The sequence below is a fragment of the Protopterus annectens genome, chromosome 1.part1, assembly GCF_019279795.1.
Source record: "Protopterus annectens isolate FY-2018-M chromosome 1.part1, PAN1.0, whole genome shotgun sequence".
NCBI lineage: Eukaryota > Metazoa > Chordata > Ceratodontiformes > Protopteridae > Protopterus > Protopterus annectens.
In genome coordinates, this window is record NC_056726.1 from 1,054,440,053 (window position 1) to 1,054,584,231 (window position 144,179).

The window sequence follows — 144,179 nt, forward strand, 5'->3', positions numbered from 1 at the left end:
AAATCTTTGAGGACTCTTGCCTTATTGCCACCATCTTTTCTGGACTCAGAGAGGCCTATTGGGATGCCACTTCATCCTGTTGTTGGAGCTGAAGGTTGCATTGGAAATGGGGACAGTACTGACTTATTTGCATTCTAGGAAGAAAATACTTTGGGGGGTGTTTGGCTTAATGATTAAGATCTTTACCTCAGAGATACAAGGTATATGGTTTGGTTCTGATGCTAGTTATTGACTAGGCCTGTAGATGTCTGTAGACCAAGAGCCCAACATTTACCCATAAATAGTTAAAAGGTATTTCTGCAGCTGTTAATAACTACATCTTTATTTATATCCCATTCAGGTTTTTCTTATTTCTGGAACAGACAGCAAGAGTTTAAGAAGATCACTATGGTATTGTCAGAGAAGGTGAGTAATTTCAGACATTAGTGCAAATTAATCACAATGCCAGATCGGCCACTGCAGCAGCCCTGGCCAACAGCACCGTGGACCATGTGAATTATGATTCTGCTGACCATGGTTATGGCAGAAACCTAAGCCCTGAGAGTAGCTTGCAGATATCCTTCTGGATGTCCCCCAATCACACAAGCATTTCATCCATAATATAATTTTGGTATTTCAATATATGGGTCTAGTAGTGTCCTCTTCATGGCTAAAAATGGTTTCTGGGCCAGTCAACCTACCCAGTTATCAAACAGAAAATAAATAAATAGTACACTGGTCTCATGGAGAGAGCAGAAGCTGGAAACACTCACTGAACAGTGCCATCACCCTAGACTCCCTGTCAGAGGGATGACCAGTCTCTGCGGAGTTGGGTTTTCTTTAAGGATGTGATGAAGATCATAATATTCTGACCTGAAAGACTCTTTAGGATGGATCTTGTGTCTCCTGGTCTCAGGACTGGCTGAGGCAATAATAAATCTTATAGGCCTTGTGGCACTGATGTTAAGCTCCATCTTTAACTTCCAAACATATGTTGTGTTGTATGACTTACTATGTGTTGAGTGACATCACAAACAAGGCACAGAACATGTACGTTGAAAGTGGAATTTACTTGCACAGACACACTTAATGGCAAGAGTCACCATACCTGATGTGTTGGGGTGACCTAGGTCCAGCAGTTTGACAGACAAAAGAGAAAAATGCTAAAAAGAGCAAACAAACAAATAAATCAGAAGATTCTGTAACTACCAACATCAAACAGGAAATAAATCTCACTAGTACAATGACCAGATATTCATGTTGTAGCATAAAAGGCAGACTGGGATGTTTTCTTTTGTATCTTGAAGCTTCTGCAGCATATAAGTACTGAAATAAGGCAAGAAGGAGCCAGGATTTGTGAGACAGGGGTGCAGGCTGGTAACCTGGCAATTAAGACCTAAGCAGTCCTCACTCATATGGCATGAGTTGTAAGAATATCATGCAGATGGACCACTTCAACTTCACAGTTTTAGTACAGACTGTGAGGGCTTGTGGTTCTACTGAGCCACTAACCAAAGACAAATTATCAACCAGCCCTGGCAGCATTATTACACATTCAAAAATATAATGTTTATGTACTGATTTGTATGTATTTAATGTGTAATGGAGGTAACTCTTAACATTTATTTCTGTATTGCTTAGAACACTTGCTTGTTAGCACAGCAGTTCCATAGTTTACTTTGAAAGTTTACTCCTGACATCACAGTTTGTATGTTTTCAGTATGGAAAGTAATTCTGTATTCAGAACGAAAATTACAGCAAAAATAGAATTGATGTTTTTCAGCTGTCATTGTGACTTCAGCCACAAGACTGATATTGGTGGCAACAAATGAGACTACATTTATTGGAGTATATAACCAGCTTAGTCAGACTATTTTTCTGGCAGACAGTGTTGTGTAAGAAAAATAACTTTTTAAAACTTCCGTATCCTCCCATACACTTCCTCTTTCACATACACACACACATTATGTCTCAACAGTCCAGATTTTTGCAGAATGCCCAGATTTTTGACTCACAAAATTGTGGTTTTCTGGAAAATCAATGACAAATCATTGAGAAATGAAATCCGAAAATAATACCAGACATCTGAATTTCAGACTTCATATCTTTCAGAAAATTCATACAAATGCAATGCATGTTATTTTATCAACTTTTTAAGTTTGTAAGAGCAATAATTAAAAAGTGTTCCTATTTTTGGGCCTTTGACCCCCATTATTTTTGGCTTTGTCCAGATTTTTTGTTCACACACACACACACACACACACACACACACACACACACATGTAGTTCAGATAGTTTTGCTCATCAATACATTTTTCTGCAGCATGCTTTGCAAGACAACAACAATCAGTGGTTTAATACTGCTGTGTTTTATATGTGGTAAAACAATCAGACATGTAAGCGGTATATTAACTTAGGAGACTGATGAAGTTTTTATCTATTATCTAAAGAATGCTCCTCTTCTAACCTTTGGCTATCATTTGTGAATGCCAGCACTATGACTTTCTGTGCTCCCACTAAGGGAGTTATATGAAAAGCTATCTACATATGACAGGTTCCAAATATCAGATTAAAATTAGGAAGCACCCTCACTGCACCAAAGAGCCTGAGCCCATGCACACACTCCCATGTGGGCACACACACACACACACACTGAGATACACAGACACACACACACACACACACACACACACACACACACACACACACACACACACACACACACACACACACACACACACACACACACACACACACACACGCGCTAGTACTCTCTCTCTCTCATACACACACAAGCATACAGATAGAAAGACATGCACATAAACACACGACAGACCCATGTATGCACATACACACACACACACATGCATACAAATAAACACACACACAGACACGCACACAAACTCACGCAAGTAAGCACACACACACACATGCACAAATGCAAACACATACACACACACACATACACATACACATACATACACATACACACATACACACACACACACACACACACACACACACACACACACACACACACACACACACACACACACACACACTCTCTCTCTCTCTCTCTCTGTCTGACTATGAATGAAACCTACAGAGTTTTTTTCTGATGAAGTCCCTTATCTGTAATTAATTAGCTAATAACTCTAATTGCCAGGTATTTATGGAATAATAGCCACAATAAATCCATGAACTAACACAAAACACTTGAACTGTGAAATGCAGAGAACAGGAAACTCAGCAAGACCAACCAGTCTATATGACACAGATATTTAAAAAAACGTTTGTGAGAACATGTCGATTAGCAGTATGTTGAAATTAAAGTCTTTAGAAGTATAATATATATTTTTTTATTTTATAATATCTTAAAAATGAGCACTTTATAGCTTTTAAAGTAACTTGTACTGTTTTGTGACTTTAACATAATTGTTGCTTGATTAATTATTAGTACTGATTGGTTGTCTTTTTGCATGTGATGAATTTGAAATGGTATTTAAAATCCTGACAGTTTTATAGATATGTTTCTGATGAAGTCATTGTTGTAATCTTGGTGAAAGTGCTTAAACTATTTTATTAAATATCTGTGTCATATAGACTGGTTGGTCGTGCTGGCTTTCCTGTTCTCTGCATTTCACATTTATGGAATAATGTTTTAACTGTGAAATTTTGATAGCACCTATTGTATCCTGTTCTGGGTATATGCAATCTGAGAATTGATAACTCCCTCAGTAACTGCTTACATAAAAGGCCAAACCATAGACGAGCTATAATGCGGTTCTAATTACTGACCTTGATTACCTACATATCACAGCCTGCATTTAGAATAACAATAAATATTACTGGAGATGTAGGTTACCAAGGTTGTAGCATAATTATCACTGTCATCATTCTGAGGACCTTCTCCTCAGTTTTACAATGGTTTGGGGTGTCATGCCAACTGTTGCTACCTCTCTCACTTCTTTGACAGTTAAAAAAGCTGTGTCAGTTATGCAGCAGGTAGCACACTCACCTTTGGTGCAAAGGCTTGTTGGTTTATTCCCACACCAGGTATGGCAATTGCTGTCTCTATAGTGTAGGTAAGGGGTACTACACTCCTGACTGTGTTGTCCTTTAGATGGTATGTAAATTGAGGCTACATCTCCTTGTGTGTAGGGTAGGTCAAGTTGGTGTAAAAGATCCCACAGCATCTGTCAAAAATAGAAAGAGAGGTTTCCTAGTAGTGTGGCCAAATTGCCTCTAGTCGTATAAATACCACCTTGGGTGTCCCCTGCAAACAGGCTACTTGCCTGTAGGACTAACATGATAAAAAAGAATAAATAAATAAATATCTGAGTGTCACAGGTCTTCTCCTGTCCAATCCATCTATCACTTTCATTGAAATCCTAATCTCCTCTTGACTTCTTGACAATAATAAATGTAGTTCACCAAATCATATTCTGCATTCTTTCATATGTCACCAAAGCACCATAGTCTTTTTGCTGTGATCTTCTGTGCAGTTATGGCAACTTTTGCTTCACCATGAATGTCTTCATTTTTTCATCTGTCTCACAGTGTGCACCTACTACCTACCTCAGATACTTCATTACTATCACCGCAAACATTCTCAGCAGCTGTGCCGTCACCACCCTGGTTTGGGTACCATACAGAAGTACTGGTCATGTCACTGTTTTGCCTACCTTACTTTTCAGGTTCTTAGGCATTCTTCTGTCACACACTACCCCTGACACTCTATGCTAGCTGGCTGCATCTCCTCTGATTCTAGCTTTATCATACTCCCTCAGATTTCCTTTCTTCTCAAGTACTCCTCCCAGACACTTGAAGCTGCTAATCCATTTAACTAATTCCCTTCTATCTCAGTTTTTGGCTTCTTCAGAGTTTTCCCATTTGCTACCATGACAACTGTCTTGTCTGTACTCAGTTTCTTCACGTTTCTGCAGTTTTGCATTCCACATCAGCCGCATACAGCAGCTTTGCTGATCCATCCTCTCTGACATGCATATTAAAATAGTTCATCACCTTTATGAAAAGGAATGGGCTCAGAGCTGAACCCTGATGTACACCCACTCCCACTGGAAACCCCATTTTTGAGTCCAAACCCTGCCATTGGGTTCTTGTACATAGCCTGGACTAATTGCAATAATATTTTTGAGGCTTTAAGCCATCACAGTGCTGCCAAGCCTGCTTTCTTGAAACTGTGTCATATCCTTTATCCATGTCAAAGAATGTCCATTTGGACAGTGTCTTTATTGACAGCCTTTTCCCAGTATCCGTCTCACTGCACTCATCAGGTCAGTTGTGATGCATCTGGATCTGGATCTGAGCCTCTCATCTTTTATCTTGCTTGTGTGTTCTTTTATCAGTCACCATGTGGAGCACTTTCATACAGTGTGACAGGAGATGGATACCTCTATACTGCTCACAGCTGTGAGTGTGTCCTTTGTTCTTCTACACTACCACTCAAATTCCTATTGTCCTTTCTCTCTTTCTCTGTCTCTCCATGCTGGAAAGAGTTTCTTTAGAAGCCATTTTTTACTGATAATGCACCCAGCATTTTCTTTGAATGTGTTGTCACTTCATCGGAGCCTTGTACATTCCCTGACTTCATTTTCCTTAGTCATTCTATACTTCCTCTTTGGTGTTTTGTCATTTCTTGTTCAGCATAGGCTGTGGTGCTACACCTTGTGTGGGTTTTCTTCCCTCAGCAGCTTCTTCAAGTACTTCCATCTGACTTTGATGTTCTCTGATCTTGCGAGCAGATTGTTGCTGGGCTCTCATATGAATTGTGTCTCTGACAATCTTTTTTATCATTATGCCTTTGTTTGCAGTTTGAGAGCTTCTTTATGCCATATGCTGCATCACATTCCTAAAGCTGGTAGAGAATCTCTGATAGCCTTCAAAACACACAACATCAACATCCACACATAGCAACACTAAACCCATATATGTGGAGGCCCTTAACATTAACCTGCCCAAGCAACAAAGAACTCCGAAGCTGAAAAGCAAACACCATTTACAACCAAAGTGACACATAGCTCACAACACCAGTGTGCCACCCAGCAAAAGCCCCTAAGGCAAGACAATGAACCCAACACTTTAATAATAGGTGACCCTATAGTCATGCACAGTGATGTCCCATTCACCAGACTGAACAGGGGGAAAATTACAGTCAGCTGCCTGTCGGGTGCCAGGATCCACCACATAATGCATGCACTCGAGTCACTCCACAAGTACAAATACGACTCTGTCATTGTCATTGTTGGAGTGAATGACTTGAGACAATACCTCCCTGGACTACATGGAAAGAGACATGGAAGAGCTCTCGGATCATGTGGCCCAGGCAAGTATGACCCTAGCCCTGAGTAGTATCCTGCCTTCGCCCAGAATGACACCACAGTATAAGGACAAAATGATTGACTTCAACAATTGACTAAGCTTCTGGTGTCATTCAAAGGGGATCAGGTATCTGTCTGCCTGGGACGACATGATCAACAAACCACGATGCTTTGCCTGAGATAGTTTGCACCAGTCATCCCTGGGATTCAGGTTACTGGATAAAGCTCTTGCCACTCCTATAGAGCTTTTTTAGGCAAGGTTCAAAGGATAAAACCACCACCATAAGAGATACAAGCATGCAAAATCTGAAGGTAATGCTACTCAATGCTAGACGTCTAAACATCAAAATGCACTCTCTCAAGGCACTCCTAAAAATGGAGAACATTGATATCTGTGCAGTAACTGAGACCTGGTTCAAGGGTCCTGAGAGCACCCCTGCAATACCAGGCTACAACTCTTACCACACTTTTCAGCCACCAAACCAAGACTGAAACACTAAAGGTAGAGAAGTGTCCATATTCACCAGGGATATCCACACCTCCAGGCTAGTTGCCCAACACAATGCATCTAAAACTCTCCAGGTGCAACTAACACTAGGTAAGACTGCAATCCAAGTTGTAGCTTGCTACAGATCCCCCACCATGCCCCAAAATTCTCACTATACCTTTCTAAACATACTGGAAGATATTAAAATAAAACCAAACACCCTAATATTGGATGATTTCAACTTCCCTGACATTAACTGGGAAAACTACTTGGGTACAAACACCTTTTCCCAATGGTTCTTGGAATTCATAAATTCCAACACCCTGGATCAACTAATCCATTGTCCCACCAGTGGCTCCAATATCCTAGACCTGTTCATTACCAACATGGGAGCTAGATGCTCCACACCAGTGGCCACCCCCTCATTGGTCAGGTCTGACCATTAGCAAATTACACTTGACATCCATATCCCACCCTCACCTTCCAGTAAGGAAACCTCCATAAAAAACTTCTCTAAAGCCAACTTCATGCTACTCAAGTCTGAAGTGACAAACTTAATGACACCCATGCAGACGGGAGCTGCACGTTTGATTGCTGAATCCTACACTAAGACGCTGTACGAGCACATCCATTTGTGCATGAATTGTGCCATCCCAAATAGAACCAAGATGCTCTCCTCTAAAAAAAGGAAGACAATCTGGTGGTCCCCTGCCATAAATAAACTGTACAACAGAAGAAAGAAACTTTTGCAGAAAAGAGGAAAATCCCAGGATGCAAAAAAACTTTCTTACCAGCCTCAATAAGAAGTTGAAATTCCTTATAAAATCCTGCAATGCTAGTTATGAAAATAAAATTGCCAAAGATTCCAAAGACAACCACAAGGCATTCTATAGTTATATTAAGTATCTAAATGGCAATGCTCAGATATGCTCTGCGCTACAACAGAATGGCATTAAATATACTGATCCTGAGGATATTGCCAATATCCTGGTAGATCGATTTTAGTGCCAACTTCACCCCCTCTCACCCCCTAAAGGGCCCATCTCAATAACAAAAGATTGCCAAATTCTGGTAATCACAGCCTCACAGGTAGAAACTGCACTCTCCAAAGCTAAGAATACAGCATCCATGGGACCAGATGACTTCCCGGGCTGTGTACTATATGAACTATAAAATTAACTGGCACCTCACCTATGTGTCATGTTTAATCATAGCCTCACCACAGGCTTCGTGCCCACTGAGAGGTGCACAGCTACAGTTATCCCACTCTACAAGGGGGGATCCACCTTGGATCCCAGGAACTACCGTCCCATCAGTCTGATGAGCCTGATCTGCAAGGGCATGGAATGCATTATCATGGAACTTATAAACAATGTCATTGGCAACCTTCAAACACTGGACCCCACCCAGTTTTGGTTTGTGAAGGGCCGATCTTGACTCCTGAACCTGGTTGACTTCTTTGAATAAGTATCCAGAGCCATGGATGAGGTTAAGGCAGTCCACACAGACTATCTGGACCTCGCCAAGGCATTAGCCACCATCCCCCACTCTGGAATCATACATAAACTTACTAAGCTGGACATAAATCCCTACATCACTCGATGGGTTGCCAGTTGGCTTACTGACAGAACCCAGACTGTAAAAGTAGCCGACTCCAAATCCAGCTCCAGACAAGTGATAAGTGGAGTACCTCAGGGTTCAGTCCTGGGACCTCTCTTGATTGGCATCTACTTCTCTGAAGTATAGGCCAACACTAAGAGACTCTGGCTAGCAAAGTTCGCAGATGACTGCAACTGGGAGCTATTATTGAATCCCCAAATTATGTGGCTATTCTACAAAAGGGCCTTACAGAAACAGATGCTTGGTGCCAGAGCCATGGGCTCAAGCTTAATGCCAAGAAATGTGTAGTTATCCCCTTTGAAAAAAAGCATGTACCCATGAATTACCACATAGCTGGCAGTACACTAAACACCTAAACTGTGATGAGGGACTTAGGGACACAGGTGGACAGTGGTCTCACCTTCGATAACCACATTGCCACAACAGTCAGGAAATCCTTCTATGTGGTACACCTCATCACTAAGGGATTTTCATCCCAAAAAAAGGAAGTCATTGTCCCACTGTACTCATCCCTCATTAGACCCATTATAGAGTACAATGCCCCATTTGGTATGTACCTCACAGGACATCTGCCACAGCTGGAAAGGCTGCAGAAATACCTCACTAAAAGAATCACAGGCCTAAAGCAGATGCCCTATGCTGACCGTCTAAAAAAACTCCAGCTATACTCTGTGGTATATCGTTTACTCAGAGGTGATCTCTGCTTACATACAAGGCCATGTCAAACCCTGAGCTGTTGGACATGCTCCACTTAAAGAAATCCCTATCCCTCAGAGCCACAAGCTCCAGGGATCTAAACCTTGTCATCACAATGAACAAAACATGCTGGAGGGATAGGTTCTTGACCCAGAGACTCCCCAGACTCTGGAATAGACTGCCCATACATGTCAAGCAGAGCACCTCTTTGGTCCTCTTCAAAAGGAACCTTGATGATTGGATGGGAGAAAGGAAATTCACCCCGAGGATCACGTCAGTTGCCTTGCTAGACAGGGGTCCAGGGAAGTAAATAGTGTGAAAGAAATAGCCAGGGAATTGTTATGGCTAGGCTTGTATAGTCCCTAGGGCAAATAGCCTAGTACCAACCTATGAAGCTTACTCTTTGTCCCTGTGACTACTGTCTTAGTTTTATTATATGCCAGCCAGTGTTATATCTTAGCCTGGTCTGTTTTCTCCAACTCCTTAGCCTGGTCTGTTTTCTCTAACTCCTTTAGCCTGGTCTGTTTTCTCTAACTCCTTAGCCTGTTTTCTCTAACTCCTTTAGCTTGGTCTGTTTTCTCTAACTCCTTTAGCCTGGTCTGTTTTCTCTAACTCCTTTAGCCTGGTCTGTTTTCTCTAACTCCTTTTTGCATTCCTCCTTTCTTTTAATAATTTCCTCAGACCTTGCAAGTGTCACTATTTTGTAGGAACATTCTTATTTTCAAGTGATTTATTTCCAAGCAAGAATGTTGATATTTTTGGAGTTGTGTCCCTATCTTCAGGTTTGATTTATGCCTTCAGACAATTTTCGGAATCCCCGTTATCACACATGACTTATGAAGCTGTCTATGACACAAAACAAAAACATTATAACACCAACATACTATTGTCACTGGTTATTTAAAAAAAGAGGGCACATTTTGTATCGCTTTTTTTTTAGAAGCAAAAATAAATTACTTTAGTTATGTGGTAGAAATGTACAATACAGTTCATTACAGTCTATAGTTTTTACACGGTATGTTTGAAAATGTCATATTTTTCAATAATTTTTGTCACTCTGTTTTTTTTTAAATGTGGAACAAGAAAAAAGGATCAAGAGACAGCACTCATGGCATCATGGCAGGGCTAGTATAATAAAATCAGTGACTTATCATGACCAGAAAGTGAGCGAATTACTTCATCAGACATTAAAAAGCAAACCATCATTCAACACATTTAATGGCTTGCTCTAAACAGGAAATATGGGCTGTTTATACTAGCGACGCTAATCTGAACGATGACAAGTTGGTTTTGAATGTTTCAAATGATCTTTTATTTCATCTAGGTCAGTATTAAATCTTTCCCTGATTTAGGACTGTTTATGCAATATAATTTCATATTACTTCATCTAGGTTTTTGTTTGTTGTTATTATGGCAGTTTCTTAGTTCCAATGGCTTTTGTATATTCTTGTGTGAGCTTTTTTGTCATGCAAGGTGATTAGATATACACATTCTGTTGATTTTAATTAATGTGCTTCAGGTAACTGTACCACAATAACAACAAACAAAAACCTAGATGAAGTAATATGAAATTACATTGAGTAAACAGCCCATACTTCCTGATTAGAGCAAGCCTTAGTTCCAGTGTCTTTTGCATATTCATGTGTGAGCTTTTCCGTTATGCAAACTGTTTAGACATACACATTCTGTTGATTTTAATTAACGTGCTTCAGTTTAATGTATGGAGGTATTTATATTCTGACTGGCGCACTGTGATTTAAATGTGTTGAATGATTTAGTTTTTTTAATGTCTGAAGTGTCAGTTAAACAACACTAAAGCATTCACTTTCTAGTCATAATAAATCATTGATTTTATTATACTAGTCCTGCCATGTGTGCTGTCTCTTGATGGTTTTTTTTGTTGTTCCATATTAGTTTTTTTACCATTGAGACAGCTTAATTCGCAGTGTCTGGCTTATCTTTTGTTTTAAATGTGTTTCTGATGAGTATCACACATTCCTTCTGAAAGCTGGAAGAATTATGTGCTCTCTCTCTCTCTCTGTATATATATATAAATGCAATAATAATATACAGTTCATTATAATATAAAATATATTATGTGTTATATAAATATATTTATATATTAATTCTGCTAAGGGGTGACATCTTTGACTCATACACAGGGGCTCTACTGGACCTATTTTTTAAACTTTTACACATCCGTCAACTCAACAGTGGCAGAAAAACCCACTTTAAAGACCCCAGTCTCTATTGCAACTTAAGTAGAATATGCCAGAGGGATAGATATGTCCCTCAGACAATATCACTTATCTGGAACCACTTTCCTCTCCATTTGAAGTTAAGTACAGCTCTTACTTTATTCAAGTGCACCCTGGATTCATGGATAGGAACCATATATTCACTACTGGTTTGGTACCTTTGTCCCTTATGGAGAGGGGGGAACATGTAAATATCTGCTCCAGGGTTATGTTTTGTCATGCTTACTATACACAGGATTTGTGCAGAATAGTTAAGGATTATACCACCTGTAGTTATCCCAAGATCTGGTGTTGCAGCAGTTAGCATTGCTGCCTCACAGCAAGAGGTTATCTGATTCGATCCTCGGCTGGGGTGCCTTCTTTGCAGAGTCTGCATGTCCTCCCTTTGGTCGTGTGCATTTCCTCCGGGTGCTCCAGTTCCCTCCCACATCCCAAAGACATGCTGTAGGTGGATTGGACACTCTAAATTGGCCTTATGTGTGAGTGTGCACGTATGTGTGCCTTCTGTGGAAGGTTGGGCACTGAGCTGGCAACTCGACACCGTAAAACTCCAGTGCCAATCATGAGCGGACAAGTGATCCACTGTGGCGACCCCTAACCGGGAAAAGCCGAAAGAAGAAGAAGTTATCCCAAGATTTCCTCAACATACAGATGTTTGGTATTAAACTGCAAAGGCTTGAAACTCAGTGGGAAGTTGGGAATGCAGGGCTAGGATGCTAAAGATACTCACAGATCAATAGTTTAGTAAGTACCAATGAGTAGGGTTACCACCTTTCATCATGACTAAAACTGGAGTAAAGCCACACCCCTCACATCACCAGTAATCCCGCCCACCCCACCCCTCCCTGCCCACATTCCACCCATTTTGTGATATCACGATGATGTCACACAGCGAGGAACGCCCTCTTTTTCCATTCCTGTTGCCTGCCTTCAGCTGATTTACTATGCTTTTTTGTAAAAACAGCATAGTAAAAAACTCCGATAAGTCTGTTTCCTTTTTGAAACAGAATACCAGAGTTTGTACAGTGTTTTACAGACTACCGGAGAATCAGTTTGATTTCCAGATAGTCCTTTAAAAAAACGGAGGGGTGGCTACCCTACCAATGAGCCTATTTGGTATTTAGATTTTATGTTAATGAATGTATAGATTTTTGAATAGATGTACCTACTTTTCAAAGGCCTTTATTCCTGTTATCAATGTCTGCAGGTTGAGAGATGTGATCCCCGTAGTTCTGCATTACACCAACAACTTTCCTTATGAATGTTATATCCATGCCTGTCTCAGTCTTGTAGCTGTTCTATCATTTTATTATTTATTTATTTATTTATTTCCAGTTTGATAACCGGGGAAGTCCACTGGGCCCAAAAGCCCGTTTTCAGTGGAGGCCGGGGGAGAAAAGCTCCATATTACAAACACATTGCACACTTAAAGCTCCGTATTCCTAAAACATTGCACACTTAACAATTTACAAACAAGTAAAAATAACATTTTTATACAATTGTATTGTTAGCATAGAAGAAGAAAAAAAAATCATCTTCGCACATGCTGTTTTTAGATGCCATTCTTCTCCTCGACTTATTTATCCTTCCTCCTGAAATGCTAGCTCTATAAGTATTTCTTTAAACTTCTGTGTTTGAACTACAGGTATCATCCAGGATTTCAGCCTTGGCTCTGTTGCTCTTACGGCCATATTTGAATACTGCTTGCAGCTCGCTGTAGAGAATAGTGGTTTATGCTGTAGGATGACCACTTCATTAGAGATGGATTTGCAATCTCTAATTCTACCCCAGTGACCATTCCTTACTAGGAAGAAGCTGACCTGAATTCCATGCTGCCAACTCATGTCTGCGACCATGTGTCTGTCTCTCTCTCTCTAATCCAGCATGTTTGTCACCATTAAGCTGTTAGCCACCCATCTCTTTCAGTATTCCTTTTTCCCCAGCTATGTGGACCCAGGCAGTCCTCATATTCTCTATTGTCTGCCCATTTCAATCATACAAAAACAAAAAATATTTAACACATATATTATATGGATAACTTGTATCATACTGAAGATGCAAAGAGTAAGCACACCTTAAATGAAAATTATTTGGGATGGTGGATATATGAAATTGTAATTATTAGATGCCACTGAAATCACAAAAATGTACCATCATATTTATTTTAGTGTTTTATGAGAAACAATTTTTTCTGCTGGATGAGCATTATTATTTAACAATTTTGATGAGAGCAAAAGCAATGACTTCATATGTGAGAAGATATTTGATGACTGCTGGGAGGTAGGAGAAATAAAAGTGTGAAGTAAGGTAGAATGAATAAAGATAGAAACTTAGCAGATAGCCATGGAAACAGAAGGATTACAGTGGAAATATGGTTAGTAGTAATTGGTGTTAGTCTGACTTTAGTGTGGGATTTTATGAATGGTACTCTTTCTAAGTGAATGGACCATTTTTGTAACATTTACATTTTGCCTATTTGAAGAGATAATGCTTTCAGTTCAAGATTGATTTTTTGAATGATAGAATGGATTTTATTTTCTGTGAGTTTTCTGCATTTTAAATTAGTATGCAGAATTTGTAAATTGGGAGCAGATGCAGAGAGAGAGAGAGAGAATGGATCTTAACATATATGGTGGTAGAAGTCTTTCTAGTAGTTTACTTGCAAAATAGGGAAAGCTTTTCAGGTTGATGAGGTTGAAGATCAGTGTTTCTTGCTAGAGGATTGCCCCTTATGGGATGGGCAACCATTTATCCTTTGCTACAATGTGGCAGCAGCAGCTTTAGCCAGTATGGAGTGCAAAGTGTCCTTGGCAAAGAAAGCAATTCACCCCAAGCTGACACGTACTGTGTACCCCTTGAATGACAACTTTTATTCATTCAGTTGTTGAAACCAATCATTTTTTTTTGTACTTTGCCATTCCTTGGAGAAAGAAGGGTTCTGTTCAATGCAAGGGTCTTTCCTGCATTTGTTTCAAGGATGGAGAGCTTAGAAACATCCCTCTGCACATCCCTTAGGGTTTTGCTTGCCAAATCATTTACACCCTGTTTTGCTTGGAGATCTTAAGGGTCCTTGCAACATCTGAGATCTTTTAACGCAAAAAACATCTCACTGTCACCTTATTTTTGTCCAACAATCTGACAGCAGAGATTGTGAGCCTGACTGCGGAGTCACTCATCACATTTTTATCAGTAGAGGGTTTCTGAATTTTAGGTTTGGAGGGAGTTTTTTTTTTCGTTTAGTGACTCAGTTATGGATCTTGTAGTATGTGTCATCGTGTCTGATTTTCTCTCAATCTTAGTGTTTTTTGAACTTGTAGGCTTTTAGGCAATGACTTTTTACACCCTCAACATATTGATAATTTTCCAGGTATTTGTCTGGAGTGCTATGAAGGTGTGTGGTGGTCACAGACTGAGTTTATACATGAAAGTGATGTCTCTATCTTAGCTAAATATTTGTATCTCTCACAGACAGTTTAGGAAGAGGTAAGTGTGAAGTCTCCTCTTTGGGCCAGTAACCAAGGAGCCTGAATCTTTGCCACTGACACTGGAGAGGGACATTCACTTGGAACAAAAATAGGTACACACAGTATTTCCAAATGCAGCTGTCTGCATCAAGCACAATTTCCCTTAAGAGCACACAGGCAATACATTCAGTCCTAGGTCTGAGTTTCTCATTCTCTCTCTCCAGATCCCCAGTAAGACTCCCCACTGGCACAGCTATAGAGTTGAGTCCTCAGCCAAGTGTCTAAGCCAAGTCCTCCATCACTTTCTCTCTGTGAAACCAGTGCTTTATGTCCCTGATCCAAGCAGCTGACACACACACACACTCACACACACTCTCTCACACACACACACACACACACACACACACACACACACACACACACACACACACACACACACACACACACACACACTTTGAGATTTGATTTTCACACACACCCCTAGGAAAGGCTGGCACAGATTTACTAGCTATGCCCCTTTCTTCCTATACTGTAAGGTAGTTACTGCCACCAGACACTACAAAGCCAGCGTTCTAAGGCTCTTACAAGTGTACCCAATATACTGAGTGAAATTAATATTAGTACAAATCATAGTGTTTTGACCAATACAGTAAGGTTTTCAGGAGTGGCTACAGAGTCACCAAATAGATATAAGTACTCTCAAAGTTTAAAATATTCTCTAAAGGACCAGGCACAATGAAAAGTTTAAATATATTTAACAATAAATAATGAAAGAACACGAAAATACAGAATATCTATTTACAATAAATATCAGAGTTTCAGCCACAGGACATATCAATATAACCCAGATGACTACATTCACAGAGATACAAAAAAAACAGTATATAACTAATCTCACTATATTTTCCTGAATGATCTAAAGAATTACTATTCCCTGGTCACTTACTAGATTAAGTCAAGATAAAGTAAGTGAGTGGTCTTCCTTCTTTGCAGATTCCAAAAACAGAGTGTCTTGAGACTTCAGTCTCATCTGGTATTATAGCATCATTTTTGTCCTAGATTACAGAATGACATCACATACATCGGGTCATCCTTCTTCTGGTTCCCATGCTACCCCCATTGCTAAAAAAACTGAACCAGAATTTAGCACATATGTGTTGCCATACACAGAGAGAGAGAGTTTTGCTGAAATGTGTTATAGCATCTGGAAGCTATAAAACCATAAACACTTCCATTCTTCCTACAGGAGCTAATAAATCATTCTCTGGGACAGGCATTTAGTCACTAGCTGCAGTCAGAACTGCAAGATACAATCTTTATGGCCTAAATTAATTTAATTTCTTATATTTTTCAAAGTTAGCTGGACTGAGATTAACCTCTTCTCTTCAAGTATCCCATTTACAATACTACAATACATATATAAAGGTATATTTCTTTTTTTGTCCAGCAGGAAACACTGTTGGTACATTTTTAACACAAACAACTTTACAAATACATTTTCAACACAAGCATCTGTACAAAACAGTTTGATATACAAATTACATGTAATTGTTTACAAAATACTAGCTAGCTGTGCTGGGATATGTTGCATATCAACTTCCCTACTTCTCCTGACATGGCTGGCAATACCTCACAACATCGCAGTAAGTAATAGTTAATTTTCTGTGAGCATAAAAAGTTACTACATTACCTGATTAGACCAAATGTTATGAAGCTAGTAACTGAGGGAGGACAAGCTGCATGACATTCCTTTTAGTCCAAGATTATATAAATATTGGGTATAATACTTATTTTAGTAACATTTGGCTTACTTGAATAAATTCATATGATTGCAGTACAATAAGTACAATAAAACATGTGCAGTATAATAATTTATTTATTTATTTTACATTTGTTTACTGTGGAGGTCCACTGGACAGAGCTGTCCATTTTCAGTGGAGGCCCGGGGAGAAAATCTCCAGAACAACTGATAACATATATTATACATAATTTATTTACACGTTCAGTTGTAAAAATATAGCAGATAATAACATATGATTGCATAAGATATTTACATAAGCATAGTGGTTTAGACATACAATTAAAAGTATAGCAGGTAGTAACATTTGATTGTTTTTCATACAGTATGTTTAGTAGAGATAATTTTGAAGATGAACTGAAGATAAGACAAAAAAGGAAAAACTAAAAAAAGGAGGAAACTATAGACAAGTTCATATGAGGTGCATTGACATTTTAAGGGAAAGCTTTTCAACTTAGTCTAGGGGAGAGTTAGTGGGTATAGATGGTTCAGTGGGGAGTAGGCGGCAGTGAGTTGGTAAGTAATGTGTGATAATATATAGTGCATCTCTCAGAGTTTCAAAGAGGAGTTTGGATAGTGACTAGGGGAAAGGAGTTAGAATATGTCAGCCAGGTGCTAGGCAGTTACATGTCCAGGAGTTGTTTAGGTGGGAAATAAGCTGTTTTTTGAAGATGGTTTTATTAGGTTGCACCCTGATTTATAGTGGTAGGGAGTTCCAAGTCTTGGCAATGTTGCTAGAATACAGGGAGTCACCAGAGCTATAATGGCTTTTGGAGATTGCGATTAGTGCCTTGTTAGTGGATCTAAGTTCTCGGTTATTGGAGTAGAGGGAGATCAGGTCTTGTAAGGCTGGAGTTTTGTCAGGTTGGTACAGTATTTGGTGAGCTAGAAGAAGTTGGTTTAGAGCTAAGGTGTTAGGGAGCCAGGAAAGCTGTTTTAAGGCCTGAGAGTGGTGGCTGCGGTAGGAAGAGTTTTTGGCAAATTTTTCTATTTTGTTGTAGCATACTGATAGGTTGTTTAAATCACTCTTGTTTAGATTAATTAGGACAGGAGAAGCATACAGTAAGGTAGAGAGAAGATGGGTATGAGCTAGGGTAACTTTACTGTTGCTGGTTAGGAAGTTTTTACATCTGAAAAGAGTACCTAGTTTTTTATTGATGTTGGTTATTGTAATAATCACCAATTGTATGATATTGTAATAATTGTAATAAGTAATTACTGGAAGGGTCCTAACTACATTATAAACAGTTAAAGTAATTGAGGCTGTCCAATATTTCAAAAACACAGTATCTGTAATTGTGGCCTATCTAGCACTGTTTGCATCGCATCCATGAAAAGCTCCAATGCTTATTATGTATACATGTTGCCAAGGCATTGTGCACAATAACCAGCTCCTCATCACAGATGTGGCATTGACCTGTAGCCAGATTGTGTTTAAGTACTCCATGGCCAGATTAAAGTATGATCTCCTGAGGTACATAATGAATATTTACTGCAACCTGTGGTAGTAATTGTGAATCCACATGCACGGACAAGAAATGTACATTGACAATGGTGATGTATTATCCAGCAATATACAATATATACAGGGAAATGTTACATGAAAGGGAAAACTTCAGGGATGGCTATGGATGGGGTACAGGGTTCATTATTACAACATCAATCACAGAGATGGACAGAAGGGAGCTGCCCTCCAAAGCAGGGCTGAAAAACAAAATGGAAAAGGGAAGCATGTCAAGATTTGAATGCAGAATAATATGAGATTTAAACAGGAGAGGTGGGATACAGTAAAGTAACATGATGTACCAACCTACTCCAGTGCAAATAAAATCCAAGTGTAAACAATGGACCTTTACTGTAATGAAAATGTCATTAAAAAGTATGGTAACATCAGGGAAGTCAGCCCATCAGTTCAGTTCATTTGGCAATATATCCTTATTTTCCCTAGCAAGGGGAGAAACAGAAGCAATCAGACTAAATCATGTCATAAAGTATGCATAGCAGGGGAATGTAAAACATTTGCAGATTGTTATTAACAAAAGAAAGACAGGACTTAAGGGTTTTGACCCATGATTTCCTCAGTGATATTCATTATATGGGTGCATTAGCAATGGGAGCCACAGAAGCAGTCAGAATAAAAGATGTCACAAAATACACATAACAGGAGAATATAGATTAGCATAATGGTTAAGGTGTTTGTCTTGCAGACATGAGGTGCAGGTTTGATACTCACATGAGGTAATTGGCTAGACCTAAAGTGACTCACAAGGGCAGTTAGTCTCCTACTAAACTATGAACCTGTAAACCTATCTCAGGCTGCTAGCAATGAAAGAAAATGGACTGCAAAGGATTTGAGCCCATGACTTTCTTAGTGATAATTTGAAACTTGTGCTTTGGCAAGGGGAGCTCCAGAAGTAGGCAGACTGCAAAGTGTCATGAAATACATATCAGGGGAGTATAGCACATTTGCATTCTGCAAGCCAAACAGTATAAAATAACATACAACCCACAGAGGATTAGAATGCCCTCCCCCTCACCAGATTGCATTGACACACTACAAATCACTTAGTTACACTAAAGGAGTTACCCTTACTTTAATTCCGGTATGCATGATGACACGCTTAGGCATGCTTAGCTTATTTGTGTGAAAGACTGCAAAATGCATAGCTCGTGACATGGACTGGACATCAATCAAATGATGGCAGCATCCGTAGTGAATGACAAGGACTGGACATCAATCAAATGATGACAACATGCATAGCACATGACAAGGACTGGACATCAATCAAATGATGGCAACATCCATAGTGAATGACAAGGACTGGAGATCAAATGATGACAACATGCATAGAACACAACAAGGGCTGGGCTTCTTTCAAATGATGGCAACATTCATAGTGCACGACAAGGACTGGACGTCATTCTGGCCATAGGATGAGGAGTGCCAGTTCTCGTTGGCTGCACGTGTGCATCGGCATTGCTCTTTGCAACCCTTCCTACAATGTCTAACCACAGAAAGCATACTTTTTATATAAGCTTTTTTGGGCATTGTGTTTATCTATTTTTTAACCAGAATAAGTTTGGAAATGTGTGTACAGGACAGAGGTGAAAAATAAGCAAAAGGTAGTACACAAGGTATGGAAATAAGCTATCAGCAGAATGGTCGCGAGATAGGAAGGAACCTTTCAACTTCTTAGCTCAATACTCCTCAAAATGTCCAGCAATAGTTGCAATGATTTAATAAAGTCAATCATCAATGGTATGTCAGAAAGAATTACCACGGAGATGGAACCAGTTTTGACAAACCAGAAGAACTTAGAGAATGATTTTTTAGTGAGAGGCTATGAAAGTCAGACATTAGAAAACATCCTGGAACCCATTACAGAACTGAAAAGGACTGAAGCACCTTCACTCAACCTCCCCAATAGGAGAATGTTAAGAAATTCCACAGAGAATAACAAATGCAAAAATAGCTGCATCCTGACATACACTATGGATTATCACAGTATCAAAAATGTTATTAAAGAAAACTGGGCCATTGTCACAGGAATCTCTTTTCTGATTAACATCTTAGGTGAAGCCCCATCCTTTATTTATAGGAAGGCCAGGAACATTAGAAGTTTTGTTGAATTTAAACCTAGACTATATGAGATAAACACTAAAAGATGTGAAGCAAATTGTACATTTTGTATATATATACAGCAAGGTGATCATTTTTATTGCGCTTATTTAAAAAAAAAAATCATTAAGACCAGTGCAGGGGGTGACAGTAACACTACAAATGTAATTTACAGAGCACAGTGCAATGAATGTGATGCATTTTACGTGGGCAAGACTGTAAATAAATTTAAACGTAAGATTTCATGTCATCTGTCAGAAATCCATTCCGGTTGTAAAAATAATGCACTAGCCAAACACCTTGCTCTTCATAAAAGACACACAGGTTTTAAGTGCCAGACAATGGATCACATAGACATGGAGATCTGGAAGGAGACATCCTGAATATGCTGGAGAAACGTGAACTCATATGACAATTAAAGCTGAACTCTTTTAGGAAGCCTGGACTAAATTACTACTGTTCACTTAAAAGTATACTGGAACTTAGAAAACTGCCACATTGTTTACATGACTAATTGTATTTTATTCTTCCAGTTGGTTTTAAATACCATGTTAAATAATTTTTTATTTGAAGTGTATATTTTGTTTCGACCATCATACATTTTTATTTTTCTTGTTCTTTTTCCACTTTATTTGAAATGATGTGTAATAACAATACTAGCTAATTATACAATAAGATTTTTGTAGATAGTTTTTAGGGTTTTTGTGCATAGACCTGAAGAAGTCTAGAAGGATGAAAGCGATCTTTGTTAACAATAGTTTATGGAAATAGAATATGAATTGTACAATGGTTTTTTGCATGCAAAATGTATATGTTTATATATTTATGTATATTTTTAGATTGCCAAATGGTCTAAGGTTTTTATATTTCCAGCCATGTAGTATATTGCCTTGGATAAAATCACAGACCTAATAATCTGGTTAAATAAGAGGTACCACATCATATTTTAAGTACATAAGGTTTATAGAATTATGACAGTTACTAAGTAGGGCAGGACCAGCTCGAATGTCACACTGATGGGGGAAGGGATGTGAATTTAACATGTATACCAATACACTGTGTTTTACAACACAATAAACCACTCCCTTGCCTGATAAAAAGTATATATATAGTTAGAAAGTTTGTGAGGTAACTATTATTGTGTTATTTTTCTTTTACTTGGTTCACTTGCCTCTGTACTTAATAAAGGATTTTTGACTGGAAACAGACTTGTCTACCCTGCTTGGATTACTTATGAATACTTAGTAATTCTGTATAACTTTTTTCAAATTATATATTTTTTTATTAATTTTTGACTCAGGATGAGTTTAAGTTTGCTACAGTTTGCTACTTTTTCTACCATTATCTGATCTGATTAATATATAGTGATTAACTACATGTATATGGATTGAAAATCTTCCACACAGAGAAGTTTCTTTCACTGTTTTGGACCCTCTTTACTTGTTTAGTGGGTTGTTTCAGACTTTGGGGATACCACAGAAATTTCTTGATTTTTTAAAATTACACTTTTAGGATGAACACATCACACAAGAGGATCCAGTCAAGTTTACATTTGTGAAGTATCTAGAAAGATGTGAAGTATGGGTGAGAGTATTTTTTTTTCTGTCTTTTATTTATTTTATTATTTATTTTACATTTGTTGACCGGGATAGTCCGACTGGATACATATCCATTTTCAGTGGAGGCCCAGGGAGAAAAGCTCCATAAACACAATACAGTCAGAAATAGCTCAGTCAAAAAACATGCAGTCAGAAAAGGTAATAAAAAAATATAGCAATATTTATATAGAAACATTCATAAGCAGAAGTCTAAAAGGTAATAATAACATGTAGTGTACTTCACATAAAAAAACTTAATTTGTGCCAGATAAGGTTATGCCAGCTAGTGATACAAGTAAAAACCAACATAAAAAAATGCTGGCTTTGAATAAGTTTATAAAAACATTTACTACTGTTGAGATTCCATATTACAAACTTCAGTTAAAAAAAATGGTATACTTTGTGACAAAGGCAACTTTTACAGTCTGAGAACAAGTTGTCATGTACAGAGTAGGCATTAAAAATTAGGAGACAGGTAACTCAAGGAGTAGTTAGAAATTAGAGGAAAGCATTTAATCAGGGCTTGAGCATGGACATAACCAGTGTGATCTGAAATTAAGTTTGAATCTTTTCTTAAATTGGGCTAATGAGGTGGTAAGAGTTAGGTGGTCAGGGAGGAAGTTCCATATTTTACCAATGGCATTTACAAATAGTGAGCGTCCAGATTTATTATTAGTTTTGACTGTTTGGACAAGCAGTCTATTTGCTGAGTGGAGTGAGCTTAGACTACTGTATGGGTAATAATATTTTCCAGCGCTGGGGTGTTGTTTGGGTGCCTAAGAAATTTATGAGCTTCAATAAATTGATTTAGTTGTAGGAGGCTTTGCAGCTCTAACCAGCCTAGTTCTTTTAGGTTAAGGCAGTGGTGAGTTCTATAAGGTGAGCCAGTGGCAAATCTGGCAATGTTATTATAGCAACTGGAGAGCCTACTGAGGTTAGAGATGCCTATCTTGGGACAGGTGTCCCTTTATTTATTTGTTTGTTTGTTTGCATGTTTGTTTATTTTACCAATAGGACAGTCAAGGAAGGAAGTCATAAAAGTTAGAAGTTGGAAATATGTGCAGGTTAGGTATCAGGAAAAGGCAGACAAGACTGACAGGGTGTGGAATAAAACAATGAGGAAGGTGGAACATAATAGTGAAGGAGACACTGGACAAACAGAGGAATACCAATGATGAAGAGAAGACTGTACAACATAGAGGGGTGGGAATGGACACAAAAGGGAGGGGGGTAGGATTGGGTGAATGAAGATATAGTCTCTGTCAGCTTTGACTCAGTAATAGATTACTCATCACTCTGCAAACTGTCACCATTGGACAGGGGTGGAGCTAAGTGAGTCATCTGAGCATGTACTCCATGTGTCTAATTTGGGCATCCATCCTACTGTCTATTATCTGTTCTTTCTCCCACAAGCACTGCAAACTCCTGAGAGGTGACAAAACTGTCACTTCCATTCACACTGCTACCAGTGGGTACCACTGTGCCACCCCCTGGTGCAGGGCTATCTCACCCCCATGGTACAGATACACCAGGAGGTGTGGAGGCAAGTGTAGAAGGCTGGGATCCAGATGTTCTGGGTGCCTCTGGTGGTGCTTCTGCTGCCACCTGTAGGCAGACACAAGGCATTGCTCATGAGATAGGTGCAGGTGGCTGTGCTGCTGCATGTTATAGTAACAGAAATGGAGAGAATAAAAAAAATAAATCAAATAAATATATGAAAGGGAAAGGATAGCGGCCAAGAGGGTAGGGGAAAGAGAAATAGAAGCACAATGACTACTGCTCTAAGTATGCTGATACTGACACAGTAAAGCATAATAACTTTTTCATAGCAGGACTTAAAACACAGGTATGCCTGACTCTGACATATGGGCAGTGCCTAAGTCAAAAGCCATCATCACATGAAGTCTGACATAAAAGAATAACAATTGTAAGAGCTAATTATCAAGGCAGGATATCTGTGCCCATGGCCACTGATGCTATGTGAGTTTTGACAAGCATATAACTGTATGTATACAAAATAAACATGCTGATCTCACAATATATACATCCATCACAGGTGATAGACAAGGGACAGATACATCTATTTTATATTGTGAACTGGTCAACAAAGTATTTCTACATTCGGATATTACATATGAAGACCTTGTAGCGGTACACTGATATTAGTGAGATGGCAAATATACTTTGCCATGACAACAAAAGGTTTTCTATGGGGAATTGAACATATGGAGCTGTGGCTTCCATTGACTCAAGTCACTGTAGTCATAAAGGCACTGTTTCCCTATGGGTGGTTTTGACCAAACTATTCCAGGTATCAGTCTTATACTGTGACTTAGTATAGCTATCCATCAGGAACCTCCAGCTGTCACACACATACTTCTCAACCATACCGAATTCTTTGGTATTTACCAGTTTTGAGGGCAAAATAATGGGGTGCCACAAATTCCTGAGTGACCCCTTTAATTCTCGATTTTTTAAATTATTTTCTTTCTTTCATTATGTTTTGAATTACCCCTTTAAAATTTATGGCTGACATCACTCATCCTGCCTACAGAGGCATGTGTGATGACATCAGCTACTGCCTGTTGGATTCGCTCAAAATTTATTTGAACTATTTGGAGAGAAACAGCAACGGCGGAGATATGTTTTTCAGAGTCTGCCCACGTCCCAGCCTCCAGGTAAGAAAAAAGAACTAATGCTGCTTAGTGGCATAGCTTTTTACCCTTTCCTGCTGACTGTGGTATTTTTTTTATCTGTTGTGCTGCAAGTCTGAGAACCAGCACAACAGATAAAATCGGACTTTCATGCACACAGTTCTGGGCAGGAATTGTGTGTATGAAAGTCTGATTTTATTTTATCTGCTGTGCCAGTGTATTGTATCTGCTGTTGCTGTCTGAGAACTTATTTTTGCTGAGAAAGTAAGTCCGGGGCTGAATGAACTGTGTGTATTTTATTTTACAATTAATACACACAGTTTGCTTAATCTCATGCTGTTCATTCAAGCAAGCATTTTATTTTACAATTTAAGCAAGATGTGTATATTATCTGCTGCTGTGTGCACTTAATTAAACGCTTTTATTTTGTAGACAGCTTTCATGTAAATTAATTTTCAGATATAACACACTTTTTGTGTCAAAATTCTGCTCAGTCCCTCCCAAATGTGCAATTATGCGAAAAACACTTGTGGATTCTTGGCTAGACTTGTAAGGGCCTCAGGGCAAATAGACTAGTAACTTCCTATGATCCTATGGACTGCACTCACTAAGTAATAGTTGATGTTACTGCAGTGTAGTTATTATTCTTCTCTTACTCCATCAACATCTTTAAATGGCTAATAATTCCGATGTTTAAAACGGTTTCTGATTTGGGGCATTTGTCTCCTGGTGTTTATCCCCCCTGCACTGAACCACATCCATTAGGTATGTGTATGAGCCCAGCTCTGTCATACCATACAAGCTTGATGAATGGTCTTTTGTATTTGTTAATTTGCAGCAGATTATGCCCGTGTGAGGCCCTTTTTTAAAGTCAACGTTTTTAACTCGAGAACAGTATAAGATCAGTGCGATAAACTGTAATGGGCAGTGTTTCTTCTCTGCATTTATCTCTTCCTTAGCTGATATGATAAGCATGTGTCGTTTTACATGAAAATCTACCAGTGATTCTAACGCTAAGGGCACGTCTCAATATGAAGCATACAACAGTGTGTGTGTGTGTGTGTGTGTGTGTGTGTGTGTGTGTGTGTGTGTGTGTGTGTGTGTGTGTGTGTAAATCAAACCTCAAAGGGTGCGCATGTCAGCTATGACCAGCAATTTATTTAAAAAGCCAAGTACGTTTATTCCACCATGTAATGCAGTTATTGAAACATTCCTTGACATCTGTGACCGAGAACTAAGAGAGAAGTTGGATGTGAGCAAAAATTGCAGCTCTAACACTTTCTATAATTTGAGCAAAGATGAATATCATGCTGTGATTGATTTAAAACACATGCATTCTATTGAAATAAGACTGGCAGACAAGGGAGGGGGAATAGTGGTAATGGATAAACAGCTATATGTTGAACAAATGTTACGATTATTAGATGATAACTCCACATATCAGAATATATCTAACAATGTTGTAAGAAGTGTTATTGATAAAGTATCTTTTTTGATGTTTGATTTGTTAATTACCGGTATGATTAATGAGGAACTGTTTGAATACTTTTCGTTCAGTAATCCCACTATACCTGAGATTTATGGCTTACCTAAGATACATAAGCATTTGTCAGTTCCACCCATGCGTCCCATAGTCTTGGGTAAAGGATGGGTTACTGAACCTCTATCTATTTTTATTGAAGAATCTACATCCACTCCTATCTAATTGTGAGACTGTGCTAAGAGATTCTAAGGTTTTTCTTGAAACACTTAGGATGATGTGGATGAATATAAATACCAACCATTGCTGTTTCTTGGTAACAATGGATATAGAATCATTATTCACGGTGATTCCGAATGAATGGGGAATAGAGACCATAAGGGAACTACTTCACAGTGTAGACTATAACAAGAACAAACGTGACCTCATTTGTGATTTGTTGGATATAGTACTGACCAATAATGTTTTCTTATTTCAACAACAGAAATACTTACAAAAGGTTGGTGTGGCTATGGGCACAGCTTGTGCGAATCGCTACGCCAACCTTTCCTTGGTTCAATGGGAACGCACACATGTGTTAACCAATAGTACATATGGCAGGTATATCAAGTGGTATGTCAGGTTTGTGGATGATATTTTTTTTGTTGTGGAATGGTACAGAGGTAGAGCTAAATGCATTTTTCAGTTACCTCAATAATACCACTCAATTTCTTAGATTTACCTCTCAATATTCCATGACTGAAATTGACTTTCTTGACGTCAAAGTAAGAAAAGATGAATTAAACCAGATTAGAACTGGTTTGTTTAGGAAACATGTTAGAAAAAACACGTTCCTACATAACACCAGTATGCACCCGAACCACATCAAGGTCAATATCATCAAAGGCCAAGTATACAGGACTATGAGACTGTTTAATGATGATGATGAACTACAAATAGCCCTGGACCAACTTAAATCTGAGTTTTTAAACAGGGGCTATGATGCTAGAACTATAGATAGGTGCATTCTAGATGGTTGGAGCAATATAAGCTGGATGCACTGGTATTGTATATTTATGTATATTTATATATATATATATATATATGGATATATAGTGTTGTCACTAGGATTATCAGGTTTTTATTATATATATTTATACACCATACAAGGTTATACACATTTCTTATTTATCTTAGCTATAATTTCTTTAGTGTATGGTCTCTTTAATTGCATAACTGTGCTAATATGTACTGATGCACTAATTGTTATGTCCTTATTGGGTACAACTGAAATTTTGAAACATCATGTGACTAACCTCCAGTATTTAATGAATTATGGGATTTTTAACTGTTGTCTGATGAAGGGGTAGATCCCTGAAAGCGCTTACCACTGTTTTGTAAGAATTTATTCTTTGTAACTTTGTTTTGATTTTTTTTCTTTATTTTTGTAATAAATTCCCCAGCTGTGGTACTGTCAGAGCTCTTACTTTTGTTGCTTTTCACTTTTCACTGACAGTTTTGTCCTTAGAGAGGATATTTACTTTTATTTTAATTAGCCAATTTTATCTGCAGTTGTTTTACACAGGAAAGAGCTTTGTGTATTGTCTGATTTTTTTCTGCATTTATTTTAAACATGAAAGAACTGTTATCTGCTGCTGGGCCAAAGTGTGTGTTGTACTTTATATGACAATTTAAGCAAGATCAGTCCATTCAAGCCATTAGCCAATTGTAATTAGGGTGTGTGTGTGTGTGTGTGTGTGTGTGTGTGTGTGTGTGTGTGTGTGTGTGTGTGTGTGTGTGTGTGTGTGTGTGTGTGTGTCTGTGTCTGTGTGTGTGTCTGTGTGTGTCTGTCTGTCTGTGTGTGTCTGTGTCTGTGTGTGTGTGTCTGTGTATGTTTCTGTCTGTCTGTGTGTCTGTCTGTGTGTCTGTGTGTGTCTGTCTGTGTGTCTGTCTGTGTGTCTGTGTGTGTGTGTCTGTGGGTGTAATACCACAGTCAATTATATCTGGTGGTTAGGGACTACTCAGGCTCAAACCCTATTCTGGGGCCTTATTTAGTTGTCCGTTCTTTAGTTTAGAAATGAAAGGCTGCAGCAAGCTGTAGTTTAAAGTCTTTTAATAACCTTTAAAACCCAAAAAACATTGAATATCTCAAGCGCTTTCGCCTGGTTCCTACCAGGCTTTATCAAGATACAAACATAAAAAAGTAATGCCCTTAAATACAATAACCATTGGTCACATGGTGTTTTTTAATTGCTTCAATTTAAGTTATTTAATCAGTCAGAATTACTTCAATTGAATTCCTTTAAAAAACAAATGTTAAAAACCTCACCCACATTTTTGCATTGCAAAATATTTAACAAGCCATATACTTACAAAAAAACAATACATTAATACCAAAATATAGATAGAACATTAATATAATATGGTTGAAAGAATGTTTTTTTAACAGTGAATGATGTGTCTGGAAGTATTTTGGTATTAATGTATTGTTTTTTTGGAAGTATATGGCTTGTTAAATATTTTGCAATGCAAAAATGTGGGTGAGGTTTTTAACATTTGTTTTTTAAAGGAATTCAATTGAAGTAATTCTGACCGATTAATTAACTTAAATTGAAGCAATTAAAAAAACACCATGTGACCAATGGTTATTGTATTTAAGGGCATTACTTTTTTATGTTTGTATCTTGATAAAACCTGGTAGGAACCAGGCGAAAGCGCTTGAGATATTCAATGTTTTTTGGGTTTTAAAGGTTATTAAAAGACTTTAAACTACAGTTTGCTGCAGCCTGTCGTTTCTCTGCTGTGGACTTTGCTGTTGGTGTTTGTATTTGTTTCTGAGAGATTTGTTCTTCAGTTTACTTTTGAAAGTTGGTATCCCACAATTCCATCAGTGTGGGCGGGGTTACATACGTATGTATGCAAATGTTATGTTAATCAGCATACAGATTTGTACCTATTTTTCATGGGCCTTTGTCCAGATTTTTGATGTTTCCAGGTTGACAGGTATGGTCGCACATATGGAGAATGCCCAGAAAAATCTTGGATTCTACCTCATACAACCGTTGTGCTTTAAAAAACTCTCCTTGAGCAATAATTGTTGCATCTTCAAAAAACAAAGGAAAAATGCCAGAGAACTGGCACCCAAAACAGTTCTCCTGTATCTCAGCCTCTGTGCAATTATGGGCATCACTGGGCAACTGATCTGTGCAATACTTGCTAAACTAATAAAATATAGATACTGTATTGTTATGCTTTCAAAGGCATATTAACAGGTGAAACATGTTAGTCCTCCATTACTCTGTTTGCTGCTCAGGATATGTACTCAACAGCAAGTGCAGCTTCACATGGCTAATTATGGGATAAGTCTCTACACTCTAACATAACTGGCTTCTCACTCATGCGTGAAGCTGCCTGCAGATACTTAGGCAAGTGAATGGTATTGTGTACTTATCTTTCAGATGTTTACAAGGTTTGCTCATCTTGCATATTGAGTGATTCAAAAACAATAATGAAATGAGCCCTAATTAGCGTAATACTTGTGACCAGAGGGGTGATTTTTATACTATATAAGCATGGAAAGAAGCTATGCCGCGGTGGTATGCGTGTAGCGTTGTTACCTCACAGCAAGAGATTCTCCCGTTCGATTCTCGGCTTGGCTTGGGAGTGCCTTCTGTGTGGAGTCTGCATGTCCCCCCTGCAGTTGGGTAGCGTTTGAAAGACTTGAGTGCGTAAATGGGCGTGCCTTCGTTGAAGGCTGAGTATCGAGCTGGCACCTCGGCGTTTCGTAAAAATCTACTGCCAATCATTAGCAGACTGGAGTTCCGCTGTGGCAACCCCTTACCAGGAAAAAGCCTAAATACAAACAACAACAATGTAAGCATGGAAAGAAGCTTTGTTTCTCATTGCACTATGAAGAAAACTTGGTTTCTCTAAGTTAGAATCCTACTGCTGGCAGTTTGTTTCCTACTGAGCTTTCTGTGTATATAAAGTAAGTACTACTTTCACACATCTGTTTATTTGTCCAGTGCTACCTTTTTCTCTGCTCAATAATGTAAATATAAGCAGGAATGCTAGTTTGTCAGTGGTTCTAAATGTATCACCCAAAATTGTCTTATGTGGGACATTGCAAATGTACTGAATGTAGTGACCTGTAGGATTGTTAAAGTAGGCAGGAGATACAGGACTGTGCAATACTATTATAGTCTTGTGTGCCTCACACATTTGTGATTAGCCACAGCCTTAACACTGCTATGGTGATGGTCATGTGCTTAAGTTGTATTTTATACTCTTGTTTTGGGTGGACGTGTTCAGGATGCACACATACTTGACATTCACTTAAAGATTGTTTGTGGATACAGCTATGTAAATGTCAGACATAACTACAGCATACCAGATAGCCTACTAGGATGCTAGTTGCATAAGGATTTGTACTGCCAATATAGCACCAAGGATGTTTATTCCACTTTTTCCATACCAACAAGGCTATGCCTAAATACAGGCCAAGAAGTATACTACATTTGGTGTGAGAAGTGTACTACATCCGGTGTGAGAAGAAGTGTACTACATCCAGTGTGAGAAGGAGTGTACTACATCTGATGTGAGAAGAAGTGTACTACATCTGGTGTGAGAAGTGTACTACAGCTGTTGCTAGAAGAAGTGTACTACATCCTGTGTGAGAAGTGTACTACATCTGGTGTGCTTCCACTTTCACCCATAAGCTGAAGTTTATGGTTGCAGAAAATGATTTAGTACAACAGACTCCCTATGCTGTGGAACAAAATCCCGGTACATGTGAGGCAGAGCACCTCGCTGGCCTTGTTCAAGAGAAATCTTGACCAATGGATGGGAGATCGCAGATATACCCCAGGGATTACCTCAGTGTCACTGCTCGACAGAGGCACAGCAAAATAATGGGTATAGTTCCCCATACTAAAGGGGGGGCGTAAGCCACAAAACGATGGGCTAGGCTTGTAAATGCCCTCGGGCAGATAGCCTAGTATGAACCTATGAACCTATGAACAGACTCTCCATCTCTCTGGTAGATGGCTCTTTACATTCCATTCCTTCAAACAGCCTTTCCGTGACTGTATCTGTTATAATATTGTCACCAGTGTTAATGCTATGGGTGTTCAGGATCATACTTATGATATCGTTCACCACAAGGTGATCAATATGATCCAGGCTGCCACCCACAGAGCAGAGTCACTGGCATGAGAACAGAGGGCAACAGGGGGTGGGCCATCCACCAAGCCACCCATTATGGAGATGGAGTTCCTGGCCTCACCCAAGGAGTTCCACAATGCAATGCTGGATGTCAGGGAAGAACTGGACAGGCCTCAGAGAATTTCAGCTGAAGATGCCCCAGGTATGCAGTCATATGTCATTTCAATAGCTGATGGCCACACTTGCCTCTTAGTCACATTGCAGCTTGTAATATCTGTCTTATGGCATACAGGTTCATCTGGGAACAAGGTATGCACAGGGTTATTACTTGCTTATTTATATTGTTATGATATCACTGGGTAATACTTACACTGGAAATGGTGTGCTCTGGTGTGTTCACAGGTGGATCTTTATATAGCACCAGCACTGTAGAACTGTTCCCATTTGATTTGGAGGATCTGTAACCTCTGAAAAGGATGGTGGGTATGAGCTGGCATAGTCAGGTTGTGCAGAAAGTGTGTTGAACATAGGGACTGTGACCTCCGCATCATCTAAACAGAGTACAGAAATGGTGTCCCTTCCTGTGAATACTCAGGAAACACAACCATCTGAGAATGAACAGGTTGATGGGGATACAAACTCCCAGATATGCTCAGAATTAGTTCAAAATGATGTGAAAATTACTGAACCTACACACATTGCTAACATACTGGCTGACAGGTTCAGTGCAAACTTCTCCCCCCCTCCCCCCCCAAAAGGAGAGATATCTATTCCAGAGGATTGTAGCCCCCCAAACATCTCCAACGCCCAGGTGAGAACTGCCCTCACTAAGGCAAAAAACACAGCATCCATGGGACCGGATGGTGTCCCCGGCTGTGTGCTTCATGAACTCAATGAGGAATTAAACCCACAGTTAGGACAGCTGTTTAATCTTAGCCTCACCTCAGGATACGTACCCAAGGAGTGGCGCACGGCGACTGTGGTCCCACTTCATAAGGGCGGTGCCTCCACAGACCCTGGAAATTACCGCCCCATTAGCTTGACAAGCCTTATCTGCAAAGCCATGGAGAGGATCATAATGGAACTCATAAATAAAGACATAGGAACTTGCAGACTTTGGATCCAACCCAGTTTGGCTTTGTCAAAGGCAGATCCTGCCTCTTAAACTTGGTTGACTTTTTCGAGACAGTCACCAAGGCCATTGATGAGGAAAGGCAGTCCATACAGCCTACCTCGACCTGGCAAAGGCCTTGACACAATACCCCACTCAGGTATCATCGAAAAACTCATCAGCTTGAATGCAAACCCATACATCACAAGATGGGTTGCAAACTGGCTAGCGACAGAACCCACAGGATCAGAGTTGCTGGAGCCATGTCAGACTCAAAGCCTGTCACAAGTGGTGTCCCACAGGGCTCAGTCCTGGGTCCACTCTTGTTCGGCATCTACTTTTCTGAAGTACAAGCAAACACAGGAGGGTTATGGCTGACAAAGTTTGCAGATGACTGCAAACTGGGCGCCATAGTCGAAAACACATCTGACACAGATATCCTCCAGAAGGGCCTCACAGAAACGGATAACTGGTGCCAGAGCCATGGCCTGTAGTTAAACGCCAAAAATGCATAGTCATACCCTTCGGGAAAAACAAGGTTACCCCTAGCTACCATATAGGTGACAATCCACTGAGCACAGAAATAGTCATCAGGGATCTGGGGACCCAAGTTGACAGTAGTCTTTCGTTTGACACTCATGTTGCTAAAGTAGTTAGGAAAACCTTCTATATCGCCCACCTGATCATGAAGGGATTCACATCTAGATCAAGGGAGGTCATCGTCCCCTGTACTCATCACTCATTGGACCTATGATTGAGTACAATGCCCGTTCGAATGTATCTGACCAGACACCTGATGCAGCTTGAAAGGCCCCAAAAGGTCCTCACCAAAAGGATAAAGGGTCTCAAAATATGTCTTATGCTGGCCGACTGAAAGAACTCCAGCTTTATTCAGTCTCATACCACTTGCTCAGAGGTGACCTGTGCCTGACATATAAGGCCATGTCAAACCCAGATTTGATGAATATGCTTCACCTCAAAAAATCTAGATCCCTCAGAACCACAAGGGCGGGAGACTTAAACCATGACACGGTTATAAATAGAACGTGCTGGAGGGACAGATTCATCACCCAGAGACTCCCTATGCTGTGGAACAAAATCCCGGTACATGTGAGGCAGAGCACCTCGCTGGCCCTGTTCAAGAGGAATCTTGACCAATGGATGGGAGATCACAGATATACCCCAGGGATTACTTCAGTGTCACTGCTTGACAGAGGCACAGAAAAATGATAGGCATAGTTTTTATTCAAACTAAAGGGGTGGTGAAAGCCACATAACTATGGGCTAGGCTTATAAATGCCCTTGGGCAGATAGCCTAGTATGAACCTATGAACCTATGAACCTATAAGAAAGACTGATGCCTCCCAGTACAGAGATGTCTGCATCCTCCCCTAGAACTCATGGGTAGAAGGGTCCACACAGGAGAGTTGGAAATGGTGCTTGTGGAAATATGGTTACCACCACCCCTGAGGAGAGTGTGTCTGTAGATGCCACCCAACAAATGTGCAAGGTCATCACAGAGGCACAGACTAGTTTCACTTGAGCCTCAAGTGAGGGTGACCTAGGTTATGTATGCTGACCTGCAGGAGTGCATGGCCTGTATGTGTGATTCATTGGATAGACTGAATCACATACTGGACCATGCAATGTCTTCTCTGGGTTATCTGCTACTTTCACAAATGTTAGCCAACATGATTCTGGGCAAGCAAGACCCTGTTTGTACAATACTAGCCTTTCCACTGCTAAATCAGTTGTGGAGTTCTCTACACCCAGGAGAGGGCATCCCCATTGTTAAAGCTGTCATTATTTTGGAACATCCTCCTGTAGATGTCAGTTATGGTCACTTAACTCAGCAGCATGTAGCCCAGGTCATGGTACTGCAAATGCAATTCCTGATAGAGTAGCTTTCATGGTAGGAGATGTGCAGAGGAAGCTGAACCTTCTGACGTACATGTCCTGGAGCTGTAGAAGTGGCCAAGCCACAGTGCTGTACCACATTCTGAAGCTGTGTCCCTACAGATGTACATCCACACACACACCACAGACTTTAGCACATCCACATTTCAGCTGACCTCCTTGTTCCTTCTGTACATCAAGCCTTCAGTCCAGCCCTCACATTCCCTGTAAATGGCACTTTTTCGTTTACTTCACTGCAGCACTCACACACTTGAGGGGTTCAAATGGAGAAATGAAAAGTCAGCAAGCAAAGGAGAGTAGTAGTTCTGAAATTGAATTCATCCTCAAGTCTTGGTGAATACCTTTACAAGGTGGACCCTGTTTTCACAAAATCTCACCAAGGTAACTCTGATATATAGACTGTATTTATATAGCATATATCATGGACAGAAGTAGGCCAAAAACTAAAAAAAGATAGGTGGGTGAACAAGACCCAGGATAAAAAGTGCCCAATCCTGGTAGGTGCACTGGTGCCAGGACTGGAAAAGATGACAATGTAGAATCCTCAAAATACAGAAACATTCCTACAATGGGGCAAGGCCAGGCCCAGGGGGAGGATGGCCCCTGTTGTAGAAGGAAGTAGCAGTCCACAAATTCACAAAAACTGATAGGCCAAAGAAGAGCCATGAAGACAATAAAGTGAACTATTGAGGATAAGAAAGAAATTATGTATTGTTACTATTGTACAGAAAGCCCAGAATTTCCAGACACAAGATATACAAAACGATTAAGAGAGAAATTAGAGGAAAGAAAAATACTTCTACAAGAAAAACTGTCAGAAGCTTCAAATGAAAATTTGTGTCCATTAATACAACAGGTCAAGAAATCTTGATCTGCTTGGAAAAAGAAGCATCTGAGGAAGTGTGAAAATATAAACAACAAAACCAAGAGATATTTGAAAAGTATAAAAAAAATATGGATATGGGAAAGAAAGAGATTTGATATGGTACAATATTTATGCAAAGGAGAAAGCCAAATTAATCAATGTAAAGCAGGCAGTCCCAAAGATATTTGAAGACAAATACTGGCAAAGGCATCCAGATATGGAAAATTTGATAATAAAAAAATTTTTTATCACAAAAATGGAAGATAGAAGTAAAGTAGAAGTTAAAAAAGTAGAAGTTGAAGTTATGGAGTGCCTGCAAAGTGAAGGATTTGGTGTAGAAGGCCTAACACAAGTTACATCACAGCAGGATGGAGTGAGTCCCTAAAGTAGGGAGAAATAGGACAATCAGTAAACATCTGAAGAAGAACTATGGACATGGGAAAGAAAAACAGATTTAATATGGTGTAATATTTATGCAAAGGAGAAAGCAAAACTAACCAATATAAAAAGAGCAGCAGCAAAGATATTCGAAGACAAATACAGACAAATGCAATCCGGACATGCAAAACTTTACAATGCAAAAAATAAGAAGACAAAGAGGAAAGGTAGAAAGGAAATTAGTAATGGAGAAGTTAAGAAATAGAAACTGAGCTTATGGAGTACCTGCAAAGTGAAGGATTCAGTGTAGAAAATCTAATTCAGAAAACACCACAACAGGATAGAGCAATGGACATCCAAATTAAGGGGGAACCAGTGGAACAGGAAGCAATTGGTCAGGTGCCATATGAAGATAATTTGGAGCCTTCCACAGGAAACCAGTATAAACACTCACTTGAAGCTAGACAGCAAAGGAAGGAACAGGAAACTGTGATACAGTCAATGTTGAGGAGTGATAGGCCAGTGAGTTCCCATATGATAGTGCAACAGACGGCACAGGATGAAATTGATGAGGCTGTCACAGGAAGATTTATTTTATTTTACATTTGTTGACCGGGTATGTCCGACTGAGCTGATGAGCTCTTTTTCAGCAGAGGCCTGGGTAGAAAAGCTCCATCATATTATACAATGCAAAAACATTAGACAGCAGTATTACAGATTATTTACAATGAATTAGTAACATAACAATATGTAACAGTGTACGTAATCAGGCAGACACCTACAGCTCTTATATGTAATTTAGAAGAAAGCAATACTATGACATAAAGATGACTGGAAATTATTTGCATATGAGGACACAGGTCCAGTGTAGACAACTACTGTTGGATGTTTGTCTGAGGTGTTAGCTTATTTGAATTTGGAAGACAGTGGAAAGAGTAGTCTAGGAAGGCTTAGAGAGAGCAAGAGGTAGATTGTACTATGGGAGGTAGGGAATTTTTTAGGATGGAAAGTGCAGTGGCAGGACCAGTGACTTTTAAAGTGCTCTTTAGTGGCTGCTTTAAATTGTTTATTATTTGTGAGGGTTCTGATTTCTAGTGGAAGCTTATTACAAGCAATAGTGGGGTGATAGCTATACAAGTTACATCCAATTTTGGACTTGGTTTGAAGATTTGGAGCAGGTCTTGTTTAGAGCTTCGGAGAGGTCTTGTGGGAGAATAATGGGAGATGAGAGGAGATAGTGTCGGGCAATAAGAAGGTTGGTATAGGAGATCTGGAGTTGAGAGAGTAGGAGCCGGTGGGGTAATTCAAGCCAGTTTAGGTGTTTTGGAGAGAGACAGTGATGGGATATGTAGGTTTGTTGGGCAGCAAATCTAGCTACCTTGTAGGTAGATTCAAGTTTGGTTATGAGTGATGATTTTAGATTTGTGAGAATTTGAGAGCTGTACATTAGGTTGGGTAGAAGGTAAGTAAAAGAGAGAGTAATCCTGGCTTCAGAGGTGAGGAATTTCTTGTTTCAGTAAAGGAGCCCAAGTTTCAGATGAGTCTTCTTAATAGTTATTAATGTGCATGTCAAACTTAAATTGGTCATCGATGGTGATGCATAAAAGCTTCGTGCTAGATTTGGCCTGAATGGGAGTGTTATTAAGAGACAGTATGGCGAAGGAGGATTTAATATTGTTAACAATTTGTGGAAGGAAGAGTAACAGCTTTGTTTTTTTGGGGTTAAGGATGAGCCTGTTATTAATGAGCCATGTTTCAACTGAGTTAAAGGATGTCTGAGTAGCTGAGAGGAGCTCAGTGGGTGAGTTGGCAATGGAGATGACTGTAGAGTCATCTGAGTATTGTACTAAGGATGCCTGAGGACAAGAAGTATAGAGCTGATTAGTAAAGATATTAAAAAGTAAAGGCCCAAGGATAGATCCTTGAGGGACACCCATTTTTACAGTGAGAGGAAGAGGAGAGATAGCAGAGTGCCACCTCACTGATTGAGACCTGTCAGAGAGGTAGCTAGAGAACCATGCAACAGTATCAGAGCAGAAGTTAAGCTTATGCGGTTTATGTAGCAGAATAGAGTGAGAGACTGTGTCAAAAGCTTTTGAGAGGGCCAGGAATAGACAAGAAATAAGTTTATGATTATCCCTGGCTAGAGATACTGTGTTGAGGAATATAGAATAGAGCAGTAGTATTGCTATGTTTGGGTCTGATGCCATGTTGAGTGGGTATAAGATTTTCCTGTATTACATATTGCATTGCTTATGTATGCATTTCTCCAGTACTTTGGAGAGAGGTAAGAGGATGACAATAGGTCTAAAATTGGAAATGTCAGAGGAGTTACCCCCCTTTGTGTATAGGGAGAGTGTAGAATTGTTTCCAGATGGAAGCGATGACATAGTGGTTAAGGCCATTGCCTCCCATGCGCAAGGTACAAAATTCGATCCTGACCTCCGACCAATGCCTGTTTGGAGTTTGTATGTTCTCCCTGCGTCTCCTTGGGGTTTCTCCCATGTCTAAAAAACATGCTGAGTGTTTCCATCTCAAACTCACCAATGAATAGAGCTGTGGGCAGCAGCACAGATTCTACATGGTGACCTATAGGGGGAAGAGTTGTACAGATCAACCATTTTGGGCATCTACTGTGGTGTGCAGTATCCTCACGATAGGAGAACACAGATCAGACTGAGCGCTGTGGCAGGGCTAGCGATTAGGTGCAAAATATGTCTGTAGGTGATTCGGAAGGAACTTTAGATTTAGAGATAGTGATTCATTTAGATAGGTACGGGGAGAGCAAGAGAGTCAGCTGCTAGATGAAGAAAAGTGAAGGGGATATTGTCAGTTGATGCTGAGCATGGCTTTAGCTTGGAAAGTAGAGTTTTGATGTAGGTAGTAGGTACAGGTTTGAGGGTGAAGATATTTGAGGAGTGGGTTTTAGGAGCAAGTTCAGAGAAGTTGGAGGTGTTAGTAGTAGAGGAGTTTGGGTTGGGGTTGAGTAGCTTAGATATGAAATCTATAAAATAGGTATTGAAGATTGTGGCAGTTTCTTCAGGTGTCCTGTCTGGGCATGGAATGGGGGAGCTATGATTACCAGGATGTAATACTTGATTAATAGAGTTCCATAATTTTGTAGGATTACATTTTAAGGCTGTAGGGGGGGGGGGTTGTAATAGAAGTCCTTTTTATCTTTGTTTCCATGCTTTTTTGTCAGATTTCTTTTTTTTAAAACAAATTTATTGTTTTAACATATAAGAGAAATATCATAACAATTTTATACAAATAATTAAAAATAGGTATTATTATAATATTCAACAAAACAACTAAAGTATTTACAAAGACATCCACTACAATCAGATCAATTAATTAAACTAAAATACTGTGCTATTGAAATTAGAATTTTTTAACAAATTTTGTAAATTATCCCATACAATAAAATGTGATGTTTTTCTAGTTGTTCTCATTCTAATTGTGCTTATTTCCATATGACACATTATATTCATAACATTTTTAAATTCATTGAACGAAGGAGGTGTATCTGAAATCCAATTTCTAGTTATTATTTTCCTAGCCACTGCTAGGATAGACCATAACAAGGGAAGCTTAATCTTTTAACACATTGAGGTACAGGTGTGTTGAATAATATAAGAGACTTGGAAATAATGAAATTATCTGTAAAAGAGCCTGCAAAATTCATTAATTGACTTCCAGTATTCTTTCAACTTCATACAGTCATAAAACATATGAGCCCAGTCAGCATTAATTTCTACATTACATCTCTTACATAGATTATCTTTATTATTAATTTTATTCATCATCAAAGGTGTATAAAAAGATCTATGTAAAAATTTACATGTATAAAGTCTCCAGACAATGGAAGATGTAGTTCTATAAGCAGATTCCAATATATATTGTTTATCTTGTTGAGTTGGTGGGTCCCCATTAATAGAGGTGAAATAATTCCAGTATGAATCTACATTGTAAAAAGTTTCTTGTCTGATAATTTTATGTATATATGAAAGTTTACCTTTATCAGAAACTTTATGCTGTAAATTTATTATCAAGTAATCAATCAGTTTTGAATAGATTCTTTAACTGTTATAGACATTAGATCTATTCTATCAATGAGATGTTGTCTAAAGATCTGAACCTCTAACCAGCAAGTTTCTCTTAGATCAAATTCTTGTTTTAAGAAATCTAGATTTTTAACTTTATTATCAGATATCAGCTGATACCAGTACTTTAGATTATTATCTATAGCTAAATGAGCTCCTTCAGAAGTAGATGACATAAGCATACCCTGAGTATAAATTATAGGGAATACAATAAAATTCCATTCCCTATACTTAGGGTGCATGAATATAAAGTTACGATAACTAATAATAATATTTAAAGGGTAACAGACCATATGTTTAGGTGTAATAGGTGAAGTACAAAATTCCTACAGAATGTTATAGGACCCTGCCATCTGTGCCAAAACACTGGCTGTGTGTACTATGTTACAGAATATTATAGGACCTTGCCATGTGTGTCAAAATACGGACTGCGTTTGCTATGATACAGAATATTATAGTTAAAAAATAGTTGTAGTAGGATAGCATCTTGAATGGACAGCAGTTCCCTGCACCATAGTTAGTGACAAGGATTCAGAGGTGGAGCCTGAAACAGAGGATGCCCATGGTAGTGAGGTGGGCACAGTATGCCATGGCACTATGTTACAGGAAGAGCAAATTGGTTTATAGCTTGGATTTTGTTCCTAGATGTCAGTACTGTTTTCAGGATTAATTTAAGTCTTCTGAAGTATTCCTTACTAAGTTTTATTTGCATTTGTTCATGTTTTATTGCTGATCCTTCATCAGTTCTCAAGTATATATACACTCCTTCTTGTGCAAGTTCTTTTATATCATAGTCTTCTCTCAATCTGATATTTTCCTAGCATTGCAGTTTTCCTACTTTAAAGGTTGTTTTGCACATTTATCAAGACCAGATGACATTTTTATATCATTTGAAAAAGTTTTGACAACTTGCAGTTATGCATTCAGTTCCTCATCTGATGAGCTACACAGTTTTAAATAATTGACAAAGAAGGTGAACCATGACCACTTTGATTGTATAAACTTCTGATGGGTGGCATGAGCCAGAGGTCTAGAGCATATCCAGCATTACCAATAATTCACATCATACAAACTGCTGGTATAGCACACAAGTGTGCCATATGTGGGAGTCATAAAAACTACCTGGGTGGCCAGCATATACATTGTAGATGATACCCTCTGCATTAAAGACAACATGGCAGCTGATGGATTGATACCATTTGTGGCTGATGTGACTTCTTCCTAATTCACTAGATGGGCCATTTATTTCAGTGTGGGTAAAACCTAAGGCCCTCAGTACCTTAGGGAAATGGGATATGTAATAAAATTCATACATAGTGTTGGCTCTCTCGCTGTCTCTCCTCTGGGGTCTGTGAGAACCTTATATGGTCCTTTACATACTGACTCATAGCATTGAGAAACTGATGGAGTATTTTTGAGGCTGATACCTGAGATACCTCACTGTGTCCCTAGTAGATCATTGAAATAACCCCTGATATGTCCCTTTAGATAATATATGTAAAGCTACATATACCTTTGGGTCCACTGGGATAGGTACTGACCAACTCCCACGGGATTACAGATGAGGCCAAAACATCTACAATTTCATAAATTCATAGGTTCATGGCTAAGTACTACACTAATGACCACTAGGGTCCTTGAAAACCTAATCATGCAACTAAAAGGTGACTCACACATTTAATTTATATAGGGGATGATTTACTGACTGCCTCACTCAAACAGAGACATGGGCACTAGACCATGGGTGAATCTCCTACTATCCATCCATTGGTCCAAGTTGAGATTAAATATGGATAGGGAGGAATTCTACTTCACATGGAATGGGAGCCTGTTCCAGAGAACAGGAATTCTGAGACACATATCTGTCTGTCTAATATGTCCTATTTACGTTACAGGCAAAATTTAGGCAATGGATGATGGAAAAATATTTCATACCATCTACCTGATCCTGGCTAAGGCATTTGATACAATATCCCACTCAGATATTGTGGACAACTCACACAACTAGATAAAAATACTTACGTAACTCATTGGATTGCTGGCTGGTTCACAGATAGAAACTAAGAAGTCAGGATGGTGAGATCAGATCACCAGTGGAGTACTCCAAGGATTTGTGATGGGCCCACTCCTGTTTGGCATCTACTTCTCAGAGGTCAAGGCTAATATCAAGAGCTTCTAGATGACCAAGTTCATGATTGACTGCAAATTGGGAGCCGTCATAGATTCATACTAGCATCCTGCTGTAGGGCCTAATGCAGACAAGTGACTGGTGCCAAAGCCATGGAGTAAAACTCAATGATAACAATTTTATTATAGTGCCTTTTGTGAAAATGTCTACCCAGGCAAATGACTCCATTGATAAGACACCCCTAAGAGTTCAGCCGGTAGTTAGAGGTCTTGTAATAGATGTAGACAGTAATCTCGCCTTTCACTGACACATAGTCAATGTAGTGATAAAGCAATTACTTGTCTCCCAACTTACACGTATTGTTATGGCATCAAGGTCCAAGAAAGTTATAGTACCTCTCTACTCAGCCCTTACAAGACCCATAATTGAGTATAATGCCTCTTTTGGCGTTTACTGTTCCAGGCATATGCAACTGTTTGAATATCAACAGAGGTTCTTCACAAAGAGAATCCAGGGTATTAACACATTGCCCTATACAGATTATCTTAGAGCCCTATCTTTATATTTGGTCTCCTACAGTTTGTTGAAAGGTGATTTGTGCTTGGCAGGAAAGGCATGCTTAGTTCCAGCCCTGATGGACCTTTTGTACATCCACAAAATGAGCAGCAACAGAAACACTAGATCTAGGTATTTGAACTACGCTAGCCTCTTACATAGAACATGCTGGTGAGACAGATATGTCCCTCAAAGGACTCTTATGCTTGGGAATAGGCTCGCAATCCATGTAAAGCAGAGTCCATCCCTAACCCTATTCAAACTTAACCTTGACTATTGGATGGAAAAATGCACATTCTTCCCTGGTCTAGCCCCATATCCCGTATAGACAGAGGCCAACAGTAAACATTCCCTAGCTAACATTGGATGGGTAATCTTAAATTCATCCTTGGTCTAGACCCCATATTCTTTATAGACAGAGGTGGATAGTAAACATTCCCTATCTAACATCAGATGGATAATCGTAAATTCATCCCCGGGGTGGCCCCATATCCCTTATAGATAGAGGCCAACAATAAACATTCCTTAGCTAACACTGGATGGATAATCCTATATTCATCCATGGCCTGGCCCCCGTATCCCTTATAAACAAAAGTGGATAATAAACATTCCCTAGCTAGCATTGGATGGATAATTGCAAATTCATCCCTGATGTGGCCCCATATCCCTTATAGACAGAGGTGGATAGTAAACATTCCCTACCTAATATTGGATGGATAATCATAAATTAATCCCTGGGGCTGTCTCCATGATAGTAAACATTCCCTAACTAATGGATTCATGTTAGTTTATCCAAATTTTACTTTGTTGAAATCCATATGATTGAGACCACATGATCAACAACTTAAAATATTGAACACTAATGAACAGAACCAGAACTGGACAGAGGTAGTAGTACAGTAGGGATCAAGGAATGTGCCCTTTTCCCCACTGTATTGTGATCTCAAAGTTAGTATACAAGATTTGCTGAGGGTGTGGGGGATGCAGTCCCCCACATAAGGGGTGTAGGGGGCTTGACTCTCTGCAGAAATTCCATTTCTGTTTTTTAGTTAGTTTTCAATATTTCAAGTTATCAAGCATTATTTCTTTACCATATGAATTTTGACAAAGTAAAATTTTGATAAACTAACATAAACCCCTAACATACTCTCACCCCACACATATAACTTTTGGCACCCTCCTATCTAACATACCCTTAACTATCATATCTTTCCTAGCCAACACCCCCCTACAATTAATAAACACACATTACAAGGCAACACAATCGGCTTGGGTTGCACAGCTAGGCTTAAAAAGGCTCTGGCAGTTGTTAGACTAGTTTATACCTATAAACTTATGAACCTATGTCCTGTTTAATAAACAGGCAATGTTTAAATCCTTACAACTGGTAGTTCTGGTGCTGCTCATTTACAGTTATGTTAAAGGCACTTCAGAGCAGGATCCAAGGAGGAACTGTATGATGACCCAAAACTGGTCCAGTAATCAAGGAGCCTCAATCCTCACCACTGGCACCAGTGAGGAATGTACATTGGGAGGATGACAAGTTACAAACAGTATTTCCTGATGCCGCTCTCTGCATCAAGTTTAATTTCCCTTAAGAGCACACAGAAACCACATTGAGTCCGGGACTGGTTTCTCCCTCTTTCTCCAAATCTCCAATAAGACTTCCCACTGGCACAGGTATACAGTTAATATCTCAGCTGAATGACCAAGCTAAGACCTCCAGCACTCTCCCCTATCCAACCAGTGTTTTGTGTCCCTGCCCAAGTAGCTGACACACACACTCTTTGAGGTTTAATTTACACACACACACACACACACACACACAGGGAAAAGGCTGCCCAAACTATAAGGTAGTTTTCCCTGCCACCAGTCACTCCTTATCAGCTAGTTTAATGTCCAATCTTACTGTACAATGTTACTATTGATACAAATGATAGTTTGACCAAGAGCAAAGCTATTAGGAGTGGCCTACATAGTGTCACCAAATAAATATGCAAGTACTCTCAGAGCTTAAATATCTCTCACAAATATCATCCACAATGAAAGGTTTACATATATTTAATAATAAATAATAAAAAAACAAGGAAATAGTATATAATCACAGTAACAACAGAGTTCAAAATCACAGTAAATATTTTAAAACAACATTACAAGACAGTCAAATAAATAAAGAAAAACATCTAAATTAAGCTTTGCTATTCTCCTGACAGTATCAAAGAAAATCACTGTACCCCAAGAACTTGCTTAATTTGAGTGTCAAGGCAGATGTGGTCAGGTCAAAGGCAGAATACAGAATGCTCTCTCTCTCTAAGAGACTTCCCAAATTAGTATCTCAAATATTACTACTGGGATAACTTGCAGAATGACATCATTGCTTTTCGTCTGTCTTCACTTCCCAGGCTCAAAACATCCATTGATGGAATCTGGCAGTACTTAGTATTTACCAGTGAAAATATATACACAAGGGATTTTCCTCACTTCTTGGTACTTGGTGGAAGTCATAAAACAATAAAACACTGCCACACCTCAAGCCTAGTAATTATTTCTCCTTCAAGGTAACAGAGAGAGTGCCCTAGTATAGACATATTATCTCTTGCTGTCATAAAGTAATTTAATTTCAGCTATTTTTCTGAAGTTTTGCTAGAATGAAGTTAATCCCCCCTTTAAAAAATATACATTTAAACAGTTACAATAGTGTATGCACATTTCTGTTTTCTTCCAGCAGGGCACAATGTGGATCCATTTTTACGCTAAGTACTTTATAAAATATAGTAAAGTCAAACAGAAGCACAAACCAATCCAAAACAAAGTAGCCCAAGTGAAGCAGCTGGATTGGACCCACTCACCAAAAAAGGATGACTCAATAGTATAAATCACAAAACCACTTTAATCGAATCAGTACATAAATCCAGGAACAAAATGGATAAGTGCTTTTGTCTAGAAACAAAATGGATAAGTGCTTTTGTCTAGATAATCTAGACTTCATCAGACAACAGTTAAAGCATAGATACTTCCTTTTATACAAACCAAACAGGAAGTGGCATCATTTACATTAATTAGGGCAGATAAATGACTTTACATTAAATATTCATGAGATGAATAAAATAAGGTAAAACGAAATCCTAAATATCGCAAAAAACTTCAAGACACAAAACCCCCACAGCAGTATAAATACAAGTTAAATACATTAAATATAAAAAATTAAATTACAAATTTTTAAAAAGACTGATGGTATGTAATAAATAGAATAAAACATTTAAAACCATGTAAAAAAACAATATGATATCTGTATGTGTAACATGGTATATTAAACAGTAATTATTTGGGAGGTCATATTACCTCTCCAATACCTTTAATTTCAGTAAGGAGTTGATTGAAATATTTTCATTTAAGCCTGGCCAGTTCCCTGCATTCAGATGTAGCTGCCAATATAATTCTTTTTTCCAACAATAGTGACCATGCTCCTCCTCTAACATCAGTATTGATGCTGTCTAAAATGAAGAATAAAAATGTATGATTGTTGTTCTCTGTTATGTGCTTACTTAATGCATTAGTGTCTTTAGTATTTTTAATATCATATAAATGTTCGTAGATGCGGTTCTTCAGCTTCCAGTCAATCTTGCCAACATAGAAACATGAACAGACAGTGCACATAGCACAATATACTACTTTCTCAGAACAACAGTTGTATTTCTGCCTGATCTTAATTTCCACATTGTTGACACAAAATATATTACCTTCTTTTACAAATTCACAGTAGTTGCATCTACCACATTTATTCATGGAACCAGTTTTTTTGGTGAAATAGCAGACTCCTAGTTTCAAAAATGTTCTTTAAATTATTTCCTTTTTATACACAATAGTAGGTTGTGACCCTATCACAGATCTAATATTCTTTTCAACCTTAGATATGTAAGTTAAATGCCTAGTTACTGTCTATATGAGTGTCTAAATCCCTACTTACTGTTTCTTTTTTAAGGGTATTTGGGATTGTTTCATATGCTTTGATGATCTGAAGTGTCAGTAAACTAACTGTGGGTGAGTTAAGTGAAAATTCTGTATCACACCAAGGTATAGCAAAGTTAGACATTACTTAGTTAAGATTTCAAAAGTAATAGTTGAAGACTCCTTTTCTGTGGTTATGTTGGGGAGTTTAACTGTCCATACTGGAGAGGTATAACCCCAGATGTTGTACCCAAAGAATATTTGCTTTGCAATCTGCTATCTTTGTTAACAGAGCAGATAGACTGCAGTAAGAAAAGTACATGTTTGCTGAGCCATCACTTAATCTTCAAGTGTGATTCCACTTTAAGACAAGACATGTGTAAGCTTGAGGCAAGTGATTATCTTATTAAGATTGTAAAGTAAGATCTCAGTCACAGACACTTATCAAGTAAATCCATTGTCCTTTTATGTATCAAGTCTCAGTGTCACACTCAGGTTTACTGTCTGATCAAGTTTTGACTACAAATCAAAGTAAGTTGATTCGATTTTTATTTTGTTTAGCCGAAGTGAATAACCTTTGTGTTTAGTCTGTATAGTTAGGCTTGATTTAACCCTCATTGTCTAACATGGAGTACGGCTGAACCTTTCTGGCAGTAACAGCTCGACAGCTGCAATGCCACAGTTTATAATTTTGAGGCAAATGTTTTTATCACTTCATAAGTTCAGACAATGGAAAGTACAAGTAAGGTCTCCCTGACTTAAAAAACTAAAAAATAAAAACCATCAAAGCTAAACCATTCAGTAACTCTTCATGATACATTAATGTAACTTTTTAAAACATTGCAATGGTAAAAGCTGTTTAAAAAGAAAAATTGGAAGCATCAGAACTACAGTTTCAGACATACCAATGTCTTTAGTGAACTGGGTGTTTAGGAAGCTGAGGTTAGCCATGCCCACAACAATGAACCTAACCTAGAAGGTTCTACAGCATGATGGCTAGCCTCTGGTGGGTGGCTTCTTTGTTCTTTTCATACAGAACTTCTTCAGCATTCAGTGGAAAATCAATGTCAGAAAAAATAATCATCAAATGTACGTCTTTTGTTTGCAGTGTGTAAAGACAGTTGGAAGTATATGTTATCATTGCTCACAGTATACTATTATTTTTCCGTTTTTTTTTTTTTTTTTTTTTGGAAAGGAAGCATTCAGAACTGAGAAACACAAACACACAGTCTCTGTCAGATATACACATAGGTGGAAATTCAATAAAGTATACGTTTTTTATTTCATGCGATGCTTTCACGAGCAGAGACAATTTTGAATTAATTGTGTCACATGCAAGCACATGCAAATATAGAAACTTCTTTGGAATGCAAATGTCCTCATAAGAAGGTAAAACTTTTGCAAATGAGCCAGGTGGAATGCTCCAAAAAGCAAAAAGGCATCTGTGTACACTCTGTGTCAGTGTCCATAGTGTACGTGGAATCTTTCCATGTACAGGAGTCTACATGGACTTAAGAGGATGTAAATGTCCACAAATATGGACATAGCTCCCCTGAAAATGTTAGATCACATACATATATAGGTGCAATAGGTACAGTGTGGATGTATGAAAAAGGAAGGGAATATGTAAAATTAATTATTTTTTTTATTAATTTCAGCATGTTTGTGCCGCAGTGAGCATACATGCTTAACAGAAATTAAAAAATAAATAAATAGAATAGCATTTCTAATATGGTTTGCACAAATGTACTGTAGGACCTTGCTGCAGGTCCATACTATGGTGCATACATGCTGTTACCCAGCTCACACAGCCATGAACCATGTAGTTTCTTGGCTGTGAGCACATATATGTATGCAAATGAGGTGGATTTATTGAATTCCTAAAATGTGCAACCGTGCCCGCATATCCAGTTCATAAAGGCTGCTACATGATGTTGATATTCCCACTGGATGTGGATGACATCAGGGGGGGTGTACTATTATTTTTGGAATTTTTTTGCACCCATCACGTGTGTTTGCTCCACAAAGCTCAGCTTGTTTGTGCGGACAGACCACCCAGGTCACAGTGATGATGTAGGCAGCAAATGAAACTGGATATATTCAATGAATAATTATTACCTTTCTATAAGCTATGTTACGTGGTACGGCACATGGCTTAGTGTGTTCATGTGAGCAGAGTATCCACGTGACAGTGATGACTTCGGCAGCAATCAGTTAAAACCAGATATATTAAATGAATATTTATGACTGTTGTAAAAGCTCTGCTGCATGCTGCAGCAAATAGCACCATGTCGCACACTAAAGTGGGGCCTTTAAATTATGTCAGTTATATCCTGGGCAGATGAACTGCATCATAATTACCCAGTCTCACTTGTTGGACCTAAAGCAGAAGTGTATAAAGTATGCATACACCCTACATTCTGATTTTCCCTCAATACTCTGAACCATTGGAATAGAGACTTATTTTAACTGGGATAATGCTAGGGACCGCTGCAGGCCTGCTACATCTGTATGTGCTAAATGCTGAAGTCAGTGCTGCTGGTGCTGCTGACAGTAGGCCTAAACAGAGAAGGAGAAGAGTGTTCAGGCCCAGGGTAACCTTCCAGGAGCTACATGAGCTGGAGATTGTCAACAATAGGCCTAGACAGAGAAGGAGAAGAGTGTTCAGGTCCAGTGTAACCTTCCAGGAGCTACATGAGCTGGAGGCTGTCAACAATAGGCCTAGACAGAGAAGGAGAAGAGTGTACAGGTCCAGGGTAACCTTCCAGGAGCTACATGAGCTGGAGATTGTCAACAATAGGCCTAGACAGAGAAGGAGAAGAGTGTTCAGGCCCACGGTAACCTTCCAGGAGCTACATGAGCTGGAGATTGTCAACAATAGGCCTAGACAGAGAAGGAGAAGAGTGTTCAGGCCCAGGGTAACCTTCCAGGAGGTACACGAGCTGGAGATTGTCAACAATAGACCTAGACAGAGAAGGAGAAGAGTGTTCAGGCCCACGGTAACCTTCCAGGAGGTACACGAGCTGGAGATTGTCAACAATAGGCCAAGACTGAGAAGGAGAAGAGTGTTCAGGCCCACGGTAACCTTCCAGGAGCTGCATGAGCTGGAGATTGTCAACAGTAGGCCTAGACAGAGAAGGAGAAGAGTGTTCAGGCCCAGGGTAACCTTCCAGGAGGTACATGAGTTAGAAATTGTCAACAATAGGCCTAGACAGAGAAGGAGAAGAGTGTTCAGGCCCACGGTAACCTTCCAGGAGGTACATGAGCTGGAGATTGTCAACAATAGGCATAAACAGAGAAGGAGAAAAGTGTTCAGTCCCAGGGTAACCTTCCAGGAGCTACATGAGCTGGAGATTGTCAACAATAGGCATAGACTGAGAAGGAGAAGAGTGTTCAGGCCCAGGGTAACCTTCCAGGAGCTACATGAGCTGGAGATTGTCAACAATAGGCCTAGACAGAGAAGGAGAAGAGTGTTCAGGCCCAGGGTAACCTTCCAGAATCTAAATGAGCTGGAGATTGCAAAGCACTACAGAGTGGACAGGGACATATTCCAAGAGATCACTCAGCTCTGCAGCCCTCATCTCAGAGCCAGAGCTAAAAGAGGGGAACCCAATCCCACAGAAACAAAGGTATGTGTAACCCTTATGATGCTAACTACAGGTACTTTTCAAAGATCAACTGGAGACATGATGGGGGTGTCATAGGCATCTGCATCCAGGATTCTCCATCAATTCCTGGATATTATGCTTCCCCATGCCAGTGAGCACATACCCCTACCCCCTTTCCCCTGAGGTGGTGGCCAGTAATATGCAACATTTCTACCATGTAGCCCACTACCCTGACATACTGGGTGCCATAGACTGCACACATGTACACATCAAAGCACCAGTTGGTGGGCAGGGTGCAATCTGTGTTAACTGCAAGGGGTAACACTCCATCAACTGGTAGGTCATGTGCAATGCCCAGGGGAATATCCTGAATGTGCATGCTAGCAACCCTGGCAATTATCATGACTGCCATATCTGGCACACATCACAGCTGCGCTAAATGTTTCCTAGGGTGCACATTCCACACTGCCATTTACTGGGGGAATGCTGCCTATGACCTGGAAATGTGGATGATGGCATCCATCAGAAATGCACACACACCCATGTAAGAATGCCATAATGGTGCACACACACAAACAACAAACATCATAGAACATGTGTTTGGGGTTCTGCAGTCACGGTTCTGGTGCCTCAATATATCTGGTGGAGCCCTGCAGTATACTTCAGCCGGATGTGCACAAATATTCACAGTTTGTGTTATTCTACACAATCTGAAAATGTGGAAACAGCTGCAGCAGGATCAGCAAAGGGAAAGGATACACAGCCCTTCCCCAAAAATGCCCAGGTTACCAGAGCCACAGTCACAGGAGGACTCTGAGGAGGAAGCCCCTGCTGATATCACTGTAGGCAGATGTAGGTGTGCTCAGTATACCTTAGCTTTGGCTAAGGACAACACATAGCACATTTACTGACCACCTAGGGACCTAGGGTCTAACACCTTACTCCTACTCACATACATAAATTAATATTGATGCCAGGCAAGTCACAAATCCTGTACCCATAAATGTATTGGCTGTGTATTGCTTGCATCAGACAGAGTCAGCCCTGATCTACAGTTGTAGCTGCACCACAAAATGAAAAGTCCAAAATACGAATAAAACCACCAGCTAGTATTCTAACAGCAAGCATTTAATAAAATGCTCTGACATCTCAGCTCTTGCAAGCCTTCAAGGAGTATAACATTTTCAAATCACAACCTGCCTAAATACATATACCATTCACACAATTAAACAATTCACTCTAATTACATCACAACTTAATTAATTCATAAAATTAAATACATCTCCAGTTAACTTCATTATTGAACCCATTGGGTGACATAGGGTTACATTTTATAATATAAGTTGATTCTTTCACCAATAATGTATTCTTAAGATCATTTTCATCATTATACAAACATATATAAACAGTACCTTTAAGACCATCACTGTTACCAGCATGTTTTATATTAAAATGATTCACTATAGCACTTTTCTTTTTATTTCTGGCTATATCTCTAACATGTTCTAACAATCTTGTTTTAAAAGATCTTTTGGTTTCATCTATATAATACTTTTTACATGGACATCTGAGGGCATATACAATGCCCTCAGAATGGCAGCAAAAAAACTATTATTTACTTCAAAAGTATAACCATTAATCTGTCTGAAACCCTGAAGAATGAAACTGCATGCTTTGCATTTACCACAAGCACGTGTGCCCAAACTGTTTAAACCTCTCTGTATATTCTGCACAGGAAATGTTATTTTTGCTTTAACTAATAAGTCTTTTAAATTTCTTCCTCTTCTATAAGACATCACAGGGACCTCAAATCTTTCCACAAACATGTCATTTAAACTCTCTATAGTCAACCAACACTTTTTAAGTATAATACTAAAACTACTATATGTTGTAGTAAAATAAATATAATTTTTTTGTCCAGTCATTTTTTTGAACATAATTTTCCTACTGACAGTTTTCCCATTGTATTACAAATATATTCTTTTAAGAATTTTTTCCAACAATCTTCCAACATTTCTTGATCAAAACCTCTGCTTTTGATCATATTTATAGTATTCTTCATTTCCCTTACATAGTCAGCTTCATTATTACACAATCTATATACATACAAATTCTCCAAAAGGTATGGAACTAATAGTGTAAGGGGAATGGCAACTTTCAGCCTTTACAAATTGCACTCCATTTTCAAATTTCCTGTGTACTCTGGTGTAAATTTTTGTATTATTACCGCCATCCAAAACTACATCTAAAGAAGGAACAATTTTCCCCACCTTTAATCCATCAAATGCCAATCCAAAGCTGCTGTTGCCCAACACTCTAATAAATCCTTCTATTTCATTTTCACCACCCTTACACACAAAAAAAATCAAGTCAGGCAGTTTTTATGACTCCCACATATGACACACTTGTGAGCTATACCAGTAGTTTGTATGGTGTGAGTTGTTGGTAATGCTGGATATGCTCTAGACCTCTGGCTCATGCCACCCATCAGAAGTTCATACAATCAAAGTGGTCATGGTTCATAAAGCAGAAACATTACTGAATATATATTAGGGGCTGCTGAAGGTAGGCTTTTGCTGTTTGGGTACATCTAGTGGTGCCCTGTAGCATGACCCTGCCATGTGTGCCAAAATACTGACTGTGTGTGCCAAGTTACAGAATAGTATAGGACTCTGACATGTGTGCCAAAACACTGTGTGTGCTGTTTTACAGAATGGTATAGGATGCTGCCATCCATACCAAAATACTGACTGTGTGTGCTGGGTTACAGAATATTATAGGACCCTGCCATGTGGGCCAAAATACGGACTGTGTATGCTATGTTACAGAATGTTATAGGACCCTGTCATGTGTGCTATGTTACAGAATGTTATAGGACCCTGCCATGTGTGCCAAAACACTGACTGTGTATACTATGTTACAGAATATTATAGGACCTTGCCATGTGTGCCAAAATACGGACTGTGTTTGCTATGATACAGAATGTTATAGGACCCTGTCATGTGTGCCAAAATACTGTGTGTGCTATGTTACAGAATGTTATAGGACCCTGCCATGTGTGCCAAAACACTGACTGTGTATTTTATGTTACAGAATATTATAGGACCTTGCCATGTGTGCCAAAATACTGTGTGTGCTATGTTACAGAATGTTATATGACTCTGCCATATGTGCCAAAGTACTGACTGTGTGTGCTGTGTTACAAAATGTTATAGGACCCTGCCATGTGTGCCAAAACACTGACTGTGTATACTATGTTACAGAATATTATAGGACCCTGCCATGTGTGCCAAAATACGACCAGTGTTTGCTATGATACAGAATATTATAGTTAAAAAATAGTTGCAGCAGGATAGCATTTTGAATGGACAGCAGTTTGCACCATAGTTAGTGACAAGGATTCAGAGGTGGAGCCTATGCTGCCTAACTACACTTTTTCCGGTCACCACTTTACAGTCTCCAATCTCCTTCAAACTGGCCCTCCTACATAAGATACAATCCACCTGTGTGCATCTTCCTCCACTCTTGTATGTCACCCTATGCTCCTCCCTCTTGTTAAAATACATATTCACCACAGCTATGTCCATCCTTTTCGCAAAATCCACTACCATCTGACCTTCTGCATTCCTTTGTTTAACACCATACCTACCCATCACTTCCTCATCCCCAACATGCCCATTGAAATCTGCTCCAATCACCACTCTCTCACCCTTAGGTACAGTCATCACCAATTCATCCAACTCACTCCAAAATTTTTCTTTCTCATCCATCGCACACCCAACTTGTGGAGCATATGCACTAACAACATTCATCATTACACCATCAATTTCCAGCTTCATAAACATCACTCTATCTGACACTCTTTTCACCTCCAAAACACTCTTAACATACTGTTCCTTCAGGATAACTCCTACTCAATTTCTCCTCCCATCCACACCATGATAAAACAATCTGAACCCACCTCTGATACACCTAGCCTTACTCCCCTTCCATCTGGTCTCTTGCACACACAATATACCAACCTTCCTTCTGTCCATCATATCAGCTAGCTCTCTCCCTATACCAGTCATACTGCCAACATTCAAAGTTCTGACCCTCACTACCACAGTCCTAGCCTTTCTCTCCTCTTCCTGCCTTCGGCCATGCCTTCCACCTCTTCTCCTCCTTTGAGTCATTGTTCTAGATTTACACAATCCAAACGAAACTACAGAGCAAAGCAATGAGAGGACCCAAAATGCTCATGCAAAGTCCCATGTAACACAAAGCTGCAGTCACAGTCCAAAAAATGCTCCAAGGTTGTGGAAGAGTAAAAAACAGGAATTTATTATAAAACAGGGTAGCGCTTTCGCTAAATAGCTTCTTCAGCCCTTTTACAAAAACAACCAACCCTAAATCCATTTAAATACCTAAAAAGGCGCCATTCCAATAAAAGCCATTTAAAGAAATACATACCCAAATAGCATAATGCAATAATCATATAAAGAATACATACATATATGATCAAAGATAACATAGAATGAAAATAAAAATAAAAACAAAAATAGAACCCTGCTTTAACATTCATTTATACAGAATTGTATATGCAGGGAATAAAAAATGAATAATTATATCCATGAAAAGCGGAAACTTGAGCTATCTAGAAACTCTTCAACTATATTTAAGTTTCCTCATTTTTAAAAGTGGACGTAATGGAACTTTACCATTAAGTCCCGGAGTGGCATCAGCTCGAAATCTGATTATCCAATGTGTCTCCCTTGCTTCTGTATAATTCTTCACATCACCCCTCCTATGTGTCCTATATATCTGTTCCAAAACCCTGAATCTAAACTGATGTTGCAAACCCTGTTCAGAAGTGTGTTTGGCAAGTGCATTATGTAGATGTATTTTCCTAGTGTGGTATACATGCTCTCGTATCCTGTCCCTTAAACACCGGTTCGTTTTACCAACGTAAAATGCTGGGCAGGCTGTGCAAGTAGCTAAATATACCACATCTTTAGACATAGAATCCCCCTTGACACGTATAATATATGGGTCAGATGAAGCAGAATATGCAAATACTGGGTCTATGAGAATATATGAGCAAAAATTACAACTATTACATGTAGACATGTAATGTCCCTGGTTAGACGAGGTATAATTCCTAGGCTGTGGATAACAGAGTAGCTGTTTGAGATTCCTCTTGTTACGATAAACAAACCTAGGTCTATCACCAGTAATTCCCTTAATCTTGGGGTCCACTGACAAAACATGCCAGTGTTTGATAAAAATATCCTTGATAGGACCAATGTCCTTGGTAAATGAAACTGGGAAGGTAATATGGGACTTTGCATGAGCATTTTGGGTCCTCTCATTGCTTTGCTCTGTAGTTTCGTTTGGATTGTGTATTTATTTTGGCTTATACCACAGAGCATTAACTCCTTACAAGCAGTTTTTTCACACTGTTTATCTTTTGGCTTGTTCCGCTTGAACGGAGGCATGATTGAGGGGGCACATCAACAGATTGAGTTACCTTATACGCTACGTGACCAGCAGGATGAACCGGTGATGTCACGCTCGGTTTCCGCTCGCATGGTTGACTGTTTGCGGGCTGTATGTAATCCGTTGGATATGTTTTCTGTAGAGGAGGACTCTATGCATACTACTGACAGTGCTGTTTTTAACAGAGAAGATTTACGCTTGGCAATTGAGAAGCTGGAACTTGATTTTTTAAAATGAAGCGTATGCAGACACAACGCCAGCATTTTGAGGTCTGCATACAACGCCGTCTGGTCCCAAGAGGCCTTCGAGTTTTGAAGATGCCGACTACAGCAACACTCTACCCTGAATTGCTTTACGAGTGGCAACAATTAAACATTGAGGTAATCCTCAATTATATGAGACTTATGAATAGGTTTTTTACACCTATGGAGGAAGCTTTGAGGCAGGAAATACTAAGTCAACAGGCAGCGATTTATGCTAAGTTTCCTGCCTCAGCTGTTGACAATGCTTTTGAATTGTTATTAGATAATGTGTGTCAATACGAGCGACGCATCCTCAACCAGAAGAGGGCAAAGTTACAAAGGGATAGCAATGACTTTAAAATGGGCCAGATTTTTATGTGGCCGAGGAATAATGCAACTAATGACCGTATGCATATACGAACTGATACTGGACATGATGTTTCTACCCCTTTGGGGAGAGTGACTGGTTCTGATAATGTGACTGGATCTGTTACTAATGCCTTGGTTACAGCAAGCATTGTTAATAATGTTATTTCTAGTGAGCCTATTGTGGTCACTGACAACTTGGTTGTGGGTGACGCTGATACAGCTAGCAATGACAAGGTTGATGGTAATACCAATGTTACAGATGATACTAGGCCTTTACCTATTGAACCTGTAGTTAGGAGGAAAACTACGAATGTTATTAAGGTTGGTACCTCTAATCCCAAAAACAATGATATTGATACTGGAAATGTGTCCACTTCCTCTACTCCAGTGCATTTTTTTGATAGTAAACATCCTTTTCCAATCTGGTCCTTCACCAAAGAGGTGAGGACGCGGTCTATCAGCAGGGGATGCCAAAAGAGGAAGTTTTCCCCGGACACACGACCCAACCGGAATATAAAGAAAATGTGGAAGGGGAGACATCCGACCTAGTGTTTAATCTTTCTGGTTATGTGTTGAATCCAGATGAATTACATGTTCTATCAAAGGGCCTTACCTTTATACCCACTACATTTAGTAATTACACAGATACTTTAAAGGATTTTAAGTTATTTATTAGAAACCTTTCACTGAAGGTACAGTTTAATGGCATGGACACTTTACCCATTAACTCTTATAGGAAACCCAGTACATTTGTACCACCCATACATCCTTTAGTTGCAGCCTACAGTAAGCTAGTTGAGGATGAGCTATATAAGTTAAAAGACTGTCATCTCACTCAGCATAAATATAAGTACAATCTTACCTTTAATCAAAGGAAAGCTTTAGATTTGTTACGGACTAATGATGGCATCACCATACGCCCAGCGGACAAGGGAGGAGGGGTCGTTATCTTTGATACTGAGAGATATCAATATGATATGAAGCTTATGTTGGGTGATGAGAAGTGTTATGAGCATATTACAGATGATAAGGTTGACAATATTATATTTAGGATACAGTCTCTGTTGAGAGATCTGTTAGTGAATGAGGTTATAGACCAAGTTCTTTTTGAATTCCTTTTTGTTACATATCCTTTGTTACCAATGATACAAGGTCTACCAAAGATCCATAAGAGTTCCACCCATCCACCTATGAGACCTATAGTGGCAGGGAGAGGGTGGTCCACTGAGCCTCTCTCCATTTATGTAGAGAGTAAACTTAGACCAATGGTAGAAAATAACATCTATATCCTTAGGGATACGAAACAGTTTTTGTTGGATTTACATGAATATGCCAGGACTGATATGAGTATTAGTGATATCATCTGGGTCACTATGGATGTTCAATCACTGTTTACGGTTATACCCAATGCCTTAGGTATAGAAATGGTTGGTGCATATTTGAAGAGAACAATGACAACACCTAGTGTGGAGATTGACCTGACCTTGTGTTTGTTAGAGACAGTTTTGAGTTCCAATGTATTTTGTTTCCATGGACAGGCCTATTTACAAAAGGATGGCGTAGCTATGGGCACATCCTGTGCCAATAGCTACGCCAATCTAGTTATGGCTGAGTGGGAGCATAGGTTCCTGTTTCGGAATCAGATGTATTTAGATCATGTACCATTCTATAGGCGTTTTGTGGATGATCTCTTCCTGATTTGGAAGGGAACACCTGCACAACTTACACTATTCTATGGAGAGGTCAATGCAGCAGAGGAGTTTTTGAACTTCACTATGGAATGGTCAGATACTAAGATTCCATTCTTGGACATCTATGTTGAGAAGTTAACATGTGGTATGATCAACACTGGGTTGTACCGTAAACCTTGTCATAGGAACACCCTTTTGCATCGTCACAGTATGCATCCTGGGTTTGTCTACAAGAATATTGTTCGTGGACAATCTATGCGTATTTCTAGATATACACCCAGTGAGAGTACCTATAACTTGGATCTTAGTGATCTGAGAGATAGATTCAAAGAACGAGGTTATAGTACATTGGATATCGATGAGGGCATGAATAATGCCATCAGTTTAAGAATGACAAGAGCTACTCCATATTTTTCTGATAGGGCAGTCGTTTGTCACGACAACAGTGCACCAACAAGTAATTTTTCTACTGACCTGGTTAGGCAGTGCCAACGTATTACTTTTCCAGTTTCATTTACCAAGGACATTGGTCCAATTAAGGATATTTTCATCAAACACTGGCATGTTTTGTCAGTGGACCCCAAGATTAAGGGAATTACTGGTGATAGACCTAGGTTTGTTTATCGTAACAAGAGGAATCTCAAACGGCTACTCTGTTATCCACAGCCTAGGAATTATACCTCGTCTAACCTGGGACATTACATGTCTACATGTAACAGTTGTAATTTTTGCTCATATATCCTCATTGACCCAACATTTGTCTATTCTGCTTCATCTGACCCATTTATCATACGTGTCAAGGGGGATTGTATGTCCAAAGATGTGGTGTATTTAGCTACTTGCACAGCCTGCCCAGCGTTTTACGTTGGTAAAACGAACCGGTGTCTAAGGGACAGGATACGAGAGCATGTATACCACACTAGGAAAATACATCTACATAATGCACTTGCCAAACACACTTCTGAACAGGGTTTGCAACATCAGTTTAGATTCAGGGTTTTGGAACAGATATATAGGACACATAGGAGGGGTGATGTGAAGAATTATACAGAAGCAAGGGAGACACATTGGATAATCAGATTTCGAGCTGATGCCACTCCGGGACTTAATGGTAAAGTTCCATTACGTCCACTTTTAAAAATGAGGAAACTTAAATATAGTTGAAGAGTTTTTAGACAGCTCAAGTTTCCGCTTTTCATGGATATAATTATTCATTTTTTATTCCCTGCATATACAATTCTGTATAAATGAATGTTAAAGCAGGGTTCTATTTTTGTTTTTATTTTTATTTTTATTTTCATTCTATGTTATCTTTGATCATATATGTATGTATTCTTTATATGATTATTGCATTATGCTATTTGGGTATGTATTTCTTTAAATGGCTTTTATTGGAATGGCGCCTTTTTAGGTATTTAAATGGATTTAGGGTTGGTTGTTTTTGTAAAAGGGCTGAAGAAGCTATTTAGCGAAAGCGCTACCCTGTTTTATAATAAATTCCTGTTTTTTACTCTTCTACAACCTTGGAGCATTTTTTGGACTGTGACTGCAGCTTTGTGTTACATGGGACTTTGCATGAGCATTTTGGGTCCTCTCATTGCTTTGCTCTGTAGTTTCGTTTGGATTGTGTATTTATTTTGGCTTATACCGCAGAGCGTTAACTCCTTACAAGCAGTTTTTTCACATTGTTCTAGATTTGACAAGTTAAGTATGCCACTACACTTTACAAGTGATATTAATGACTTGAAAGTCATTATTGAAAATCGTTGGGAGACACTTCTCCTGGACAATGATATAAGCAGTATAGTAGGTGAGAGACCCAAGTTTTCATATAAGAACAAAAGGAATCTAAAGCAGTTGCTTTGTCATCATCCGATGAATATACGTGAGTCTAGATCCAACACTGATAACTACAACACCATTCCATGTGAGCAATGTAATCAATGTAGATAGATAAGAATGTTATTTTTAAACATCCAGTGACTGGTCAAGAGTTCTCTTTTTACACAAGAACAAATTGTCACAGTACCAACGTGGTATACCTTGCAACCTGCCAACTTTGTCCAGTGTTCTACATTGGAAAAACTTGTAGACAATTCAGAGAACGCATTAGAGAACATCTTTATCATATGCGTTTAGGTTCTGAAAACAATGCACTTGCTAAGCATTGTATTGTTATGGGTAGTACACACATGTTTAGTTTCCGAGTTATACAAGCCCTTAGACCAAACACCAGAGGAGGAGACTTAGATAGTTACACCTAAGAGTGCGAATTACGTTGGATTATACATTGCAGAGCAGACCAATATCCTTTGATAAATGATAAAGTGAACTTAAAGCCAATTTTAAAGAAAAAAAGACTGCTCAAACCTAAATAGAAATAGCGTTACACGCTTTTAGTAATAATGGGTAAACTAGGAAATTTCATTTTATTTATTATTGAACTCAATATACCTTTCTTACTTTTGTAAGTTTAGGAAGTCTATCAGATGATTTTTTATATTTAGAATAAGTTTAATAGATGGTATATGCATCATAAAGAGTTTTAAAAATTGTTTTTAAATTATTGTTTTTGTGCAGATGTATGCAGTTAGGGATAGTACTTTGTTATTTACGTGACAAGTGAGAATAGGTTTGATGTATTTGTACACGTTCGCTATGCACCAAGAAATTTTTGTGTCCTGTTACTTTAAAAGTTAATAGAAAACACAGACGTCAGTCAATTAAATCATTTTGTATTATTATATAAAATCAATGATGCATGTGTGTGTTGCAGTCTGAAGAAGCCTGATGGTGAAAGCGCTTACTCTATGTCCGAATAAAAGAAGTTTTATTTTATAATTCAGAGTCATATGGATGTTAATTTTGTTCGTATTTGAATGTGGTGAAAGCCCGTATACTGCCGTTACAGTTCCTGTCCAGGAGTTAAAGTTTATGTACTTTTTGTTGTTTTTTGACAGGAATGGATCTCCCGTTGTGGTTATATATTTGTTATCATTGCTGTGGCTTAGAATATGAAATGTGATGAAGTAACAGCCAAAGAGATTGAAACAAAGTTAAGAAAAGCCTCTGATTGAAAAACCCCAAGTCCAGATGCAGTACCTAACTTCTGGGTAAAAGTATTAACTTCTTTACATGAAGACTTAGTCATGAGTAAGAACTATTTATATGCGCAGCCAGAACAGACACCACCCTGGCTAACAATAGGAAAAACAATGCTCCTACTTAAGAGTAAACCTGCAAACTACCCTAAAAATTATAGACCAATAACTTGCCTTCCGACGACGTATAAACTATACACGGGAATGATGCCGACAGAGTTTACAGTTGTTTAGAAGAAAACTCAATTATGGCAGTAGAGCAAAAAGGTAATAAAAGAAAGTCATATGGAACAAAGGATAATTTTTTGTTAAAGTCATAGCGGAGAACAGTAAAAAGGGGAAGAATGTAAGTATGGCATGGATTGACTACAAAAAACCATTTGATAGTATCCCACGTTCATGGATAAAAGAGTGGTTAAAATGTATAAGATACACCCCACACTGATCGATTACATTACAGTGATCATGAAACAGTGACAGACCACTTTGCAATTAAACCATGATAAAGGACAAATTGATATCCCAGGGATAAAAAATTCAAAGGGGAATATTCCAGGGTGACTCATTGTCACCATTACTATTCTGCCTTGCCATTAAATCCATTAAGCTGTTTACACAACAGCTTAGGCCATGACTGTAATCTGGCTCCTAGAAAATAACAAAGTGTAAAGACTTTTCACCTTCTCTTTGTCAATTATTTAAAACTGTGTAGCTCATCAGATGAGGAACTGAATGCATAACTGCAAGTTGTCAAAACTTTTTCAAATGATATAAAAATGTCATTTGGTCTTGATAAATGTGCAAAAGCAACCTTTAAAGTAGGAAAACTGCAATGCTAGGAAAATATCAGTTTGAGAGAAGACTATGATATAAAAGAACTTGCACAAGAAGGAGTGTATATATACTTGAGAACTGATGAAGGATCAGCAATAAAACATGAACAAATGCAAATAAAACTTAGTAAGGAATACTTCAGAAGACTTAAATTAATCCTGAAAACAGCACTGACATCTAGGAACAAAATCCAAGCTATAAACCAATTTGCTCTTCCTGTCCTAACTTACAGTATTGGAGTGATTGACTGGCCCCAAAACGTGTTGGATAGATTAGATAGGAAAAAAGAAGGATGCTTCATCCTCACCAAATGGTTTATAAAAATCAGTGCATACCAAGATTATATATTCCTCATTCTGAAGGAGGGATGGGCCTCCTTAAAATTGATTATATGTATAGATCTGCAATTGTTGGACTCCACACATATCTGTTGACCTCAGAAGACCCAAACGTAATGAAAGTTTTGAAACATGAGGAGAGTAAATCTAAGATAACTTCTCTGCTTAATCTAGCAGAAGCTTATTGGCAGCAATGAAGAATGGAAATCAAACCAGTAGATAAAAATCAGGCAGCAACTGAATCTGCCAAAAAACAAAAGAAAGAATATAAGGTGAAGGATCAGATGAGAAGGTAAGAAATGTGGAAACAGCATAAATTTAGTTGCAAGTATAGAAAACTTTTGGAAGAACCTCATTTTGATCAAGAACGAACACAGGAATGGTTAAGGAGAGGCGAATTCAAAAGAAGTGAAAGGTTAATATTGGTGGCCTAAGAAGTGGGCTGCGTGCACATTGGTTTATAAAGTCCATTGAACATGTTGGAGAAGCAGACAAATGTAGGTTTTGTAAAACAGAATTGTAAACAGTTGCACACGTCATTGCTGTTTGCAACATACTAATGGCAGAAGGACTGTATACTGAAAGGCATAATAATGTGGCACGACTGTTCACTGGGGATTGTGCAAACATTGTGGTATTAAAGTGGCTGAAAAACATTGGAATCATGAGCCACAAAGCACCATAGAAAATGAAGATGTTACATCACATGGGATCATCCATTACCAACAGTTCAAAAGACAGATGCTAGAAAACGGGATATAGTGGTCCATGAAAAGAAGACAAAAGTAGCATTGATCATTGAAATCATCACACACAGTGACTACAGTGTCTTGCGTACAGAGAGACACAAAGTCATAAAATATCAGGATCCGTAGGCAGAAACGAGAGCAATGTGAAAGAAAGATACCCAGACAGTTCCAATAGTAGTAGGAGCAACGGTTCTTATGAAAAAGAATTTACAGTCATATTTACATATGTTACAAATACATGTAACTCCATATGAACTGCAGGCGGAGTCATTACTGGACACATTGCAGGTGCTGTGAACAGCACTACTGGCTGACATCAAAGACTGAAACAATACTATTCATGAACTTTAATCATACTTTGACTTAGGAATGGGGTCCATTCCTGTCATGGTATTAGAAACCCAAAAGACTTGGAGAAATTAAAAAAAAAAAAACACTTCTCTGTATAAGACATAGTACTCTACTATCCACTTATGAAAATGATGATAAATGCACATTCTTACTTGGCTGCCCTATGTGTGATATACAGTGTGGTCAGCGTAAACATGGGTAAGTACAGTCTGGCATTTTTTTTCTAGCCATCACTTTTAAAGTAGTGTATCAGTTTACGTTTTGTGTAGTTATATTATAAAGCTGTATGAAATACACCATCTCTATGCTAGTGCCATGGCATACTGTGCCCACCTCACTACCATGGGCATCCTCTGTTTCAGGCTCCACCTCTGAATCCTTGTCACTAACTATGGTGCAAACTGCTGTCCATTCAAGATGCTATCCTGCTGCAACTATTTTTTAACTATAATATTCTGTATCATAGCAAACACTGGTCGTATTTTGGCACACATGGCAGGGTCCTATAATATTCTGTAACATAGTATACACAGTCAGTGTTTTGGCACACATGGCAGGGTCCTATAACATTCTGTAACACAGCACATACAGTCAGTACTTTGGCACACATGGCAGAGTCATATAACATTCTGTAACATAGCACACAGTATTTTGGTACACATGGCAAGGTCCTATAATATTCTGTAACATAGTATACACAGTCAGTGTTTTGGCACACATGGCAGGGTCCTATAACATTCTGTAACAGCACACACAGTATTTTGGCACACATGACAGGGTCCTATAACATTCTGTATCATAGCAAACACAGTCCGTATTTTGGCACACATGGCAAGGTCCTATAATATTCTGTAACATAGTATACACAGTCAGTGTTTTGGCACACATGGCAGGGTCCTATAACATTCTGTAACATAGCACACACAGTATTTTGGCACACATGACAGGGTCCTATAACATTCTGTAACATAGCATACACAGTCCGTATTTTGGCCCACATGGCAGGGTCCTATAATATTCTGTAACCCAGCACACACAGTCAGTATTTTGGTATGGATGGCAGCATCCTATACCATTCTGTAAAACAGCACACACAGTGTTTTGGCACACATGGCAGAGTCCTATACTATTTTGTATCTTGGCACACACAGTCAGTATTTTGGCACACATGGCAGGGTCATGCTACAGGGCACCACTAGATGTACCCAAACAGCAAAAGCCTACCTTCAGCATCCCTAACATATATTCAGTAATGTTTCTGCTTTATGAACCATGACCACTTTGATTGTATGAACTTCTGATGGGTGGCATGAGCCAGAGGTCTAGAGCATATCCAGCATTACCAACAATTCACACCATACAAACTACTGGTATAGCTCACAAGTGTGCCATATGTGGGAGTCATAAAAACTGCCTGGGTGGCCAGCATATACATTGTAGATGATACCCTCTACATTAAAGACAACATGGCAGCTGATGGATTGATACCATTTGTGGTTGATGTGACTTCTTCCTAATTCACTAGATGGGCCATTTATTTCAGTGTGGGTAAAGCCTATGGCCCTCACTACCTTAGGGAAATGGGATATGTAATAAAATTCATATATAGTGTTGGCTCTCTCGCTGTCTCTCCTCTGGGGACTGTGAGAACCTTATATGGTCCTTTACATACTGACTCATAGCATTGAGAAACTGATGGAGTATTTTTGAGGTGGATACCTGAGATACCTCACTGTGTCCCCAGTATATCATTGAAATACCCCCTGATATGTCCATTTAGATAATATATATAAAGCTACATATACCTTTGAGTCCACTGGGATAGGTACTGACCAACTCCCAAGGGATTACAGATGAGACCAAAACATCTACAATTTCATAAATTCATAGGTTCATGGTTAAGTACTAGGCTAATGACCACTAGGGTCCTTAAAAATCTAACCATGCAACTAAAAGGTGACTCACACATTTAATTTATATAGGGGATGATTTACTGACTGCCTCACTCAAGCAGAGACATGGGCACTAGACCATGGGTGAATCTCCTACTATCCATCCATTGGTCCAAGTTGAGATTAAATATGGATAGGGAGGAATTCTACTTCACATGGAATGGGAGCCTGTTCCAGAGAATAGGAATTCTCTGAAACACATATCTATCTGTCTAATATGTCCTATTTATGTTACAAGCAAAATTTAGGCAATGGATGATGGAAAAATATTTCATACCATCTACCTGATCCTGACTAAGGCATTTGATACAATATCCCACTCAGATATTGTGGACAACTCACACAACTAGATAAAAACACCTACGTAACTCATTGGATTGCTGGCTGGTCCACAGATAGAAACTAAGAAGTCAGGATTGGTGAGATCAGATCACCAATGGAGTACTCCAAGGATTTGTGCTGGGCCCACTCCTGTTTGGCATCTACGTCTCAGAGGTCAAGGCTAATATCAAGAGCCTCTAGCTGACCAAATTTATGATTGATTGCAAATTGGGAGCTGTCATATATTCATACTTGCATCCTGCTGTAGGGCCTAATGCAGACAAGTGACTGGTGCCAAAGCCATGGAGTAAAACTCAATGATAACAATTTTATTATAGTGCCTTTTGTGAAAATGTCTACCCAGGCAAATGACTCTATTGATAAGACACCCCTAAGAGTTCAGCCGGTAGTTAGAGGTCTGGTAATAGATGTAGAGAGTAATCTCGCCTTTCACTGACACATAGCCAATGTAGTGATAAAGCAATTACTTGTCTCCCAACTTACAAGTATTGTTATAAAATCAAGGTCCAAGAAAGTTATAGTACCTCTCTACTCAGCCCTTACAAGACCCATAATTGAGTATAATGCCTCTTTTGGCATGTACTGTTCCAGGCATATGCAACTGTTTGAATATCAACAGAGGTTCTTCACAAAGAGAATCCAGGGTATTAACACATTGCCCTATACAGATCATCTTAGAGCCCTATCTTTATATTTGGTCTCCTACAATTTGTTGAGAGGTGATTTGTGCTTGGCAGGTAAGGCATGCTTAGTTCCAGCCCTGATGGACCTTTTGCACATCCACAACATGAGCAGCAACAGAAACACTAGATCTAGGTATTTGAACTGCACTCGCCTCTTACATAGAACATGCTGGCGAGACAGATATGTCCCTCAAAGGACCCTTATGCTTGGGAATAGGCTCACAATCCATGTAAAGCAGAGTCCATCCCTAACCCTATTCAAACTTAACCTTGACTATTGGATGGAAAAATGCACATTCCTCCCTGGTCTAGCCCCATATCCCTTATAGACAGAGGCCAACAGTAAACATTCCCTAGCTAACATTGGATGGGTAATCTTAAATTCATCCTTGGTCTAGCCCCCATATTCTTTATAGACAGAGGTGGATAGTAAACATTCCTATCTAACATCAGATGGATAATCTTAAATTCATCCCCGGGGTGGCCCCATATCCATTATAGACAGAGGCCAACAATAAACATTCCTTAGCTAACATTGGATGGATAATCCTAAATTCATCCATGGCCTGGCCCCCATATCCCTTATAAACAAAAGTGGATAATAACATTCCCTAGCTAGCATTGGATGGATAATTGCAAATTCATCCTTGATCTGGCCCCATATCCCTTATAGACAGAGGTGGATAGTAAACATTCCCTAACTAATATTGGATGGATAATCATAAATTCATGATAGTAAACATTCCCTAACTAATGGATTCATGTTAGTTTATCCAAATTTTACTTTGTTGAAATCCATATGATTGAGACCACATGATCAACAACTTAAAATATTGAACACTAATGAACAGAACCGGAACTGGACAGAGGTAGTAGTACAGTAGGGATCAAGGAATGTGCCCTTTTCCCCACTGTATTGTGATCTAAAAGTTAGTATACAAGATTTGCCGAGGGTGTGGGGGATGCAGTCCCCCACATAAGGGGTGTAGGGGGCTTGACTCTCTGCAGAAATTCCATTTCTGTTTTTTAGTTAGTTTTCAATATTTCATATTATCAAGCATATGGTCTTTACCATATGAATTTTGACAAAGTAAAATTTTGATAAACTAACATAAACCCCTAGCATACTCTCACCCAACACATATAACTTTTGGCACCCTTCTATCTAACATACCCTTAACTATCATATCTTTCCTAGCCAACACCCCCCCCCTACAATTAATAAACACACATTACAAGGCAACACAGTTGGCTTGGGTTGCACAGCTAGGCTTGTAAAGGCTCTGGCAGTTGTTAGTCTAGTTTATACCTATAAACGTATGAACCTATGTCCTAGTTAATAAACAGGCAATGTTTAAATCCTTGCATCTGGTAGTTCTGCTGCTGCTCATTTCATAGGTTCATAGGTTCATAGGTTAGTACTAAGCTAACTGCCCTTGCGAGACATTTTAAGCCTAGCCAATTACTAGGAGAGACTCAAACCCTGCACCTTGTGTGTTTGTAAACAACACAACCCATAACATTCACCTTACAGTTATGTTAAAGGCACATCAGAGCAGGATCCAAGGAGGAACTGTATGATGACCCAAAACTGGTCCAGTAATCAAGGAGCCTCAATCCTCACCACTGGCACCAGTGAGGGATGTACATTGGGAGGATGACAAGTTACAAACAGTATTTTCTGATGCAGCTCTCTGCATCAAGTTTAATTTCCCTTAAGAGCACACAGAAACCACAGTCAGTCTGGGACTGGTTTCTCCCTCTTTCTCCAAATCCCCAATAAGACTTCCCACTGGTACAGTTATACAGTTAATATCTCAGCTGAATGACCAAGGTAAAACCTCCAGCACCCTCCCTATCCAACCAGTGTTTTGTGTCCCTGCCCAAGTAGCTGACTCACTCTTTGAGGTTTCATTTACACTCACTCCTTATCAGCTAGTTTAAGGTACTTAACAAAGGGTGTCCAATCTTACTGTATAATGTTACTATTGATACAAATGATAGTTTGACCAAGAGCAAGGCTATTAGGAGTGGCCTACACAGTGTCACCAAATAAATATGCAAGTACTCTCAGACCTTAAATATCTCTCACAAACATTATCCACAATGAAAGGTGTACATATATTTAATAATAAATAATAAAATAAGGAAATACTCAGTATATAACCACATTAACATCAGAGTTAAAATCACAGTAAATATTTTAAAACAACATTACAGGACAGTCTTCAATAAGTAAAGAAAAACATCTAAATTAAGCTTTGCTATTCTCCTGACAGTATCAAAGAAAATCACTGTACCCCAAGAACTTGCTTAATTTGAGAGGCAAGGCAGATGTGATGAGTTGATCTTGATGTTGTCAGGTCAAAGGCAGAATACAGAATGCTCGCTCTCTCTCTCTCTCTCTCTGTCTCTCTAAGAGACTTCCCAAATTAGTATCTCAAATATTACTACTGGGATAACTTGCAGAATGATATCATTGCTTTTCATCTGTCTTCACTTCCCAGGCTCAAAACATCCATTGATGGAATCTGGCAGTACTTAGTATTTACCAGTGAAAATACATACACAAGGGATTTTCCTCACTTCTTGGTACTTGGTGGAAGTCATAAAACAATAAAACACTTCCACACCTCAAGCCTAGTAATTATTTCTCCTTCAAGGCAACAGAGAGAGTGCCCTAGTATAGCATCTTATCTCTTGCTGTCATAAAGTAATTTCATTTCAGCTATTTTTCTGAAGTTTTGCTAGAATGAAGCTAATCCCCCCCTTTCAAAAATATACATTTAAACAGTTACAATAGTGTATGCACATTTCTGTTCTCTTCCAGCAGGGCACACTGTGGATCCATTTTTAAGCTCAGTACTTTATAAAATATAGTAAAGCCAAACAGAAGCACAAACCAGTCCAAAACAAAGTAGCCCAAGTGAAGCAGCTGGATTGTACCCACTCACCAAAAAAGGATGACTCAGTAGTATAAATCACAAAACCACTTTAATCGAATCAGTACATAAATCCAGGAACAAAATGGATAAGCGCTTTTGTCTAGATAATCTAGACTTCATCAGACAACAGTTAAAGCATAGATACTTCCTTTTATACAAACCAAACAGGAAGTGACATAATTTAAATTAATTAGGGCAGATAAATGACTTTACATTAAATATTCATGAGATGAATAAAATAAGGTAAAACGAAATCCTAAATATTGCAACAAACTGCAAGACACAAAACCCCCACAGCAGTATAAATACAAGTTAAATACATTAAATATAAAAAATGAAATTACAAATTTATAAAAAGACTGATAGTATGTAATAAATAGAATAAAACATTTAAAACCATGTAAAATAACAATATGATATGTGTGTGTAACATGGTATATTAAACAGTAATTATTTGGGAGGTCATATTACCTCTCCAATGCCTTTAATTTCAGTAAGTAGTTGATTGAAATATTTTCATTTAAGCCTGGCCAGTTCCCTGCATTCAGATGTAGCTGCCAATATAATTATTTTTTCCAACAATAGTGACCATGCTCCTCCTCTAACATCAGTATTGATGCTGTCTATAATGAAGAATAAAAATGTATGATTGTTGTTCTCTGTTATGTGCTTACTTAATGCATTGGTGTCTTTAGTATTTTTAATATCATATAAATGTTCGTAGATGCGGTTCTTCAGCTTCCGGTCAATCTTGCCAACATAGAAACATGAACAGACAGTGCACATAGCACAATATACTACTTTCTCAGAAACACAGTTGTATTTTTGCCTGATCTTAATTTCCACATTAATGACACAAAATATATTACCTTCTTTTACAAATTCACAGTAGTTGCATCTACCACATTTATTCATGGAACCAGTTTTTTTGGTGAAAGAGCAGACTCCTAGTTTCAAAAATGTTCTTTAAATTATTTCCTTTTTTATACACAATAGTAGGTTGTGACCCTATCACAGATCTAATATCCTTTTCAACCTTAGATATGTAAGTTGAATGCCTAGTTACTGTCTATATGAGTGTCTAAATCCCTACTTACTGTTTCTTTTTTTAAGGGTATTTGGGATTGTTTCATATCCTTTGATGATCTGAAGTGTCAGTAAACTAACTGTGGGTGAGTTGAGTGAAAATTCTGTATCACACCAAGGTATAGCAAAGTTAGACATTACTTAGTTAAGATTTCAAAAGTAATAGTTGAAGACTCCTTTTCTGTGGTTATGTTGGGGAGTTTAACTGTCCATACTGGAGAGGTATAACCCCAGACGTTGTACCCCAAAAATGTTTGCTTTGCAGTCTGGTATCTTTGTTAACAGAGCAGATAGACTGCAGTTAGGTTTGATTTAACCCTCATTGTCTAACATGGAGTACGGCTGAACCTTTCTGGCAGTAACAGCTCGACAGCTACAAAGTTGCAGTTTATAATTTTGAGGCAAATGTTTTTATCACTTCATAAGTTCAGACAATGGAAAGTACAAGTAAGGTCTCCCTGACTTCAAAAAATAAAAAATAAAAATAATAATCATCAAAGCTAAACCATTCGGTAACTCTTCATGATACATTAATGTAACTTTTTAAAACATTGCAATGGTAAAAGCTGTTTAAAAAGAAAGAAACATTGCAAGCATCAGAACTACAGTTTCAGACATACCAATGTCTTTAGTGAACTAGGTGTTTAGGAAGCTGAGGTTAGCCATGCCCACAACAATAAACCTAACCTAGAAGGTTCTACAGCATGATGGCTAGCCTCTGGTGGGTGGCTTCTTTGTTCTTTTCATACAGAACTTCTTCAGCATTCAGTGGAAAATCAATGTCAGAAAAAATAATCATCAAATGTACGTCTTGTGTTTGCAGTGTGTGAAGACAGTCGGAAGTATATGTTATCATTGCTCACAGTATACTATTATTTTTCTGTTTTTTTTTTTTTTTTGGAAAAGAAGAATTCAGAACTGTGAAACACAGACACACAAGTCTGTGACATACATACACATAATCATGCAGGCACATTCACAGAGAAGCACACACTCACACACACATAATTATATATACACTATATATATATATATATATATATATATATATACATATACACTATATATATATATATATATATATATATATATATATATATATATATATATATATATATATATATATATACACACACACACACACATGTGCATGCCAACTTTTAGAGAGTAAGAAAGTGTAAGGTATGAATAGGTACTTGTTCATATTTACAGATATAGCTTATCCTGCGGTTGAGCACAACAGAGCCATATTTTGGATAGAAAGTCTTTCATAGTGGTTTTAAAGGACTGGAGGAAGGGCGCTGACCTGATGGATACAGGCACGTAGTTTTAGGCCTTAGCAACGTGGTATGAGTATAGAACATGTTCAACAAATATGATAGGTTTGTGGAAGAAAGGAGTCTTTGGTCATTGGACTGTAATGACTGATTGGGAACACATTTTGTTTCTGAAAATTAACTGATAATACACACCAAATAATCAATTCTTCACCATTTCAAAGAAAATCTGATTTTTAATCCAAGAACATCAACTGTTCTTTAAAATATGTGTATTTATCCCCATCCTTTATTCGATAAACATCCTCAATTTCACATTTTTCTTTTTTTTCTTTCTTATATTTCAAATAAATATCAGGGCCATTGTTACATTTTTTAAATCCTTCCCATTTATATTCCTTTCTAAAACTTCTGTAAAGCTGTTATTTTTCTTACATTCCACAAAACAATGGGTAGGATTCATTAACTGTTTTTAAGGATTGCAGTGTAAAGGCCCTGTTTCTGAAGTGCGGTACTTTGTAACTCATAGACACATTATCCTAAATGAGGAAGGATCTCATTTTCAGGTAATTTGCATGTCTATGAATTGCATTTAACTATGTTAAGTGCCATTCAGTACTTCCTATGGTAATTAACAGTGGTGACTGCATTGTTTTAGTACAAGCAACTCCCCCAGTCACTGTCCTGCACACAAACATGCAGTAAGACACACACACGCATGCACGCACGCGCACACACACGCGTGTATACACACACACACTCACACACACACACACACACACACACACAAACACACACACACACACACACACACACACACACACACACACACACACACACACACACACACACACACAAAACACTTACCCACTATTGTCTCTGTAGTCAGAACATCCATGATGTTTCCTTTTCCCCACCCAGGTAATTCACAGATGATTGCAGTCACTCCTTAATGCCAGACATTTGAGTTATCACACTTCATATCCTTCAGAAAATACACGCTAGGCAAAAGCTGTTAGCCTACGAGATTGAAAGGTATGCCTAATGCTTCCTGCCCCTCTTCTTCTTACATCAATAAATGTTGCAGGCATTGCATAGTGCCCAGGTTCCACAATATATGTTAAAAAAGAATTGCTGCATTATGTGTATACAGGTTAGTACAGCAGGCTAATGCAGGGGTTGTTTGTCTCAAGACTGCGCAGTTCACATCCTCCACTTTCCCCTTTGTACAATTTATTTTTCATCTATTCCTTATGTTTAGTGATAGAGCACAGAACTAATATATAATGTGGGAAGGTACAGAGTTTGAATTCTTTTTCATTACTTTTAATGCTGTTTATTTCTGGTGATTAGTGGTTCCCCACACCTTTATTTTTATATAGCTGTGCTCAGGAAGCTGAGGTTAGCCATGCCCACAACAATGAAACTAACCTTGAAGTTTCTACAGCAAGATGGCCAGACTTTATTGGGCAACATCTTTGTTCTTCCTAATACAGAGCTTGTTCAGTGCTCAGTGGAAAAAAGTGTCATGAAAAAAATGATCAAATGTACTTCCTTTGTTTGCAGTGTGTGAAGACAGCCTAAAGTGTAAGCTATTATTTCTTTTTTTTTTTTTTTGTAAAAGAAGCATTCAGAACTGAGAAACACAAACACACAGTCTCTGTCAGATATACACATAGGTGGAAATTCATTAAAGTATACTTTTTTTTTTCATGCGATGCTTTCACGAGCAGAGACAATTTTGAATTCATTGTGTCACATGTAAGCACATGCAAATATAGAAACTTATTTGAAATGCAAATGTCCTCATAAGCAGGTAAATCTTTTGCAAATGAGCCAGGTGGAATGCTCCAACAAGCAAAAAGGCATCCGTGTACACTCTGTGTCAGTGTCCATAGTGTACATGGAATTTTTCCATGTACAGGAGTCTACCTGGACTTAAGAGGATGTAAATGTCCACAAATATGGACATAGCTCCCCTGAAAATGTTAGATCACATACATATATAGGTGCAATAGGTACAGTGTGGATGTCTGAAAAAGGAAGGGAATATGTAAAATTAATTATTTTTTTTATTAATTTCAGCATGTTTGTGCTTTGTGCTGCAGTGAGCACACATGCTTAACAGAAATTAAAAAATAAATAAATAGAATAGCATTTCTAATATGGTTTGCACAAATGTATTATAGGACCTTGCTCCAGGTCCATACTATGGTGCATACATGCTGTTACCCAGCTCACACAGCCATAAACTATGTAGTTTCTTGGCTGTGAGCACATATATGTATGCAAATGAGGTGGATTTCTTGAATTCCTAAAATGTGCAACCGTGTCCGCATATCCAGTTCATAAAGGCTGTTACATGATGTTGATATTCCCACTGGATGTGGATGACATCGGGGGGGGGGGTGTACTATTATTTTTGGAATTTTTTTGCACCCAGCATGTGTGTTTGCTCCACAAAGCTTAGCTTGTTTGTGCGGACAGACCACCCAGGTCACAGTGATGATGTAGGCAGCAAATGAAATTGGATATATTCAATGAATAATTATTACCTTTCTATAAGCTATGCTGCACGGCACATGGCTTAGTGAATTCATGTGGGCAGAGTATCCACGTGACAGTGATGGCTTCAGCAGCAATCAGTTAAAACCAGATATATTAAATGAATATTTATGACTGTTGTAAAAGCTCTGCTGCACACTGCAGCAAATAGCACCATGTCACACACTAAAGTGGGGCCTTTAAATTATGTCAGTTATATTCTGGGCAGATGAACTGCATCATAATTACCCAGTCTCACTCGGTGGACCTAAAGCAGAAGTGTATAAAGTATGCATACACCCTACATTCTGATTTTCCCTCAATACTCTGAACCATTGGAATAGAGACTTGGGAATTTTAACTGGGATAATGCTAGGGGCTGCTGCAGGCCTGCTACATCTGTATGTGCTGAATGTTGAAGTCAGTGCTGCTGGTGCTGCTGACAACAGACCTAGGCTGAGAAGGAGAAGAGTGTTCAGGACAGGGTAACCTTCCAGAATCTACATGAGCTGGAGATTGCAAAGCACTACAGAGTGTTCAGGGACATATTCCAAGAGCTCACTCAGCCCTGCAGCCCTCATCTCAGAGCCAGAGCCAACAGAGGGGAACCCAATCCCACAGAAACAAAGGCATGTGTAGCCCTTATGATGCTAACTACAGGTACTTTTCAAAGATCAACTGGAGACATGATGGGGGTGTCATAGGCATCTGCATCCAGGATTCTCCATCAATTCCTGGATATTATGCTTCCCCATGCCAGTGAGCACATACCCCTTCCCCTGAGGTGGTGGCCAGTAATATGCAACATTTCTACAATGTAGCCTACAACCCTGACATACTGGGTGCCATAGACTGCACACATGTACACATCAAGGTACCAGTTGGTGAGCAGGGTACAATCTATGTTAACTGCAAGGGGTACCACTCCATCAACTGGTAGGTCATGTGCAATGCCCAGGAAATTATCCTGAATGTGCATGCTGGCAACCCTGGCAGTTATCATGACTGCCATATCTGGCACACATCACAGCTGCGCTAAATGTTTCCTAGGGTGCACATTCCACACTGCCATTTACTGAGGGAATGCTGCCTATGACCTGGAAATGTGGATGATGGCATCCATCAGAAATGCACACACACCCATGTAAGAATGCCATAATGGTGCACACACACAAACTACGAACATCATAGAGCATGTGTTTGGGGTTCTGCAGTCATGGTTCTGGTGCCTCGATATATCTGGTGGAGCCCTGCAGTATACTCCAGCCACATGTGCACAGATATTCACAGTTTGTGTTATTCTACACAATCTGAAAATGTGGAAACAGCTGCAGCAGGATCAGCAAAGGGAAAGGATACACAGCCCTCCCCCAAAAATGCCTAGGTTACCAGAGCCACAGTCACAGGAGGACTCTGACGAGGAAGCCCCTGCTGATATCCCTGTAGGCAGATGTAGGTGTGCTCAGTATACCTTGATTTTGGCTAAGGACAACACATAGCACATTTACTGACCACCTAGGGACCTAGGGTCTAACACCTTACTCCTACTCACATATATAAATTAATATTGATGCCAAGCAAGTCATAAATCCTGTACCCATAAATGTATTGGCTGTGCACTGCTTGCATCAGACAGAGTCAGCCCTGATCTACAGTTGTAGCTGCACCATAAAATGAAAAGTCCAAAATACGAATAAAACCACCAGCTAGTATTCTAACAGTGAAAATTTAATAAAATGCTCTGACGTCTCAGCTCTTGCAAGCCTTCAAGGAGTATAACATTTTCAAATCACAACCTGCCTAAATACATATACCAATCACACAATTAAACAATTCACTCTAATTACATCACAACTTAATTAATTCATAAAATTAAATAAAACATCTCCAGTTAACTTCATTACTGAACCCATTGGGTGACACAGTGTTACATTGTATAATAGTTAACTTCATTACTGAACCCATTGGGTGACACAGTGTTACATTGTATAATAGTTAACTTCATTACTGAACCCATTGGGTGACACAGTGTTACATTGTATAATAGTTAACTTCATTACTGAACCCATTGGGTGACACAGTGTTAATAGTTAACTTCATTACTGAACCCATTGGGTGACACAGTGTTACATTTTATAAATTTTATAATAGTTAACTTCATTACTGAACCCATTGGCTGACACAGTGTTACATTGTATAATAGTTAACTTCATTACTGAACCCATTGGGTGACACAGTGTTACATTTTATAATAGTTAACTTCATTACTGAACCCATTGGTTGACACAGTGTTACATTGTATAATAGTTAACTTAATTACTGAACCCATTGGGTGACACAGTGTTACATTTTATAATAGTTAACTTCATTACTGAACCCATTGGGTGACACAGTGTTACATTGTATAATAGTTAACTTCATTACTGAACCCATTGGGTGACACAGTGTTACATTCTATAATAGTTAACTTCATTATTGAACCCATTTGGTGACACAGTGTTACATTTTATAATAGTTAACTTCATTACTGAACCCATTGGGTGACACAGTGTTACATTGTATAATAGTTAACTTCATTACTGAACCCATTGGGTGACATAGTGTTACATTTTATAATAGTTAACTTCATTACTGAACCCATTGGGTGACACAGTGTTACATTGTATAATAGTTAACTTCATTACTGAACCCATTCGGTGACACAGTGTTACATTTTATAATAGTTAACTTCATTACTGAACCCATTGGGTGACACAGTGTTACATTGTATAATAGTTAACTTCATTACTGAACCCATTGGGTGACACAGTGTTACATTGTATAATAGTTAACTTCATTACTGAACCCATTCGGTGACACAGTGTTACATTTTATAATAGTTAACTTCATTACTGAACCCATTGGGTGACACAGCGTTACATTGTATACTAGTTAACTTCATTACTGAACCCATTGGGTGACACAGTGTTACATTTTGAAATAGTTAACTTCATTACTGAACCCATTGGGTGACACAGTGTTACATTGTATAATAGTTAACTTCATTACTGAACCCATTGGGTGACACAGTGTTACATTTTATAATAGTTAACTTCATTATTGAACCCATTGGGTGACACAGTGTTACATTGTATAATAGTTAACTTCATTAGTGAACCCATTGGGTGACACAGTGTTACATTTTATAATAGTTAACTTCATTACTGAACCCATTGGGTGACACAGTGTTACATTTTATAATAGTTAACTTCATTACTGAACCCATTGGGTGACACAGTGTTACATTGTATAATAGTTATCTTCATTACTGAACTCTTTGGGTGACACAGTGTTACACTGTATAATAGTTAACTTCATTACTGAACCCATTGGGTGACACAGTGTTACATTGTATAATAGTTAACTTCATTACTGAACCCATTGGGTGACACAGTGTTACATTTTATAATAGTTAACTTCATTACTGAACCCATTGGGTGACACAGTGTTACATTGTATAATAGTTAACTTCATTACTGAACCCATTGGGTGACACAGTGTTACATTTTATATTAGTTAACTTCATTACTGAACCCATTGGGTGACACAGTGTTACATTTTATAATATTTAACTTCATTACTGAACCCATTGGGTGACACAGTGTTACATTGTATAATAGTTAACTTCATTACTGAACCCATTGGGTGACACAGTGTTACATTTTATAATAGTTAACTTCATTACTGAACCCATTGGGTGACACAGTGTTACATTTATAATAGTTAACTTCATTACTGAACCCATTGGGTGACACAGTGTTACATTGTATAATAGTTAACTTCATTACTGAACCCATTGGGTGACACAGTGTTACACTGTATAATAGTTAACTTCATTACTGAACCCATTGGGTGACACTGTGTTACATTGTATAATAGTTAACTTCATTACTGAACCCATTGGATGACACAGTGTTACATTTTATAAATTTTATAATACTTAACTTCATTACTGAACCCATTGGGTGACACAGTGTTACATTGTATAATAGTTAACTTCATTACTGTACCCATTGGGTGACACAGTGTTACATTGTATAATAGTTAACTTCATTACTGAACCCATTGGGTGACACAGTGTTACACTGTATAATAGTTAACTTCATTACTGAACCCATTGGGTGACACAGTGTTACACTGTATAATAGTTAACTTCATTACTGAACTCATTGGGTGACACAGTGTTACATTTTATAATAGTTAACTTCATTACTGAACCCAATGGGTGACACAGTGTTACATTTTATAATAGTTAACTTCATTACTGAACCCATTGGGTGACACAGTGTTACATTTTATAATAGTTAACTTCATTACTGAACCCATTGGGTGACACAGTGTTACATTGTATAATAGTTAACTTCAATACTGAACCCATTGGGTGACACAGTGTTACATTTTATAATAGTTAACTTCATTACTGAACCCATGGGTGACACAGTGTTACATTTTATAATAGTTAACTTCATTACTGAACCCATTGGGTGACACAGTGTTACATTGTATAATAGTTAACTTCATTACTGAACCCATTGGGTGACACAGTGTTAATAGTTAACTTCATTACTGAACCCATTGGGTGACACAGTGTTACATTTTATAAATTTTATAATAGTTAACTTCATTACTGAACCCATTGGCTGACACAGTGTTACATTGTATAATAGTTAACTTCATTACTGAACCCATTGGGTGACACAGTGTTACATTTTATAATAGTTAACTTCATTACTGAACCCATTGGTTGACACAGTGTTACATTGTATAATAGTTAACTTAATTACTGAACCCATTGGGTGACACAGTGTTACATTTTATAATAGTTAACTTCATTACTGAACCCATTGGGTGACACAGTGTTACATTGTATAATAGTTAACTTCATTACTGAACCCATTGGGTGACACAGTGTTACATTCTATAATAGTTAACTTCATTATTGAACCCATTTGGTGACACAGTGTTACATTTTATAATAGTTAACTTCATTACTGAACCCATTGGGTGACACAGTGTTACATTGTATAATAGTTAACTTCATTACTGAACCCATTGGGTGACATAGTGTTACATTTTATAATAGTTAACTTCATTACTGTACCCATTGGGTGACACAGTGTTACATTGTATAATAGTTAAATTCATTACTGAACCCATTGGGTGACACAGTGTTACACTGTATAATAGTTAACTTCATTGCTGAACCCATTGGGTGACACAGTGTTACATTGTATAATAGTTAACTTCATTACTGAACCCATTGGGTGACATAGTGTTACATTTTATAATAGTTAACTTCATTACTGAACCCATTGGGTGAATTACTGAACCCATTGGGTGACACAGTGCTACATTGTATAATAGTTGACTTCATTACTGTACCCATTGGGTGACACAGTGTTACACTGTATAATAGTTAACTTCATTATTGAACCCATTGGGTGACACAGTGTTACACTGTATAATAGTTAACTTCATTACTGAACCCATTGGGTGACACAGTGTTACGTTTTATAATAGTTAACTTCATTATTGAACCCATTGGGTGACACAGTGTTACATTGTATAATAGTTAACTTCATTACTGAACCCATTGGGTGACACAGTGTTACATTTTATAATAGTTAACTTTATTACTGAACCCATTGGGTGACAGAGTGTTACACTGTATAATAGTTAACTTCATTACTGAACCCATTGGGTGACACAGTGTTACATTTTATAATAGTTAACTTCATTACTGAACCCATTGGGTGACACAGTGTTACATTTTATAATAGTTAACTTCATTACTGAACCCATTGGGTGACACAGTGTTACATTTTATAATAGTTAACTTCATTACTGAACCCATTGGGTGACACAGTGTTACATTGTATAATAGTTAACTTCATTACTGAACCCATTGGGTGACACAGTGTTACATTGTATAATAGTTAACTTCATTACTGAACCCATTGGGTGACACAGTGTTACATTTTATAATAGTTAACTTAATTACTGAACCCATTGGGTGACACAGTGTTATATTTTATAATAGTTAACTTCATTACTGAACCCATTGGGTGACACAGTGTTACATTGTATAATAGTTAACTTCATTACTGAACCCATTGGGTGACACAGTGTTACATTTTATAATAGTTCACTTCATTACTGAACCCATTGGGTGACACAGTGTTACATTGTATAATAGTTAACTTCATTACTGAACCCCATTGGGTGACACAGTGTTACATTTTATAATAGTTAACTTCATTACTGAACCCATTGGGTGACACAGTGTTACATTGTATAATAGTTAACTTCATTAATGAACCCATTGGGTGACACAGTGTTACATTTTATAATAGTTAACTTCATTACTGAACCCATTGGGTGACACAGTGTTACATTTTATAATAGTTAACTTCATTACTGAACCCATTGGGTGACACAGTGTTACATTGTATAATAGTTAACTTCATTACTGAACCCATTGGCTGACACAGTGTTACATTTTATAATAGTTAACTTCATTACTGAACCCATTGGGTGACACAGTGTTACATTTTATAGTTCATAGTTCATAGGTTAGTACTAAGCTAACTGCCCTTGCGAGCCATTTTAAGCCTAGCCAATTATCCCTTGTGAGACTCAAACCATGCACCTTGCGTTTGTAAGGCAAACACCTTACCATTAGGCCATCCTCCCAACCCCTTATAATAGTTAACTTCATTACTGAACCCGTTGGGTGACACAGTGTTACATTTTATAATAGTTAACTTCATTACTGAACCCATTGGGCGACACAGTGTTACATTGTATAATAGTTAACTTCATTACTGAACCCATTGGGTGACACAGTGTTACACTGTATAATAGTTAACTTCATTACTGAACCCATTGGGTGACACAGTGTTACATTGTATAATAGTTAACTTCATTACTGAACCCATTGGGTGACACAGTGTTACATTTTATAAATTTTATAATAGTTAACTTCATTACTGAACCCATTGGGTGACACCGTGTTACATTTTATAATAGTTAACTTCATTACTGAACCCATTGGGTGACACAGTGTTACATTGTATAATAGTTAACTTAATTACTGAACCCATTGGGTGACACAGTGTTACAATGTATAATAGTTATCTTCATTACTGAACCCATTGGGTGACACAGTGTTACATTGTATAATAGTTAACTTCATTACTGAACTCATTGGGTGACACAGTGTTACATTGTATAATAGTTAACTTCATTACTGAACCCATTGGGTGACACAGTGTTACATTGTATAATAGTTAACTTCATTACTGTACCCATTGGGTGACACAGTGTTACATTTTATAATAGTTAACTTCATTACTGAACCCATTGGGTGACACAGTGTTACATTGTATAATAGTTAACTTCATTACTGAACCCATTGGGTAACACAGTGTTACATTTTATAATAGTTAACTTCATTACTTAACCCATTGGGTGACACAGTGTTACATTTTATAATAGTTAACTTCATTACTGAACCCATTGGGTGACACAGTGTTACATTGTATACTAGTTAACTTCATTACTGAACCCATTGGGTGACACAGTGTTACATTGTATAATAGTTAACTTCATTACTGTACCCATTGGGTGACACATTGTTACATTGTATAATAGTTAACTTCATTTCTGAACCCATTAGGTGACACAGTGTTACATTTTATAATAGTTAACTTCATTACTGAACCAATTTGGTGACACAGTGTTACATTTTATAATAGTTAACTTCATTACTGAACCCATTGGGTGACACAGTGTTACATTTTATAATAGTTAACTTCATTACTGAACCCATTGGGTGACACAGTGTTACATTGTATAATAGTTAACTTCATTACTGAACCCATTGGGTGACACAGTGTTACATTTTATATTAGTTAACTTCATTATTGAACCCATTGGGTGACACAGTGTTACATTGTATAATAGTTAACTTCATTACTGAACCCATTGGGTGACACATTGTTACATTGTATAATAGTTAACTTCATTACTGAACCCATTGGGTGACACAGTGTTACATTGTATAATAGTTAACTTCATTACTGAACCCATTGGGTGACACAGTGTTACATTTTATAATAGTTAACTTCATTACTGAACCCATTGGGTGACACAGTGTTACATTTTATAATAGTTAACGTCATTACTGAACCCATTGGGTGACACAGTGTTACATTGTATAATAGTTAACGTCATTACTGAACCCATTGGGTGACACAGTGTTACATTTTATAAAAGTTAACTTCATTACTGAACCCATTGGGTGACACAGTGTTACATTTTATAATAGTTAACTTCATTATTGAAACCATTGGGTGACACAGTGTTACATTTTATAATAGTTAACTTCATTACTGAACCCATTGGGTGACACAGTGTTACATTTTATAATAGTTAACTTCATTACTGAACCCATTGGGTGACACAGTGTTACATTGTATAATAGTTAACTTCATTACTGAACCCATTGGGTGACACAGTGTTACATTTTATAATAGTTAACTTCATTACTGAACCCATTGGGTGACACAGTGTTACATTGTATAATAGTTAACTTCATTACTGAACCCATTGGGTGACACAGTGTTACATTTTATAATAGTTAACTTCATTACTGAACCCATTGGGTGACACAGTGTTACATTGTATAATAGTTAACTTCATTACTGAACCCATTGGGTGACACAGTGTTACATTGTATAATAGTTAACTTCATTACTGAACCCATTGGGTGACACAGTGTTACATTGTATAATAGTTAACTTCATTACTGAACCCATTGGGTGACACAGTGTTACATTTTATAATAGTTAACTTCATTACTGAACCCATTGGGTGACACAGTGTTACATTGTATAATAGTTAACTTCATTACTGAACCCATTGGGTGACACAGTGTTACATTGTATAATAGTTAACTTCATTACTGAACCCATTGGGTGACACAGTGTTACATTGTATAATAGTTAACTTCATTACTGAACCCATTGGGTGACATAGTTTTACATTTTATAATAGTTAACTTCATTACTGAACCCATTGGGTGACACAGTGTTACATTTTATAATAGTTAACTTCATTACTGAACCCATTGGGTGACACAGTGTTACATTTTATAATAGTTAACTTCATTAGTGAACCCATTGGGTGACACAGTGTTACATTGTATAATAGTTAACTTCATTACTGAACCCATTGGGTAACATAGTGTTACATTTTATAATAGTTAACTTCATTACTGAACCCATTGGGTGACACAGTGTTACATTGTATAATAGTTAACTTCATTACTGTACCCATTGGGTGACACAGTGTTACATTGTATAATAGTTAACTTCATTATTGAACACATTGGGTGACACAGTGTTACACTGTATAATAGTTAACTTCATTACTGAACCCATTGGGTGACACAGTGTTACATTTTATAATAGTTAACTTCATTACTGAACCCATTGGGTGACACAGTGTTACATTTTATAATAGTTAACTTCATTACTGAACCCATTGGGTGACACAGTGTTACATTGTATAATAGTTAACTTCATTACTGAACTCATTGGGTGACACAGTGTTACATTGTATAATAGTTAACTTCATTACTGAACCCATTGGGTGACACAGTGTTACATTTTATAATAGTTAACTTCATTACTGAACCTATTGGGTGACACAGTGTTACATTGTATAATAGTTAACTTCATTACTGAACCCATTGGGTGACACAGTGTTATATTGTATAATAGTTAACTTCATTACTGAACCCATTGGGTGACACAGTGTTACATTTTATAATAGTTAACTTCATGACTGAACCCATTGGGTGACACAGTGTTACATTGTATAATAGTTAACTTAATTACTGAACCCATTGGGTGACACAGTGTTACATTGTATAATAGTTAACTTCATTACTGAACCCATTGGGTGACACAGTGTTACATTGTATAATAGTTAACTTCATTACTGAACCCATTGGGTGACACAGTGTTATATTTTTAATAGTTAACTTCATTACTGAACCCATTGGGTGACACAGTGTTACATTGTATAATAGTTAACTTCATTACTGAACCCATTGGGTGACACAGTGTTACATTTTATAATAGTTAACTTCATTACTGAACCCATTGGGTGACACAGTGTTACATTGTATAATAGTTAACTTCATTACTGAACCCATTGGGTGACACAGTGTTACATTTTATAATAGTTAACTTCATTACTGAACCCATTGGGTGACACAGTGTTACATTGTATAATAGTTAACTTCATTACTGAACCCATTGGGTGACACAGTGTTACATTGTATAATAGTTAACTTCATTACTGAACCCATTGGGTGACACAGTGTTACATTGTATAATAGTTAACTTCATTACTGAACCCATTGGGTGACACAGTGTTACATTTTATAATAGTTAACTTCATTACTGAACCCATTGGGTGACACAGTGTTACATTGTATAATAGTTAACTTCATTACTGAACCCATTGGGTGACACAGTGTTACATTTTATAATAGTTAACTTCATTACTGAACCCATTGGGTGACACAGTGTTACATTGTATAATAGTTAACTTCATTACTGAACCCATTGGGTGACACAGTGTTACATTTTATAATAGTTAACTTCATTACTGAACCCATTGGGTGACACAGTGTTACATTTTATAATAGTTAACTTCATTACTGAACCCATTGGGTGACACAGTGTTACATTGTATAATAGTTAACTTCATTACTGAACCCATTGGGTGACACAGTGTTACATTTTATAATAGTTAACTTCATTACTGAACCCATTGGGTGACACAGTGTTACATTGTATAATAGTTAACTTCATTACTGAACCCATTGGGTGACACAGTGTTACATTTTATAATAGTTAACTTCATTACTGAACCCATTGGGTGACACAGTGTTACATTGTATAATAGTTAACTTCATTACTGAACCCATTGGGTGACACAGTGTTACATTTTATAATAGTTAACTTCATTACTGAACCCATTGGGTGACACAGTGTTACATTGTATAATAGTTAACTTCATTACTGAACCCATTGGGTGACACAGTGTTACATTGTATAATAGTTAACTTCATTACTGAACCCATTGGGTGACACAGTGTTACATTTTATAATAGTTAACTTCATTACTGAACCCATTGGGTGACACAGTGTTACATTGTATAATAGTTAACTTCATTACTGAACCCATTGGGTGACACAGTGTTACATTTTATAATAGTTAACTTCATTACTGAACCCATTGGGTGACACAGTGTTACATTTTATAATAGTTAACTTCATTACTGAACCCATTGGGTGACACAGTGTTACATTGTATAATAGTTAACTTCATTACTGAACCCATTGGGTGACACAGTGTTACATTTTATAATAGTTAACTTCATTACTGAACCCATTGGGTGACACAGTGTTACATTTTATAATAGTTAACTTCATTACTGAACCCATTGGGTGACACAGTGTTACATTGTATAATAGTTAACTTCATTACTGAACCCATTGGGTGACACAGTGTTACATTTTATAATAGTTAACTTCATTACTGAACCCATTGGGTGACACAGTGTTACATTGTATAATAGTTAACTTCATTACTGAACCCATTGGGTGACACAGTGTTACATTTTATAATAGTTAACTTCATTACTGAACCCATTGGGTGACACAGTGTTACATTGTATAATAGTTAACTTCATTACTGAACCCATTGGGTGACACAGTGTTACATTGTATAATAGTTAACTTCATTACTGAACCCATTGGGTGACACAGTGTTACATTTTATAATAGTTAACTTCATTACTGAACCCATTGGGTGACACAGTGTTACATTGTATAATAGTTAACTTCATTACTGAACCCATTGGGTGACACAGTGTTACATTGTATAATAGTTAACTTCATTACTGAACCCATTGGGTGACACAGTGTTACATTGTATAATAGTTAACTTCATTACTGAACCCATTGGGTGACACAGTGTTACATTTTATAATAGTTAACTTCATTACTGAACCCATTGGGTGACACAGTGTTACATTTTATAATAGTTAACTTCATTACTGAACCCATTGGGTGACACAGTGTTACATTTTATAATAGTTAACTTCATTACTGAACCCATTGGGTGACACAGTGTTACATTGTATAATAGTTAACTTCATTACTGAACCCATTGGGTGACACAGTGTTACATTTTATAATAGTTAACTTCATTACTGAACCCATTGGGTGACACAGTGTTACATTGTATAATAGTTAACTTCATTACTGAACCCATTGGGTGACATAGTGTTACATTTTATAATAGTTAACTTCATTACTGAACCCATTGGGTGACACAGTGTTACATTGTATAATAGTTAACTTCATTACTGAACCCATTGGGTGACACAGTGTTACATTGTATAATAGTTAACTTCATTACTGAACCCATTGGGTGACACAGTGTTACATTTTATAATAGTTAACTTCATTACTGAACCCATTGGGTGACACAGTGTTACATTGTATAATAGTTAACTTCATTACTGAACCCATTGGGTGACACAGTGTTACATTTTATAATAGTTAACTTCATTACTGAACCCATTGGGTGACACAGTGTTACATTGTATAATAGTTAACTTCATTACTGAACCCATTGGGTGACACAGTGTTACATTTTATAATAGTTAACTTCATTACTGAACCCATTGGGTGACACAGTGTTACATTGTATAATAGTTAACTTCATTACTGAACCCATTGGGTGACACAGTGTTACATTTTATAATAGTTAACTTCATTACTGAACCCATTGGGTGACACAGTGTTACATTTTATAATAGTTAACTTCATTACTGAACCCATTGGGTGACACAGTGTTACATTGTATAATAGTTAACTTCATTACTGAACCCATTGGGTGACACAGTGTTACATTGTATAATAGTTAACTTCATTACTGAACCCATTGGGTGACACAGTGTTACATTTTATAATAGTTAACTTCATTACTGAACCCATTGGGTGACACAGTGTTACATTTTATAATAGTTAACTTCATTACTGAACCCATTGGGTGACACAGTGTTACATTGTATAATAGTTAACTTCATTACTGAACCCATTGGGTGACACAGTGTTACATTTTATAATAGTTAACTTCATTACTGAACCCATTGGGTGACACAGTGTTACATTGTATAATAGTTAACTTCATTACTGAACCCATTGGGTGACACAGTGTTACATTGTATAATAGTTAACTTCATTACTGAACCCATTGGGTGACACAGTGTTACATTGTATAATAGTTAACTTCATTACTGAACCCATTGGGTGACACAGTGTTACATTGTATAATAGTTAACTTCATTACTGAACCCATTGGGTGACACAGTGTTACATTTTATAATAGTTAACTTCATTACTGAACCCATTGGGTGACACAGTGTTACATTGTATAATAGTTAACTTCATTACTGAACCCATTGGGTGACACAGTGTTACATTGTATAATAGTTAACTTCATTACTGAACCCATTGGGTGACACAGTGTTACATTGTATAATAGTTAACTTCATTACTGAACCCATTGGGTGACACAGTGTTACATTTTATAATAGTTAACTTCATTACTGAACCCATTGGGTGACACAGTGTTACATTGTATAATAGTTAACTTCATTACTGAACCCATTGGGTGACACAGTGTTACATTTTATAATAGTTAACTTCATTACTGAACCCATTGGGTGACACAGTGTTACATTGTATAATAGTTAACTTCATTACTGAACCCATTGGGTGACACAGTGTTACATTGTATAATAGTTAACTTCATTACTGAACCCATTGGGTGACACAGTGTTACATTTTATAATAGTTAACTTCATTACTGAACCCATTGGGTGACACAGTGTTACATTGTATAATAGTTAACTTCATTACTGAACCCATTGGGTGACACAGTGTTACATTTTATAATAGTTAACTTCATTACTGAACCCATTGGGTGACACAGTGTTACATTGTATAATAGTTAACTTCATTACTGAACCCATTGGGTGACACAGTGTTACATTGTATAATAGTTAACTTCATTACTGAACCCATTGGGTGACACAGTGTTACATTGTATAATAGTTAACTTCATTACTGAACCCATTGGGTGACACAGTGTTACATTGTATAATAGTTAACTTCATTACTGAACCCATTGGGTGACACAGTGTTACATTGTATAATAGTTAACTTCATTACTGAACCCATTGGGTGACACAGTGTTACATTGTATAATAGTTAACTTCATTACTGAACCCATTGGGTGACACAGTGTTACATTTTATAATAGTTAACTTCATTACTGAACCCATTGGGTGACACAGTGTTACATTTTATAATAGTTAACTTCATTACTGAACCCATTGGGTGACACAGTGTTACATTTTATAATAGTTAACTTCATTACTGAACCCATTGGGTGACACAGTGTTACATTGTATAATAGTTAACTTCATTACTGAACCCATTGGGTGACACAGTGTTACATTGTATAATAGTTAACTTCATTACTGAACCCATTGGGTGACACAGTGTTACATTGTATAATAGTTAACTTCATTACTGAACCCATTGGGTGACACAGTGTTACATTGTATAATAGTTAACTTCATTACTGAACCCATTGGGTGACACAGTGTTACATTTTATAATAGTTAACTTCATTACTGAACCCATTGGGTGACACAGTGTTACATTTTATAATAGTTAACTTCATTACTGAACCCATTGGGTGACACAGTGTTACATTGTATAATAGTTAACTTCATTACTGAACCCATTGGGTGACACAGTGTTACATTGTATAATAGTTAACTTCATTACTGAACCCATTGGGTGACACAGTGTTACATTGTATAATAGTTAACTTCATTACTGAACCCATTGGGTGACACAGTGTTACATTTTATAATAGTTAACTTCATTACTGAACCCATTGGGTGACACAGTGTTACATTGTATAATAGTTAACTTCATTACTGAACCCATTGGGTGACACAGTGTTATATTTTTAATAGTTAACTTCATTACTGAACCCATTGGGTGACACAGTGTTACATTTTATAATAGTTAACTTCATTACTGAACCCATTGGGTGACACAGTGTTACATTGTATAATAGTTAACTTCATTACTGAACCCATTGGGTGACACAGTGTTACATTGTATAATAGTTAACTTCATTACTGAACCCATTGGGTGACACAGTGTTACATTGTATAATAGTTAACTTCATTACTGAACCCATTGGGTGACACAGTGTTACATTGTATAATAGTTAACTTCATTACTGAACCCATTGGGTGACACAGTGTTACATTGTATAATAGTTAACTTCATTACTGAACCCATTGGGTGACACAGTGTTACATTGTATAATAGTTAACTTCATTACTGAACCCATTGGGTGACACAGTGTTACATTTTATAATAGTTAACTTCATTACTGAACCCATTGGGTGACACAGTGTTACATTGTATAATAGTTAACTTCATTACTGAACCCATTGGGTGACACAGTGTTACATTGTATAATAGTTAACTTCATTACTGAACCCATTGGGTGACACAGTGTTACATTTTATAATAGTTAACTTCATTACTGAACCCATTGGGTGACACAGTGTTACATTGTATAATAGTTAACTTCATTACTGAACCCATTGGGTGACACAGTGTTACATTTTATAATAGTTAACTTCATTACTGAACCCATTGGGTGACACAGTGTTACATTGTATAATAGTTAACTTCATTACTGAACCCATTGGGTGACACAGTGTTACATTTTATAATAGTTAACTTCATTACTGAACCCATTGGGTGACACAGTGTTACATTGTATAATAGTTAACTTCATTACTGAACCCATTGGGTGACACAGTGTTACATTGTATAATAGTTAACTTCATTACTGAACCCATTGGGTGACACAGTGTTACATTTTATAATAGTTAACTTCATTACTGAACCCATTGGGTGACACAGTGTTACATTGTATAATAGTTAACTTCATTACTGAACCCATTGGGTGACACAGTGTTACATTGTATAATAGTTAACTTCATTACTGAACCCATTGGGTGACACAGTGTTACATTGTATAATAGTTAACTTCATTACTGAACCCATTGGGTGACACAGTGTTACATTGTATAATAGTTAACTTCATTACTGAACCCATTGGGTGACACAGTGTTACATTGTATAATAGTTAACTTCATTACTGAACCCATTGGGTGACACAGTGTTACATTGTATAATAGTTAACTTCATTACTGAACCCATTGGGTGACACAGTGTTACATTTTATAATAGTTAACTTCATTACTGAACCCATTGGGTGACACAGTGTTACATTGTATAATAGTTAACTTCATTACTGAACCCATTGGGTGACACAGTGTTACATTTTATAATAGTTAACTTCATTACTGAACCCATTGGGTGACACAGTGTTACATTGTATAATAGTTAACTTCATTACTGAACCCATTGGGTGACACAGTGTTACATTGTATAATAGTTAACTTCATTACTGAACCCATTGGGTGACACAGTGTTACATTTTATAATAGTTAACTTCATTACTGAACCCATTGGGTGACACAGTGTTACATTGTATAATAGTTAACTTCATTACTGAACCCATTGGGTGACACAGTGTTACATTGTATAATAGTTAACTTCATTACTGAACCCATTGGGTGACACAGTGTTACATTGTATAATAGTTAACTTCATTACTGAACCCATTGGGTGACACAGTGTTACATTGTATAATAGTTAACTTCATTACTGAACCCATTGGGTGACACAGTGTTACATTGTATAATAGTTAACTTCATTACTGAACCCATTGGGTGACACAGTGTTACATTTTATAATAGTTAACTTCATTACTGAACCCATTGGGTGACACAGTGTTACATTGTATAATAGTTAACTTCATTACTGAACCCATTGGGTGACACAGTGTTACATTTTATAATAGTTAACTTCATTACTGAACCCATTGGGTGACACAGTGTTACATTGTATAATAGTTAACTTCATTACTGAACCCATTGGGTGACACAGTGTTACATTTTATAATAGTTAACTTCATTACTGAACCCATTGGGTGACACAGTGTTACATTGTATAATAGTTAACTTCATTACTGAACCCATTGGGTGACACAGTGTTACATTGTATAATAGTTAACTTCATTACTGAACCCATTGGGTGACACAGTGTTACATTTTATAATAGTTAACTTCATTACTGAACCCATTGGGTGACACAGTGTTACATTTTATAATAGTTAACTTCATTACTGAACCCATTGGGTGACACAGTGTTACATTTTATAATAGTTAACTTCATTACTGAACCCATTGGGTGACACAGTGTTACATTGTATAATAGTTAACTTCATTACTGAACCCATTGGGTGACACAGTGTTACATTGTATAATAGTTAACTTCATTACTGAACCCATTGGGTGACACAGTGTTACATTTTATAATAGTTAACTTCATTACTGAACCCATTGGGTGACACAGTGTTACATTGTATAATAGTTAACTTCATTACTGAACCCATTGGGTGACACAGTGTTACATTTTATAATAGTTAACTTCATTACTGAACCCATTGGGTGACACAGTGTTACATTGTATAATAGTTAACTTCATTACTGAACCCATTGGGTGACACAGTGTTACATTTTATAATAGTTAACTTCATTACTGAACCCATTGGGTGACACAGTGTTACATTTTATAATAGTTAACTTCATTACTGAACCCATTGGGTGACACAGTGTTACATTTTATAATAGTTAACTTCATTACTGAACCCATTGGGTGACACAGTGTTACATTGTATAATAGTTAACTTCATTACTGAACCCATTGGGTGACACAGTGTTACATTTTATAATAGTTAACTTCATTACTGAACCCATTGGGTGACACAGTGTTACATTTTATAATAGTTAACTTCATTACTGAACCCATTGGGTGACACAGTGTTACATTGTATAATAGTTAACTTCATTACTGAACCCATTGGGTGACACAGTGTTACATTGTATAATAGTTAACTTCATTACTGAACCCATTGGGTGACACAGTGTTACATTGTATAATAGTTAACTTCATTACTGAACCCATTGGGTGACACAGTGTTACATTGTATAATAGTTAACTTCATTACTGAACCCATTGGGTGACACAGTGTTACATTTTATAATAGTTAACTTCATTACTGAACCCATTGGGTGACACAGTGTTACATTGTATAATAGTTAACTTCATTACTGAACCCATTGGGTGACACAGTGTTACATTTTATAATAGTTAACTTCATTACTGAACCCATTGGGTGACACAGTGTTACATTGTATAATAGTTAACTTCATTACTGAACCCATTGGGTGACACAGTGTTACATTGTATAATAGTTAACTTCATTACTGAACCCATTGGGTGACACAGTGTTACATTTTATAATAGTTAACTTCATTACTGAACCCATTGGGTGACACAGTGTTACATTTTATAATAGTTAACTTCATTACTGAACCCATTGGGTGACACAGTGTTACATTGTATAATAGTTAACTTCATTACTGAACCCATTGGGTGACACAGTGTTACATTGTATAATAGTTAACTTCATTACTGAACCCATTGGGTGACACAGTGTTACATTTTATAATAGTTAACTTCATTACTGAACCCATTGGGTGACACAGTGTTACATTGTATAATAGTTAACTTCATTACTGAACCCATTGGGTGACACAGTGTTACATTTATTTTATAATAGTTAACTTCATTACTGAACCCATTGGGTGACACAGTGTTACATTGTATAATAGTTAACTTCATTACTGAACCCATTGGGTGACACAGTGTTACATTGTATAATAGTTAACTTCATTACTGAACCCATTGGGTGACACAGTGTTACATTTTATAATAGTTAACTTCATTACTGAACCCATTGGGTGACACAGTGTTACATTTTATAATAGTTAACTTCATTACTGAACCCATTGGGTGACACAGTGTTACATTGTATAATAGTTAACTTCATTACTGAACCCATTGGGTGACACAGTGTTACATTTTATAATAGTTAACTTCATTACTGAACCCATTGGGTGACACAGTGTTACATTGTATAATAGTTAACTTCATTACTGAACCCATTGGGTGACACAGTGTTACATTTTATAATAGTTAACTTCATTACTGAACCCATTGGGTGACACAGTGTTACATTGTATAATAGTTAACTTCATTACTGAACCCATTGGGTGACACAGTGTTACATTTTATAATAGTTAACTTCATTACTGAACCCATTGGGTGACACAGTGTTACATTGTATAATAGTTAACTTCATTACTGAACCCATTGGGTGACACAGTGTTACATTGTATAATAGTTAACTTCATTACTGAACCCATTGGGTGACACAGTGTTACATTGTATAATAGTTAACTTCATTACTGAACCCATTGGGTGACACAGTGTTACATTGTATAATAGTTAACTTCATTACTGAACCCATTGGGTGACACAGTGTTACATTTTATAATAGTTAACTTCATTATTGAACCCATTGGGTGACACAGTGTTACATTTTATAATAGTTAACTTCATTACTGAACCCATTGGGTGACACAGTGTTACATTTTATAATAGTTAACTTCATTACTGAACCCATTGGGTGACACAGTGTTACATTGTATAATAGTTAACTTCATTACTGAACCCATTGGGTGACACAGTGTTACATTTTATAATAGTTAACTTCATTACTGAACCCATTGGGTGACACAGTGTTACATTTTATAATAGTTAACTTCATTACTGAACCCATTGGGTGACACAGTGTTACATTTTATAATAGTTAACTTCATTACTGAACCCATTGGGTGACACAGTGTTACATTGTATAATAGTTAACTTCATTACTGAACCCATTGGGTGACACAGTGTTACATTGTATAATAGTTAACTTCATTACTGAACCCATTGGGTGACACAGTGTTACATTTTATAATAGTTAACTTCATTACTGAACCCATTGGGTGACACAGTGTTACATTGTATAATAGTTAACTTCATTACTGAACCCATTGGGTGACACAGTGTTACATTGTATAATAGTTAACTTCATTACTGAACCCATTGGGTGACACAGTGTTACATTGTATAATAGTTAACTTCATTACTGAACCCATTGGGTGACACAGTGTTACATTGTATAATAGTTAACTTCATTACTGAACCCATTGGGTGACACAGTGTTACATTTTATAATAGTTAACTTCATTACTGAACCCATTGGGTGACACAGTGTTACATTGTATAATAGTTAACTTCATTACTGAACCCATTGGGTGACACAGTGTTACATTTTATAATAGTTAACTTCATTACTGAACCCATTGGGTGACACAGTGTTACATTGTATAATAGTTAACTTCATTACTGAACCCATTGGGTGACACAGTGTTACATTTTATAATAGTTAACTTCATTACTGAACCCATTGGGTGACACAGTGTTACATTTTATAATAGTTAACTTCATTACTGAACCCATTGGGTGACACAGTGTTACATTTTATAATAGTTAACTTCATTACTGAACCCATTGGGTGACACAGTGTTACATTGTATAATAGTTAACTTCATTACTGAACCCATTGGGTGACACAGTGTTACATTTTATAATAGTTAACTTCATTACTGAACCCATTGGGTGACACAGTGTTACATTGTATAATAGTTAACTTCATTACTGAACCCATTGGGTGACACAGTGTTACATTTTATAATAGTTAACTTCATTACTGAACCCATTGGGTGACACAGTGTTACATTGTATAATAGTTAACTTCATTACTGAACCCATTGGGTGACACAGTGTTACATTTTATAATAGTTAACTTCATTACTGAACCCATTGGGTGACACAGTGTTACATTGTATAATAGTTAACTTCATTACTGAACCCATTGGGTGACACAGTGTTACATTTTATAATAGTTAACTTCATTACTGAACCCATTGGGTGACACAGTGTTACATTGTATAATAGTTAACTTCATTACTGAACCCATTGGGTGACACAGTGTTACATTGTATAATAGTTAACTTCATTACTGAACCCATTGGGTGACACAGTGTTACATTTTATAATAGTTAACTTCATTACTGAACCCATTGGGTGACACAGTGTTACATTGTATAATAGTTAACTTCATTACTGAACCCATTGGGTGACACAGTGTTACATTTTATAATAGTTAACTTCATTACTGAACCCATTGGGTGACACAGTGTTACATTGTATAATAGTTAACTTCATTACTGAACCCATTGGGTGACACAGTGTTACATTTTATAATAGTTAACTTCATTACTGAACCCATTGGGTGACACAGTGTTACATTGTATAATAGTTAACTTCATTAATGAACCCATTGGGTGACACAGTGTTACATTTTATAAATTTTATAATAGTTAACTTCATTAGTGAACCCATTGGGTGACACAGTGTTACATTGTATAATAGTTAACTTCATTACTGTACCCATTGGGTGACACAGTGTTACATTGTATAATAGTTAACTTCATTACTGAACCCATTGGGTGACACAGTGTTACATTGTATAATAGTTAACTTCATTACTGAACCCATTGGGTGACACAGTGTTACATTTTATAATAGTTAACTTCATTACTGAACCCATTGGGTGACACAGTGTTACATTGTATAATAGTTAACTTCATTACTGAACCCATTGGGTGACACAGTGTTACATTTTATAATAGTTAACTTCATTATTGAACCCATTGGGTGACACAGTGTTACATTGTATAATAGTTAACTTCATTACTGAACCCATTGGGTGACACAGTGTTACATTTTATAATAGTTAACTTCATTACTGAACCCATTGGGTGACACAGTGTTACATTGTATAATAGTTAACTTCATTACTGAACCCATTGGGTGACACAGTGTTACATTTTATAATAGTTAACTTCATTACTGAACCCATTGGGTGACACAGTGTTACATTGTATAATAGTTAACTTCATTACTGAACCCATTGGGTGACACAGTGTTACATTTTATAATAGTTAACTTCATTACTGAACCCATTGGGTGACACAGTGTTACATTGTATAATAGTTAACTTCATTACTGTACCCATTGGGTGACACAGTGTTACATTGTATAATAGTTAACTTCATTATTGAACCCATTGGGTGACACAGTGTTACATTGTATAATAGTTAACTTCATTACTGAACCCATTGGGTGACACAGTGTTACATTTTATAATAGTTAACTTCATTACTGAACCCATTGGGTGACACAGTGTTACATTGTATAATAGTTAACTTCATTACTGAACCCATTGGGTGACACAGTGTTACATTTTATAATAGTTAACTTCATTACTGAACCCATTGGGTGACACAGTGTTACATTGTATAATAGTTAACTTCATTACTGAACCCATTGGGTGACACAGTGTTACATTGTATAATAGTTAACTTCATTACTGAACCCATTGGGTGACACAGTGTTACATTGTATAATAGTTAACTTCATTACTGAACCCATTGGGTGACACAGTGTTACATTTTATAATAGTTAACTTCATTACTGAACCCATTGGGTGACACAGTGTTACATTTTATAATAGTTAACTTCATTACTGAACCCATTGGGTGACACAGTGTTACATTGTATAATAGTTAACTTCATTACTGAACCCATTGGGTGACACAGTGTTACATTTTATAATAGTTAACTTCATTACTGAACCCATTGGGTGACACAGTGTTACATTGTATAATAGTTAACTTCATTACTGAACCCATTGGGTGACACAGTGTTACATTTTATAATAGTTAACTTCATTACTGAACCCATTGGGTGACACAGTGTTACATTGTATAATAGTTAACTTCATTACTGAACCCATTGGGTGACACAGTGTTACATTTTTATAATAGTTAACTTCATTACTGAACCCATTAAGTGACACAGTGTTACATTGTATAATAGTTAACTTCATTACTGAACCCATTGGGTGACACAGTGTTACATTGTATAATAGTTAACTTCATTACTGAACCCATTGGGTGACACAGTGTTACATTTTATAATAGTTAACTTCATTACTGAACCCATTGGGTGACACAGTGTTACATTTTATAATAGTTAACTTCATTACTGAACCCATTGGGTGACACAGTGTTACATTGTATAATAGTTAACTTCATTACTGAACCCATTGGGTGACACAGTGTTACATTGTATAATAGTTAACTTCATTACTGAACCCATTGGGTGACACAGTGTTACATTTTATAATAGTTAACTTCATTACTGAACCCATTGGGTGACACAGTGTTACATTTTATAATAGTTAACTTCATTACTGAACCCATTGGGTGACACAGTGTTACATTTTATAATAGTTAACTTCATTACTGAACCCATTGGGTGACACAGTGTTACATTTTATAATAGTTAACTTCATTACTGAACCCATTGGGTGACACAGTGTTACATTGTATAATAGTTAACTTCATTACTGAACCCATTGGGTGACACAGTGTTACATTGTATAATAGTTAACTTCATTACTGAACCCATTGGGTGACACAGTGTTACATTGTATAATAGTTAACTTCATTACTGAACCCATTGGGTGACACAGTGTTACATTTTATAATAGTTAACTTCATTACTGAACCCATTGGGTGACACAGTGTTACATTGTATAATAGTTAACTTCATTACTGAACCCATTGGGTGACACAGTTTTACATTTTATAATAGTTAACTTCATTACTGAACCCATTGGGTGACACAGTGTTACATTGTATAATAGTTAACTTCATTACTGAACCCATTGGGTGACACAGTGTTACATTTTATAATAGTTAACTTCATTACTGAACCCATTGGGTGACACAGTGTTACATTGTATAATAGTTAACTTCATTACTGAACCCATTGGGTGACACAGTGTTACATTTTATAATAGTTAACTTCATTACTGAACCCATTGGGTGACACAGTGTTACATTGTATAATAGTTAACTTCATTACTGAACCCATTGGGTGACACAGTGTTACATTTTATAATAGTTAACTTCATTACTGAACCCATTGGGTGACACAGTGTTACATTGTATAATAGTTAACTTCATTACTGAACCCATTGGGTGACATAGTGTTACATTTTATAATAGTTAACTTCATTACTGAACCCATTGGGTGACACAGTGTTACATTGTATAATAGTTAACTTCATTACTGAACCCATTGGGTGACACAGTGTTACATTGTATAATAGTTAACTTCATTACTGAACCCATTGGGTGACACAGTGTTACATTGTATAATAGTTAACTTCATTACTGAACCCATTGGGTGACACAGTGTTACATTTTATAATAGTTAACTTCATTACTGAACCCATTGGGTGACACAGTGTTACATTGTATAATAGTTAACTTCATTACTGAACCCATTGGGTGACACAGTGTTACATTGTATAATAGTTAACTTCATTACTGAACCCATTGGGTGACACAGTGTTACATTGTATAATAGTTAACTTCATTACTGAACCCATTGGGTGACACAGTGTTACATTGTATAATAGTTAACTTCATTACTGAACCCATTGGGTGACACAGTGTTACATTTTATAATAGTTAACTTCATTACTGAACCCATTGGGTGACACAGTGTTACATTGTATAATAGTTAACTTCATTACTGAACCCATTGGGTGACACAGTGTTACATTTTATAATAGTTAACTTCATTACTGAACCCATTGGGTGACACAGTGTTACATTGTATAATAGTTAACTTCATTACTGAACCCATTGGGTGACACAGTGTTACATTTTATAATAGTTAACTTCATTACTGAACCCATTGGGTGACACAGTGTTACATTGTATAATAGTTAACTTCATTACTGAACCCATTGGGTGACACAGTGTTACATTTTATAATAGTTAACTTCATTACTGAACCCATTGGGTGACACAGTGTTACATTGTATAATAGTTAACTTCATTACTGAACCCATTGGGTGACACAGTGTTACATTTTATAATAGTTAACTTCATTACTGAACCCATTGGGTGACACAGTGTTACATTGTATAATAGTTAACTTCATTACTGAACCCATTGGGTGACACAGTGTTACATTTTATAATAGTTAACTTCATTACTGAACCCATTGGGTGACACAGTGTTACATTGTATAATAGTTAACTTCATTACTGAACCCATTGGGTGACACAGTGTTACATTGTATAATAGTTAACTTCATTACTGAACCCATTGGGTGACACAGTGTTACATTTTATAATAGTTAACTTCATTACTGAACCCATTGGGTGACAGAGTGTTACATTTGTATAATAGTTAACTTCATTACTGAACCCATTGGGTGACACAGTGTTACATTTTATAATAGTTAACTTCATTACTGAACCCATTGGGTGACACAGTGTTACATTTTATAATAGTTAACTTCATTACTGAACCCATTGGGTGACACAGTGTTACATTTTATAATAGTTAACTTCATTACTGAACCCATTGGGTGACACAGTGTTACATTGTATAATAGTTAACTTCATTACTGAACCCATTGGGTGACACAGTGTTACATTTTATAATAGTTAACTTCATTACTGAACCCATTGGGTGACACAGTGTTACATTGTATAATAGTTAACTTCATTACTGAACCCATTGGGTGACACAGTGTTACATTTTATAATAGTTAACTTCATTACTGAACCCATTGGGTGACACAGTGTTACATTTTATAATAGTTAACTTCATTACTGAACCCATTGGGTGACACAGTGTTACATTGTATAATAGTTAACTTCATTACTGAACCCATTGGGTGACACAGTGTTACATTGTATAATAGTTAACTTCATTACTGAACCCATTGGGTGACACAGTGTTACATTGTATAATAGTTAACTTCATTACTGAACCCATTGGGTGACACAGTGTTACATTGTATAATAGTTAACTTCATTACTGAACCCATTGGGTGACACAGTGTTACATTGTATAATAGTTAACTTCATTACTGAACCCATTGGGTGACACAGTGTTACATTGTATAATAGTTAACTTCATTACTGAACCCATTGGGTGACACAGTGTTACATTTTATAATAGTTAACTTCATTACTGAACCCATTGGGTGACACAGTGTTACATTTTATAATAGTTAACTTCATTACTGAACCCATTGGGTGACACAGTGTTACATTTTATAATAGTTAACTTCATTACTGAACCCATTGGTGACACAGTGTTACATTGTATAATAGTTAACTTCATTACTGAACCCATTGGGTGACACAGTGTTACATTTTATAATAGTTAACTTCATTACTGAACCCATTGGGTGACACAGTGTTACATTTTATAATAGTTAACTTCATTACTGAACCCATTGGGTGACACAGTGTTACATTGTATAATAGTTAACTTCATTACTGAACCCATTGGGTGACACAGTGTTACATTGTATAATAGTTAACTTCATTACTGAACCCATTGGGTGACACAGTGTTACATTGTATAATAGTTAACTTCATTACTGAACCCATTGGGTGACACAGTGTTACATTTTATAATAGTTAACTTCATTACTGAACCCATTGGGTGACACAGTGTTACATTGTATAATAGTTAACTTCATTACTGAACCCATTGGGTGACACAGTGTTACATTTTATAATAGTTAACTTCATTACTGAACCCATTGGGTGACACAGTGTTACATTGTATAATAGTTAACTTCATTACTGAACCCATTGGGTGACACAGTGTTACATTTTATAATAGTTAACTTCATTACTGAACCCATTGGGTGACACAGTGTTACATTGTATAATAGTTAACTTCATTACTGAACCCATTGGGTGACACAGTGTTACATTGTATAATAGTTAACTTCATTACTGAACCCATTGGGTGACACAGTGTTACATTTTATAATAGTTAACTTCATTACTGAACCCATTGGGTGACACAGTGTTACATTGTATAATAGTTAACTTCATTACTGAACCCATTGGGTGACACAGTGTTACATTTTATAATAGTTAACTTCATTACTGAACCCATTGGGTGACACAGTGTTACATTGTATAATAGTTAACTTCATTACTGAACCCATTGGGTGACACAGTGTTACATTGTATAATAGTTAACTTCATTACTGAACCCATTGGGTGACACAGTGTTACATTGTATAATAGTTAACTTCATTACTGAACCCATTGGGTGACACAGTGTTACATTGTATAATAGTTAACTTCATTACTGAACCCATTGGGTGACACAGTGTTACATTGTATAATAGTTAACTTCATTACTGAACCCATTGGGTGACACAGTGTTACATTTTATAATAGTTAACTTCATTACTGAACCCATTGGGTGACACAGTGTTACATTTTATAATAGTTAACTTCATTACTGAACCCATTGGGTGACACAGTGTTACATTGTATAATAGTTAACTTCATTACTGAACCCATTGGGTGACACAGTGTTACATTTTATAATAGTTAACTTCATTACTGAACCCATTGGGTGACACAGTGTTACATTGTATAATAGTTAACTTCATTACTGAACCCATTGGGTGACACAGTGTTACATTGTATAATAGTTAACTTCATTACTGAACCCATTGGGTGACACAGTGTTACATTTTATAATAGTTAACTTCATTACTGAACCCATTGGGTGACACAGTGTTACATTGTATAATAGTTAACTTCATTACTGAACCCATTGGGTGACACAGTGTTACATTGTATAATAGTTAACTTCATTACTGAACCCATTGGGTGACACAGTGTTACATTTTATAATAGTTAACTTCATTACTGAACCCATTGGGTGACACAGTGTTACATTTTATAATAGTTAACTTCATTACTGAACCCATTGGGTGACACAGTGTTACATTTTATAATAGTTAACTTCATTACTGAACCCATTGGGTGACACAGTGTTACATTGTATAATAGTTAACTTCATTACTGAACCCATTGGGTGACACAGTGTTACATTGTATAATAGTTAACTTCATTACTGAACCCATTGGGTGACACAGTGTTACATTGTATAATAGTTAACTTCATTACTGAACCCATTGGGTGACACAGTGTTACATTGTATAATAGTTAACTTCATTACTGAACCCATTGGGTGACACAGTGTTACATTGTATAATAGTTAACTTCATTACTGAACCCATTGGGTGACACAGTGTTACATTTTATAATAGTTAACTTCATTACTGAACCCATTGGGTGACACAGTGTTACATTTTATAATAGTTAACTTCATTACTGAACCCATTGGGTGACACAGTGTTACATTTTATAATAGTTAACTTCATTACTGAACCCATTGGGTGACACAGTGTTACATTTTATAATAGTTAACTTCATTACTGAACCCATTGGGTGACACAGTGTTACATTGTATAATAGTTAACTTCATTACTGAACCAATTGGGTGACACAGTGTTACATTTTATAATAGTTAACTTCATTATTGAACCCATTGCGTGACACAGTGTTACATTGTATAATAGTTAACTTCATTACTGAACCCATTGGGTGACACATTGTTACATTGTATAATAGTTAACTTCATTACTGAACCCATTGGGTGACACAGTGTTACATTGTATAATAGTTAACTTCATTACTGAACCCATTGGGTGACACAGTGTTACATTTTATAATAGTTAACTTCATTACTGAACCCATTGGGTGACACAGTGTTACATTTTATAATAGTTAACGTCATTACTGAACCCATTGGGTGACACAGTGTTACATTTTATAATAGTTAACTTCATTACTGAACCCATTGGGTGACACAGTGTTACATTGTATAATAGTTAACTTCATTACTGAACCCATTGGGTGACACAATTGTTACATTTTATAATAGTTAACTTCATTACTGAACCCATTGGGTGACACAGTGTTACATTGTATAATAGTTAACTTCATTACTGAACCCATTGGGTGAAATAGTGTTACATTTTATAATAGTTATCTTCATTACTGAACCCATTGGGTGACACAGTGTTACATTGTATAATAGTTAACTTCATTACTGAACCCATTGGGTGACACAGTGTTACATTGTATAATAGTTAACTTCATTACTGAACCCATTTGGTGACACAGTGTTACATTTTATAATAGTTAACTTCATTACTGAACCCATTGGGTGACACAGTGTTACATTGTATAATAGTTAACTTCATTACTGAACCCATTGGGTGACACAGTGTTACATTGTATAATAGTTAACTTCATTACTGAACCCATTGGGTGACACAGTGTTACATTGTATAATAGTTAACTTCATTACTGAACCCATTGGGTGACATAGTGTTACATTTTATAATAGTTAACTTCATTACTGAACCCATTGGGTGACACAGTGTTACATTTTATAATAGTTAACTTCATTATTGAACCCATTGGGTGACACAGTGTTACATTGTATAATAGTTAACTTCATTACTAAACCCATTGGGTGACACAGTGTTACATTGTATAATAGTTAACTTCATTACTGAACCCATTGGGTGACACAGTATTACATTGTATAATAGTTAACTTCATTACTGAACCCATTGTGTGACACAGTGTTACATTGTATAATAGTTAACTTCATTACTGAACCCATTGGGTGACACAGTTTTACATTTTATAATAGTTAACTTCATTACTGAACCCATTGGGTGACACAGTGTTACATTTTATAATAGTTAACTTCATTACTGAACCCATTGGGTGACACAGTGTTACATTTTATAATAGTTAACTTCATTACTGAACCGATTGGGTGACACAGTGTTACACTGTATAATAGTTAACTTCATTACTGAACCCATTGGGTGACACAGTGTTACATTTTATAATAGTTAACTTCATTACTGAACCCATTGGGTGACACAGTGTTACATTGTATAATAGTTAACTTCATTACTGAACCCATTGGGTGACACAGTGTTACATTTTATAATAGTTAACTTCATTACTGAACCCATTGGGTGACACAGTGTTACATTGTATAATAGTTAACTTCATTACTGAACCCATTGGGTGACACAGTGTTACATTGTATAATAGTTAACTTCATTACTGAACCCATTGGGTGACATAGTGTTACATTTTATAATAGTTAACTTCATTACTGAACCCATTGGGTGACACAGTGTTAAATTTTATAATAGTTAACTTCATTACTGAACCCATTGGGTGACACAGTGTTACATTTTATAATAGTTAACTTCATTAATGAACCCATTGGGTGACACAGTGTTACAGTGTATAATAGTTAACTTCATTACTGAACCCATTGGGTGACACAGTGCTACATTGTATAATAGTTAACTTCATTACTGAACCCATTGGGTGACACTGTGTTACATTGTATAATAGTTAACTTCATTACTGAACCCATTGGGTGACACAGTGTTACATTGTATAATAGTTAACTTCATTACTGAACCCATTGGGTGACACAGTGTTACATTGTATAATAGTTAACTTCATTACTGAATCCATTGGGTGACACAGTGTTACATTGTATAATAGTTAACTTCATTACTGAACCCATTGGGTGACACAGTTTTACATTTTATAATAGTTAACTTCATTACTGAACCCATTGGGTGACACAGTGTTACATTTTATTATAGTTAACTTCATTACTGAACCCATTGGGCGACACAGTGTTACATTTTATAATAGTTAACTTCATTACTGAACCCATTGGGTGACACAGTGTTACATTTTATAATAGTTAACTTCATTACTGAACCCATTGGGTGACACAGTGTTACATTTTATAATAGTTAACTTCATTACTGAACCCATTGGGTGACACAGTGTTACATTTTATAATAGTTAACTTCATTACTGAACCCATTGGGTGACACAGTGTTACATTTTATAATATAAGGTGATTCTTTCACCAATAATGTATTCTTAAGATCATTTTCATCATTATACAATTTAATTTGCTTTAAAACAGTACCTTTAAGACCATCACTGTTACCAGCATGTTTTATATTAAAATGATTCACTATCGCACTTTCCTTTTTATTTCTGGCTATATCTCTAACATGTTCTAGCAATCTTGTTTTAAAAGATCTTTTGGTTTCACCTATATAATACTTTTTACATGGACATCTGAGGGCATATACAATGCCCTCAGAACGGCAGCAAAAAACTATTATTTACTTCAAAAGTATAACCATTAATCTGTCTGAAACCCTGAAGAATGAAACTGCATGCTTTGCATTTACCACAAGCACGTGTGCCCAAACTGTTTAAACCTCTCTGTATATTCTGCACAGGAAATGTTATTTTTGCTTTAACTAATAAGTCTTTTAAATTTCTTCCTCTTCTATAAGACATCACAGGGACCCCAAATCTTTCCACAAACATGTCATTTAAACTCTCAATAGTCAACCAGCACTTTTTTAAGTATAATACTAAAACTACTATATGTTGTAGTAAAATAAATATAATTTTTTTGTCCAGTCATTTTTTTTAACATAATTTTCCTACTGACAGTTTTCCCATTGTATTACAAATATATTCTTTTAAGATTTTTTTCCAACAATCTTCCAACATTTCTTGATCAAAACCTCTGCTTTTGATCATATTTATAGTATTCTTCATTTCCCTTACATAGTCAGCTTCATTATTACACAATCTATATATATACAAATTCTTCAAAAGGTATGGAACTAATAGTGTAAGGGGAATGGCAACTTTCAGCCTTTACAAATTGCACTCCATTTTCAAATTTCCTGTGTACTCTGGTGTAAATGTTTGTATTATTACTGCCATCCAAAACTACATCTAAAGAAGGAACAATTTTCCCCACCTTTAATCCATCAAACGCCAATCCAAAGCTGCTGTTGGCCAACACTCTAATAAATCCTTCTATTTCATCTTCACCACCCTTACACACAAAAAAAATCAAGTCATCTATGAGTCTATAGTATAAAATGACGTTTGTGAAAAAATTCACTTCTATACACTCACTCGTTTTCAAACAAGCGCATGCTTAGGTTGGCGTAAGGGGGGCAAAACATGTCCACATTGCTGTTCCTTTCATCTGTCTAAATAAATCTCCCCCAAAAACAAAATAATTCTTTTTAAGACAAAAGTCCAATAATTCTATAACATATTCAGTTGTTGGACTTTCTCCCAAAAAGAATCTGACCACTTCCAACCCAAACTGATGACTAATGTTTGTATTGAGGCTTGTAACATATAATTTTATCCAGTACATGTCTTGGTCCCATTGTATTGTTTGAATATTATTCAAAAAAATCAAATACATCCTGTATATAAGCAGGCAGCAGCTGAACTTTAGGTAATAAATCATCATCATCTTCTTTCGGCTGTTCCTGTTAGGGGTCGCCACAGCGGATCATCCGTTTTCATTTCTTCCTGTCCTCAGCATCTTGCTCTGTCACACCAACCACCTGCATGTCCTCTCTCACCACATCCATAAACCTTATCTTAGGCCTTCCTCTTTTCCTGTTACCTGGTAGCTTCATCCTTAGCATCTTTTTCCCAGTATACTCAGCATCCCACCTCAGCACATGTCCAAACCAATGTAATCTTGCCTCTCTGGCTTTGTCTCCAAACCTTCCAACCCGGACTGACCCTCTAATATACTTATTCCTAGTCCTGTCCACCCTTGTCACACCCAGTGCAAATCTTAACATCTTTAACTCTGCCACATCCAGCTCAAACTCTTGCCTTTTTGTCAATGCCACTGTCTCCAACCCATATAAAATAGCTGGTCTAACTACCCTCTTGCTGACCTTCCCTTTCAGTCTTACTGTTACTCATCTGTCACAAATCGCTCCTGACACTCTTCTCCACCCACTCCATCCTGCCTGTACTCTCATCTTCACCTCTCTTCCACACTCACCGTTACTCTGAACTATTGATCCCAAGTATTTAAACTCATCCACCTTCACCACCTCTACTCCTTGCATCCACACCATGCCTCTATCCTCCCTCTCATTCACACACATATATTCTGTCTTAGTCCTGCTGACCTTCATTCCTCTTCTCTCTAGAGCATATCTTCATCTCTCCAGGGTCTCCTCCACCTGTTCCCTACTCTCACTACAGATCACAATGTCATCTGCAAACATCATAGTCCACGGGGACTCCTGTCTGATCTCATCTGTCAACCTGTCCACCACCATTGCAAATAGGAAAGGGCTCAGAGCTGATCCTTGATGTAATCCTACCTCCACCTTAAACGCATCCGTCACTCCCACCACAGACCTCACCGCTGTCACACTACCATCATACATATCCTGTACCACTCTTAGACACTTCTCTGATACTCCTGACTTCCTCATACAATACCACAACTCCTCTCTAGGCACCCTGTCATATGCTTTCTCTAAGTCTACAAAAACACAATGCAACTCTTTCTGACCTTCTCTGTACTTCTCCATCAACACTCTCAGAGCAATCATTGCATCTGTAGTGCTCTTTCCCGGCATGAAACCATACTGTTGATCACTAATCATCATGTCCCTTCTTAACCTAGCTTCCACTACTCTTTCCCATAACTTCATGCTGTGACTGATCAGTTTAGTCCCTCTGTAGTTACTACAGCTCTGCACATCACCCTTATTCTTAAAAATCAGTACAAAACACTTTTTCTCCATTCCTCAGGCCTCCTCTCACTTTCCAAGATTTCATTAAACAATCTGGTTAAAAACTCCACTGCCATTTCACCTAAACACCTCCATGCTTCCACAGGTATGTCATCTTGACCAACAGCCTTTCCATTCTTCATCCTCTTCATAGCTATCCTTACTTCCTCCTTGCTAATCCATTGCACTTCATGATTCACTATCTGCACATCATCCAACCTTCTCTCCCTCTCATTCTCTTCATTCATCAACTCTCAAAGTACTCTTTCCATCTCCTCAACACACTCTCCTCGCTTGTGAGTATGTTTCCCTCATTATCCTTTATCACCTTTACCTGCTGCACATCTTTCCTAGCCCGGTCCCTCTATCTAGCCAATTGGTACAGGTCCTTTTCGCCCTCCTTAGTGTCCAACCTTTCATACAACTCTTCATATGCCTTATCTTTAGCCTTTGCCACCTCTCTCTTTGCCATGCACCTCATCTCCTTATACTCCTGTCTACTTTCTTCATCTCTCTGACAATCCCACTTCTTCTTTGCCAACCTCTTTCTCTGTATACTCTCCTGTACTTCCTCATTCTACCACCATGTCTCCTTGTCATCCTTCCTCTGTCCAGATGTCATACCAAGCACCTTTCTAGCAGTCTCCCATACTAGCTCTGCTGTAGTTACCCAGCTATTTGGTAACTTCACTGCCACCCAGTGCCTGTCTTAACTCATCCCTGAACTCCACCTGACAATTACCCTTTTTCAATTTCCACCATTTGATCCCTGGTGCTGCCCTCACACCCCTCCTCCTCTTCTTGATCACCAACGTCATCCTACAAACCACCATCCTATGGTGCCTAACTACACTTTTTCCGGTCACCACTTTACAGTCTCCAATCTCCTTCAAACTGGCCCTCCTACATAAGATACAATCCACCTGTGTGCATCTTCCTCCACTCTTGTATATCACCCTATGCTCCTCTCTCTTGTTAAAATACATATTCACCACAGCCATGTCCATCATTTTCGCAAAATCCACTACCATCTGACCTTCTGCATTCCTTTGTTTAACACCATACCTACCCATCACTTCCTCATCCCCTCTGTTCCCTTCACCAACATGCCCATTGAAATCTGCTCCAATCACCACTCTCTCACCCTTAGGTACAGTCATCACCAATTCATCCAACTCACTCCAAAATTTTTCTTTCTCATCCATCGCACACCCAACTTGTGGAGCATATGCACTAACAACATTCATCATTACACCATCAATTTCCAGCTTCATAAACATCACTCTATCTGACACTCTTTTCACCTCCAAAACACTCTTAGCATACTGTTCCTTCAGGATAACTCCTGCGCAATTTCTCCTCCCATCCACACCATGATAAAACAATTTGAACCCACCTCTGATACACCTAGCCTTACTCCCCTTCCATCTGGTCTCTTGCACACACAATATACCAACCTTCCTTCTGTCCATCATATCAGCTAGCTCTCTCCCTATACCAGTCATACTGCCAACATTCAAAGTTCTGACCCTCACTACCACAGTCCTAGCCTTTCTCCTCTCTTCCTGCCTTCGGCCATGCCTTCCACCTCTTCTCCTCCTTTGGCCAACAGTAGCCCAATTTCTGCTAGCACCCTGTTGGCTAACAGTACTCATGGCAGTCGTTGTTAACCCAGGCCTCGACCGATCCGGTATGGAAATATTTACTGGTGTCCGCATGAATTATTTGGCGAAGTTTTATGCTGGATGCCCTTCCTGACGCAACCCTCCCCATTTATCTGGGCTTGGAACCGGCACAAAGAAATGCACTAGCTTGTGCATCCCCAGTGGCTGGGTTGAACTTTAGGTAATAACTTTAGGTAATAAATAAAAGTGCAAAAAATTACCTATTTTGTATAAAAAATATTCCCTCCCTGACACAATGGGGTTTCTAGGGGGATTATTTAATGATTTGTGGATCTTGGGGAGACAGTAAAATTGCACCATTCTACATCCTGACACCCCAAACTTATTCTTTACATCTTTGTTAGAAATATATCCTAGTCTCCCACCTTTTTCTATAAGAACCACATATTTTTCAACCGTTTCAGTATACATAGCCATCTCTACTTTTTCATATGTGCTTTCATCATTCAAGTGCTTGTTACACATATTTATATACTGATCCACATTCATAACAGCCAACTTGTTGCCTTTGTCAGCAGGTTTAAAAATAATATCCTGCTTGCTACTTAATGATTTAAGTGTTTTCCACTCTTCTTTGGTTAAATTAAATTCATTGTTTGTAAATTCATTAAACTCTTTTTCTAATGCAAATTATACCATAGTGTAAAATGTTGAATTCCTTCATGCAGAAAAGGAGGAAGACAACTGCTTTTACATGTTATCTTACTAGTATCAAACAATGTGCATGCATTCACCTTTTACCAGAAAGGCTCATCCAGACTCTGCTACACTTTGCTGTGAAGGAAAGGTTTTTGCTTTGCTTTTTTTTTTATATTGTTTCTGTATTTTTTTTCTTTATTTACTGTTTTTTAGTTTGTTTTCTTTTTGTGTTTTGCTTGCTTCTTTTTTAACAGCAAACTTCAAACAGCAAAAGAGCTCTGTCTGCTCTCTCTCAGGGCAGAAATAAGTTAGTATTAATCATTCATTCATAAGAAGGACATCAAGGTTAATCACTTGTTAACAAGGGGTGAAGCTAGGTTAACAAAGGGGGTGAGAGGAAGAACCTAAAACATTTTAAGGAGTAAACTAAAACATTTCAGAGAGAGACTGCTACTTTGCTGTGAAGGAAAGGACTCTGCTAAGATATTTTGTATTTCTATTTTGCCTTTTTATATTTTTTTTGTATTTCTTTATTGCCTTTACTTTGTTGTGTTTTGCTTTTTTTTTTTTTTTTTTTTTGCTTAAAACTTTTTTTTTCAGCAGACTCTTTCTGAGAGACCAAAGAGCTCTGTTCTGATGTTCTGAAGGCATTCATAAGAGAAAGAGGATTAATTTCTAATTAATAAGTTAATCACAGATAAGAGCAGGTGGAGCTAGGAACTAAAATTTCTATTTAAGGAACAACATTATTTATTTTTAAAACTTACCTATCATCCAGAGCTTTTACCACTTTGCTGTGAAGGAAAGGTTAGTTACTTTGCTTTTTGTATTTCTGTATTGCTTTCTATATTTTTTTTGTCTGTTTGTATTTTTCTTTTTTTTTTGTATTGTTTTTGTTTTTTTTTTTTCATTGTATTTTTAAAACTTCAAAGACTTTCTCTCTCTCTGTGTTGAGTCAAGCAGAGAATTCTCCTCCCTCCCACCCATTAAGTTGTCTTGTTCGTCTCACTGTCTTGTTAGTTGCCATTCTCTTATGTTAATCTGACCACATATATCTCTCTCTCTCTCTTTTTTCCTTGGCTTATGTGTTCTCCACTACCAACACTCCTTTTTCTGGAGTACCCATTCAATTATTTAAATTTATTGGCCATCCCTTTCATAGTTACAAAATATTAATACCAAAATACCCAATTTTTCATAGTACCAAAAAAAAAAAAAAATTTTAATAATCCTTAACTTTTTTTACTTTTAAAAACCACTTACTCACCTTAAAATCTAAACTCTAAAAACTTCTGCAGTGCAGGTGCAACCTGCCCATTCCTTTTCTCAATCTTACCTTTAAGCATCCCTGTTACTAGCACTTTCTAATACCTAAACTTAAGCATCTATTTTCTCTAATCTATCTTTTAACTCTATCTGTTACTCCTACTTTGACCTACTACCTTATAGATGCTCCTACAACTCAAAAGTCCCAAAGATAGCACCCCAAAAAACCCCTCTTTTTCCCACATCCCCCTTAAAGAATGGAGTTTCTGGTTTTTTATCCATGTCTAGTCCTTGTAGGTTCCCTCCTGCCTGCTAGGTGTCTCTCCTAATCAGTTCTTAGCATGTCGAATACATTGAGGGGGCCAATTGACCTCTCCCTCTCCTACCAAAACACCTCCTCATGAATCCAGAAAGCTTGCAGCTATGCAAGCAAACTCTCAACCTCTGGGACTGGCAAGACCTGTCAGGAGGAAGGAGATACCACACACAAGATGGGCACCAGTCTCACTATATACCACATGGCACTATAGACACACACAAACACACACAAAACACAGTGACAGGCTCTGATCATAAACACTACAAACACAAGAAACCAAGTCTGCGGCAGACACAAAAACAACCTCCAAACTAGAACCACCTCACCACAACACACACACAAACAGGTGTCAGACACCAACACATAACACCAAACACAGTGCCCCACACAACAGTCAAGTAGTCACAACACTAAGACATCACAAGACACACTCCACAAGACTACACCCATACATAGACAGGACACAGTAAGGCTCACAGCACGCTAGCTGCCTAAGGTCACAGTATAGTGCCCAGACATAGCTAGCACTCCGTCCGCTCACAGTCAGTACACACAGGTCTCTCACACAGTGCCACGCAAATGAAACTGCATTGAAGTCACGCTGGTTGGACTACATGAAAGGCACAGCCCTTGGCTCTCTGATTATGTAGCCCAGGCACTCTCTGATTATGTAGCTGAGAGCAGGTAAGATAAGATGAGATTGAGCAACAATCAGAAAGATTCACCTCTTTTGATAACAGACAGTGAGCTGAGGAGTGCCTTTCACTTAATGTGGATAGGCCATTCATGCAAAGGGGATCCAATGTGGACATGCCTGGGATGACATGGGATGCAATGCACTCACAGCCAAATTGTGGGATGCCTTCATTCTTCCTGGGATTCAGGATATGCCGGTCTAGGCTCACAAAGGGGCCAAAACTCTAAAGGCAGGCTCAAAGGCTAACCCAACACCCCTCAAACACACAAAAAGGAAAAAACTAAGGAAATGCTGCCTCATGCCAGAAGGACTCGATCACTGTGCACAAGGCTCAAGAAACTCGAAGGCTGGGAGAACATGATTGCTGCCAGCACTATCAGGTTTACCCTTAGCTCCTGAGAGCACCCCCCAATCCATAAGGTTTTAGACCACATCATGCCAGTATTAATCAATCGCCACAACACCAAGAAAAGGTCCCAGAGTTACCCAAACAAGATATGAGACAAACCGACCCCAAATACCGTAGCATGTTCTGCAGGCACCAGGAAACCATATAACCTCTGCAAACCTACACACTAACACTAGTCTCTCACAATCTGCATATTCTAGAACATAGATCACCAAACACCTAACCTAGAATGGCTAGGGAACTTCACACTTCATGGACAAGGCTAGCACCACACACCTACACCATACCACATCTTCACCCATCCTACAATAAACTCAAATCACCAAATGCCACAACACACCCTAGCCCAAACTCAGGAAAAAACTCACAAACATCCATCATCTCACATGGAGGACACTCTGTTCCCACTGTCAGAGAAAACATAAACTGGGTCTAATCTCACTAGAATCTCATCACAAGTGAGAAAAACACCGGTGATCATCTCAAAATCTGGATCCTAAAAGTACTAACCACACACTGGGGGAAAAAGACCACAGTAAAGACTGAGACAAAAGCTGAACACACAAAGAACTGCCAGCTGAGCTCACACTTCCCACCTGAAATTCTACAAAAACCTGCCCCGGGCAGTAGGAAAACCTCCAAACAAAAGCACCCACAACACAGCATCTTCCCAAAACACCTGTCCCCAGCGCATAACAAAGCCACAAACAAAACAAAAAGAAAGACACCAGTACCAAAAGCTACAACAAAATAAGGCAAACCCCAGCCATAAACAAACCCTACAACAAAGGGTAGCAAAACTACAAGATGAGGCAAAATCCAAGAAAAAATAAAGAAAAAAAAAGAGCTAAAATCAAAATCAGGCAGCCATCTTTAAAAAGCTCCAGAGCAAAAGGAGGAAATAAAATAACTTCTAAAGCTCTAAAAGACAATCGATGCCTGATCTTTGATCCTACAGAAAGAGCTACAACAGATGTGAGAGAAACACTCAAAGATAGTTCAAAAATGTTGATAATTGTGATCCCCCCACCCCCCAATGTAGAACAAACTAAGAGAGATCAGCAGCCTGCCAATTGCAGCCCCCAGATACACCACTGTATCCAACCCAGCCCCGTCTCTCCAAAACATCTCTTGAGAATATCTCCTGAAGCTGGGGGCCCAAAGCAATGTCATCTGCTCCAATCTAGGATAACGTGCTGGAAAAAACGCAGCAGTGGTGGGGACACACAAAATTAAACAGCTGCCTGCTCCTGATTACCACAGACTGTGGACCCTACCTCAGACGAGCCTAGCTGGCACCTGCCAACCTTTACCGACAAAATAAAGATCATAAACTACCTGGAGGGGATCAATTACGAGCATGTAAAGCTTTGACAATAAAGACATGCAGACCCATGCCTTTGATCTCCAAGGACTTTTTTGATTGCAGGGAAGAATTTGCAGACTTTGGGCTTATTTGGCTTTGGGCAGTCGATCTGAGAAGCCAGCCGATCCATGAAGGACTCGCATAACATTCACCCCACTAGCATCTCAGATGAAAAAGGCCCAACTTACCTCAAACTACCACCAAAGCCATCAGACAAGCCCATGTCCCCCAAGGTTGCCAGATGAAATAGAAAGACTCTTTCGATACAACCATCACATCCACCTCAGGGTTGCAAACTGGCTGAGTAGCCTGTCACAAGTGGTGTACCACACAAGGCTCAGTCCTAGGACTTTTTGCCTGCCAACCCAGGTGTACAACAAACAGCAAACACAGGAGGGTTAAAGCTGACAAAGTTACTTGAGTCACAGGGCTCCATACACAGGAGGTAAAACTAACACATATATTACAGATGACTGTCAAAAAGTAATGGACAAATAGTTATGCATAGCAGAATTCAGAAAGGTGCAATGCCAAAATGTATAGTCATACCCCCGTGAGCAATATCCTTCATGTCAGGCCCCAGGGACCCCAGGTGGATGGCCACAAAGCTCATTAGTACTTATCATGGGTAAAAGTTATAGTGATAGTAGTAGTCTAAGTTTATCTACCCAGCTAAACCAGTTAGGATAGTTTCGAGTCATTGTCTAGATGAAATATACTCATTCAGATCCTTGGGATTTGATAGTCAATATCCCATCATGAATGTATACCACCGACACTTGCAGCAGCTGGAGGAGCCTCATCACATCATCATCACTCATCAAGCTCATGAAGCAAAACACCTGTCTATTAGGCCCGACTGAAGAACTCCAGCTCTATTCAGTCCCTTGCAACTTTGTTCCTCAAAAGGGACGCGTAAAAATCACAATCTGCTTGCTGCCCGATGAACAAAACTCAGCTTCTATCAAGTCAGATAAACCTGCTCAGGAGAGGTGACCTACCTAACATACAATTGTCATCCAAACATGAGGCTGGATAATATGCTTCACACTCCAAAAAAATCTGAAATCTTGGAGAGCAGATTAGGATAGAGACTTAAACTATATCGCTGACATGTGTATTATGGGAATAGAGCCACATCAAGGATATCGCCAGATGCTGTGGAATAACTATGCTGTGGAATAAGCACCGGTATATGGGAGGCAAGAGCAATCTAGCCCCATGATAAAGAGGTGGAACTCTTGAGGCAATGACCCAAATAGAGCTTCCAACCCAGGGATTAGCTCAGTGTCACTGCAAAACAGATGCACTAAAAAACCATATCTGAAGGACATGAGTAAAAACTCTCATTTTGTGATTCATTAGAGCACATACTATGATTCAAAACTGATTCAACAGTAAAATCTGTATTTTCAAAAAAATGTTTAAGATGTAATTTTCTAATAAACCTGAACAAATCAATCTTAATTTCGTGCAGTCTGGGTATTACTGTTGGCACAAATTTAAGACCACAGTTTAGTACAGCATATTCAACATTGTGGTGCTGCTGCGGTAGCGTTGTCGCCTCACAGTAAGACACTGTCCGGTTCGATTCTCAGCTAAAGCGTCTTCTGCGTGGAGACATGCGTGAATGGGCGTACCTTCGTTGAAGGTTGTGTGTCAGAACTGGCAACTCAGCATGTAAAAATCTACTGCCAGTCATTAGTGGACCGGAGTTCTGCTGTGGCGACCCCTAACCAGGAAAAGCCGAAAAGACACAACAACATTAAAATTATAGCCAGACAAATTAACCACATAGCCTTCACAGTCATTTGTAAATGGCACATCACCATTTACCTTTTTTAACATATTTTTGTTGCTGTTCATCCCTAGTTCGGGCATAGTATACTTCTCTTGGATGTTTCCCTCCCTGAGGACCTACTTTTGGGCCATGTTGATTACCCCGAAATGTCCGTTCAAATTGTTCTCTCTGTTGTCCATTTGGAAGACAAGGAAAGTCTTCATTTTGTTCAGAACCCATTTCTCCTGATGAACTGGCCCCACCCGAGTTGGAAAATGAGGTATTTGACTGCCAGTCAGCTTCTTCTTCACCCTCCTGAAAGCAAGCACACTTTACAGTTCGGCTCTGGACAAAAAGGCTCTTCCCCTATCGTAATCTCGAAGGTCTGTTTATAATACTTTCCTCAAAAGTTTTAAGCTTATTATTAATATCACCCAAAAACTTGTCGAGAGTATCAAGGCTCACATTGGAATTAAGGGAAGAACAGGTTTCTTTAATTTGTTCCCTCAACTCATTTTGCTTTAACCTGTCTCTTTCCACTAGTATACTGATCCATTCCATTGTGCATTTGTCGGCAGCAACCACCCACCATTGATGGAACGCTTTGTCAACTGTGTTCTGTAGATCAAATGGCAAGGAAGGATCCTTGTAAGCTCACAAACCATGAGGAGACTCAGTGTATCTCTGCAGGCTCTGGATATTTAAAAACACAGCTGTTTCTTTAAACAACAGTTTTTCAAGCTTGTCACACAAAGTTTTATTTTCAGTAGATAGTGTAGATGTAATTTTTCAGCCAACAGCCGAAAACAGGTTATTGCATCTTTTATATCGATCTTCCTCAAGTTTTCTCCACACATTTGGCACATTAGAAACATCATTTGTACCAGTCACAGTACCTTTTCCATTAAGTATATTAGAAATATTGCCAGCTACATTGCAACGCTAGTTGAAAAAAACTCTCCAAAGATTTCTGACTTCCTTCACTACACACACAAAATAAACGTGGCAGGTCTGTGTTGGGGTCACTAGCCATCTCCACTGAAATAGAAATAGCTGCACTACACAATGAAAAGTCCAAAATACAAATAAAACCACCAGCTAGTATTCCAACAGTAAAAATGTAATAAAATGCTCTGACGTCTTGGCTCTTGCAAGCCTTCAAGGAGTATTACATTTTCAAATCACAACCTGCCTAAATACATATACCAGTCACACAATTAAACAATTTACTCTAATTACATCACAACTTAATTAATTCTAGATTGCAGATTGTAGATTCTGATCTACAGTTGTGTTGACTGCTGCATTTGCAAGGTAAGTCTGTAATGTATGCAGTACTGAAAAGGATTATTATATGTCATTGCATGTATGGACCTAGTACATTATGCAAGTAACTATAGTTGGCTAGTTGGACAAACATGGCATCCACATGGCTAGTTGGACAAACATGGCATCCACATGGGACTACAGATAACTATTCCACTAACATGTTTTCATTCCTATTCAGTAGGCCTCATGCAATGAATATTCATTCAGTCCTACTGCAACAGATTACTGGTACTTCAGTCAAGGGAGATGTTAGACAGTGGCAGTAAATGATAGTCAGACTACTATCTATCCCAGCAGAACATGTTGAGTTCTTCCCCCACCCCTTGTAACTGCTGTAACAGTAACTCATCAATGGTATATGAGCATTTCACTCAGTCTCAGGACAGTAATATAGAAATTGATTTTACATTGTATGTCTTACGTAATGGAGGAATAGGTTCATAGGTTGATACTAGGTTATCTGCCCTGGGGCATTTACAAGCCTAGCCAGTGTGTTTGGCTTTCACCACCCTTTTAGATTGGTTGACTGTGCCTCTGTAGAGTAGGTCACAGAAGATAGCCCTTTTGAGGTTAGTTTACTGTGCCCCTGTCTAGCAGGGACACAGAAGAGATCCCAGGGGTGAACTTATGATCTCCCATCCACTCGTCAAGATTTCTCTTGAAGAGGGTCATTGAGGGGCTCTGCCTAACATGGATTGGGATTTTGTTCCAGAGTGAGGGGAGCCTCTGGGATATGAATCTGTCCCTCCAGCATGTCCTATTTATTTCTGTGCTGAGGTTTAGGTCCCTGGAGCATGTACTCTAAGGGATTTGAATTTCCTGAGGTGGAGCATGTCCATTAATTCTGGGTTGGACATGGCTTTATACGTCAGGAATAGATCACCTCTGAGTAGGCGGTAAGCAACTGAGTAGAGCTGGAGTTTCTTTAGCCGAACTGCATAGGGCATCTGTTTGAGTCCCTTGATCCTCTTGGTGAGGTACTTTTGTGGCCTCTCCAGTTGCTGTTGGGTAAGGTGCATCCCAAATGGGGCATTGTATTCAATTATGGGCCTGATGAGTGATGAGTAGAGGGGCACAATGACCTCTCTTGATCTAGATGTGAACCCTTTCATGATAAGGTGGGCTAAATAGAAGGTCTTTCTAACCACTCTGGCAACGTGATTGTCAAAAGAGAGGTTTCTATCTACATGGGTCCCCAAATCCCTAATTACTTCTTCCATACTTAATAGATTACCACCTATGTGGTAATTTGTGGGCACTTTGTTTTTCCCAAAGGGGATGACTATGCACGTTTTGGCATTTAGCTTAAGGCCATGGCTCTGGCACCAGTTATCCGTATCTGTGAGAACCTTTTGGAGGATGCTTGTGTCAGCCGGAGAGTTGATTATGATGCCCAGCTTGCAGTCATCTGCGAACTTGGTCAGCCATAGTCCTCCCGTATTAGCCTGTACCTCAGAGAAGTATATACCGAACAAGAGAGGTCCCAGGACTGAGCCTTGTGGGATGCCACTTGTAACTGGTTTGGAGTCTGACGTGGCACCTGCAATTCTGACCATGTGGGTTCTATCCCTTAGCCAGTTTGCAACCCATCTTGTGACATAGGGGTTGATATTTAAGCTGGTCAGTTTATTTATGATGCCTGAGTGGTGTATTGTGTCAAAGGCTTTTGCAAGGTCCAGGTAGGCCGTGTAAACTACCTTCCCTTCATCTATGGCCTTGATAACTGTTTCAAAGAAGTCGACCAGGTTCAACAGGCAAGATCTGCCCTTAACAAAGCTGCATTGGGTAGGATCCAGTGTCTGGAGGTTACCAATGTCCTTGTTTATGAGTTCCATGATGATACACTCCATAGCTTTGCAGACCAGACTAGTCAGGCTTATAGGGCAATAGTTTCTATGTATCTATATATCTATCTATCTATTTCATTACTTCCAAAAAAAATGAAGGAGCCTACTTACGAGAAAGTGCACTTTTGCTTAAGCCTAATCGCCGGATCTGCTGACTAAAGACTGAAACACACAGAAAACATGTTTTGCAGGGGGGCAAGCCCCCCCTGCACCCCCCATGTGGCGGGCTGTGCTCCCCCACCCCCTACCTAAATATACCAACTCCAAGATCGCACTACAGTGACAAAAACAGAATATTCCCATTCCGTGCTGTATTGTGATCTCCATACTTAATTTTCAAAGTTTTGTTACTTCCAGCAACTGGGTTTGACCAAGTGGGTTTCGAAGTACTGAAACTTCATACAAACAAAGGAGACCAATATATATATATATATATATATATATATATATCTATCTATATATATATATGTGTGTGTGTGTGTGTGTGTGTGTGTGTGTGTGTGTGTGTAAGACGTAAGACTAGATAAGTAGGGGTTCTAATCTCAGTCCAACCCACTTGTGTATGTGCATCTCACTACAAAAAAGTGTGACACTCCCACTAACTTCCAAAGTGCAGTGTTTCATAGGATCATAGGACACTACTAGGCTATTGGCCCTGAGGCCCTTATAAGCCTAGCCAAGAGTGTAGCCCTTGTTTAGACAAGTTAGCACCCAAGGTTCTGCACTTTTTTGACTCTTGTAGTTGATGCAGGCCTCCAAACTCCTGTCTTCAACAAGGCCTGCTGTTGTCATCTACCATAAGACTACCAACAGCCATCTTAATACTTGACTTAAACTGTAATCTGTAGTTTTTAAGATTAGATAGATAGGGGTTCTAATCTCACTCCAGCCCACTTGGTGTGTCAGTATGTGCATTTTCATACAAAACAAATATGATTACCACACTGACTTACAAAGAGGTAGGGTTTTGCAGTATTTTGGGTGTAGCAGGTGACACAGACCTCCAACTTCCTGTCCCCACAAAGCCTCTTGATGTCATCTAGTATAAGAGTACCTAAAGGCATTTTAATGTCAGGCTTGATCCTTGGGGCATGTATTAAGTCCTGTGATCTGTAGTGTGTAAAAGTGAATAAGTAGGGATTCTAATCTCTTTGCAGCCAACTTGGGGTGTGTGTGTGTGTGTGTGTGTGTGTGTGTGTGTGTGTGTGTGTGTGTGTGTGTGTGTGTGTGTGTGTGTATGCTGTGCAGTGTTCTGCAAACATTAATTAGTAGTGGTGCTATTCTCACTGTAGCCAAGTTGGTGTGTATGGATGTTAATATTTACATCAGCTCATGGGGATAATAGGATCATTGGAATTTATTAGGTTAATGGCCCTAGGGCCCTTACAGTCCTACCCAAGTTTTTACCCTTATTTACACAATCAGCACCAATTGCCCTTGTACAAGACAGGTACAGGCAGAAACCCTGTGTTGAAATTATGGTGACCCATCCAGTCATACAGATTGCATCTGAAGAGGGCCAATGATGTGCTCTGTTTGACATTATGTTGGAGTCTGTACCAAAGGTTTGTTAAACTCTGGAAGACATCTCTCTCCCTCCAGCATGTTTCATTGATGTCACATACCAGGTTAAGGTCCTTACAGTGAGTAATCCATGTACCATTTGACTTACTGATACGCAGCATTTCCAGTAAAGCAGGGTCAGAGATTGCCTCATATTCAAGGCAGAGGTTACCTCTGAGTAGTCAGTGGTGCAGCAGTTGCATTGTCACCTCACTACAAGAGGTTCTCTGGATTGATTCTTGGGTGGGATTCTTTCTGTACAGAGTCTGCATGTTCTCTCAATATCTCTATAGGTTTCCTCTACAAAGACATGCATCTGGAGTGTTTCTTCCTGGGCCTCTGCTAAAAATTGACTTAGTTCCAAGTCAGACTTTCCTGGTAAACAGATGTAAATAAAAAAATAGTCTGTATGACACAGACTAAAGTGACATTGATTTTAGATGATCCCCATAGGACAGATGCTGCAAATTTGAATTTCCCTTGTGAGGAACCTCTGTTGTCTGTGCAGTTGCCACTGATGCTTGGAAAGGTACATAAAAAAGTGGCCATTGCACTCAAATATTGACCTGATGAGGGAAGAATACATAGAGATTATAACTACGTGATATTCAGGTGACAGTGCCCTCAGTTATGACATGAACAACATATAATTTATTTATTTATTTATTTATTTACATTTGTTTACCAGGAAATTCTGACTGGACGCAGGTCCTTTTTCAGCAGTTATTCAGGAAGAAAAGCTCCACATCATGTACATGATAAATAGAGATACAAAGTTGCATCAATAGTAAACAACATTACAGGTTGTTGGCTTTAATACAATAACAATATATTGATTAGCAACAGTATATACAGTAAATGTTGCAAGTTATGATAGTTTGTTGTCATTTATAATATTAGTAACAAAGTTGTCAGATAAGATATTAAAGTATGTAAAGACAGCTAGCTATTTCTGACTGTGGTTAGTAGTGGCGGTAGTATAGTTGGGTTAAAAGTCTAGGTGGGGGGAAGGTAAGGGTAGGGGGTTAGTCTGGATTAGAATAATGCCCTTCTTACCACTGTGGAGACATGGTGATCTAAAGTAAGGTTGGTGTAAACCTTTGTGCCCTGGATTTTGTGCCCAGGTCCCTCACCCTGAGTATGCACCTAAAGTGTTACTATTGGTGTGCTACATAGCAGGAACATTGCTGGTCCTGAAAGGAATGACACTACATATATTTGCATGATGTTTAAGGCCATGATTGTGGCAACAAGTGTATGTTCATGTAATACCCTCTTGTAGGATGTTGACATAATTTGGAGATTCTATGACTGGTTCTGGTTTGCAGACATCAAATGACCTTGTTAGCCACAGACATCTACTTTGTGTTTGCACTTCAGATAAATGGACTCCAAACAGTAGAGTACCCAGGACTGAACCCTGTGGAATACTACTGAATACAGCTATGCTATTGGAGGTGGACTCCCCTATTTTCACTATATGTGTTCTATCAATGAGCCAGTTAGTGACCCCTCTAATGATATTACTGTTGATGGCTAGCTGGGTGGGGTTGTCAGTGATGCCTGAGTGGCTGATAGTGTCAAACTGTTTGGCTAAGTCTAAGTGGTTATATGCACAGATGCCCCCTCATCCATCTCAGTGGTGACTGCCTCCTAGATGTCCACCAGGAGGTTTAACAAGCATGATCTTCCTTTTACAGATCTTAACAGTGTAGGGTCAAGTGCTTGTAGATGACCTACATCTTTGTTGATAAGGTCCGTGATGATTTGTCCCATGGCCTTACGGATATGGATAGTCAGGTAATAGGTCTATAGTTCCCATGATCGGTGGATGCATCACTTCTGTGCAAGGGGATAACATTGGCCGTTTTCCAGTCAACTGTGATGCAGCCGATGGTTATACTATGATTGCAGAGAGTTCTCAGTGGCTTTGCTAATCCATGGTGGTTCCCATGTAGGACGCAGCCTGGGATGTTAGCAAGTGAAATACATGCTGTGTTTTTTACCTTAGAGAGCCCTTTTTCTACTTGCTTTAGAGACACAAGGTATGGGCCAGGTTGTAGGAATGTCATGGTGTATGTGTGGTGGGAACAGGGGAATGCAGTTGTTACAGAAGCTGTTGATGGCATCACACACTGAGGCAATTATTAAAGTCACTCATTTTCCTTTTTTTGTTTTGAGTCATCATCTTAGGTGATGGTAAAATGTAGCTGAAGGCCAAGGGCATACCTGCCTGAGACACATAGTCTGTAAACTCAGTCATGTCTCTGCATACAGTCCAGAGAGGTATGTCTCAAGTCGTACACACCAACAGGAACTATGATGCAGTCATAACAGTAGCTGATGTTGACAGACTTGAGTGCATGCATGATGTGGTGCATCCTGGCACCTCACAAAAAGCTGACCTTGACCTTTTCTTCATGTAGCCTGCTGAGAGATGAATCGATGTGTCTCATGATGTAATCACCTATGAATAATATGTTTGATCTTGTGTTTTGCCTTAGGTGTTTGACTGGTGAGACAGTGGTGCATGAGCTATTATGTGTACTGTGTTCTGCATAGTTTTGATTATATGTAGCGAGCTTGCATTTGGGCTTCTGAGGTGTTTGGTGTTTACATATGTATGTGATAAGAACCTCCATACATGTATGTATGTGTTATGTGGGTTTGGGTGGAGTAGGAGATGAGGTGTGCATGTTGTCAACCCCCTCATTGTCATATGTACTGACTGGTGTGCGGGAGAGCATGGATTCAAGGTATGTAATATAGTCACATTGCTCACACTTTGTGTTTGTGTGAAGTAGGAGTAGAGGGTTGGGTTTGCTTTCCACATCTCATCAACAGTCAGTGATAATGCCATTAACAATAGATTGTATACGTCACAACAAGTCATGGTTAGGCAGTGGCCTGACAGATGCTTAAATGTAACATGTTTTCACCTTTATGTTGTCATCCTAAGGTAAAACAGTACCTGACAGTGTGGCATAACATGCTAGATTGAGTACGATGCTTTAACAGGTATGTGGCACTTACACTAACCGTAATCCTATTATTAGGCAGGGTCACAATAGCATACCTACAAATGTGACATTGTACAACTCAGGCAAAATTAGGGTCATGCTGCTACACCCTCTGGTTGACAGTCTGTCTGTAGGCACTCTTTGCAGTGAAGATATGGATGTCTGTGCATGCAAAGAAAATATGTTCAACTTTGTAGACATTACTTTGGCCTTGCAAGTCTACAATGGCTGTGAAGCACCCAGACAGCAATTGGATGTTGTGTGAAATGGCCACTTTTCTGCAGTAGGCCTCACATCCAGGTCATGCAGATGTCCACCATTACGCTGTTGAAGGGCAGGCTGCATGAATTGCTGTGAAATTATCACCTAACATAGATCACTGCTGCTATGGAGCAACCTTGGACATCTATCTCACCTGACAATGAACATTATACTGTGATGCAGCATCTGTGATCCTAATCACGATGAGGTCAGTAATGTAGTCAAATCCTATGAGGCTTGGAACACAAGGCATAGTACATGCAAGAGTCAAATGATTGTTTTGCTTGCTAATTAGGGCATTTATCTGGAAAAGGGTATGTCAAGCCTACAGAGCCTTGCATCATGTGGGGCAAGTGTGTGGCTCAACAATCAGGCTTGCTTCTCATCTTGAGCTTGGCTCTGGTGAGAGTAAAAGAATAGGAGCTTTGTATCCCAGCAGAGGGGGCTTTGGTGAGACCAGCAGTAGTAGTAGCCAGGCACCAGCAATTCAGGGCACTCTTCTCTTTTCAGCATTCTTCAAAAGGTAATTGTTTGTTTTCAGTACACACTACTTGTTTAGTGTCTAACTGTAAAATACCTGTGTAAATACTCCATCCTTACCTTTACAGGGTGTATGCATTAGTTTCTCCTCCAGTGTTTGCCTGCATTATGTACAAACTCAGACACCTTGGGTAACAGTTTCCTTGGAAACCATGACTGAATTGACTAGACTACTAAGTTGCACACAAGACAGCCAGCATGCAGTGACAAGCACTGTCCCCAGACATCTCAGTAGCCTAATACTTAAAGCCATGAAAAGAATTATCATGGAAATGACCATTAAAGATGTAGTGCACCTACAGACACTGGAACAAACCCAGTTTGGTTTTGTCAAGGGCAGATCATGCCTACCCTATCTGGTGGACCTCATTGAGTGATAAAGCAATGGATGAGAGGAAAATGGATCATTCCACCTACCATGGCCTCATAAGGCGTTTGTCCCTATTGGGCCATCAGGCATTGTTGACAAATGGTAGAGGTCAGTTACAAAGTAGTATGTCAGCCGGTGGATAGCCAGATATCTGAAAGACATTATCCAGGACAATAGCATTGGGAAGTTCACTGCTACAGTGAGGTCAGTCACCAGTGGATTAACTTAAAAAACATTTCTGGGATTGCAGTTTCTATGTATATACTTCTCTGTAGTCACAGCCACTGTCATTAGCCACTGACTAAGTAAATTTGCAGAAGATTGCAAATTAGAAGCTGTCATTGAATCCCTTACTGACTCAACAGTTAACCAGGATGGGCTGATGCAGACATTCAGTTGTTGTCAGAGCCATGTACTAACAGTAAATGCCACAGAATGCACAATACTGTCCCTTGGGAAGTCATCCACCCCTGTTAACTAATGTATTGACTACACACCTCCAACAGTTGATCCAGTACTCAGGGACTTATGGAAATGTAGATAGTAATCTAGCCTCTGACTGTCATGGGTCGGTAATATTTCGGGATTCATTCTGTGTTGCACAACCTATAAATAAAGCTATGGCATGTAAATCCAAGAAAGTCATTGTTCCACTGTATCTGGCATTCACCACACCTATCACTGAGTGCAATGCCACCTTTGGTATGTAACTAACCAAGCATAGCCAACAACTGTTACATCCACAGAGGTTCCACACTAAACCAATACACAATGTACAAAACATGTCCTATGTAGACCGTGTGAAGGCTGTAACTGAGTATCCTGTCTCCAACATGCTTTACAGGGGAGGTGTTTGTCTGCCATGCAGGGAGATATCAGACCCTACTGTGTATCTCCTTCATATCCAACAAAGGACTAGACTAGCAAGAGAATCACCTGTCCTACACACCTACACATTGACTGTGGTATACACAGGACTTGCTGGAGAGACAGGTATGTAGCCCAAACACTACACCCAATATGCAACAGGCTCAGACACTACACCCAATATCTACAGGCTCAGATACTACAGCCAGTATGTAACAGGCTCAGACATTGCACCCATTATGTAACAAGCTCAGAGACTACAACAGTTATGTAACACACTCAGACACTACACCCAATATGTAACAGGCTCAGACACTACACACAGTATGTAACAGGCTCAGACAGTACAGCCAGTATGTAACAGGCTCAGACACTGCACCCATTATGTAACAGGCTTAGACACTGCACCCATTATGTAACAGGCCCATTATGTAACAGGCTCAGACACTACAACCATTATTTAACAGGCTCAGACACTACACCCATTATGTAACAGGCTCAGACACTACAGCCAGTATGTAACAGGCTCAGACACTACACCCAATATGTAACAGGCTCAGACACTACACCCAGTATGTAACAGGCTCAGACACTGCAACCATTATGTAACAGGCTCAGACACTATACCCAATATGTAACAGGCTCAGACACTATACCCATTATATAAAAGGCTCAGACACTACACCCAATATGTAATAGGCTCAGACACTACAGCCAGTATTTAACAGGCTCAGACATTACACCCAATATGTAACAGGCTCAGACACTACACCCATTATGTAACAGGCTCAAACACTACAGCCAATATGTAACAGGCTCAGACACTACACCCAATATGTATCAGGCTCAGACACTGCACCCATTCTGTAACAGGCTCAGACACTACATCCAATATGTAACAGACTCAGACACTACACCCAATATGTAACAGGCTCAGACACTACACCCAATATATAACAGGCTCACCATGCATGTGAAGCACAGTTCCACCCTACCACAAGTCATGTACAAGTTACACGACAGGTAGGGGAACACGACAGTGATAACTGCTTTAGGACAGATGTCTTTAATGGACACAGGGGAACTGTAGATGGCTCATCTTGCATGCCTGGCTTGTCCATGTTTCAGCTCCCAAAACCCTACTTACAGTTATCAAGTGTAGCAGACCTTGTCAGAGTTTAGGGATGCATGACTAGGATGAAAGTCGCTCTTGTTTTTGTTTGCGTATTGTGCACATATGAACCCATGGAGCCGTGCAGCTATACTGTTTTACCTTTCTGATGACATTTTTTTTCTATGCTGTCATTCCATCCTGTGCTTTGACACTGATGGGTTTATTGTAGATGTGAACACATAGGTGTGTCCTACACAATCCTGAAAGTGAAACACAAACAGTGCCGTGAGACACTTTTCATTGTGTCACTATACAGCCATTACAACAGCATCCAACGTAACATATACAGCATAATGTGGTTTACTCATTACAAATGGTAGTGTACAATATGTGTAACAAGTAATTACTCATTACAAATGGTAGTGTACAATAAGTGTAACTGACCAGTACAAGTAATTACTCATTACAAATGGCAGTGTACAATATGTGTAACTGACCAGTACAAGTAATTACTCATTACAAATGGCAGTGTACAATATGTATAACTGACCAGTACAAGTAATTACTCTTTACAAATGGCAGTGTGCAATATGTGTAACTGACCAGTACAAGTAGCATGTCAAAGGCAACAATGGATGAAACAACTACATATTTCCGAAACGTAGCTTCATTTCCCTGCATCGATGATGAGGATGACAGGGATGTGGCACAGGTATCATCACTTGTTAATTTTTTTACATTCTACAAAATAATGTGCAGGATTCATTAACTGTTTTTAAAGGTTGCAGTCTAAAGGCCCCATTTCTGAAGTGTTGTACTTTGTAATTCATAAACACATTAGCCTAAATGAGGAAGGATCTCATTTTCAGGTAATTTGCATGTCTATGAATTGCATTTAACTACCATAAGTACTGATCAGCACTTCCTGGGGTAGTTAACAGTAGTGACTGCATCATTTTAGTACAAGCACCCCCCCCAGTCACTGTCCTGCACACATATGCAAAGTAGGATGGACGCACACACACATATACCCCATACCCAACATCCCACACCTGTCCCTGTAGTCAGAACATCCATATTATTTCCTTTTCCCCACCCAGGTAAGTCATGGATGATTACAGTCACTTCTTAATGCCAGACATTTAAGTATACACACTTCATATCCTTCAGAAAATACATGCTAGGTAAAAGCTGTTATCCTATGAGTTTGAAAGGAATGCCTAATGTTTCCTGCCCCTCTCTTGCTTACATCAATAAATGTTGCAGGCATTGCAAAATGCCCAGGTTCCTCAATGTATGTTAAAAAGGCTTGCTGCATTATGTGTATGCAGGTTAGTACAGCAGGCTAATGCAGAGGTTGTTTGTCTCAAGATTGCGCAGTTCACATTCCCTTATCCCTTTGTACAGTTTATTTAGGTTTCATCTTTTCCTTGTGTCTAGCACAGAACTAATATCTGATGTGGGAAGGTACAGAGTTTGAATTCTGTTTCATTACTTTTAAAGAATGCTACTTATTCTTGGTGATTAGTGGCTCCTCACACCTTTATTTTTAAATAGTTGCCTTTACGGCACACCATATTGAATATCTCTGCTGTCAAGTTCTGACTCACCCTGATTCTCATTCTGCTAACGTGCCACTCGGGCACTCATTAAGAGGCCTGAGGAGAAAAAGCTTCATTTAACAGAGACAATAATATTTTTCAAAGACATTATACACAAAATAAACAGTTGAAAATTATAGAGTTCAAAAATAAACAATATTGTAAGGCTTAGTGATATAATAGTTTTTTTGTTAAGATGTTTGCTTCACATATGCAAAGTACAGGGATTAGTAGTGACCTCTGGTTATTGGCTAGGCTTGTAACAGTGTGCAGACTGATAGCCTAGTATTTATCTATGAACCAATATCATCATTTTTCTGTTTTTATTAATCTGCTTAACTTCCATCTTCAGTAATTGCATTTTATTTTCATAATATATCCTTTCTATCTTTTCTTGTTTATCACTTCTTTTCCCTCCTTCATATCTCCACACTTCATACTTTACGTATAACATTTCCTTATTATTTGTAACTCTCTCTTTCACCTTCTTTATTATTTATTTATGTATTTATTTGACATTTGTTAAATGGGTTAGTGCATCTGAGCCAATGGCCCATTTTCAGAGGAGACCTGAGGAGAAAAGGTCCAGAAATACAAATATAAAAAGATAACATAATAGGCAATATACAAAACCCCCCAAAAAACAGTGCAGCAATACAACATAAGCAAAAATTATATATACATTAATCAGGTGAATCGAATAACTGTAATAAAAATAAAACAAAATGAAGTCAATGCAACTAGTACATTTAAGTATTTACAATACTGGCATACCTTTCCCAAGTAGCATAATGTAGTATTGTCTAGTGAGCAGGTTAGTCATTGAATTATTAAATGTAGACAAGTAGTGAATAGAAAAAGATAGAAAAATGCAGATTATGGGTGATTTAGGCAAGGACCAGCTTTTGAGTTCAGAAAGTAGTGCTTGACTTCAGTTTTAAAGCAGCTGGAACTAGTGATGCTACGAATGTGAGGTGGTAGCCTATTCCACGCAAGGGACACAATGTTTATAGAGGAGTTTACCATAAGTCTTGTTGGGTTTATAGATATCTAGAAGGCACTGGTCAGAACTAAGACAAGACCGGGTTGGGGTATAATGGGGTACTAAGGTAGAGAGTGATGGCCAGGCTAGCGGTTTGAGTATGGAGTGTGCGAGCAGCAGTTGGGTAAGTAGTAAAAGCTGGGGGAATTCTAGTCATTGTAGCTGTTTCAGGGCAAGGAATGATGGGATTTATAAGGTTGGTTACTGGGGAATCTGGTTATGTTATTGTAAGCTTGTTCTAGTTTGGAGAGAAGCTTTGACTGGGGGTGAGTTAGTATAGGAGAGGTGTAGAAGCGACATGGAAAGAGATAGGCTTGGGGAAGGGTGGGTTTGGAGTTGGGAGCTAGAAAGTTCTTATTCCTGTACAGAAGACCCAGTTTCATGTTATCTATTTATTTTTTTTATACGGTGTTGGATATGGATGTCAAATTTGAGTTGGTCATTGATTATTGTACCCAGTAACTTAGTGTGAGGCTCAGCTTTGATGAGAGTGTTACCTAGCGAAGAAATATTAAACGTGGATTTAAGGTGGTGGAGAGTTTTAGGGGAGAAATAGTAGGAACTTTGTCTTTTTGGGGTTGAGTATAAGTTGATGCTCTGTGAGCCATTTTTCCACAGATGAGAATAAGTTTTGGGTGATAGAAGTTTAGAGATGTTGTCAGCACAACAGATAAGAGTAGAGTCTTTGGCGTACTGTGTGAGGGAGGAGGTGTTGCAGGAGGAATAAAGATGATTGGTGAAGATGTTAAATAGGAGGTGGGCAAGGACTGAGCCCTGAGGGACACCAGTTTGGATAGGTAGGAAAGGGGAGCAAGCAGACTGCCATCTGACAGACTGGAGCCTATTTGGTAGATAGCTTGAGAATCAGTGAATAGTAGAGGGGGATTAAGATCAGTAAGCTTAGTAAGTAGCTTGAAATGGGAGACATTATTGAAAGCTTTAGAGAGGTCGAGAAAGAGGCAAGACATGAGGAGGTTTTTGTCCTCGGCTTCAGCAACAGTGTGAGTGTAGGATAGGAGGGCAGTGGAGGTGCTGTGTTGTGGCCTAAAACCATGTTGAGTGGGGGTCAGAAGAATTTCATTACTAAGTTGAGTTAAAAGCTGATTGTGAATACATTTTTTGAGGAGTTTGGATAGAGGGGATAAGATGGCAATGGGTCTGTATTTAGAGGGCTCAGTGGAGTTACCTCCTTTGTGAAGTGGAATGGTGTAGAAAGATTTCCAGATGTCAGAGACAGTAGACTCTTGGATAGATCTATTTCATAGGTTCATAGGAAGGTACTAGGCTATTGGCCCTAGGGCCTATATAAGACTAGCCAAATGGTACCCTGGCTTTTGCCACCCAAGAAAATTATTTTCCTGTGCCCCTGTCAAGCAGAGCCACATAAGTGATCCCTGGGGTGAATTTCCTATCTCCCACCCAATCATCAAGATCTTTCTTGAAGAGTGCTAATGAGGAGATTTGTTTGATATAGATAGGTAGTTTGTTCCAGAGTATGGGAAGTCTCTGGGACAGGAATCTATCCCTCCAGCATGTTCTGTTTATTGTGGTGACAAGGTTTAGGTCCCTATAGCCTGTAGCTCGGAGAGATTGGGATTTATTTAAGTGGAGCATGTCCAACAGCTCTGGGTTTGACATAACTTTGTATGTTAGGCAGAGATTGCCTCTGAGTAGGTGATATGCGACAGAGTAAAGCTGGAGTTTTTTGAGACGGTCTGCATAGGGCATCTGTTTGAGGCCGATAATCCTCTTTGTGAGGTATTTCTGTGGCCTTTCCAGTTGTTGTAGATGTCTTGTGAGGTACATACCGAAAGGGGCATTGTACTCTATAATGGGTCTAATGAGTGATGAGTAGAGGGGAACAATGACCTCTTTTTTCCTGGATGAGAAACCTTTTGCGATGTGGTGTGCCACGTAGAAGGATTTCCTGACTACTGAGGCAATGTGATTATTAAAGGAGAGACTACTGTCCACCTGTGTCCCAAGGTCTCTTATCACACTTTGGGTGTTAAGTAGACTACTGCCTATGTGGTAGTTCATGAGTATAGAGTTTTTACCAAAAGGGATGACAATGCACTTTTTGGCATTGAGCTTGAGGCCATGGCTTTGACACCAGGCATCTGTCTCAGTGAGGCCCTTTTGTAGGATGTCCACATCATTAGGAGTTTTGATTATGGCTCCTAGTTTGCAGTCATCTGCGAACTTTGTTAGCCAAAGACCTGTGTTAGCCTGTACTTCTGAGAAGTAGATACCAAACAGGAGAGGACCTAGGACTGAACCCTGTGGTACTCCACTTGTCACTGGTCTGAATTTGGATTTAGAGTCTGCTACTTTCACAGTGTGAGTTCTGTCAGTGAGCCAGTTGGCAACCCATCTTGTGACATAGGGATTTATACCTAGTTTAGTGAGTTTATCTAGAATTCCATAGTGGGGGATGGTGTCGAAAGCCTTGGTGAGATCTAGATAGGCTGTGTGAATCACCTTACCCTCATCTACGGCTTTGGTGATTTATTAGGATAGAGACAGGGCAGGCTATGGAATGAGCAGAGAGTTTAAGAAAGAGGGGAGGAAAGTTATCGGTAGAGAGAGAGCAAAGTTTCAGTTTTAGTAGAAGTGACTTGATGTAGGCTGTGGAGACAGAGTTAATTGAGAAAGGGGTCATGTTGCATGTGTACTGAGTGGTGTGAGAGTGGTTATGGCTTTGGGAGGGTTGGGTAAATGCTTGAATAGATTAGACAAAGTGGGTATTAAGTAAGGTTGCAGTTTCTAAGGGAGAATTATTAGGGTAGGGGTTGAGGGTGGTAGGTTGACCTGGATTTAAGATTTTATTGATGGTATGCCAGAAGTTTTTTGGGTTAGACATTTGGGAGAACTGGGGATTATAAAAGTAAGTTTTCTTGTCTTTGTTAATTGCTGTTTTTACCAGATTTCATAGTTCTTTATATTTTTTGTAGGAATGCTGCCGATTTAGTTTTTAGACATTTTTTTTCCAATTTTGTCTCTCTCTTTCATGAGCGATATGGTGTTTTTGGTGAGCCAAGGTGAGTAGTTGGCTTTGATTCTCACATTTCTAAGAGGAACTTAAGAGTCAAGTATATCAAGAAAAATGTGAATAAAGTGTCGAACAACTTCATTAAGAGGGAGGTACTTAAGGAAGCCCCAGTTTATGGAAGTGAGCCTGTTATTGAAGGTTTCAGGACACTCTCTAAAATGGTGGAATTTAGGTATTTGGGAAGAGTAACATTGGACTTGGATAGGGCATTGGTCACTTAAGAAGTTAGGCATGGTACTGGAGGCATGATATAGGGTGGGGTCAGAGGTAAGAATCCAGTCTAAGGTGGTACATTGGGTATTGTTGTTGAAGCAGGTATGAGTTGTAATTAGTTGATGGAATCTGTGTAGGTTGATTTGGAAGGAGGGAGAGGTAGAGAATAGTTTTTGCCAGTCGATATTTATGTCACCTAGTTGTAAGGTCTCATAAGGGATATTTACAGAAATCCATGCCAGAATAGATTTGAGAATGGGAATGTTGTTTCCAGGTGAGATAGAGATAGAGGGAATGGCGAATTGCTTATGGGGGATGAGGTGACAGTTTAGAAGAAGTAGTTCAGCTGGTTGAAAGTTAGGCAAAGATGTTGGCAGATGGGTTAGGTTAAGGTGTTCAAAATACATAATTGCAACACCTCCTCCTTTTTGGTGGTTCTATCTTGGCGATACATGTTGTAGTGGGGAGATAGTATTTCAGTGTTAGAAATATGTTTCAGATAGGGCCAGGATGTGTGATGACTGGTGGATGATCCGGGAATGTAGTTCTGTAACTTTATTAGGTAGACTTTGTATGTTAATGGCAAAGATAGAGAAATATTTAGTGAGACAGGTGTTTGTTGTGATTGGGCTAGATGGGCCTGGAAATGGCAGTCACCACAAAAACACTCAGCAGGCCAGGAGGGAAACAGTAAGGAGCATACAGTGAGAGTCAACAGGTAAGTAGAAGTGGTGTGGAGGTGTAGACAGAGAAGGAAGAGATGCTATAGCGAGGTATACACAGTTATTTGCAGTAAAATAAAAACAGAAAACAAGAGAGTATAGCTAACTAAGAAAGTTGGCACTAGGGTAGTGACTAACTTACTGATGGCAGAAAAAGACAAAGAGGCAAGGTTTTTAACAAAGAAGTGAGTGTGTGTGTGTGGGGGGGGGGGTCTCAGTGGTATGCAGGTAGCCTTAACAGTAGACAAAGTAAGACTAATTTGTGGTATGAGCTTGGAACATACCTTAGTTTAAACTGGCCATGCAGTAGAGCACAATCATTAGTCAGGAGTTGGAGCAATATCTGTAAAGAAGGTATAAGCAGTCTGGTAGGGAATACACTTTGCTTTTAACACTTAGGGAAAGCGGAGGGGAGAGAGTGTGTTGAGTATAAAAGCTAGGGAAAAGCAAAAATAACAGAGGTACTATAAGCAACTACTGATAATAGCTAGAGAGAAGTTGGGATAAAATATGAAAACTAAATAAATAAATAAAAACATACAGATGTTATTAGCTTTACAGATTAGAGCAACAAAAATGTGAGAGAGAAGTTAAATGACTTACTTCCACTATAACACTTTCCCATAAAAATGGTAAGATATTAACCATGATGTCTTAGTGTTAAAAGAACTATTCAATAACAATGGCTGCTGTAGTATTAGTTGCATACTTGTGCCGTTTTCTAGTTCAAATACTCCAAGTAACTGAGATATGAGAATATAGCTTAGCAGAAGTTCTATACTTTAACATTCAGTGCAGCTAGAATAACTCTTGAATTGTACAAGTCAGGTTAAGCAGTTATAGCAATTGGCAGTCTCACAGTGACTGAACTTAGAATTAAAAAAAACAACGAGCTAACCTTCACATCTACAAGGTACTAAAGTAGCAGCCTTATGCAGAAAAAGTGCACAGGTTATAAAATACACAGGTTATATATTCACTCCTGTTTTTTTCAGATTCATGCCTCATTTTTATTTTTTATTGCATACCACTTCTCATTTTACTGGATTGAATACTGATCCCAAATAAAATATTTCTAACATCTCTCTCTCTCCATTTTAGCTAAAAACAAACACACACACACCTGAATATGTTAGTTTTCCTAATATGTATGCACTCAACATATACACTTTTGTTTCATGATAGATTAAAACTTATCTGCCATGATAGCAATTATTTCTGTCCTCTAGCATTATTTTCCATGCTATTCTATTACATTTGCATATTTTCTAAATATCATCTGTAATATGCTTATTTACTTTCTCGTATAATATAACCACCAATTTTCTTATTCTCACCAAACCCTTTGGGTTTTTGCTTTACTTAACTATAAGCCAGATTTCTTTAATAATTCCTCTATTCCTATTACCACGTCACTTGTCCATATCTCTTTTGTTGCCACAATCACTGAATAATTTTCATATGACAAACGCATTGAATTTATAACTCCTTTTCCAATCTCTGGTTTTGCTTCTTTCATGTCAGACCTATATGTTTGAATTTTTGAATTCATTATCAATACAAATACATATATGAAGTAAAACAAGAGTGGAGGCCAGACCACAGCTGATAAAATCATGAACCAGCAACAATTAAGAACAATCACTCAATAAAATATTTTCAATCAAGTGTAAAATAATGCAGATGCATACAGTTAAATAGTAAAGAGCAAAAACATATATACTGCATAAATCTTTAAAACACATACATACATTTATACCAACTACCTGCATAAATACAAGCACATAAGAATATGTAAAAATATACTCTTACGTGCTTGTATTTATATAGGCTGGTTCATGATTGGATGGAATGAATTTAAAATAAAGGAAATGCAACGAGTCTTTGACTGATGAAGCAGCTTTGGCTGCGAAAGCGCTCTCCTTTTTACTACTAGAATAAACTCTGTGTATGATTTTATCAGCTGTGGTCTGGCCTCCGCTCTTGTTTTACTTCATTCGACTTGTGATTTTGAGAGGCCGGTTTGTCTGCATTCCACTTTTGTTCTTTATACAAATAAATATTTAGTTACTGGATATCTTTGGTTGGAGAATGGGCAAACTGTACATTAGCACCCTGACTGGAGCATGAACATTCCCCAGCAGGGTATTAATGTACGAGGAATGCCCACTGAAAAACAAGTCTGCTACTTCATAACAGCGTATCAAGTGCCGTGGAGCTCGGACTGAGAAAACCGAATGGTCGCCTTTATTTCACACTCACTAAGTAGCACTTTTCCTGTTTAGTGAGTGTAAAATATGAAAAAGAAAAATAAGACAAAAACTTTTGTGTGTATGTCTGTGTGTGTGTGTGTGTGTGTGTGTGTGTGTGTGTGTGTGTGTGTGTGTGTGTGTGTGTGCACGTGTATGTGTGTGTGTGTGCACGTGTATGTGTGTGTGTGTGTGTGTGTATATGTTTATGTCTGTGTGTGTGTGTGTGTATGTTTATGTCTGTGTGTGTGTGTGTGTGTGTGTGTGTGTATGTTTATGTCTGTGTGTGTGTGTATGCATGTATATTAATGAAAGGGAGACTAAGTGAGCCATTTTTCTACACTTGCGAAGCAGCACCTTTGCTGTTTAGCAGGTGTAAAATAAAAAAATAAAAAAAAAGAAAATAAACCAAGTGTGTGTGAATGTATCCATGTATGAGAGTAAAACAGAGAAAGAGAGAGATCAAGCAAGCTAAGCAGCAAAAAGTGTGTGTGTGTGTGTGTGTGTGTGTGTGTGTGTGTGTGTGTGTGTGTGTGTGTGTGTGTGTGTGTGGGTGTGTGAGACAGAGAGAGTAGTGTGTGAAATTGATATAGCAATCCCCTGGCAGCAGCAGCAGTTTTGCATACCTCTCAACCTCAGACATAGTTCTCAACCTATTTGCACAAGAAATCTGGAAAAAATGTCTGACATAACGGGGGGACAAATGCTAAGAAATAGAGACGTGTTTTAAATATCACTCATAAACTTAGAAAGTTGCTAGAACAACAGGATTTGTGTCAGCATTTATTTTTTGAAGGATATGAAATCAGAAACTCAAATGCATGTCATTATTTAGCAACTTTAATCTTTAGATCATCCCAGTGGAGTCTCAAAATAGACATCTCTTATAAGGAACAGACCGAAAATCTGAGGCAAAAATTCTGAGCATTCTGCAAAAATATGTACAGTTGAGATGTATGGTCTTAGAATATATATATTGAACATTTACCCATAATTGCCTTTGTTTAATCACTCGGGCTTCACCTTCATGATTAAACCACAACAACCGTGGGCAAATCTTTAATATACCACAATCACATCATCGGTTATTGCTATAATATTTCCTTCTTCATCAGTGTATCCATTCTTCCTTCTCTTGTGTTTAGTTCCCCCCCAAAATCATAAAACTTTCTCTTTATTTCTTTAAAAATCATTTAAAAAATTGTAAGACTAAACAACATAAGTTTAAAGATTTTTCTGTTTTTTTTCAGCAGTTCCCTTTCTGTTTCTGTTATTTTATTTCCACATTATTTTGGTTCTTGCTTCTTCCTTTTATAATGTCATAATATAATTTCTTATTCCTTTCCTTCACTCTTCTACCTACAATCAGAAAAATTTTCTTGTATTTTTATTTATAAGTACTCCTCACATCTGTCCAGTTTTCATAATGTAGTTTCACTGACATACGCTGTTCGATAAAATCATGTTTTATTTTCAGTTAATCTAATTTTGCGATCTCTCACGGTTGATCTTTTTATTCCTTTCCTTCGTTTGTTATTTCTCTACCGTCCTGTTCTAGGATCATAGGACATTATAAGAACATAGGAGATGACTAGGCTAATGGCTCTGGGGCCTTTATAAGCCTAGCCAAGAGTTTGTACCCAAAAAGAAACCTCAATCAGCCCCTGTCACCCCTGTCAGTGAGGGACACAGGTAGAACCCCTGAGATAAATTTGTGGTTACCCATCCACTCATCAAGTTTGCGCTTGAAGAAGGTCAATGGCATACTTTGTTTGACATGCATGTGGGGAGTCTATTCCAGAGATGGGGCAGCCTCTGGGAGACAAACCTGTCTCTCCAGCAGGTTGTGTTAATGTCACATATTAGATTTAAGCCTTTCGATTGGGCACTAAGCGAGGAGTTCGACTTATGGATAGCATCTCTAGTAGAGTAGGGTCTGAGATTGCCTTGTAGGCAAGACACAGATCACCTCTGAGCAATCTATATGATACAGAGTAGAGTCATAGTGATTTGAACCTGTCCACATAGAACAGGTGTTGGAGGCCATGGATTCTATTTGTGAGGTGTTTCTGTGACCTTTCCAGTTGGTGCAGGTGTTTGAAGAGGTACATACCAAACGAGGCATTGTACTCAATTATTGGCCTAATGATGGAAGAGTACAGAGAGGTAATAACTTCATTTTTTCTGGATGCAATCCCTTTACTTATGAGATGAACCAGTAAAAGGCTTTTCTGACCACTGCTGCTACATGATGGTCAAATGTGAGATTATTGTCAACTTGTTTACCCAGGTCTCTCACCACAGGTTGTATGCTTAGGGGGTTGCCGTTGATGTGGTAATGAGTAGGTGCTGTGTTTTTGCCAAATGGTATGATAATACATTTTTTGTGTTTAACTTATGCCATGACTTTGGCACCAGTCATTGTTCTGTGAGACCCTCTTGCAGTATGTTAACATCATTTGGGCAGTCAATGACAGCACCAAACTTACAGTCATCCACAAACTTGGTCAGCCACAGGCCTTTTGTCTTTGCCTGGACCTCTGAGAACTAGATGCCAAACAATAGGTGTCCCAGGACAGATCCCTAGGGGACACCACTAGTAACAGGTCTGCTATCAGAGATGGTGGCACCTACTGTATTTTGACCTTGTGGGTCCTATCAGTGAGCCAAATGGCCACCCACCTGATGCAATAGGGATTTACACCAAGTTGTATTAGCTTTTTGATGATGCCTGAGCGGGGGATTTTGTCAAAGGCTTTGGCCAAGTCAGGGTAAGCTGTCTGTACTGACTTTCCCTCATCCAGTGCCTTGGTGACAGTCTCAAAAAAGTCAACCAGGTTCAATAGGCAAGATCTGCTCTTGAAGAATCCGAACTGGGTGTCAAGTGCTTAGAGATTGCCTATGTCCTTGTTTATGAGGTCCATAATAATATGCCCCATGGCCTTACAGATCAGACTTGTCAAGCTAATGGGGTGATAGTTTCCAGGGTCAGTAGTGGCACCACCTTTGTGCAAAGGGATGGCAATGGCAGTTCTCCACTCTGCTGGAATGGAGCCTGTACTTAGGCTATATTTGAAAAGGGTGCTCAATGGTGAGACTAGTTCTTGCTGGAAATGTTGCAGAATACAGCCTGAGATACTATCAGGTCCCAGGGAAACTGTGTTCTTTGCCTTGGATAGGGCCTTTAATGGGTCCCATGGAAGCTGTGTTCTTTGCCTTGGACAGGGCATTTAACACTTGATCTATGGAGATGTGAGGTGCAGGGCAAGTATCAGGAATGTCACATGGGCCTTTGGAGGGGACAAGGGTGTGAAATTTGCATTGCATCTATCTACTAGCATGTTGGCTAAGTCAGCATGATCAGTGTAAGTGGCATCGTTAAGAAGTAATTTGGAACAAACCTGGGCTTTGCCATGGAGGTTTCTGATATAACTGAAAAAGGCTTTGTGGTTAGCCTTTTCTTCGGAGGCTAGTTTTGATTCATAATTGGCTTTGGACATTCTCACTAGTGATCTAATTTGATTGCTAAGGCTAAGGAGAGAGTTTTTCCAACTGGAAATCTGTGCCTTTTTACCCTTGGACAACAGTTTCTTTCTTTTGTTGTAAAGCCTGTTGTTAGAGGATGTCCACCACATAGGTTTGTGTTTACTTGTGGAGCAGGTTTTAGTTCTGTTGGGTATGGCTGAGACCACGTGGTTGTACAGGTGCTTGTATACAGCAGAAGGTTGTAGTGAGTTTTTGAGAAGTTTTATAGCCTGGTTATCCCTGGAAGGGGGAGGGGGGTTGGACGGGATAGACACTTCAAATGAGACAGACTGATGGTCTGATCTCATGAGGGAGGAACTTACTATTGAGGTGGTGCAGAGGTCGCATGTTGGTGAGAACCAAGTCTAGAATGCTATCTATCCTTGTGGGGGATAAGACAAACTGGTCTAGTGCATTAGAACTGGTGAAGTCAAGGAATTGTTGGGTGAGTGCATAAGAGCAGGAATAGTTCACCCAGTTTATGGCAGGGTAGTTGAATTCACCAAGCACCAGGGTGTTAGGGGATGCCTTGATGGACTCAAGTAGGTCCAGGTAAGAGGAGTGGGTGTCAGGAGTCATGGAGGGAGGTCTATAGCTGGCTATAATTTGGATGGGTGTCTTGCCAGTTGTCAGTTGCACCTGGAGAAGTTCTAGTGCATCATGCTGGCAAACCAGTCTAGAGGTGTGCTTCTTTTTAATGAAAATAGAAACTCTACCACTCTTAGTCTTCCCAAACTCATTTTAGGATTGGAATGTGTGGAATGAGGTATAGCCTGGTAAGGCAGGTGTACTTTCTGCAGCTTTGAACCAAGTTTCCGTAACTGCACAGATACCATCTTCCAGTGCTAGGAGAGCCTCCAGTGAGTGCATTTTCAGGTTAAGGTACCTAGTGTTAAGCAGCATGACCTTCAATTTTCTTTTTGACAGATCTTTTATGTTAGAAGATTTGTCTGTGGGACATCACCTAAAAAAGACACAATGGGGAAGGCAAGAGCCTTGGCCAGAAGCCTGAATCCCAGGGGAGACAAGTGGAGGCAATCTCTGGCAAAGCATCGAGGCCTGTCAACCATGTCATCCCAGGCAGACAGATACTGGATCTCCTTGGAATGACACGAGAAACAAAGCCAATTGTTGAAGTCAATTATATTTTGTTGGTATTGTATAACACTCCATAATTGAAAATGTTAACCATTTCTACATCCACAATATCCACATAGATCCATCCACAACCTCCCATTTTGTAATTTTGCATGTGGGATTAGGGTGTCATATCAACAGTGACCATCATCTAAAGCCAATGCTCACAACACTGGATGGCTTGCTCTACCACAGGTGGTCTTCTTTAGCACACACATGCATGTACACTTACACCTATGGCAAATTTAGGGTGTCCAATCCTCCTATTGCATGTCTTTGGAGTGTGTGAGGAATCCATAGCACCCAGAAAAAAACTCATGAAAGCAAAGGAAGGACATGCAGATTCTCTGCAGAAGACACCTCAGGCAAGAATCAAACCAGAGAAGCTCTTGCCATGAGGTGACAATGCTACTCCTGCACCACTCCGCCACCCTCATCCATTTCTACCGCATGTTATTTATTTTATATATCTTGAATATACCAAGTAACCTTTTTACTGTATTTTAAACAATATAAAAACATCAAATATTAATATAAAGCTTAACATAATTTGCATACATGAAAGAAAACAAAAGAAACTAAGAACAAAAAGAACTATATACAGTGTCCACAACAGGCGATAACATTAAACAAAACCATTAATATGTTTCCAATAAATCCCTAAGTTTTTGCCAGGCCAGGACATAAGTTTATGTGCAATATCTGATGTTTGTAGTTCAATATACAAACATTTTTTGCTAAAGAGACAAATTCAGTAAAACAGAGTATATTTTTATTTTTCCAGTTCATTGTAACATGTCTTGTGTTATTTCCCATTGCCTTTGCTAAATTGCAGTTAAAATTTCCTACCTTAATAATTAACATATTTACTAGGACAAGGGTTTTAAGTTTCTTGGATAGCTTTTCTTCTCCTTCCTATTGTTGTATACATAAATTACAATTATCTTTATACGTTTTATTTATTTATTTAACATGTGTTTACCAGGATAGTCTGACTGGGTGAAAGTCCATTTTCAGCAGAGGCCCAGGGAGAAAAGCTCCAAAGACAGTTAGCAGTATTAACATACAACAATTAAAAATAGATAACATTTTAAAATACAGACATTTAGGAACACAAATATCCAAAAATATTTAAGAATACTAGTTTGAACACACCATAATGACTAATAATTGCTCACAATATAAAAAGAACATTCAGTAAGATTAATAGGGAATAATAAAGCAAGATGGTTATTAGTTGAAGTTAGATTAGAACTATTAGAAAAAAACTGCATGGAAAGTATGAAAAAGGAACATCAGATAACAGGCAAGAGGCTAAGATTTGTAAGAAAACAGACTAAAGTGAAGAAAGTATGAAGTGGAAAGGAGAATAGAGTAGAAATAGGAAGGGGAGACAGTAGGGGAGAGAACTATGGAGAGAGGATGAAAGGGAGGGGCAAAGGTGAGAGGTTAAAGTTAAGATAAAGGAAAGAAGTTGGAAAGGATGAAATATTACAGATGTGGAAGGGGTACGTAGGAAGCAAAAGAAATAAGAAAATACATATGGGGGGAGGTATGAAGCGATAGTAAGAAGAGAAACTGAGGGACTAGAATAAAGGGTTTAAGCAAAACAAGTAAGGGGGAAGGCAAATTACATATGGTGGGTGAGGTGTGGAAGGAAAGTAAGTTGAAAAACTAATAGATAGTGGAAAGGGTTTAATCAGGACAGATACATCAACAAAGCCACTTGTCACTGAAGGAGAGTCTTAGTTGATTTTTGAAGTGAGTGTGGCTGGCATTAGTGATGATGGGCTGAGGGATAGAATTCCATATTTTGGAGATGTAGTTTGAGTGCATACATCTTTCCCTTTTCCTTATATCATATAGCACTAATGTTCCATCTACTACTATTGACACATCCAGGATTTTCATCTCTTCACCTAAAAATAAATCCTATTCATTGACACATACCACTCCCCACTGATCATATAATCCTTTTACCACATATTGTCTCAGTTTGTTTCCCTTTTTCTTCCTTTACACTTCTTGGATCTAACAAACATTTAACTTCCATACTTAGTTTCTACACCATACAGTTGCTACCATGCCTCTAATATTTTGAATGCTATTTCCATTTAGAGCTAATATTCCCAAATCATTCATTTCTTTTTTCCTTCCCTCTTATTTCCAGTTTTTATTTTCCTTCTCTGGATCCCCCGTACAACTTGTAATCATTTTATTCCTGTTCTTCTCCTGTCTCGAATTCTGTTTTCCCCTTTTTCACTTCCTAGTAGTGCATATTTGTTTTTAGTGCAACTACCTTAGTCTCACAATCCTTCTCCATGTTAGTTACATTTTCTTCTTCAGTTATCTCTCCATAATACTTTCTATACCAATATCTTCATTTAAATTCTCAGCAGATTGTCTTCTTAAGCATTCCTTTCTTCTAACCTTTCCTTTCTTGTTGTAGAGTAGGACAGGATTTGTTTTGCATTTTCTAGGTTCATAGGTTCATAGGTTGGTACTACGCTATCAGCCCTAGGGCCTATACAAGCCTAGCCATAACAATTCCCTGGATATTTCTTTACACAATATTTACTTCTCTGGACCCCTGTCTAGTAGGGCGACTGACATGATCCCCGGGGTGAATTTCCTATCTCCCATCCAATCATCAAGGTTCCTTTTGAAGAGGGCCAAGGAGGCGCTCTGCTTGACATGTATGGGCAGTCTATTCCAGAGTATGGGGAGTCTCTGGGTCAGGAACCTATCCCTCCAGCATGTTTTGTTCATTGTGATAACAAGGTTTAGATCCCTGGAGCATGTGGCTCTGAGGGATTGGGATTTCTTTAAGTGGAGCATGTCCAGCAGCTCAAGGTTTGACATGGCATTGTATGTTAAGCAAAGATCGCCTCTGAGTAGATGATATGCCACAGAGTATAGCTGGAGTATTTTTAGACGGTCAGCATATGGCATCTGCTTTAGGCCTGTGATTCTTTTAGTGAAGTATTTCTGTGGCCTTTCCAGCTGTTGCAGATGTCTTGTGAGGTACATACCAAATGGGGCATTACACTCTAATGGGTCTAATGAGGGATGAGTACAGTGGGACAATGACCTCCTTTTTTCTGGATGAAAAGCCCTTAGTGATGAGGTGTGCCACATAGAAGGATTTCCTGACTGTTGTGGCAATGTGATTATCGAAAGTGAGACCACTGTCCACCTGTGTCCCTAAGTCTCTCATCACACTTTTGATATTTAATGTCCTACCACCTATGTGGTAATTCATGGGTACACGTTTTTTTCCAAAGGGGATAACTATACATTTCTTGGCATTATGCTTGAACCCATGGCTCTCGCACCAGGCATCTGTTTTGTAAGGCCCTTTTGTAGAATATCCACATCATTTGGGATTCAGTAATGGCTTCCAGTTTGCAGTCATCTGTGAACTTTGTTAGCCAGAGTCCCTTAGTGTTGGCCTGTACTTCAGAGAAGTATATGCCAAACAAGAGTGGTCCCAGGACTGAACCCTGAGATACTCCACTTGTCACTTGTCTGGAGTTGGATTTGGAGTCGGCTACTTTTACAGTCTGGGTTCTGTCAGTAAGCCAGTTGGCAACCCATCAAGTGACGTAGAGATTTATGCCCAGCTTAGTAAGTTTATCTATGATTCCAGAGTGAGGAATGGTGTCGAAGGCCTTGGCAAGGTCCAGATAAGCACAGCTCTGGAGACTGATTCGAAGAAGTCACTCAGATTCTAGAGACAAGATTGGTCCTTCACAAACCCAAACTGGGTAGGGTCCAGTGTTTGAAGGTTGCCAATGTCTTTGTTTATAAGTTTCATGATAATGCGTTCTA